At 53.4% G+C, this 108,305-nt stretch overlaps 1 protein-coding gene across 1 annotated transcript; it reads left to right on the forward strand.

Annotated features, from left to right (window-relative positions):
• Positions 1–18,942: 18,942 nt before the first annotated feature.
• On the forward strand, positions 18,943–91,877 carry ARHGAP23 (Rho GTPase activating protein 23). The gene is given in 26 exon segments (XM_070389761.1): positions 18,943–19,054; positions 44,034–44,195; positions 46,706–46,733; positions 47,938–48,033; positions 48,149–48,227; positions 48,391–48,445; positions 51,395–52,559; positions 54,170–54,325; positions 54,537–54,648; positions 54,800–54,857; positions 56,787–56,930; positions 62,177–62,494; positions 63,782–63,843; positions 64,110–64,240; positions 64,782–64,909; positions 67,133–67,288; positions 72,207–72,285; positions 74,835–74,908; positions 75,178–75,267; positions 75,921–76,046; positions 82,160–82,201; positions 82,762–82,858; positions 84,851–84,882; positions 89,401–89,962; positions 89,965–90,008; positions 90,011–91,877. Coding segments are annotated over 26 exon segments (4,482 nt in total). The 5' UTR covers positions 18,943–18,991; the 3' UTR covers positions 90,434–91,877.
• The last annotated feature ends 16,428 nt before the right edge of the window (positions 91,878–108,305 follow it).

Raw genomic sequence — 108,305 nt, forward strand, 5'->3', positions numbered from 1 at the left:
CTCCAAACTGTGAAGTAAGAGGAACATTACAAAGGAAAATGCTTAACTTGGAATCATTAATTCCAGTGCTCTAATGTCCCCCATTTGGATACAGTTTGTCGATCATAAAGATCTTTGCCAACACCAACAGTCAAGAGTGTTAGTGGGCATTTCTTGAAAGTGAAGACATAGGTTTTCATCATTTCAAATCAACACTGTTCATATTAGTGACGATGTGTGAGGTTCGTTGGGGAAGAGGTACTAGTCCTCTCTGGCTTGAGTGATAAAGCCATAGAAGAAAAGGCATTCTTTTGGAAAGAGGAAGCCCCAAATAAAATAGTCCCTTCCCTCCCTCCTCACCCCCAAAACCTGAAACCACCTCCTTCAATTCCTGTGTTTCTTGTCTGCTTTCAGCTTCCACTTTCATTCTGTCTCACCTCAGTTGTGTCTTACCATGCCTGTTCCTAACCTACTTGAATTCAGTTATAAGCACATGGCAGTAACTGTGCAGGAGATTTCCTCCTCCATTGCATCTGTGTCCCCCGATTGAGGGTGAGATGGGAAAAGTGAATTTTCTATTTTGGTTCCTCTCCAGTCTCTTAGAGTGCAAGCATTTTGTGCCATACGGATTCTGAAGACCAACCGTTTTCTTCTGGTGCTCAGCCAAAGGCACTAGAGTTCACTCTAGCTCTGAAGAAGTACTAAAAACCGAGTTATTAATCTCTAATGGAACCCCTTCCCCAGAGGTTCTCAAGAGGAATTTTGACTGCAATTTCACTCTTGTTCACAATCCCCACTGAAGCTAGGACCTGTCACGCACCCCTCCTCCGTTGCCATGGCCTAGTTTAGACCCTTCCCCTTTTTCACCTGGACAATTTCAGCAGTTCCCAACTGGTCTTCCTGCTTCCTGTTTCCCCTCTCCAGTCCTTCCAGAATAAAGATGTGCTTAAGTCACTTCCCTAAATCACTGATGACTTTTAAACTAGATACGAAAACCTTAACTCCTCAACCTAAGATTCAAGGCCGTTTCTCCTGCTCCCGCCACACTGGAGGCACTTGGTCACAATGCATGATTTGAGGTTCCCAGATCATGGCATCTCTTCTCCTGACACTCCATCTTCCCTCATGCTGTCTTGTCTACCTGGAGGATCATTGCTTCTTACCCTCTTCACCTGAAGAACTGCTATCCTTCAAGGATTTCCCTCCAGTCACCTCTAGAATTTTCACCAGCCACTCTCAGCCAAACAAATGCTCCTTTCTGTGTTAAAATATTTGTTCATGTGTCTGGAGTTACTTGACTATAATCTCTGGTCTGAAGGACAGAACCTATGTTCTATTCAGCTGTCTCCCTGCCTCCGGGCTGGCACAGTGCCAAGGTGTTGGTGCTTGAGGAAAGGTGAGATCAGCCCCCCTCCCAGGAGTGCAGCCTCATTTTCCTAGTCAGCCAGCCTTGAACCTGGATTTTCATCGTTTGCACAGGACAGTTTGGTTGTATGGAGTCATGGGGGTGGGGGGTTTAGACCCTAAATGTCAGACTTCTTGAGAATTTTAAGGAAGGGATTGGGCTTTTGGTGGGTGGAGTAAAAGCATGGAGTAAGTGATGTAGCTGTAATGTAAGATATCTCAAGGGGGATGTGGACCGCTTCCTCCTGCTGTCAGTGGTGTCAGAGAGAATGACAAAGATGCTGCCCTTTAGGTGGAAGAAGCTGCCAATGTAGGGTCAGCAGGCTTTGTCCAGTGACCAGAGGTTGCACTGAACCACACACTGGCCCCTACTGGATAAGAAAGCCTGCAGTTAAACAGCTCAGCTCAGACACCTCCTTTTTTAGTTTTATTTTATTCCATTTTAAAAAACTGTGACTGCAATGGGTCTCTGTTGCAGCATGTGGACTCAGTAGTTAATGTTGCATGGGTTTAATTGCCCAACAGCACATGGGATCTTAGTTCCCCTTAGTCAGTCAGCCATATCTGACTCTTTGCGACACTATGGACTGCAACACACCAGGCTTCCCTGTCCATCACCAACTCCTGGAACTTGCTCAAACTCATGTCCATTGAGTCAGTGATGCCATCCAACCATCTCATCCTCTGTCATCCCCTTCTCCTCCTGCCTTTGATCTTTCCCAGGATCAGGGTCTTTTCCAATGAGCCAGTTGTTCACATCAGGTGGCCAAAGTATTGGAGCTTCAACTTCAGCATCAGTCCTTCCAATGAATATTCAGGACTGATTTCATTTAGGATGGACTGGTTAGATCTCCTTGCTGTCCACGGGACTCTCAAGAATCTTGTGCAACACCACAGTTCAAAATCATCAGTTCTTCAGCACTCAGCTTTCTTACGGTCCAACTCTCACATCCATACATGACTACTGGAAAAACCATAGCTTTGACTATATGGATCTTTGTCAGTAAAGTAATGCCTCTGCTTTTTAATATGCTGTCTAGGTTGGTCATAGCTTTTCTTCCAAGAAGTAAGCATCTTTTAATTTCATGGCTGCAGTCACCATCTGCTGTGGTTTTGGAGCCCAAGAAAATAGTCTGTCACTGTTTCCATTGTTTCCCAATCTATCTGCCATGCAGTGATGCCAAGATCTTTGGTTTTTGAATGCTGAGTTTTAAGCCAGCTTCTTCATCCTCCTCTTTCACTTTCATCAAGAGGCTCTTTAGCTCCTCTTCACTTTCTGCCATAATGGTGGTGTCATCTGCATATCTGAGGTTATTGATATTTCTCCCAGCAATCTTGATTCCAGCTCGTGCTTCATCCATTCTGGCATTTTGCATGATGTACTCTGCATATAAGTTAAATAAGCAGGGTGACAATATACAGCATTGACGTGCTCCTTTCCCAATTTGGAACCAGTTTGTTGTTCCATGTCCAGTTCTAACTATTGCTTCTTGACCTGCATACAGATTTATCGGGAGGCAGGTAAGGTGGTGGTCTGATTCCCATCTCTTAAAAAATTTTCCAGTTTGTTGTGATCCACACAGTCAAAGGCTTTAGTGTAGTCAGTGAAGCAGATGTTTTTCTGGAATTCTCTTGCTTTTTCAATGATTCAGTGGATGTTGGGAGTTTGATCTCTGGTTCCCTCTGCTTTTTCTAAATCCAGCTTGAACATCTGAAGTTCTGAGTTCATGTACTGTTGAAGCCTAGCTTGAAGAATTTTGAGCATTACTTTGCTAGTGTGTGAGATGAGTGCAATTGTGTGGTAGTTTGAACATTCTTTGACATTGCCTTTCTTTGGGACTGGAATGAAAACTGACCTTTTGCAGTCCTGTAGCCACTGCTGAGTTTTCCAAATTTGCTGGCATGTTGTGTGCATCATCTTTTAGGATTTGAAATAGCTCAACTGGAATCCCATCACCGCCACTAGCTTTGTTTGTAGTGATGCTTCCTAAGGCCCACTTGACTTTGCATTCCAGGATATCTGGCTCTAGGTGAGTGCTCACACCATTGTGTAAGTTATCTGGGTCATTAAAATCTCTTCTGTATAATTCTGTGTATTCTGGCCACCTCTTCTTAATATCTTCTGCTTCTGTTACGTCCATACCATTTCTGTCCTTTATTGAGCCCATCTTTGCATGAAATGTTTCCTTGGTATCTCTAATTTTCTTGAAGAGATCTCTAGTCTTTCCCATTCTATTGTTTTCTTCTATTTCTTTGCACTGATCATTTAGGAAGACTTTCTTATCTCTCCTTGCTATTCTTTGGAATTCTGTATTCAGACGGGTGTATCTTGCCTGGAGAATCCCTTGGACAGAGGAGCCTGGTGGGCTACATACAGCCCATGGGGTTGCAAGAGTTGGACACAACTGAGCGACTGATACACACACACACACATCTTTCCTTTTCTTCTTTGCCTTTCACTTCTCAGCTATTCGTAAGGCTTCCTCAGACAACCATTTTGTCCTTTTGCATTTCTTTTTCTTGGGGATGGTTTTGATCACTGCCTCCTGTACAGTGTCACAAACCTCCATCCATAGTTCTTCAGGCACTCTATCACATCTAATCCCTTGAATCTATTTGTGATTTCCACTGTATAATCACAAGGGATTTGATTTAGGACATACTTGAATGGTCTAGTGGTGTTCCCTACTCTCTTCAATTTGTGCCTGTGTTTTGCAATAAGGAGTTCATGATCTGAGCCACAGTCAGCTCCTGGTCTTGTTTTTGCTGACTGTATAGAGCTTCTCCATCTTCGGCTTCAAAGAATATAATCAATCTGATTTCGGTATTGACCATCTAGTGATATCCATGTATAGAGTTGTCTCATGTTGTTGGAAGAGGGTGTTTGCTACGACCAGTGCATTCTCTTGTCAAAACCCTGTTAGCCTTTGCCTTGCTTCATTTGTACTCCAAGGCCAAACTTACCTGTTACTCCAGGTATCTCTTGACTTCCTACTTTTGCATACCGGTCCCCTACGATGTGAAGGACATCTTTTTTTGGTGTTAGTTCTACAAGGTCTTGTAGGTCTTCATAGAACCATTCAGCTTCAGCTTCTTCGACATTAGTGGTTGGGGCATAGACTTGTATTACTGTGATATTGAATGGTTTGCCTTGGAAGTGAACAGAGATCATTCTGTTGTTTTCGAGATTGCACCTAGTACTTCATTTCAGACTCTCCTGTTGACTATGAGGGCTACTCTGTTTCTTCTAAGGCATTCTCGTCCACAGTAGTAGATGTAATGGTCATCTGAATTAAATTCACCCATTCTGGTCCATTTTAGTTCACTGATGCCTAAAATGTCAATGTTCACTCTTGACATCTTCTGTTTGACCACTTCCAATTTACCTTGATTCATGGACCTAACATTTCAGAATCCTACACAATACTGTTCTTGACAGCATTGGACTTTACTTCTATTCACCAGTCACATCCACAACCGGGCATTGTTTTCACTTTGGCTCAGCCTCTTCATTCTTTCTGGAGCTATTTCTATACTCTTTTCTGGTAGCAAACTGGGCACCTACCAACCTGGCAAGTTCATCTTTCAGTGTCATAACTTTTTGCCTTTTCATATAAAAGTTCCCCTATAAGGGATCAAACCTGTGTCCTGTGCATTGGGAGGTGGATTCTTAACTACTGGACCACCAGGGAATTCCTCAGGTGCCCTTCACACAGGCTTCTCATCTCATCCGTGGCTTTCCCCCTTCCCCCTTCTGAGAAATATGGCTTTGTTTCTGGGCCTTAATTCTGCCAATCACGAGGGGTGATGGGATGAGCAGGAAAATAGGGGAGGCTCATTAGATTTATCCTTAGAAAAGGGTAAATTATCCTTAATTGATTAATAATAATAAGTTATTATTAATTTATCCTTAAGTATGAGAAGGTTCACAGCTGAGCCTGAGGGAGTTTGGAAGATGTGGAATGGAGCAGGGGCATCGGGCAGCAGCTATCTTGTTTGAGAGACTGGCAGAGAAAGAAGATTTCAAGAAGTTTCACTGTGGATTGGGTGTCATCTCCTGGTGCCCCTTCCCTGTAACTGCCACCTTTTCCAATGTCTTAATGTGACGAAAACAGCAGTAGAGATGGATATCCTTTTCTTCTGGATATCAGGCTATTTTTTAAATGGGACCCCATACGTAGAAGTGATGGGAGGACCAGCTTTAGACAAATGAAACACGGAAGGAGTGTTTTGTGTTGTTCATCTTCAACTTGTCCTCCACCCCTCAACCTAGTGGTGTGCCAGCATACCGAGAGATGCCCCCATGAATGTTTGTGAAAACCCTGGAGCAGGCCAAAGGCAGCCAGGCTGGAAGTGGAAGCAGCAGTGGGGAAAGGCCCTCTGGGCTGGGCTTGCCTTTGGGCCTGAATGGGGCGCAGTCACACTGCCCTGCGAATGCAAGGGGAGCGCCCAGAATGCCTTGTGGAGCCTGGAGGAGAGCCAGGGGGTGAGGGTGCCGTGGTTCTCAGCCAGGGAGGGGTTTCTGTGAGCCTGAATCACTTGTGTAAAGTTTTAAAGCCTCACACTCACCCCAAGACTAAGGCGCCCTCCTAGAATCTCAAGAGGTCGGGGAGGGGAGAGGGGGTGGTAAGGACACAGCTCAGATGCATCCGAGGGGTCCTTCCCCTCCTCCCCACGCCTACACCCACTAGATAACACTCCCAGGTCAGGACCCTGGGTTTGAGAGCAATCTATTTATGCTTTCTCTATCTCCTCTTGAAAAGAGAGAGAGGTGTTTTTGTTTTTTTACTTACTTCATGTGTGAGTAGATGAGATAATGCATGTGAAATGTCTGGGACCCCTCCAGCACTCAAACAATCACGGGCACTAATTATTATCATTGCTATTAGTGGCATTTCCCCTTCCCAAAGGCAAAAAGGAAGAATGAAGACTTCAGGGGCTCCATCATGGGAGGCAGGAGGCACAGTGAGGATGGGCTGGAGGGAGGAGAGGGAGGAGAGGTTGTGGGTGGGTAGGACTGTGGGGATGGTGGTGGGAGCAGGTGGTGGGAGCAGCTGGAGCTGGCTGAGTTGCTGGGCTTTTCCTGCCGCCTAGTGGCTGCTCTGGGCTAGGCCACCCAGCTGTCCCCTCGGGTCTGGGTGATGGTGGGGGGAGGTTGGGCTAAGATATCCTGAACACAGTTTCAGCATCCTCTTCTGCTGCCCCCATTTAATATGCACTGTCCCCTTGGGGACCCTGGCCGGTGACCCATCTTCCCCATGGCCCTGGAGGATGGGACAAGCCCCTTTTCTCCAGGTGGAAGAGGGGGAAACCTTTGTTCTCTTGGCTTCTAGACAGAATGGGGAGCTGAGGCAGACACCCATCAAGGTTGGGGAGGCACCCTCCCACCCCACCCCCACCCCCAATGGCTTGATGGCTGCTCATGGTACAGCTGCCCCAGGGGGATGCCAGGGTCTCTTGGCATTGGGAACCCAGACCTGGATCACTGTCTGCCTTGGGTTTTTCTTTAATTCTATAAAAATGTACTACTTTGTGCAGGGCCTGGGTGAGATTCTCCTGGGTCTTCCCATCCCACATTCTCTGGAGGATTCTGCCCTTTGTCTCCAGGCAGGAAGGGGACACTGAGATTTGCAGCCCCAGGCCTGCTGGTGAAGGGCCCAATGGGGGCTTCCGAGTCAACTTGGTGTCTGGGTCTCTTGTCATCTCCGCCCCTTGTGGAATGATGTCTTCGTTGCATCATGTCTGCCTCCTGCACTGAAGGCAGCTGTGACTCTTTGGGGCGGAGTCTGACCCTGGGTGTGGGGCTTCAGGAGGCAGCCAGGAGCCACAGGAAGGAGTCACATGTTGGGAAGGGAACCAGAGCCCAGCATCCATAGGGCCCTTGCATCTACCCTGCTGCTCCTGCTCTCCCCACCCCCCACGCCCACTTTTCCCTCTCAGGGCCTTGTAGCCTCAGCTGCATGCACCAGGCCAGGATTGCATCATTCTTGGCTTTGTTTGCAGAGCAGCAGGTGGAGGAGTGAGGCCCCCCCACCCCCTGCCCCCCTTCCCTCTCATCTCCTGCTCTCTCCTGGGTACTCCTCCTCCTTCCTCTCTTCTCAGGCCCTTGGCACCCGGGGATTGTCTGCCTTACCTGGTGACTCTCAGCTCCCTTTCCACTCCTTCTGCTCCCCAGGGAGCCCTGGAGGCTGCTGAGGCAAAGAGAAGGAGGCTGGGGGGCAGGGATCAGCACCAGGCTGGAAACCGCCCTTCATTTCTGTTCCTCCACCCAGCTGAAGACAGGTGCCACCTGGTTGTAGACAGCATTTGGCCTCCCAGAACTTGGGAACAAGGTCAAAAATTGTCACCGGCTGAACTAAGGCTAATAATAATCAACATGAGATTAATTCATTCAGCTCTTTGTAGACGGTACTTAACTTTTATTGATCATTTATGGGGCCTTCAGGGGACCGAGCATTTTATACTCTCATCTCATGTAATCTTTCATCGACCCCATGATGTGGAAGCTGGAGCTCAGAGAGGCGAGATTACCTGCTCGAGATCACAGGGCTACTGAAGAGCGGACCCGGGACTGGAATCTCAGTCTGCTTCCCCTGGGCCTGACTTCTCAATGAGATGGAAAGGAGGGCGCTGACCAGACTTGGATATTTATTTTTACCCCCTAAAAGGAAGTTTTTGCCCAAGACACTCTTCAAGAGATAAGAGTGTCCTCTTCTTAATCTTATGAAGCAGATAAAATAAGACAACCTGAGCTAGGCCCCGGCCCCCAACCCCCCACCCAGAGGTACTGCTGCTGAAGGTTCTTAACCATGTCCAGTGTAGAATCAGGAATCGGAGTAGGAGCTTGTCAGAGATCCAGCCTGCCAGACAAGAGGGAGGCCTGCACATGTGGACCCCGAAGGCTGGGGCAGAGACAGTGAGCAGTATCATCCCTTCCCTTCCGTGTACTGGGATTCTCTGTTTGTGAAGCTTCCTATAGTGCTCAGGGTGCATTGATAAAATAGCTTTGGTGTCTAGCAATCTAGACACCATGACTTTGGCCAGCAGAAGTCCACTCTTTAGGGCCAGATGAGCATCTTTGGGGACAGACACTTCTTAACCTTGCAAAGCCCAAGCCCAGAACTTAGGCCTGGCCAAGCAACAGTTGTTTCAGAGGCCAGCATGGGCGGCTGCTGCTGCTGGGCCATCTACTCTGCCTCCTAATTTTTACTTCCAGTGGCTACTTCGGCCCTGAAAGAGAACCAGAGGGCTCTGGGAAGAATGGAGCCTGCCTTCCACAGCCTAGAGCCCAGCTCCACCACAGCCTGGGAGAGGCCAGGTCAGGGTCTGGGCGATATGCTTCTCTGTCTCCCATCTCTTTAGCCCAAGACAGACACCATTTGAAGGGACAAAGGGCCCCATTGACCCCATAGCCTTGTGACCTCACCAAGTCTGTCCCTCCCTTCCCCTGGCAGCCGGCAGGGCACTCACTCTGGTAGCAGACAGGGCCACGAGGCCGCTGAGAGGGCATAGCTGGGAAGCCAAGAGAGTCTGCTGCCAGCTGGGTGGGGCAGACTGGGAGTGTGTGGGTAGTGCCCCCCAGATCCGCAAAAGGAGGGGTGGCCGAGGATGAAGTTCTGCCGGGACTCCTGGCTGCAGTGCCAGGAGCAAAGCAGCAAATGCTCTGCAGGGCCAGAGCATGGGAGGGCAGGGGGCATCCAACTCCAGCCCCAAACTGGGCTGCCCGGGGGGCTCAGGGCCTCCCCAGCCTGCATTCCTGAATTCCTCCCCCTAGCATGCCCCCTACACCCAGCCTATAAAGCCCCCTTTGTCTGGGCCCACTGAAGATCTTAACTCTCCCCATCTCGGCTTCCAGCCCTCTGCTCCCTCACCCCCTGGTGCTAACAAAGAGGCCAGGGTGCAGTGGGAAGCGTGCAATCCCCTTCATGCCTCCCGGCACTGGCCCAGGGTGTTGGGCCACCAGTCCCTGGACACCGATGCCCCAGCCCCACTGCCCACCTCAGGGCAGATTAATTCCCACCCCTGTCCACCCAGGACTCCACACTCCTGTCCTGGGCAGCATGCCTGCGTCTCACATGCCTGTGCATGTGATAGCCCCTTGGTGTGGCCCTGCCCTCACAGGGGCAGGACGGAGGGGCAGCAGGCAGTCATCAGCCACCCCTGATGGGGTAGGGGGGTCTCAGTGTGGGAGGCAGGCTTTTTGCCACCTCCTTGGCTTTCACCAGAATTGGTGGCTCCACTGTCCACAAGGCAGGTTCCCAACTGGCATCTGGAGCTTCAGATGACCCTTCTTTGGCAGTAGACAAACAGTTCAGCTCCTCCTTCTGCTTGGCATATGCCTGGGGCAGGGAACACGGTAGGCGACAGGAATTTCCATTCCTGTTCCCCACACCCACCCAAGGGCCTCAGAACACATATGAAGAGAGGCAACAGGGAGTGGCCTCTCCCCATCAGCTCCTGACCTCCTGGGGTCACAGGGCTCAGACCTCTGCTCATCAGGGTGGGGTCTCCCTGTGGTCCAGGCTCTATCTCTCTGGCCGGCTCTTGGGCAATCACAGTGGTCTGGGCCAGGGGGTCAGCTTTGTCATCAAGCTGCTTGTGACCTTGGGCCAGCCCCTCTGAGGCCTCTGTAAAATAAGGGGTGGGGCCCTTCCGACTCTGATAACCTCAGAAATGAGGAGAGGGGCTTCCCTTGGAGGCGATCTTCTCGGGACTAACGGTGCCCCGGGACAGGCAGAACAGGAGAAGCTGGCAGGGGTGTGCCCCTGGATGTGTGAGGAGTGTGTGTGTGTGTGTGTGGTGTGTAAGGTGTGTGTGTATGCGCGCGCGCGCGCGACGCCTCTACCCGCGGGTGGGGTGTGGAGGGAGGGGCGGGAGGGGCGGGAGGGGCGGGAGGGGCGGGGCCTGTGGGCGGGGCCTGAGTGGCGGACTCCGGGCGCTCCTCGCGCGCGGCGGTGGCCGGGTGCGGCTGCTGCACCACCGACTGGGCGCATGGAGGGGCCGCCGCCCACTGCGCCCCACCGGGCTGGCGCGGCGAGGACTGCGTAGCTAGCAACAGCATGGAGCAGGTCAGCGGGTGCGGGGCCTGGGGCTCGGGTGCGTGTCTTGTGGGGGAAGGGCGGGGGGCGGGAAGACTGGCTGAGGGTGGGCGCGCTGAGAAGGACACGGCGGGAGGGGTTTGGGGCTTTGGAGCTCCGGGCGGGGCCAGAGCTCTGGGGAGGGGATAGGGCTGGTGTGACATAGAGCTGCTGCGCGCGCGCGCACACACACACACGCACACACGAGTACTCTCCCACCACTGACACAGAGGGAGGCGCTCACCGAGGGCTCACACGCTCCCTCGCTCCCCATCCTTGCTCCAGAAGGAGAACATTTAGAAGCTCCCCTCCCACTCGATAAGGTCCCGGCCCCTTCCAGGATCCTAGTAAGCTCTGCATAATAAGGAATGGCAGAGGTGGGGGTGGCTCTCCCAGGGCATGTAACTACCGCTGACCCTCCCGACCTTATCCCCTCCCCACCGTGGGACCTCTCGATACAACCATCCCCTCCCCCCTTGCACATCAAGGGGCTTCTCCCTGCCAGGCTCCCCCTCCAGTCCCAGTTACAGCAGCTGCAGCAGCTGCTGTCACCATTTCATGGCAGTGAAAAGATGGGGTGGGCTGGGCAGCTTGTTCACATGCCCCCCAAATACAGACAAGCCGCCCCAGCCAGGCCCTGGGTGGCTTCCTTTTACACAGTCTCCATCAGAGGGGTCCTGGTGATGGCCCCCTTAGGTCAGAGCACCTCACTTCCTCCAGAGCTCAGTAAATCCTGGACAAGAGGGGCCGTGCCCTTAAGTGGGTGGGAGGGGCCTTCCCTCTATCCTGACTTGCTGCCCCCAGTTCTAAGAGGGGCAGCATCCTGAGGTGGGCTGGAGGGAGGGGGCTGCCTTGCTCCCTTCCTGGTCACAACTCAGTGAGCGGTCTTGGGGTGGGGTCTGGAGTGGAAAGGTTTTCTGTTCCTGCGTGTGCCTTTACATGTCCACGCTCCCAAGCTCAGCTTAAAGCTGTGTCTGGGGCCTGGGCTCTGAGACCCCTCCCCTCTGTGGCAGAGGGGCTCTTGGGTTGGTGGTGAGAAGGGGCATGGAGGGGTGGAGGGTGATGAGTCAGGGGATGGGGTGATTCTCAGTTCTGGGGGTTGGAGGGAGGCTCTGAGGAGTCATGAAAGGTTCTCGGCATCTTCCCTGGGCTGGGCGTTATGTGTGGGGAGGGCTGTGGGCTGGTCTAGTCTCCAGGCCTGCTGGGCATCTTGGCTGTTAATTTAAATCGCCTGTGGCAGCTCCCTGGAGCACCAGGCCTGGCAGGGATTCGTCATTCTCTGCTGTTGTCATTACTGACTCTACCTTCAACTCCACTCTGAGCACAAAAAAGCAGGGGTTGGGAGACAGGACTAAGTGCCCCTGAATTGCTCGCATTAAAATAGTTAAATTTATGTTATGTGAATTTCATCTCCATCTCTTTTTTTTAAAGAAAGGAGAGGTAAGGCTAGGGAATACCACTGCTTTCTGCCTGGAGGACCCTAAACACATCTCAGTGGGCCTGTGGCTCAGTCTGAGCTGGTCCTCCATTCGCCTTTTGTACTTCTTCTGGGAATCAGCTGCTTTCCGTTCCCAGAGGCAGAGCCTGGCTCTCCTGTACCCTGGCATTGTGGAAGGGACGGAACACGGAGGAGAGTCAGGACATCAAAGGGGCACTGGGAGCCCTTGGACATCTGTCCTCTCCGTGAAATCCCTGCCAGCTGTGCTGAGCGGTGGCTTTCCAGTCCTTTCTAGGTGTCCTAAAACAGCCCTGTTGAGAAGCGCAGCAGGCAGCCTGTCCCCTGGACCGTGACACACCCTCCCCCCTCACCCCACAAGGGGACTCTGATGATCAACACAACCGTGGAGGTGCCCACGCTGATGTCAGCGCCTGGAGGCAGCCGCGGCCCTACCAGCCCTGTGGGTGTCGCCAGCTTCCTGAATGTGTCAGAAGCATGGGGTGTATGGGGTGCTTCTGAAATCAGAGCTTCTTTCACCACCCCAGGGGAAGCTCCTATTTTAAGTTTCCCATGTGCGGAGCCCTCTTGTAAAGCAAAGAATCCTTTTATAGTGCAAGGACCGCCCTGATGTGTCTGTTTGGTATGTGTGGATTTTGGCATGGAGGGTTTCCTTAAAGGGGAGCATGCCTGGAATCTCTCACAGGGGCTGGAATGGCCGGGTGGAGTGAGTGCCAGGACAGAGGGGTTTGCCCCTCTGTGGTCAGTGCCCTGACCCTCTTTTTTTCTCCATTTAATTCCCCTCACTCCTTCCCGGTGCCAGACAGAGAGGGGAGCAGCTGCCGGGGATTTCCAGAGCTTCCAGGGGAAGGTGGGAGCCACCCCTCCCCAACTCTTTTCGCTGCTCCCCTCTGTTCCTCTCCTCCCGCCATCTCTTCCCTGCTTCTACATTCCCCTCCTCTCTCCTCCTCTCACCACCCCTCATCCTCCCAGAAGGGCAGAGAGACTGGGAGGAGAGTGGAGCAAACCCTGCTCCATGCAGGGATGTGCACGGGCCAGGTTGTGTGAGGCAGGGTCCAGGTGGCCTGTGGCAGAAGCAGGGATGCAAGCCAGTTGCTGGTAGCAGTTAGAAGCCCTCATCTAGAACCGTGAATTTAGCATCCTGGAGCTAAAAGGGACAACCTGGCCTAGCTCCTCCCAGAGGTATCGCACTTGGTAGAAAGAGTAAAGGCTCAGCGTCAGACTTCAGCAATTTATTTATGCTCTCTGAGCCTGTTGCTTCATTATAGAGTGAAACTAATAATACCTACCTTATAGTGTTGTCATGGGGAGTCATGTTGGTAAAGAAATAATGTTTGCAAATAGCTTTGCACATAGTTGGTGCTCAACATACTTTAACTCCATTCCTCTCCGTCTTGGTGTTTTCAGGCCCCTGCTAGGTGGTGTCACAATCTTCATCAGTTGTCTCTTAGCCTTGCACACACACTCACACACACACAGTCCTCACCACCAGGCCAACTGCCTGGTATGCAGTGGAGAGCCTGTGGGGCTGAGACCCCAGCCCAGGGCCAAACTATGACATAGGTTTCCCAACATGATTCCCTTGAGGGGGGGGGGGTGCTGCCAGTTGAGAGTGGCAGGGGTGGGCGTCTTTTGACCACACCCGACCTGATACTCGGGTTCACGGAGTGTGGCTTGCTTGCCCTGCTGCTGGCCCAGGGAAGCAGCCACCTCTCTCTCCACCAGGGTCAGAGGTCCAGAAGTTGCTTGACTAGGGCCCCAGCTGTTTGGCAGGTTGCCAATGTCTCTCAGCCCTCGCCTGGCCAGAGGGCTGTACCTCCCTCCTCAAGGACTTTGAGATAATGGGATCCCTCTTGTCCAGGATTCCTCAGGGAGCTGGCAGCAGGGATGAGGGTGAGGACTGGCATGGACTCGAGTGGACTGAGGTCCTGCCCTACACCATTCAAGGGACTTGATGAGGTCTGAGGTCCCCTCTCTGGGATGCCTGGGGCTCTGCCAGAGCTGGGTCCCCCACCCTTCCCCAGCTCTCAGCCTTCAGGCCTCCTTTCCCTGCCACCTGTCTGTTATCAGCCTTCAAGGTCTAAGCCAAACACGACCTCCCAAGGTCCCTGCCTTCTCCCCTCATTATGGAAGCCTCCCTGTTTTTGTCCAGTTCTCTGTAGCACCATCACAGCACCATCCCAGCACACCATCCCAGCAACCTTTGCTGTGCTTGTTGCCCTCCCTGGAAAGTGAGCTCTTTGAAGACAAGCACATCACCTGGTCGGTCCATTCCCTGCTACCCACACAGCAGTTTGCATGTAGCCAGAGCTCAATAAATGTCTTTGAACTTGACTGACTGGGCCACCGCCTTCTTTTTTTAATTAATATTTTTATTTATTTGGCTGTGCCAGGATCTTCATTGTGGCATGCAGGATCTTTAGTTGTGGTATGCAGAGTCTTAATTTGTGGCATGAGGGATCTATTAATAGTTACCCCATCAGCAATTGAACCTGGACCCCTTGCATTGGGAGCTTGGAATCTTAGCCACTGGACCACCAGGGAGGTCCTATGGGCCACCACCTTCCTTGAAGATGAAAATTTAGGTGGGCATGAGTTGCTTCAAGGGAACAAGCAGAAAACCTGGGGGCTGAAAGCCAGAGGAACAGGTCAGGTCTCTCTTCAGCCCTTCCCTCCACTCCTGCCCTCCTACCCGTCTCCACCAGGGGGTGCTCTCTCCCCTTCCGTGGAAAGGCCGGAAGCTGTAGCCAGGTGTATGTTTGGTCATCATGCCTATAACCCCCATAACCCCTATGGTCATCACCCCTATAGTCTTCCACTCATTGCTTTGATTCTTTATCAAATGTGAGCTCTCAGTTGGAGACTGGTGGAGAAGGCCTATTGTTTTCATCTACAGAGGGTGAAACTAAGGCTCAGAGTATGTACTTTGCTTCAAAGACATTCAGCTACTACGTGGGCAGGATGGAAACTTGAATGTGCTCTTGGTTCAGGGCTCCTTGATGACACCGTAAAACCCCACAACGGCTCCTAGGCCAGGCCTGATCCTGGCCCTGGAATGCTCTGGTCTGGGGACTCCCTGACTCCCCCCACGCTCCTCTCCCAGCCCTGCCTGGGTCAAGGCAGGTTCTTCCACTGGCAAGATGCTGGGTTCCTTTTCCTCTACTCCACTTTTCACCCCTCAGGCTCTCTCTCCCTTGGCTCCTGCTCCCCAACCAAAAAGCCTACTCAAGTGTCCCCCCAGAATTGGAGCTGTGCCTCAACCCCACTCACCTGTGCTGTCCCCTGTCCCTTCCTGCTAACTCTCTCAGTGGCCCAATTCCACTTCTTCACACTTGATGCTCTTCCTCACTGCACAGTCTGGTCTCCACCCCGCCTGTCCCCTGCTCGATGACACAGTGCCACTTCCTCCAGCTCTCTCTCCTCAATCCTCCTTGCTGCCTCTTCCTTCCTGCTTGCCCTGAAAGGTGGGTGCTCCTCGGGTCCCATCCCATATCTCATCTCCTCTCTGCAATGTCCCTGGAGAATCCAAACCTCACTCCTGATCCATGAATGACTTCCAAAGCCATGTCTCTAGCTCACGCCCCTCTTCAGGGAGAAGGACCCAGGGTTCAAGCTGCCAATCACTACCCCACCAGCAACACAGCCTGTATGTTAAGTGTGTGGACTTGAGTCCAAATGGTGTGTGTTAATCGCCCAGTTGTGTCCGGCTCTTGTGACACCATGGACTGTAGCCTACCAGGCTCCTCTGTCCATGGACTTCTCCAGGCAAGAATATTGGAGTGGGGAGCCCAAATGCCTGGTGGCCTCGGATAAGATGCTCAAGCTCTCTAGGCCTCAGCTTCCTTATCTGTAAATGAAGATAATACCTATTTCATAGACCCTTTATAAGGCTGAATTGGAATAAGATATACAAAGGATTACTTAGCCCAGTGCCTGGCATGTCCCCTCTCCCTGAGAACACTCTAGACAGCTAATGTCTCATATTCTGAGCCATAAAACTTGGAGTTGTTCTGAAGTGTAATGAAAGTTGCTTAGTCACGTCTGACTCTTTGGGACCACATGGACTTTACAGTCCATGGAATTCTCCAGGTGAGAATATTGGAATGGGTAGCCGTTCCCTTCTCCAGGGGATCGTCCTGACCCAGGGATCGAACTCAGGTCTCCTGCATTGCAGGCGGATTCTTTACCAGCTGAGCCACAAGGGGAGCCCACTGGGAGTTGTTCTAGACTCTTCTATTTCCTTTCCATAATATGTAGTTGGTTAACAAGATCCGGGGGCCTCTGAGGATTGGTGCCCCTGCCCAGGTGCAGGGCCCTCCCATCTGATCCCCCACCCCTGGCTCCTTACTGCCCGCCCCCACAACCTCCGTTCTTTCCCACGTCATGCTACAGTGGCCCTGGCACATCTCTGCTTAAATCCCTGCTGCAAGCTAGGCTGGAATCTAAGTGCCTCAGGCCCAGTCACTCCACGGTGACATCCCCACCCACATTTCCTTCCTCATCCCTCCATGCTTCCTGCCCACGAACCTTCCACTTGGCTCCAGCCACACTGCTGGAGTCTGCTTTCTCCTGCCTCCCTGCTTTTGTCCACAATCTTCTTTCTTCCCATGGCCCACCACACCCTGTCCCATCCATGACACCCTCCAAAGATCATGGCCGCTTGCTTCTGAAAGCCTTCCTCTGCTTCTGCAGCCTTCCATGGCTCCTCTCCTGGGATCTCACACTAGAGTCAGGATTGGTAAGACCAGGACTCCTAAAGGGAAGGAGCTAAGCCTACCTCCTATCCCCAGGGGCCACCTCCACTCTCCTACTGCAGGGTATATTAGGACTCCCAATAAACATTTGTGAAGGGGGAAAGAAGCTGAGTGGGCTTAGAGAGGAATTTAGAAAGGGAGGAGTATAAAGAGGATCCTCAGTGAGGGGCACCCTCCATCCCACGTTGGACTTTATTGCCCTATTCCCCAGAGAGTGTGCCAGGAATAGACTGGATTCCAGGGAGCATGGTGGGATGCAGGTAATGGGATACAGATGTCAGAGGGGATGGGGAACCGAGGTGAAAAGGAAAGATGAGAGAGATGCTGGAGAAGATGGATGGGGGAGGGCAGGACGGGATGGGGGTGCAGGTCAAGGTGCAGGAAGAGGTGGGAAGGGCAGCAGGGTGGGGGAAGAATCCACTTTCTGGGAAGTGGGAGAGGGTGGGGGAGGTGAGCGCAGTGCATTGTGGAGGGAGGAATTGCCTGCCGGCCAGTGTGAGCTCATTTCCTCTCACCGCCTCCTGCAGTGTCTGAGGGCATGAAGCTCTGGAAAAAGTGAGTCAGGGGTACCCTAGGGGCCACCCGCCCCCCTTCCCCACACCCTCAGTCCAGTCTGGATCTCAGTTGCCACTGCTCCCCCCCTTACACAGACAACCCATTTGTTTTGAGAGGAAAGAACCCCTGAGCCAGCCTTGGACTGTTGGAGCTTCAGGGCAGAAAGTCAGACAGAGGGACCTGGTTGAAGACTAAGCAAGAAAATACAGGTGGTGTGATGGGTTACAGTTAGATAGCAGGAAAGACTTCTCAGAAGTGGGGCATAATTTCGCTGCATATGACCTTGATGGAGAGAGGTGAGGAAGGAAGAGGAGTCATTAACTGCCCCACCACCACTACAAAAGCATCCTTTTCTACTGCCAGAGAATTTAAAACATAAAGACTTAACAAGTCAATACCTCCTTCCTGAGGCTTATAGGAGTAGGGGTGGTCTAGATGGTGTCTGGACAACACTGTCCCTTATAGGGTCTGAGTCCTTGATCCTGAGGATCTAGGACTTGAGGCTGATCGGCTCTCAGGAGGCAGGGTGGTGATGGTAGAGCAAATAGGTTTTATGAGGCTCCTTGCCCCAGAGGGGGTGGGACATTTCAGTAGGCAGAGTTGGCTTTCCCGCTTTCATTGCCTTCTTCATCCAAATCATATTCCTATTTATCTGTGGCCTTTGCCTTCCTTTCTTCACAATCTGGGTGAAGAAGTACAGGAGCCCTTTAGAACTACAAGAAGGCAAGGGAAAGAGGTAGCATAGGCTGTAAAATAAAAGGAGGTAGGAGGGATGTTATTAGACAGCAGAAAGAACTTTCCAGCAGAAACTAAAGACTGAGAGACTGTCCCTTCCAGGGTCATCAGGGGATGGGCTGCTGGGGAGCAGGGAAATGAGAAATGGACTCAGGACCCTGGTTTGTTCACTGGTCCCAGCTCAGAATGAGGCTGGGAAAGGAGGCTGTGGGAGCTTGTGACTGGAAGGCCTGGAGGGTCTCTGTTTTTATTGTCACCCATTGCAGAGTGGGTCTGTGAGCTGTCTAAGGGTATGAGCCACAGGCTGGCTGGGTGGGGGTCTGAAGCTCTGCTTCTCTCGTATGGCTTCCTCTCCCCTGCCTGCATGAGCTGAGACTAGGAAGGGAGTCCTAGATTGAGGAGCATAAAAACTGAAAGCTCCCCTGTTACCCTCACCCCCTCCCCCTCCTCCATCTCTGCCCTTGTCTCAACTGCCATGCGTCTCTGAATGGAAGGCTCCCTAAGTCTTTTTTCTGTCTCTCCCTCTCTTCCAACCAGAGTCTTTTCATCTTTGTCTCTGATTTTCTCTACCTCTCTCTGTCTCTGTCTTGTCTCTGCCTCTCTCCTGCTTTCTGAGTCTCTCCGTCTCTGTTTCTGATCATCTCTGTCTGGCTTTGTTTCTCTCTGCTTCCCTTTCCGTTTCTTCCTCCCTCCCTCCCTCTCTCGGTGCTAGCTAGTCCGGTGTTCTGTGCCCGTATCCTCTTTGCTTGGCCTGCCTGGATCGTCTTTTCTGGGCTGGGCCAGCCCGAACTGTCTCTCTGAGACCGTCTCTCTTCTGCTGGCTCTGTCAGCGACAGCCCCAACCTCAGCCCTCCGGTACGCATCTGTAACCCAGCAAGAGGCAGAGGGTGCGCCCCGTCTGGCGCGCAGGGGGCGGGGCGAATAGACGCCCCACCCTCCGCGTTCGACCCCGCCCCTTCGGTCCCGCCCCTCCCGGGTCCCTGCCTGCGCCCCCAGCAGTGCCCTGGCCACAGAGCCTCCCCTGCCGCCCGATGAATGGAGTCGCCTTCTGCCTGGTCGGGATCCCGCCTCGCCCGGAGCCCCGGCCCCCCAAGGTGAGGGCGCTGATTCAGGAAAGGGGGCGGATCCAGGCGCTGCCGGGGAGGTGGCAGCAGGGCTGGGGTCGCGGCGTCCCTGTTCCGTGGGCACAGCCTGGGGCACACGGCGCGGGCACCGCGGGGCACGGCCGCAGAAACATCCGCTGGTGGTCGGGAAGGGGGCTGGAGCGGGAGCTGCCCTGAGCAAAGGACGGGAAGGAGGAAGGTAGTCAGGGGGTCGCGACGCGCACCGGGCTGCCAGGGCCAGGAGCACCGACCCGGGCAGCGGTGCCAGGCCCCCGGCGGCCGGGCAGCGAGGGCGGGAGGCCCGCGCCTTTTGTCCGGGTTTTTCAGGCGGGGCGCCTGCCGCCGTTTCCTCTGCCCGAGTTTTCGTTTTCCGTTGGCGAGGCCCCGGCACAGCTGGAGGGAGAGGGAGTGGGGGAGGGGGTTCCCAGAGCGGGATGTCCTTGGCCACTGTGGCCGGACACCCCCTCCCTGGGCCACACTCCCCTCCTGCCGGGCCGGGCCACCCGACAAGCTGCCCGGCACGGGTCCACGGCCCCACTGGGTCCTGGGGAAGAGAAACAGGGCTGGGACCCCTGGTCCTTCAGGCGCAGCTGCCCTCCCTTCTGCCCTCTCAGGCTGGCTGTGGGTGGGTCTGGGCACGGGGTGCCAGGGGCATTACTCAGCGCTGGGCTGCTTTGCTTGGTTTCTTTCATCTGCCAGCTGCTGAGGCTGGGGAGGGGCCAGCAGGGGCCTTCGGGCTCCATTGGGGCCAGCCCCCTCCATACCTCTGAGCCTGACTGCCCAGTTCTGCTGGAGCACCACCCCAAAACAACCCCCCTCTTTCCAAGCTGAAGAGTTGAACACTGACAGGTTAGTGGTTTTCGGAGCTGGGGAAAAAAGTTCTCTAGGGGGTCCAGGTTGGGATCAAGGCTTGGGCAGAGGTCTCTTGCTCTTTTAACTCTGCTGGAAGATTTAGGGCTATTCTCCCCAACCATCTGCTCAGTGTTGAGCTGGGGTCTGGTGCTTTGGAATCTCTGAGCATGGTGTGTACCTCAGAAGCTGGATGTGTGCACAGTATTCCCTTAATCTGCATCTCTATCCCCGACTCCCCCTCTACCTTTCAGCCAAAAGTGTTTCCTAATTACAAACTTGAATTTCAGGATGGACAGGGGATGGAAGTGGAGGTCATTATCCCTGAGTTCCTTGGATCGCCCCCTCCACACACTCCACCACCTACTTCATCCCCACCCCCTCCCTACTATCTCCACCCCCAGCCCCACCCTGTCTGCTGGAGGTGGATGGCATTTGATCCCCTGGGGTTCTCCCCCTCTGCCAGGGCAACAACCCCATTCCTCAGAGTGGCCGCTCTCACTGAGATGCACTCATTGGCATGCAGTTTGAATCTCAGTTACATAACCAGTCATCTCACCTCCAAACACAGCCCAAAGGCCCCACCAGCCCCAGACTCTTCTACTTGCTCAGAAAGTGTTTGGGTCCACCCTAGATTTCAATACATAAATCCTTCAATGCTGGATATGAAAGCCTCAAGAGCCAAGCCCCAGGAGCAGGTAGGGTGGATATTAGGGGCTGAGACTATACAATAGTGCCGGATCTTCTGACGGGAATCATGGCACAAGATGAAACTCTGAGGAAGCGGGTAGTATTAGGAAGGTGGCTTTGGGATACCATGGAGAATGGGGCAGGCTTTTGAGGATCTCAGCTCAAGCAGAAAGGGACTGGACCCTGGGAATAGGCCCTGTGTTTAGGCAGCCTGGATGGGGACGTTTGTGCTCCCGCCTCAGGCCAGCTCTGAGCTCATGGGCCAGGGGTGCAGGAGGCCTGACTGGCCCCCTGTGGGTGCAGCACTTTGAGTGGGGGATGAGGAAGGGTGCTGGTTACAGAACAGAGAGTGCAGGAGTGGGCAGCGGCATCTATTGCTTCATCCTGTATTGCAGAGACACTTAAGGACTTCATGATGTATCAGATTAAAAGAGAGTCTACAAAGGAGAATGGAATAAGTTACTAAATAAAGGACTGCAGTTAGCTCTTTGGGAGAACTTCTAGGGAGAAGTTTATAAGCTGTAGCATTCCAGGCTAGCCTGGAGCATCATGCAGGGAAGTTTCCTGTGGTGTAGTGGGCTAGGTAGATTCCTATGATGTTGGATTACAGTGTAAAAATCTGGAGAGATTCATGGGAGATGCAAATATACTCAAATGAGCATATACATTAGTGCCCGGAAAAAAAAAAAAAAACCGTGTTGTAAGGATGAGGAGTTGCTTTAATAGTAGAGCTGATAGCTAAGACATAATGGCAATTTCTCTGGGCCAGGATTTATATGTTACCTCTTCCAGTCCTCACAAAACCACAGTGATGTGGGTACTATTATTTTATTATCCCCACTTTCCAGTTGAAGACACTGAGGCACAGTGAACCAATAGTGTGGCCAAAATCACATTACTAGTGAGTGGCAGGGCCAGGATAGGGACCCAGCAGTCTGGCCCAAGTTCATGATCTCACTCCACTACCCTGCGTCTCACGACCTGACTTGTCTGCTGTTACTCCCACCCTGAATCTGGGTCTGTCTTGGATACAGGCCAAGATCAAGGTCAATGTCTTGCTGGATTGGAGCTTGGTGGCTTGTCTTTCAGCTGAGACAGAAACGGGGACAAGACGCCTCAGGATGGCCAAGCCTCAGGTGTCCATCTGTGTTTGATAGGTGGAGAATCGGCTCATTTGCTCCTCCAGCCCCCCATCCCACCCCAGGCCAACCCACCACATTTGGTCTGTGGCTTGGTTCATTGGTGTTTTCCTTCCAAAGGGGCATTGGCTGTGCTCTGTTGGCTGCAGGGGTTCAAAGGTGAGATATTGGCTTGGTCAGGGGTTTGGACAAAGCCTGGTTTTAATTATCCTGCTCTCTCTCCCTCCCCAGAGAGAGCCATGAATAGGGCCTGTGGGAGCTGGCTCTGCCTTTCCCCTAGCACCCTCCACCCCCTTCAAACACCCGCCTTTAGATCCAGGCCCCCCTCTTTCATGTGAAATTGTGCCAGCTTGTCAGCAGGGCAGTGCCAGTCAGTGCCAGGCTGGCGTCTCCTCCTCACTGCCTCAGTGGGACAGCAGGCTGGGATGGACTCTGGGGCCAGCTGAAATCTGTCGGGGTGGAGCTTGTCACCTGTCACAGTGGGTCAGGACCAGAGGGCCCATCTTGTCCAGCAGTGGGGAGCCTGAGGCCGGAGAGTAGCCAAGGCCAGACAACCCGAGAGTGGTGGACGGGAACCCCGGGGGTCCTGACTCCCATGCTCCCGGCCTGTGCCTTTCCCCACACAGCTCTGTCCTGGGTGCCCCATTCTGGTGCAGGGTTCTGACACTGGGAGGGAAAAAGGAGGGCAGGGAGGAGCAGGGAAAGTGGACAATGTGTCCTGTTCATCTCTGTGTGCCCAGTGGCCAGCACAGTGCCTGGCACAGAGCTGCCAGCCCTCCATAAATGTTTGTGAAATGCAGGCCGGGGAGCAGCCCCTCCCCTGGACCTCTAGGGTGCTCTGTGCCAGTTCTGCCCAGCATCGGGATGCTTGGTCTACACATCAGTCTCCCTGCCAGACTGGAGTTATTTAAGGGCAAGAAAAATAATCACAGCCACCACTTCCACGGGGGTGCATTGTCCCCATCCCATGTGACGGATGAAGACATGGACACAAAGAATTATATGGCTTCCTGAGGTCACCCAGCTAGTAAGTGGCAGAGCTAGGGAGTTGACCATGCTTATTCCAGCAGCCCCAGAGGTGCTGTGTTTATCTTGGTCTCCACAGAGCCTGGTACACAGCCAGAGCTCTGAGAATGTTTGTTGACTGACTGACTGACCGACTGTGTGGGGAAAAAACCATGGAATCCTGTAGTCTAATCCTTTGGAAGTAACTGGGTTAGAGTCTTGGGAAGGTAGCCTAGAGATGCATCATCTTATTCTCTGTGCCAGGACTGCCTGAGCCAGACCTGGAGAGGAAAGGAAAGCTCACCCTGGGGACTTACCAGGCAGTCCAGTGGTTAGGAGCTTGCACCCCCGACCCTGGACAGGAGCTAAGATCCTGCAAGTCGTGTGGCATGGCCAAAAAAATAAAGCTCACCCACACCCTATCACACCTGCCCTCCAAGGCCATTGGGGGCCCCCAGCTTTCTGACTTCTCTCTTGCTCTCACTCCCTCCTTTCCTCCCCCAGAGTTCTAAGGGAGTGGTGCCGAGCAACGGGCAGGTGGGAAAAAGACTACAGGTTGGATTAAAGATGACTGTTTCCTTTTCATCTCTCTGGCCCTGAGATGTTCAGCCCAGTGTACCATCTTGGTGGAAGATTCCTTTCCTTTCAAGTTGGAGGGTGGATGGAGTAGCAGGTTTGGGACAGGGCCTGGCACAGCTACAATTCTCCATCTCTCATGGAAAGGGGTGTTGTGTTTCCAGTCACCTCGAGTTGTAAACCTGAAGCCCAAGGCCACTTTCTCCAGCCTCCTCCAGCCTGTGTACCCCTAGGCAGGTGACTTCTTCCCCTTTGACTCCCTCTGTTCCCCTTGAATTAGCATCAAACTGTCGCTATCTGCAGGCCACACTTCATCTGCTGACAAAGGCTGGTGGGAGCTAACTAAGAAAAAAGAAGTGTGGGGAGTGTGGTCTGCCTTCTAATATAGACAGGCCATGCAGGAGACGAGAGCCCCAGGTCTGGCGTGGCCTCTGTGCGCTGGGAGGCACACTGGGTCTCTGGCCTTGCCTTCAGCCTGAGGGGCTTCAAATTTCAGCTTTACCCCTTAGTAACTGTATGACCTTGGCCAACTCACTTAGTTGTTTTTAGTTTCCATTTTCTTGTCCCTGAAATAATCCCTCAAAATTGTTGAAAGGATTAAATGAGGTAATACTTTACCTGGTGGATGACATTTGATAATTGCAACTATTAGCTGAAACTGTTATTAAACAAACAATGATCAGTGGATAGAAATGAAAATGACACACTTTGGGCTCAATAAAGAGAATCCTGTATGGTTGGAGTAATCTGAAGAGCTGTCCTTGGAGGTAATGAGGCCCCCACCAGTGGAGGTAAGCAAGCACAGGTTGGACTAGAGAGAATTTAGGCATTGGGTGCGGAGTCAACACAGAAAAACCTAAGGACCCTGCTTTGGGATCAGCGCTGTGTGGTAAGAAATTAGAGGAGCAGGTGAGATGTGGTCCCTGCTGTCAGGAACTGGGGAGAAGAGTGAGAGGTTGGCTGCTGTGGTTTGGGCTGTGAGGCACCTCTGAGGAAAGGGAATCCTGAAAGGCTGCCTGGAGGAGGCCTGGGAGGAAGGGTATGGTTCTATGGGTGTGAGAAGCGGCCTGGGAAGGGCTTGGTGACTGAGGGGCAGTGAGGTGTCTGGACCGCGGGTTCTGCAGTCAGCCCAAAGCTGCCTCCACATCCTGGCTGCCCAAAGGTATTGGGTGAATGGTGGGGGTGGGAAACGGGTAGTTCCCTGACCTCCCCACTCTCGAGACTTAGCTGGACGAGGGATCAGGACCACTCCCTGTGGCAAAGAGCCGGGGCCTGCAAGGAACAGAACTGGGGAAAGAAAGACTTCTCATGCCCAGTGCATTTGGGGGCGTCCGGGGGTCGGGGGAACAGTGGGGCCTTTGTCCCCGGCCACCGGGAATCTGGCCCAGCAGCCAGCCCTGGGTCTGGCTGGGCCCTCGGCAGGCAGGTCCTCTTTGAAGTGACCCTTTCAAAGCTCAGCCTGAGTCCCTGGGAGGAGAGAACTGGGGCGGAGCACGGGGATGACAGACCCACAGCCAAGGATGGAAACAGACCCGGCGCCGGCCCCTTCGGGTGGGAGGGCTGGTGGGAGGTGTGTGGGCCCGAGGAATGTGGCCAGACTGGGGGGACATGTGGGAGCCATGTGGAAGGACAGCCGCTCCAGGGTCTTGGCCGCCAAGTGGGGGTTAATTAGGGGAGGACAGAGTTCATTTTGGCCTGGTTTCCAACAGTCCCTAGCTTGATTTCTGTCTGACTGTGGGCTCCTAAGTCTGCAGCTTCTTCCTTTTTAATTTCCTCAAAGTGTGTGAGAGCTCCTTGGAGAGAATTGGGTGTAGATGCAGGACTTAGAGGCTGTGTCTGAGAGCCCCCGAAAGGCTGGAAGGGGAGGCTGCAGGGCAGACCCCTACCCGCCACCGCAGTTTCCAGCATTCTCTGAAAGAGAATGGATATTAGAGGCCGCCCCCACCTCTGGGCCTAGAGAAAGTCCAAGGCCGAGGGGCTAGAAGCAGAGGGGAAGGGGCAGCCAAGAGTGGGAGGAAGAGGAAGGCTGGATGCCAGGTGAGAAGCAGGTTCAGGCTGCTCAGTTCTGACCCGAGGGGAGTGGACAAGAGCCCATGGTCTCCCCAGCTCTGACAGCTATGTTCCATGAAAGGGAGAACGGGAAGGGGCGAGTGTCTGTTGGTGGGTTGTTTTGGACTGAGCTGTGGACCGTGGAGCCTTCGGAGCCCAGGTGAGACCCCTCCCCCACCTTGAGGCTCTTTTCTGGTTCAGGCCCCTCATCCCCATCTTCCCCTGGCACCATGGCACTCTCTGTACTTGGGAAGACACTTCTAAATCTTCCTTTCCTCTTCCGAGGGTGTGGCCCCTGGTTCCTCCCCAAGAGAAGGGGAGGAGGGAGCTGAGCACCAGGCCATGATGGAGGGGCTGCGGGTGGTTCTGGTACTTTCCTGTATCTTGCACTGGCATCTGAAGGGCTGAGCCCTCATTAGCTCTAATGAAGCCTTGGCACTGTGCCCCCCTCTGCCCTGCAGCACCTGGTGGGGGTGAGGGGATAAGGGGGCAGCTGAGGTTGGACCCACAGCCCAGGAGGGGATGGCATGTCTCCAAGAGGAGAGAGTGGGAGTCAGGCAATGGGAGTCACACAGCAAGGCCAGGATTGCTGGTGGGAAGAGAAACGGGTCCCCCTCCCTGTCCCACTGGGACCTTTTCCTCCTCCAGTGGTTTCCAGGGGCTTAGATCCCCACAGTGGTAGGGAAAGCATTCTCTGAGACTGGGTGTGGCCCAGGGTGCTGAGGACATTCCCAGGCCTGGCTTGCATGAGAGTGTCCCTCTTCCTAATTTCAGCCTGGGGCAGGAGAAGGACCTGACGCCAAGAACTGGAGGCTCAGTGCCTGGGAAAATCAGGCAGTGGCAAGGTCTTAATACAGACCAGACCGGACTTTGTTCATTTGGTGGCCATTTCCTGTGCACTGTTTGTGTTCCAGGCTCTCTCTGTGGATGAGTATGAAACAGCCCTGCCCTCAAGAGGTTCCTTGTCTGTTTCCCCACCAGCCAAAAGCTCCACTAAGGTTTTATAAGGGGTTCTGAGATGTGCACGTATACTATCCACCAGTGCAGACACCCCTTGCCACCCCCAAAAAATATTACCATGAAAATTGGCCAGATCTAACCAGAGAGACAGACCTACAGAAGACACAAATGGTGTCTTCACCGCGACATCATTTCAGTGTAAATGTGGTCACAAAAGTGATGATGGGAGTTTAAAGATGGAAACAGTGCCACTGGGTAGAATTTCTATAGGGATTGGTTAAAAACCAGTTGGTGATATGATTAATCTCCTTTCTCTCATCTCCTCTTTCCAAATCTATTGTTGAGAATTCTTTGGTGAAACCTCTTCTGATCAATTTTCAAGGACTGTCGTGAAGTGGTTGTACATTTACAAATAACAAGAACCAAGACCCTGAGAGGCTAAATTACTCCACCAAAGGTCATCCAGCATCCAAATTTAAATCTGGGTCTTTCTGAATTCTAACTAAGGCTATCGTGTGTCATGGCTACTTGCCCAGACAAGAAAGAGCCTGGGAGCACAGTCCCCATCCTGGAAAGGTGGCCACTTCTCCTTGCCCCCAGCTGAGCCTTGAAGTCCAGGTAGGGGCTGGCATAATGAAGGAAAGGTGGTGGATGCAGGCAGCATGATTATGTCTTGCTTCTCTGTGACCCTGCATGCACAGGGTTTCCTCCTATGTCTGGGATTGCTCATGAGTGGTATGGAGGACCCCAGGGCTCCGTCAATAAACGTGGGCTGAGTCCCTGCCCCGCTAAAGATGCTCCAGCTCTGAAGGGAAGAAAGCTTCCCCAAGGAGGTGAGGCTTGCCAAGGCTTGAAAGATGCCTGCTGGGACAAGTGGGATAGTGAAGAAGGGAGAGAAGGGCGTTCTAGCCAGAAGGACCCAGCATGAGCAAAGGCAAGGAGGTATCTAACAGCCTGGCCTCTAATGGGGCTAGTGAGTGCAAGATTGAGAGAAAGAGAGATTGAGACTGTCAAGGCCAATGAGGGCCAGATTCTGGTCCTCTTCTCCATCTCATGGCGGATCCTTCATGCCATATTATGGAACTTGACTTGCTCCCATCGATACTGTGGAGCCATGGAAAGGTGTCAGGAAATGGAGGAAGCAGACCAGGTGAGAGTTGATGAGGGCTAAATGTGGAATTGGAGATGGAGGGGACAGGATGGGAGCAGAATATGTCACCCTCTTCCCCTTCCCAGAAACATGCCATACCATCTCTTCCCCTTGTCTGATAGAACTGCCTTGCCTTCTCCATTTCAAACTCCTGTTTATCCTCAATATCCAGTTCAAATATCCTTCTCTGTAAATCTGCCACACACAGACACACACACACACATATGTATCAGCCACCAATTCCTCAAATATAAGGGGATTTCCTCCTCTGGGCACTAGACTCTAAGCCCCATGAGGGTAGGGACTTTGTCTTGTTCACTACTCTATCTCCGGCTTCTAGACCTGGTGAAATTGAATGAACATTGTTGACTGATGAACTGAAAGTTACCATAGTACTTCACAATGCCTTGTGAAAACCGTATAATAATAACATTAGGAGTATTGGTTGCAACTAACATTTATTGAACATTTCAGTGTCAGGCACTGCTGTACTGAGCACTTTATACACATTATCTCTTTAATGTGTACAACAGCCTTATGGGGAATACAGTATCTCTATTTTATAAATGCAGAAACAGAACCTCAGAGAGGTTAGTAACTAGTCCAAGGACACACAGCTAGGAAGTGTGACCAAGAAACGGGTTGGGATTCAAAGCCAGATTCTTCTGAATCTTGTTTAGGAATGTTTAAACACTATGCTCTGCAGCCTTTAAATTTTATCTCATGTCTGTCTCTTCATAAAATCAGGAACTGTTTTATTAACTTAAAAAAATCCTTTGTGAACTACTGAACTAAGATTTATCAAAAAAAAAACTCCTATGTGCCAGGAACTCCACACTGAGCCCTCTCAGGGACATCATTCACAGCTGAGGCTTGGAGAGGGAAGAGACTTGACTGGGGTCACACAGCTGGGACCTGATCTTAGGTCTCTTGGACTCCTAGCCCTTGGGGACACCTAGTCAATCATGCCAGAATGAAAGAAAGAGGAGCCAGGATCTGAGGTTGACTGAATCTTTTGGGGGCACACAAGGGGTTGCATTGGGCTGGGGACTGAGTCTCCTGTTCCTGGTCCAGTGTGCTCCCCACTTTGGTCATTGATGAGAAAAGGGGAGGCAGGGATGGGTTGCTGTAATTTTCCAAAAGCCCAGCTGTCAGACATACGAGCTCCAAGGAGGAGAGGCTGACCTGGCCCTGAGGAGGGCAGGGAATGGTATCTCAACCGCAGAGCCTTACCAGGGCCTCGACAGAACAGGTTGAGAGGTTGCACATATCACTGCGACTCATCCAAGGGGTGACCGGAAGGACCGCTGGGGAACCGCGACTGCCGGGGCAAAAACAAGTGTGAGCAGGAGCCCAGCGCGACGCTAGAGCCCATCCGGAGCACGCTTCCGGAAAGGCAGAGACCCACCAATCAGATAAGCCAGCTGCTCTCTATTTGCATTTCATCTGCATGACCACACCTCTTGGATCCTGCCATTTAGCCTCCGCCCGTAAGCGTGACTCCTTGGCCTTCGCCCCATTTCGGGACTTGGTGCAGGGCTGGGCTCGGGGGCTGCGGGCGTGAAGGGCCGTCCTGGGCGGCCAGCCTGACCGCCCTATTCATAGCTCAGGGGCTGGCGTAGTTCGCATACTTGGCGTTACTCACGTCTGGCTGGTCCGAGGTTGCCACCCTCTGCGCTCCTCCTTCCCTCCACTCGTCTTTCCTCCCCTCGAACTTCTCCCTGTGTCTCCTCTGCCACTTTCTATCTGCCTGTTTTCCTGAAGTCTGGGGGTTTTCCTGAAGCCGAACCCTCGGGAGGAAACTGAGGCCTGGAGAGGGGCTTGTCTCTCAGCCGGGCCTCAAGGGGGAAACGTAGTAATGAGGCGTGTGATGAGGTGACTGAGAGCCTGGACTCTGCCGGCAGACAGACCTGGGCTTGAATCTGCGCTGCTGCTAGCCGTGGCTCCCTGGCATGTCCCTTAGCTTGCAGTCCGGGAAGCTTTTCAGAAACAGTCAAGCTGAGACCTGGAGGGTAAGGGAGAAGTTAAAGGAAGGTGGGGGAGGGAAAGACAAATGTTAAATTCCAGGGAGCGAGAGCTGTGGGTGTGGTGGGCCAGCGCTGAGTGGACAAGGGCTTGGCCAGCTGGGGTAAGGGGACAGTGGACCCTGCAAAAGAGACGAAGCAGCTTCCTTTTCCCCCCACCCCTGACTCTCTTTTTCCAGCACCCCCACTTTCTGGATCTGGTTCCTACTGAGGAAGGAGTTGGTGGGGTGGGGCGGGGGAGTACAGGAAGATGGACAAAGATCTGAAGCAGCCTCTGCCCCAGACAGACCTTTCCTGGGAATGGGGATTTGCCAACCATCCACCCTCTCTGAGAAGCTCACTTATTCCTGAACATTCAGAAACAAGTGTGCTGAGCATCCATGCTGGGCTAGGAGCTGACACGGTCCCAGCCTTCCAGACCCTGCAGCCCCCGGGGGAGATGCTGGTCAAAATAACCTCATAAATATATAGACACCATCTCGAGAGTACTGTGAGATCTGACCTGGTCCGGGGGCCAGAGGAGGTGTCTCTGGGGAGTGACTCTTTTGCTGAGAACTGCAGAGTGGGTTGGAACTAATTAGGGTGTGGGTTGATGAGGCAGGGAGGGAGCTGGGGAAAAGGGAACAGCATTCCAGAAACAGCATGTGCAAAGGGCCTGAGGCTGGAAGGGTGCCTAGTCTTCAAAGGAACTGGAAGGAGGCCAGGGTAACCCGAGCACAGTGGAAGGGGGTGTGGTGGGCATGGAACCCAGAGGCTCATTGCACAGGGCCTGGTGGTCCTCATGTTAAAACAATGCATCCGGACTGTCAGGGGCCAGAGGAGTGATGGAGACTTGAGTAGAGTGGTAGACATGGTGAAGTGGGTGGACTCAGGAAACGTTTGGGAAACAGTCCACTCTTGGATGGTGGGATGTAGGGCCAGGGCTATAACCCCTCCCACTTATCGGTTCCCAGGATGCTTTCCCAGCAACTTTGTCAGACTGCTATACCTACCTTTGTTTTGTAACTGAAGAAATAAGAAAACCTGTGTGAAATCAAGGACACAGCCAGAAAAGGACTAGAGTCAAAACCGTTGGCAAGTGTGACCCTTTCTCCAGGTCAGCTTTCTCAAGGTTGGGCCAGAAGTCTCCTTCTCACCAGCCTTCTGTCCCGTGCCCTTAGGTGCCCTATGATTTAGTTCAGTACCAGACTGGGTGGGGGGCCCAAGAGGCCAAGATGGTGTGTGGGTGTGTGTCTCGCTTATCCTAAGAAGCTGCTCTGCTGTTAAATGAGGTAATGCATGTGAAGCGTGCCTGGCTTATAGTAAGGGCTCAACAAATATTAATTACTGCTGCGGCTGTCACAGTGTCCCCAAATGCAGAGCCCGGCACCCGGTGAGGGGGAGGATCTGGGACAGAAAGCAATGCCGTCTGTCCTCTTCAGACCACAGAGCCCATCCCAGAAACCATCCTGGCTCCCTCCTTGGCAGAAGCCAGGGGAGGTTGTTTGTCCCTGCAGAGCCACCGTCCCCTCCACCCTTCCAGTTGCCTCGGGCCAACATGGGCTGGATTAGGGAGAGGTTCAGCTCTTGCTGGGCGTAGGATGACCTGGGCAGGTTGAGCAGGGCCTGGGCTGAGGGGATGTGTGGTTTCAGGGGTGGAGCTGAGAACCTCTCCCTGTAGGGAGCCCCATGTGCCTTTGGGTAGACTTTCAGAATCTGCTGAGACCTGCCCTGGGAGGGGATGTGGTCCCAGCTTGACTTGGACTGAACGCTCCCCTGAAAGAAACCAGTGGATGCACCTGTTGTCTCTGCCCAGGTGGTCAGACAATAGGAAGAACTTCTGGAGAGAGGTGTAGGGGACCATAGGAAGAGCCACGCCCAGGGTTCTCCCCCAGTCTCCTCTGAAATGAGCTTTTCAGTATGGAGTCAAAGAACGGATATGATGACTTTGGGGAAGAGTCATTGCAGGCATCCTCTGGCCTTCAGGAATGGCTGTTCCTAACACGATCTAGTCTGAGGAAGGGCTCTGGCCTCTCTCCAGGCCTCCTTGACCAACCAAAGTGAGACCCTTCCTAAGGGTCCACAGTCGCTCTGTCCTTCTGCTCCTCTGTAACAGGCGGGGAGTCTGACCCTGGGGCCTGGTTAGGGGCCTGGACAATGCAGCAGGGAAGGGGAGTGGAGGGAATGAGGGCACCCTGCCCACTCTGGGCTGTGAAGGAAATAAGTGTGCCAGACCTGGGCCAGCAGGGGGCTCTGCCGCATGCGGGACCTGCCGGTGTCTCTGCCAAGGCTGCATCCTTCAGCGTGCGGGTGTGGTTTTCTTGGAGTGTGTGCCTGAGAGCATGGGAGAACAGGGATCTGCCTCTTTGTGCACACCCTGGTGTGTGTGTGTACATGTTACAAGTGGTGTGTAAACATATGTACATAGGCTTGGGAAAGACGTGTGTGTTGAGGGCAGGGTCGGACCTCAGGGGATCAGGAGCCCCATACTCAGCCTGACTTTGCTAGAAAAGCTCTTCCAAGGTCCTGGCACCTTGGAATGTGGCATTTCAAGACACTACATCCGTCTGTCTGGCCTCTAATAGATGGTAAGTGAAAGTGTTAGTCGCTTAGTCCTGTACGACTCTTTGCGACGCTATGGATTATAGCCCACCAGGCTCCTCTGTCCATGGCATTCTCTAGGCAAGAATACTGGAGTGGGTTGCAATTTCCTTCTCCAACGGATCTTCCCAACCGAGGGATCGAACCTGGCTCCCCCGCATTGCAGGTAGATTCTTTACCGTCTGAGCCACCAGTGAAGCCTGATATATGGTAGGTCCTCGTCAATGCCAAGGATCGACTGTGTGCGAGGTTCAGACTCCCTGGGCCTGAGAACTCACCCTACATGGGGACTACTAGGGCCCCAGAGATGACAATGGGGGTTCTGAGAGGACACAATGGAAAGGGGTGGGAGGGAAAGGTTCTCCCCGAAGGAGGTGCCCAGCTGTCCTGGGCATCCACTGTGGGCAGGGCCTGCTCCTGGGCCCCATTGGAGTACCCGTTCATTTGTTCTATTTTCTTTCAATAATATATATACTTTTAATTTGAATTCTGACTTTGCCATTTTCTTGGTGTGTGCTAAAATATAGGCAGCTCAAAATTGATCATTTTTAAGTGTGCGGTTCAGTGGCATTAAGTCCATCCACATCGCTGTGCAACCGTCACCACCACAAACCTCCAGAACCTTTTCATCTTCCCAAACTGAAACTCTGTACCCACTAAAGGATAACTTACATTCCCCTTTCCCCCAGCCCTTGGTAGCCACCATTCTATGTCCTATCTCTGTGAATCTAGGTATCTCATATAAGCAGAATCATACAACATTTATCTTTCTTTTTTAAAGCAGTGTTGTCTCTCTCTCTCTCTCTCTTTTTTTTTTTTTTGTGCTTTTTGACCATACCACATGGCATGTGGAATCTTAGTTCCCAGAGCAGGGATCAAACCCGTGCCCCCTGCAGTGAAAGTGTGGAGCCCTAACCACTGGACCACCAGGGAAGCTCCAATACTTGTCTTTTTGATCTGGCTTATTTCACATAGCATAATGTCTTCACGGACATAATGTCTTCACGGGTCATTGTAGCTCAGATGGTAAAGAATCTGCCTACAATGCAGGAGACCCCGGTTCCATCCCTGGTACGGGAAGACCCCCCTGGAGAAGGAAGTGGCAACCCACTCCAGTATTCTTGTCTGGAGAATTCCATTGACAGAGGAGCCTGGTGGACTACAATCCATGGGGTCACAGACACGATTGAGTGACTTTCACTTTCAATTCACAGTGTCTTCACGGATCGTCCATATTGTGGCATATGTCAGAATTTAAGACCATACAATTCCATTGTGTGTGTGTGTGTATATATATCATATATATATATATATGTATATATCACATTTTGTTTATCCAATTCATCTGTAATGGGTTGTTTCCACCTTTCCATAAAGGGAACCTTTATGAAATATGCTGCTATGAACATCATTGTACATCTGTTTGAGTCCCTGCTTTCACTTCTTTTGGGTACATGGCCAGATGTGGAATTGTTGGGTCATATCGTGATTCTGTGTTTAATTTTTTCCGTAACCACCATATTGTTTTCTACAATTTTAAAAATTGGAATATAATTGTTTTACAATGTTGTGTTGACTTTTGATGAACAATAAGAGAAATCAGGCATAAGTATACACATATCCCCTTCCTCTGGCGCCTCCCTCCCACCGCCTGCACCCCACCGCCTGGTCATCACGGAGCAGTGGGACTGGGCGCTCTGTGTTTTACAGCAGCTCCCTGCTAGCCATCTGTTTTACACATGGTAGTGTCAACGCCACTCTCTCAGTTCATCCCCTCCTCTCCTTCACCTTCTATGTCCACATGTCCGGTCTCTGCAAATGCAAATAAACCAGTTTGCATTCCCACCAGCAAAGCGCAAGAGTTCGAATTTGTCCACGTTCTCACCATTGGCAAATAGCTTTTGAGAGTCTACTACAGACAAAGCACTTTAGCCATACAAATACATTTCTGAAAATGTAGTAGCTATGATCCTTAGGAAACTCTCAGTCTAGTGGGAGAGACTCAGGCCAGGCCCTGGAGCACTCTCTGAGGGAAGGACACAGGCCTTGACTGCTGGGAAGAGACTCTGGACTAACACGGGGCCGAACACCAACAAGCCTGCTCTCGAAGAGCCCAATCTGATGGAGAAAGCACGGCTTCTTCCTTCTGATGAATCCCCAGACAGGCCCAGAGATCATAATGGCCACCGAAAGGGCATGCCTTGAGACAGTCGAGGGGCTGCTGAGTGGAGTAAATCAGGGGTTGAGAGGGCCTGTGGTGCGCCCTGGCCCACGCCGAGGCCACGGTTGCCTGGGCAATGGCCCCGCTGTTTACTTTGTGGCTGGCTCCAGACTCACCCTGCTCTGGAAGTGCTCATTTCCCACCATGAGGAAAGACCCCTCCCTCTGGTGTCCCTGAGGAGGGCACTGGCTCTCCTGCTGGGAGGAGGCCCTGCCAGCCTGGCACCTTCGCCATGCTCCTTGTCTGCTGGGAGCAGGCTCTGTCCTGGGGTCTCGTGTTGGCCGCCCCTTCCTCCTTCCCAAAGGGCCTACAGACAAGGCTCAGGGCCTGAGGAAGTTCTGCTACAAAAGTGGGGGGGCTCCTGATGAGTCCTCCCTGCTTATTAGGGGGCGGTGGGGCACGTAGGGGGCTGGCAGTGGAGATGATGGTGATGCCCATGTGAATAGGTTCACCTGGGTCTGTACGTGTTACTGTGTCTTTGTGTACGTGGGACCGAGCTGTTTGTATGTCTGAATGTGAGTGTGGTTGGGTGTGTGAGAGTGTAAATATCCAACAGATGCTGAAAACATCTTGCCCTGACATTGAGGGCAAGTGAAATAAATCAGAGAAAGACAGATACTATAAGTATGATTTCACTTATATGTGGAATCTAAAAAGAAACCCCCCCGAACAAACCAAAAAAAAACCCAAACCAGGTTCACAGACTGGTGGTTGCCAGAAGTGGGGGGTGGGTGAAATGAGTGGAAGGAGCCAAAAAGTAAAGTCCTGGGGATGTCATGTATAGCATGGTGACCATAGTTAATAATAAGAGTATCACATGCTTGAAAGTTGCTAAGAGAGTAGATCTGAAAAGTTCTCATCACAGGAAAAAAAAATCTGCAAAGCGTGGTAACATGTTTAACTAGACTTGTAGTGATCACTTCAAAATATATGTGAATATCCAGTATGTGAATAGCCATCCAATCATGCTGTATACCTGAAACTAATATAATGTTACACGTCAATTATACCTCAATAAAAAAACCTTTTCAAAGAAAAAGCAACAAACAAAAGCTTGCATTTATTGAATTCCTACTCAGGACTTCCTTTAATTGACTTAATTTTCCCAACAACCTATGAGGTGGAACTTAAGTGTCATTCTCTTTTTATTGGTGAGGAGCTGAGGCTCAAAGAGGTTAAGTAATTTGCCCAAGGTCTCACAGCCAGGAAGTAGTAGAGACAGGACACAGACCCAGAAGTTCTGGACTCCAGAGGACCCTGGAGTCCATGTGCTAAGCCCGAGCCATACTGCCACTGGAAGAACTCGGGGATTCGGTGCTCCTTGAGGGTGCTCTGGAGCCTGTCGGGCCCTCCTGGATTTCTGGCATCACGGTGCTTCCTCCTCCCTTTTCTCTCACCTTCCCCTCCCCCAGCCTTCCTGGCGCCCAGTTTCAGAGTGGGAGAGGAGGGTCACCACACCTCCACTCAGGGCAAGACTGACCCTTAATAGGGAGAGACCCTCTGAGCCACCTCCCCAACTGCCTGCAGGCCAGACCGAGTATGGGGTCCTCAGGTTCCCAGTGACGCGGGCTTATCTGCACATTGAAGAATGTTGGGGAGACCCGGGCCTGCCTGGCCGGCTTGTCAGCTTCGCCTGTTGGGGCACGTCAGGCTCACACAAGCGGTGCTGAGAAGCAGGCATCCGAGTGGGGCAGAAGGGTGGAGGAGGAGGGAGGGGGCGGGCGACCGCCCTTGAGCGAGGAGACTGGGGCAGGGGTCAGAGGCCCAGGCGTGGGCGGGCGGGCATGCCTTGGTATCACATTGCCGGCATGCCTGGGATGGACCGGCTGGCAGAGGATTTGCTCTGTCTGTATGTGAGGTGGTTATGGTGATACCGACCAGGGTTCTTGGCCTTCCCCAATCAATAAAAATTGACTAGAAGCCAGACAAGAAATTCAGGCAAGGCCTTATTAGGGCCTCTGCTGCAGCAGGGTCTAGAGAGAACAAACAAGTCTCCTTGCTTGCTGCTACCTGAGGAAGGGGCAGGCTTGTTCCTTATATGAGGGGAGGGGAGGGGTGTGTCCAAGAGTCAGGCTGGAGGGGTGTCTTAGGTATTTTGCCCACCCCTCTGGTGGTGTTGAGTATAGAGGGCATTCGCAATACCCTTCTTTTTCTCCCCAACTCCTGCTTTTCTTCTGGGCTCTTCAAAAGTGGCAATTGGGTTTTTTTGGTCTCTTTGTATCTTTAGTCCATAATTTTGCCCCAACTGTGAAAGTGTACAGTTATTTTTAGTCCCATATAGTTTCTTTGCATTTTGTTGCTGGAGGAGAGTTTTGTCCAGGGGCAAGCACTGCAGCAAAGGGTTCCAGGTCCCAGCCTGTGTCAGTGGGTCCCAGTTTGGTCGTGTGCAGTGGGCGTATGGAACCAGTCAGACCTTTGGAAATTCCACATGATTCTCTTGGGGTGGTTGCATTGCTTGTCTCAGGGTTTGGAGCCCATGTTCTGGGAGGAGGCACTAAGCAACCAAGAGGAAGAAAAAGCAGGCGAATTGACCCAGAGACCCCTCTCTCTCACTTCCTGAACCACATGCCTTTCAGCAGTATCTGTTCCCTCCTTCTCCTCTCACCTGACCCTTGGGCCCCAGGAGCTCTCCTCTCCCCAGCTCCCGGTTGTCAGGCTGGCCCCTGCAGCCTTCCCCTCCACCAGCCCTGTCCACCCTCTGGTTCAAAGGCTAACCTGGAAGGCCCTGAACGCCACCCTCAAACAAGCTGTCCCCTTCCAGAGAGAAGCCTTGAATCTCTGACACAGGGGCTCCTTTGGTGTGTGTGGGGCGGGGGTCTCTGCTGGTGGGGGTGAAGGCAGCTGGCTTGGGCCTGAATCTAGAACTGGAGCCCCCTGATTTCAGGAGCTAGGATAGCACTGTAAGTGCCCTGAGGGTGAGGTCTGCATTTGTCTTTTCGTTCTAAGGTGTCCCAGCCCCCAGCATAGCACCTGGCCCTCAGCAGGCACTCAAGTTCCTGAATAGATAAATAAGGGGATAATGGAAAGAGATTTGAGTCAGTTAGAATCCTAGGATTGTCCCAGCTTAAAAGTAAAAGTCAGCCTTGAATTAGTTATTTGTCCTCTTTGAGCCTCAGTTTCTACATCTGAAAAATGGGTATAAAAACAATTTCACATATCCAGTTCTTAGGGTAAGGATCAAATGAGATAAAGTGAAAGTGCTTTCAAACAGTAAAGGATGATCTCATCTGGAGAGAGGAAGACTGGATGCCCTCCCTTTGGGAGTGTAGTCCCCAAGCCTTCCCCAGGGACCTTCAGGAAGATAAGGTTGAATGGATTTTGCAAGCTGGTCAAACTAGAGGATGATGGGAAAGACTGCTCAGCGGGGTAATTCCTGATTTGGGGGGAGGAAGCTGGGAGGGTGTAGGGGAGGACTCACACCAGGCAGGAAGGCTTGGAATAGAATCTCAGCTACGCCTGGTATTTCCCAGCCCTTGGCCCCCTCCCTGACTGCACTCTGGGGCCCACCCCACATTCCTTTCCCAAAGGAAATGGGGGAGGTGGCTGAGAGGCTCCCCAGGCCTGGAGGATCATTTATTCAAGCTGTGTATAGGTTTCTAGGCCCTACCATGTGTACCCAGCACCTGACATCCCTACCGAGGCAGCTGGGTGGAGAGGGTGGGGTGGGGAAGGTGTCGGTTTGTGTTGGAGGAGGCTGTTATCTGCTTTCGGGGGCCTTGTTGCCCCTGCCAGGAGATGGGTGTCACAGATGGCCTGTATTTCCCAGGTCTCTGCAGCCCGGGACACAAACCTGGTGCTGCTTGTCCACCTCGCCTCTGCCCACAGCTCTCAGAACCCTCACCTGTTTCGAGGGAAGGAGGTGGGCTCTTGATCTGGACACACAGACACGTCAGCACCTGTTGGCCACGAGAGACTCCATGGGGTACGAGAGGGGAGAGTGAGCCCATTTTCTCAGAACCAGGGACCAGACTTGCAGCAAGAGGAAAGGCAATCAGGCAGCTGGAGGGACTAACTGGCTGCCTTCTGGGAAAGCAGGTCAGGCTTTGAGTCAGGACGTCCGTATGGTCATAGCCCTTCATCTGGGGTGGCAGAGTCTGAGGACATCTGGGCAGTCCAAGTGGTCTAAGGCCCTGGCTTTTGGAGGGCAAGACAAAGGCAAGAGTGGTCCTGACCCAGAAGCCTTGCTTTTCTAATGATGGGGAGCTTGCTGATGGAGGTGCCAGGAGTCCTGCTCCCCCAGACCATGGATGGTCCTTTCCAGCTCTGCCCCAAGCCCTCCTGACTCAGCGCTGATGGCAGCCTCCCTCTTCCTGTCTGGCTTCCGCCAGGGAACGGGTGGGGGTCTGGCTCCTGCACTGGGGGCCCAGCTAGCAGCAAACAGGAAACAGGAGAACAAAACCGCTCCCGGCCCCACACGCCTCACCCTCACCCTTCCGCCTCCTCCCTCGCTCCTGCCCACCCTCGAGGGCCTTTATTTCTCCTCCCTCTGCCCCTTGGTTTCGCCTCCTCCCTGTGCCCCTCTGTCTCTCTCCTCTGCCTCCCAGGTGATTCTCCATCCTGGCCTGTCCTTTCCCGGGACAACGGGTGATGGGGATGACGGAGGGAAGGGATGCTGGCTCTTCTGCCTGGTTCTCCCTTCTGGTGGCTTCCCCTGCAAGGGCCCAACCCTATGCCTCTTCCTCCCTGACTCCTAGATCTGAGAGCGCAGTTTGGCTGGTCTGTTCCCCGCTGCCCTCAGCCTTCCTTCCCTGGTGTTGGCTAGAGTTTCGGGGTGAGATCAAAGTTGGAAAGAAGGGGCTCTGGACTTGGAGTCCCAGTGCCGCCCTCACAGACCGGGTGCTCTTGGGTTTCTGTTGGTTCCTTCTCTGAAAACTGGGCCAGGGCAGTGGCCCCAGGCCCCAGTGAGCCGCTGTGTGCGGCAAGACCACACTGAACAGTCAAGTGCATAGAAATCGTGGTGGTGACACCTACTAGCCAAGGCCTCTGCCAGCCCTACCCGGGAAGGGGCCTGGGAAGAGAGGGAGCAGGAAGGGGTGGAGGACAGGGTCTGCCGTGACTCCGGCTTCCTGTCTGACTCGCGTGCTGGGGGTGAAGTGGGGGCCAGCTTGGAGCCCACTGTCGGCTTTGGTGTCCCCTCTGGGTCGAGCTAATGGGCAGGGGGCCCTAGGGAAGAGGGGTGGCTACGCGTTCCCGTGGCTGGTGGTGGGAAGTGTACAACATGACGTGAAACGGGGTGGTATGAGAAAGAGCTGCTCCCTGTGCAGGGCAGTGCGTGTGAGTGTGAGTGTGTGTGTTAGAGAGAGAGGGAGAGAGACCTGAGGGGGCACAGCAGCAATGCATTGAGTGGCTGTGCTGAGTAGTGTGTACAAGTCCTATAGGCATGTGCCTTTGTGGGTTTTGTGGGTCTCCCTGTGGGGTGTGTGAGTGTGGGTAGGTATGGGTGGGTAGGAGGGGGCCTGGTGTGCTTTTAAGGGCACAGTGGATATGCTTGCAAATGTGTCTCAGTGGGAGGTGGGGGCCATTATATCCTTGGGGGGTGTCCAAAGCGTGTGTGCATAAAGAACGGTGTTCATGCACACCATGTGTATGAGGGGTGTAGTGTGCTTGTGTGTGTGTCTATGTGTGGCATGTGGACATAGGCAGAATGAGTGTGCCTGTGGGAGGAGGGTGTGGGGTGCCTAGATGTGTGTGTGGTGAGGTGGGTTGGGTGTGTGTTTACATGTGTACCCATGCGAGTATGTATTTCTCTGGGGCGCAGCAAGATGCGTGAGCTTTGGACTGGAAGGAGTATAGCGTGTGCGGGCGGGTACGGAGAGCTTTCCTGTGAGTGGGGTGTGTGCGTGAGTGTGTGTGTGTGTGTGCATGCGCGCGCGCCTGCACGGGGTGTGCAGTGTGTGACTGCGGGGGCACTGCGCAGGGCCTCTCCTGTGTGGGGGTGTGTGTGTGGGTGTGGGTGTGGGATGGGGCGGCCGCGGACAGGGGCCGCCCCGGAGGGGGAGGCGTCTGCCCTGCGCGACTCGCCGGCGTGTCCGGGCTCAGGCGCCCTCGGCGGAGAGGCGTGGGAGGTGCGGAGCCGCTACAGCAGTCCTGCCGCCGTCCGCGCGGGCCGTCCGTCCCCTCGGGGCCCCAGGGCCCCGGGCCCGCGGCTCCGGGGGGCGGGCGGGGACCTCGGGGGCCCGCCCGCCGCCGCCGAGGGGACCGAGGACGCCGCCCGCCGGGCGCCGAGGAGCGGCCACCGGCCCCCGCGCGGCGCGCCGGGCTCCGGAAGACGGGCCCGCGGCGCGCTGGGGCCGGGGCGGCGGCCGGCCCCGGGGGCCCCCGCCAGCCGCGGCTCTCGTGGGCAGCGCGGTGTGGCGCGTGGAGCGCGCGGGGGCCGGGGGCTGGCGCTGGGAGCGCGCCGTCGGTGTGGACTGCAGCGCCCCGGAGCCGCGCTGCCTCTGGCTGCCCTGCCTCAGCCACAGCGACCGCCGCGCGCCGGGGGCGCGTCCGGCCAGGGTGAGCGCCGCGGGGGTCAGCGGGGCCGGGGAGCCCAGGCTTCCGGGACCCATGCCCTGGAAAGTGGGTGAGGGCGGCAGAGTGGTGGCTGAGACCTTTTCTGGGGGTGCTGGATGACAACCCCCAGTCTGGTGGTGGCCTGCAGTGGGCTCAAGCCTCTTGGTTTACAGGTGGGAGAAAGATGGAAGGGACTGGGGTTGTTTGAAGAGATGCCAGGGCATGGAATCCTGGAGAGTTTGGGCTGACAGTGACCCTGATTCAGAACTCTGCCCTCTCCCTGGGAGGGGACCTGGGCACAGACACACAAGGTTTTCAAGCAGGCCAAGGAAGTAATGAGTGACCTCAGGGTGAGAACTGACATGGCTGGAGTGGGGGGATGGGGGTGGGGACAGTGTTTCTGAGGTCCGAGATCGACCAGGCTGGCAGGGTGTGAGTCACAGTGGGCACCATGCCCAGCGTGAACGCTGTGCTCCCCGCAATGACCTCTTTATGCTCCTGGGGGAGGGGAGGAGCCGGACTCCTGGGTTCTAGCTCCTGGTGTTGCCAGCCCATCACATGTCCAGTTCTGTCTAATTTGTGGCCCTGGGACCACCTGCCCTTCTCCCACCATCAGTGGGAATTTCTGGATGTCTCTCCTGACCTGAGGGTGGGAGCGTTTGGAAGTGGATCTGGGCTAGGGGGCATTACTTGGTGATGTCCCTGTGTCCCCTGAACCTGCCTCTCTCCTTCCTCTTGTCTCTGTACCTACCTCAGATAGCACAATTGGGGATGTATGTGTGAGCTGTACCTCTTCCCAGTCTAATGACTTTCCACTGCTGGTCCCTTCTCTGTTTCCTCATCTGTCACCTCCCTCCCGGTCAAGATGAGAGCAAGACTCAGTGCTGTCCCAGATGGGAGGAAAGCAGAGGGAACATGCATGTGTAATAGCATGAAGGACTGAGGTTAAACCTAAGGAAGAACTTCCCACAGACTGCCAAATCTGGTCATTAATGGGGGCTGCAGCAGCTCCTCTTCAGGCAGGGCTGTGGTTACTGTGGCAGGGGGATTACCACACTGACATTCTCAGGCGCCTAGTTGGCAAGGATGGGGGAAGGGGCCTTGGAAGGAAGGAAAAGAGGAAAGGGAGAGGCAGAGATAAGGGAGGGAGCGCCAGTGGTGCCTGGGTGAGGAGAGGACCCGAGAGAGAAAGGCATGCCCACTGCCCTTGATTACTGGCCCCTCCTCCCCAGGGAGTGGCACCCCCAGGCAGCTGGCAGCTCCAGGCAGGATGTGTGCTGGGGGAGGGGCGGGGGGCGTGCGGGGACCTGTCCCAGCCACTTCTCATCACTGGGGCAGCTGGTGGCTTAAACCTTAATCCAGGACACCAGCAAAACAATAGGCCCTGCACACAGCCTCAGCTCAGAGCCCAGTGGAGGACGTGCAGTGGAAGCACTCCACGCTAGGCAGGAGCAGGGATTTTGGTAGGAGGGGGCAGTGGAGGGTCCCCGGAGGCCCTCTTCTCTTCCTCATCTGTTCCTTGCCAAACCAGCAGAGATAGGAAATCCAGGGGCTTTCAGATCTCAGCAGAATTCCCAGAGAATTTTCTCTTCTGGGCTCCTCAGACCCCCGTGGGGGTGTGGGGCTCATTGGGAGTGTCCAGGCTATAGCCACAAGTGGAAGGAGCTGAGGGGGCATCATTGGACCTTCCGCCTGATGCCAGAAAAGGCGGAGGCCTCCTACAGCCTCCCTGATGGGGGTCGTCCAGCTTTCACTTGAGCCCTTGTGAGGACAGAGGGCTCACAGCCCCATCTGGGTCACTTTCCAGATGTATATGATTAGAATGATCTCCCTGGCTAAGAGCTTAGCTCGGCGTTCTCAAATCTCCCACCTGGCTATGTCTTCTGGAACCGTATGAAGCAAGCCTGTTACTTCTGTGGCACTTTAATCTTTTGAGATTTGAGGATATCCCCTCCTCAAACCTCCTGCCCCATGGAGCCCAGCCCCTACCCCACGCAGAAATCCCTAGCTTCGGGCTGGGCACAGGATCCACTCCTTCTGCCAGATGTGTAACCTGGAGGGTGGCTGGCTACAGGCAGGGGCTTCTCAGGATGAGTACATTAGAGTTGCAGTTTCGAGGTGGGGAGCAAGGGGGATTTCGTAGTGAAATTCCTACCGAAATTCCTGCCCTGGAGTCTTCTTCCCTCTGCACCCAGCTGCGCCTTTCTTCTGCAGCTGAAGTCCCCTCCGGCCTGGTGCCAAGGAAGAGCCAGGGGATGAGGACCGTTGAGGGAGGGGAGGGGCTTCTCGCCCTCCAAAGGGTTTGGATTAGGGGTGCCAGGTAGGTTAGGCTGCCCGAGATCAGGGGTTAGTGAACCCCTGAGGGAGCTGTCCTGGCTTCAGCAGGCAGACTGCCCTTCACTTTGGCGCCCTCCTGTCACCCACTTTCCCTCTGTGTCTGAGCAGGGCAACTGAAGGGAGCCTCCTCTCAGGCACTAACCTCCTTCTCTCCCTGTTGCCCCATAAACACACCCATGTGCCCCCAAACCCTCTTCAGACACCCTCTGCCCTGCCATCTCGGGGAATCCCAAGTACTCAGGTGGGGTGGCCAGAGGGTAGCGGAGTGTCTCCCCAACCCGGCTCTCCACTCAGTTCTGGTGAGCCAGCCAGGACTGGGCTCGGTCCCTTCAGCGGACTGTCCCTTGGGACTCATGGTCCCTCGCGTCTTCTTACTGCTGCTCTTGAAGGATGCATGTGTGTGTCAGTCTGTCTGTGCCTATGTGTGTGTGTGCGCATGTCTGTGTCTCCGTGAGCATGTGTGTGCTCCTCGGTGTGTCTGCACCTTTGCACACGAGCATTCTTGTCTGGGTGTTTGTGGTGTGTCCCGTCTACGTGAGTGCGTGTGGGTGTGTCTGTGCTCGTGTCCACGTGCACGTGTGTGTGTGTGAGATTGTGCAGCGGGCACTTCCCAGGCAGGAAGGCTGTGTGTCCAGAGTCGGTGAGCTTCGGCTGAACTGAACAGAACGGACACCTGACTTGCTGCACTCATTTCCCTGGACGCATAGGTGTCTTAAGGGGACTGAGGAAAAAAGGAAAAGGAAGCTGTTGGGCTGATGAGTGTGGGAGAGGAAGGGAGAGGGGAGCAGGGGTCTGGGCACAGCCGGGTCGGTGCGCCCTGCCGTCCCCCCAGGTCCTCCAGGCTGCAGGAGGCTGTGTGTGGACTGGCATCTCACCCTTGCTCGCTCTGCTCCCACAGCTGCCCCTGGGCCCGAGAGATGGGTGCTCTCCTGCGCGCCCCCTCCCCTGGCAGGGCCCACGGACGCTGCTCCTGCGCAAAAGCCTCCAGGATGGCTTCGGCTTCACCCTGCGGCACTTCATCGTGTACCCGCCCGAGTCCGCCGTGCACTGCAGCCTAAAGGTAGGCCCGCACCCCCGCCCGCCCTGAGGGAGCTTCAGGGCAACTCCTTTGTGCTTTTCTCCGGGTGCTTCTGTGCCTGGGGAAGAGGGTCACCGAGAGGCAGGGGCAGCCCTGGCTGGGTCACCTGTGTGGCATGACAAGCCCCTGATCCGCTCTGGGCTCAGTCTTCTAAGGAGAATGGGGTGGTTGGTTTGGGGCAAGGAGCTAGAGGTGGGGGAGTCAGGATGCTCCCCCAACCCCGGGACTCTCGGCCTCTGGAAGGTGAACAGCTTCTCAGGAGATGGGCTTCCAAGGACCCTTTGTCTACCTGCCACTTCTGAGCTGGGTTAGTTGACCCTCCCCAGCCTGAGCTTTAGGGCAGTCGTCCTCACACACCTCTGGGGTCCCTCCCAGAGCGCCCCCGGCCCTTGCTGGCCTCAGCTCTGGGCCTAGAAAGAGCCCTGTGCTGGGCTGGGGACCTGGGCCCCAGTGCTGGTACAGCTCCTAACTCACGGTGGATCTTGGGTAGTCTCACCCTCTCTGGGCTCCATGTCTGCTGCTGTCACCTGAGGGCATTTATCTATTTGACTCTGAGGAACCCTTCCAGGCCTAATATAAATATCAGGTTCTCTGAGTACAGGAACTGGGGCTACTCAAACTGAGCCACGGTATGGGCTGGGGGCAGGGGGTGGTCCCTGACCGGAAAGCTTGTGGGGGGCCTAGGCAGGAACCAGGACTCCCCAGGAGGGCCCAATTCCCTTCCCCTCCTCTCTCCCAGCAGGAGGGGAGAACGATTTATTTTGGGGCCCATGAACCTGTTTCTCCCCTCCACTAGGGCTGGGACCAGCCTGCACAGCTGTTGAGGGACAGGGAGCTTAGTCCCACCTGCCAGAGAACCAAGGCATTGGATTTCTCTGCCTGGGTCCGTGTGCCTGCTCGTGTTTCTTTGTATGCACACATGCGTGCATGGTATGCTAGTCATGTACACGCGTGTGTGTATATCTAGACATGTGTCTATATATACGCTTCATGTGTGCATGTCGCTGCATAGCTCTCACACCCGTGTTTGAGTCTGGGTGTGAGCCAGATCTTCTCATTGGCTGTAAGAGGGGCTGATGGTGTGTGGTAGGGGCACTGCCTCACCCCTTATGCCCGAGGACACCAGCCTCCCAGTTCCCAGGAACCTCCGGTCCTTCCTTCCCCAGAATGTCCCCCCTTTCTGGACCTTCGTCCTTCTCTCAGGGGACCTCCGGAGGGTGGCCCTGCAGATGCAGCTCAAGTGGTCTAGGCTGGGTGGTTGGCCTGTGTCTCAGAGAGACCTTGCTAACGTGGAAGACCCCAGGGCAGGGCAAGCCAGAGACGGGCTCCGTCCCTTTCCAGAACATGCCCAGGGCTGGGAGCCTGCAGGGCACTCACCCGTCTAGATGCATCCATCTGCCGCTGCCACTGCTCACAGTGCTGTCAGCTCATATCAGCGGGCACGCGCCCCGCTCAGGAAGGCGGGCGCCAAGGGACTGTGCTCCAGCAGAGCCCCGCGGCTTCCTGTCCTGGCTGAGGTGCCCCAGACTCCTGGGGTCTAGCACTGGCTGCTCTGTTGTCTCTGAGTGGCCCTGGACAAATCACACCCTGTCATCTGTAAAGTGGTGATCTGTGGAACAGATTAGACAAGATGACCCCAAAGGTCCTATCCAGTTGGAAAATGCTGCACCCCGCTGGCCTGGCCTGTCTCTCTGATTTCTTCTTGCCTTTTTCCGATTTCTCCCCAAATGCAGTGCCCTTCCCTCCTCACTCACAGGGATGAGCCCAGAGACCTCCCTCGTGGGTCTCCTTGAGGCCATTTCTTAGCCCTGTACCTAGATGCTGGAAACATTTTCTTATCTACTCTCTCCCACTCAAGAACTTCACTGGCTCCCTCGTTCTTTCCTTTCAGACCTGAAAGCTTGAGTCTGACTCTTGTCACTTGCTGGTGTTGACTCTCTTTCTGCTTCAGCTCAGCTGACTCAGTCCTATTTCTGCCACTGAGTGCCTGCGTCCTCTGCTCACCTCACCCCAATGCCTTCTTTCAGCTGGCCTGAAACTTGCCTTAAACCGCCCCCTCCCAGAGGGGCTAATCAGGCCTCTCCTCCCCATTCTCTGAGAGCTGATAGCCACTGTTTGCACTTGTCATGCCTGCTTATCTGTGTCTGCCTGGGTCCTGTCTGTGTGTCATGGGTTTGGCCCCTCCTCCACTGGGCTTCGAGCTCTCCAAGGGAAGGGGTCCTGAGTCCCCCATTGGGTTGGTGGCTTTCAGATGGCTGAGTTGCTGATGTGGTAGGACTAGCAGGCATGAGAGAGGGCTCCTGTGACCGGGGGACATTGCCTGGGATGTGACCTCCCCATGGACACCCTTCCCTCCCCCTCTGGCTTCTGGGCTACTTGAAGGATGATAAGAGGGGAGGCTGATGGGTGGGGGAGCTTGAAGGGCCCACCCCGGCAAAGCTGGGCCTCCCCCTGTGCTGCCGAGGGCCCACACCCGCCTCTGTCCCCTGCAGGAGGAAGAGAATGGAGGCCGAGGAGGAGGTAAGGAGTGGACGGGCCTGGGCTGGGCTGGGGACCCGCTCTGTGTCTGGCCCTCTCCTGCAGGTCGGCGTGGATTCTGCTGCACCCTTGCCCTTGACTGCAGCCCCTGTCTGCTCTTTCCTGTGTATCCACTTGCACATATGCTTACTCTCTGCGCCCTCTCTTTTCTCCACATTTGTCTTCCTCGGACCTGTCCATTTCATGCTGGGGGTGGTGTTCTGGGGAGCAGATGGGTTTCTAAGCCCTGGCCCCTGCCCTAGAGTTACTCCCAGCCTAGATGGAAGCTCAGGCGGGAGCTGCAGGGCCCTGGGGGTGGGAAGGCTGATTGAGGGCTGTCCCTGGGGGCAGAGACACTAGGGTTCTCGGGGTATAGGGCGGCCCTGAGGTCCTTCTGTTTCCAGACGTGAGACTAACTCCCCTGGCTGTCAGCCTTGCTCTCCCAAATGGCTTCCCAGGGTATCCAAGGCAGACCTCCTTGAACAGGCAGGCTTCCCCGTCTGCCGCTGAGGCTTCTACTGGGCGCACGTGGGGACTCTGTCTTTCTGAATCCCCACTGCAGAGGCCTGTGATGGGGGAGGAGCCAGCCAGCCTAGTGCAGGCCTGTTTCTCTGATGGATACAGCACTTAGCAGAGGAGTAATGCTGGGATGTAGTGATGTCATCAAGGAGGGAGTGCCAGTCCTGGGATTGCGGGCCTCTGCAGCCCTGACCCTGGGGAAGGGAGTGGGGTGGGAGGTCAGGGTGTCTGTGAGCCTCAGGGCCTTGCTCAGCTCTCCCTGGGTCTGGATGTGGACACTCTCTGAGCGTGCGGGTGTCTCTCCCCACTGGCCTTTTAGGGCACCCTTCTTTTGTCTTGTGATGTTTGTGTGTGTGCGTGTGTGCATGCCTGTCTGTCTGCCGCACTAGACAATGAGCTCGGGAAGGGCAGGGGCCACGTCCGTGCTTCCTCTGAAGTCTACTTTCTAGCATGGTGCTAGGACACAGGAGCCATTTAAGGGGTGGCTCCATGTGCCCGTGTAGCTTTTCATCCTCCCAGCAGTGTGTTTTTTCTGATCCTGTGTGTCCGTGTCCCTGTGGATGTGTGGCTCTGTTTTGTGTCCGTGTGAGTGTGCTCATTCTCTGAGTGTGTGTCCCCCGTGTGTGTAGCTGTGCATGGGTGTGACCTTCAGTAGCCATCCCCAGCTAACCTGACTGATGCTCAACAGGATCCTCCCCCCGGCACCGCCTGGAGCCCATGGACACCATCTTTGTCAAGAACGTGAAGGATGATGGCCCCGCCCATAGGGCGGGCCTTCGCACAGGTGAGCTGTCCCAGTTACCTGGCTCATTGTCATTCATATGTGATGCAGGGGGTCTCGGGTGGGGCTACTGACACCCTTTGACCTGCTCACCTGTGGCCATGCCCCTGGTTCCCAGGAGACCGGCTGGTGAAGGTGAATGGGGAGAGCGTCATTGGGAAGACCTACTCCCAGGTCATAGCTCTGATCCAGAATAGGTGAGCACCCCTGCCTCCCTTCTCCCATCAGAGCCCCCAGCCCACTCCCCGAGTCCCTCCACACCCTCCCCCTCGGCCCTGGTGGTGCCCTGGCGACCAGGATCCCTGTTCTCCCAGACCCTGTTGCCTCAGCCTGGCCTGACCCCCTGCCCTGTCTCCGTAGCGATGACACTCTGGAACTCTCCATCATGCCCAAGGACGAGGACATCCTCCAGCTGGTGAGTCCTCCCCGCTCTCTGAGGTGGAGGACCCTGGGTGCGGGGCGGGATACAGCCCTTCTCCTTGGCCTCTCTCCCATGTTGGCCCCTCTAGGAAGCAGAGGAGAGAGTGTGGGGGCACCACCAGCCCGGCACTGCCCCACTGGGGATGCCAGGCCCGTCCCCGGGCTGGGGCTGCTGGCTGCTTCATTCAGGGCTGCGCTGTGTTGGGGGAGGCGGGCACTGGCTTTGACCAGCAGGATTCCTGCCAGGGTGTCTGGGAGGAAGGTGGCCCAGCAGGCCCTGCCAGACTGGCACGTTCCTGTGGCTCCTGTAAGATGTCTGTTCCCCGCCCTCTCCCCACCTGGCCTCGTGTGAGCACGTCTCCTGTAGATACATACACACACAGACACACACACACACACAATACTGTTGTGTGCTCCCATTCACACGGCATACCACGGACCACCCCATGCTCAAGCAGACACGCTCGGTACACAGCCACACCACACAGCCCGTGGCCCACCCTTCATCTAGCCTGTCCTATGTGATAACGCATCCCAGACACAACACACCACACACACAACCCCTCAGTACGTAGGCACCACCCCACACGCATGACCACGGGCATCACAGCATACCACACACTCCTCAGCATCTCGGATCCCCACAGCACGCCACCAGTGTGTCACAGCACACACTCGGGGTTCTCACCCCTGTGGCACGAATATTTAGGACATCACGAATGCTTGCTGCTGTCAGAACACATGTGCCCACAGACATCCCAGCCTGCTCCATCCCAGCCCTGGCGTGTGTGCTCAGCAGTGCGACAACCACATGAACTTCCCCAATCATGATACGCGGTGCAGACGCCCCTTCCTTCACCCCACTGCCCACAGAGCAGGCACCATAGACGTGGCACGCAATGTGCCCTGCACTCACGTGTGTACCCGTTTATGCCACACACTCCATGCCTGACGTGTGCACACACACAAACACACACGCTGCCTCTCTGTTCCCTCCCAGCTCTGACCCAGAGCCCAGAGCAGTCCTCTCTGCCCAGTGCCCAGTTCCCTGGTCTCATGAGTGCCAGCCAGAAGCCAGCTTGCTTGCCCCCAAGGTCACTGCCCCCCAGGAGAGGGCTGCGGGCCAATCCTGGAGGCCTTGGGAGCCGCCGTGCTGGCCTCTGCCCTGGATGTGTGCTCACAATCACTGTAATCTCAGTGCCATGCTTGGCACCATGCCCCTCTGGGAACCTCCACCCCATGACCTCGATAGTCCCCTTGCCCTTCCTGGGGAGGGGGAGGCAGGGATGGATGGGGGCCCAGAGAGGTAGGTGGACGGCTTTTCCCAAGTCTCAAAGGCCCTGCCCGTGTGCACCTTTTCCAGGCAGAGGCAGGCGTGCTGTGGTGGGGTGGGGGACTGTGTGTGACCGGGCGGGACCTAGGGCGGTGCTCTCTCCTCTGGGCAGGGTGGGGCAACAGCTTTGAGCTCTGCTGCCCCAGCTCGGGTGGGCAAGCAGCCCCAGCTGTCAGCATCTGGGGGCCTCCGCCGGCCCCCCTCTCCCTGGCTAGTTGGAGGGTGGGGCCCAGGCATTCCTGTGGTTGGGAGCCAAGGCTGGAGGCCAATGGCGCTGCGGCAGCTGCTGACGCCACCGCCGACGCGGCGAGGCCCCTCCACACCCATCCTCCCCTCCCTCCTCCTCCCGCCTGCAAGAGAGAGTCGGTGGGGGCCGAGGGCAGTCGCCGGGAGGGCAGGCTGGGGGGCCCCGAGGCCAGGGCCGGCACAGTGGTCAGCGGGGGCTGGCGGGGGCAGGGAGGGTGGAGGGGGCCGGGATGCCACCACAGCGGCTGTGATGCGGGGAGTCCGGGGAGCCGGCAGGATGGCAGGAGGGAGAGGTACGTGAGTGTCCTGGCTGGTGTGTGGGTCCTAAGGGGGCTGAGTACGGGGTGTGGTTTACTCACCCTCGTCACGTGATGTGTGTGCCCGGGACTGGAGCTGTAGTTAACTGTGTGTGTGTGTGTCTCATTGTGCTTCTCTGTGTGTGTGTGAGTGTCTCTGGGTGTGTATTTTCCTGGGTCTCCTTGTGATGTGTGTGTGTGTGTGTGTGTGGTTTGGTTTCACCCTCCCTCTTTGATACTTCATGCTGAGCTAGGCCCCTGGGTAGCCCCTCAGGGGCCAGGCTAGGCCAGGGCCACAAGGCCGCTGTCCCTGGGGGCTGCCTCCTTTTTTGGCCGGGCCTGGGCGCTGGCCCTGCCACTCCTCAGCAATGCAGCGTCAGCCTCAGCTCCCAGCGCCAAATTCCAGGGCTGGGGTGGCAGAAGGTGGCGCAAGGTCCCTCAACCAGTCTGGCCTCTCCCTCAAGCCTGGTCCAGAGAAGCAGGGGGTGAGCAAGTCCCTCCCCCGCCCCCCAGTGGCCCAGGAGCCAGGCCCTCAGCTTCCCGTCCAGGGGGATGGAGGGACAGCTGGGCTCTCCCAGCCCCCGCCCACCCCACCCTGGACACACCCCTTAGGCGGCTCCCTCCCCTGTCATCTGCCACCTTGACTGGTCTCTGGTGGGGTTTCCCAGCTCCACCCGAGGGTCTGTGGGCACCATGGGACACAAGCAAGCAGGGAGGCGGCTGAGGCCAGCATGAGGGGAGGACCCCAGAAAACAGATGTTGGAATGTTTGTGGCTAAAGGCAGTCCTTGTCATAAGCCTTAGAAAAATCCTGGCTCTTTCTCGAGTGAATGTGTGTGTGTGTATGTGTGTATGTGTGTGTAAGACTCAAAGGCCTCTTATTTCTTTGTCCTCCCCTTGACTCTCTTTGGAGCATGCCTTCTCACCCCCGCCCTCTCAGGACCACCCCCAAAGCTTGGTCCCCTTCCTTCAGGCCCCTTTCTGGAGGGCCTTGACCTCCGGGGGCTGCTGTAACCCTGCCCTGTGGGGTCTGTTCAGCCCTGCTCACCTGCCTTTGTGTCCCCGGGCAGGCCTACTCCCAGGACGCCTACCTGAAGGGGAACGAGCCGTATTCTGGAGAGGCCCGGAGCATCCCAGAGCCACCCCCGATCTGCTACCCCCGAAAGACCTACGCCCCGCCAGCCCGGGTCTCCACCTGGGCCGCTATGGTTCCTGAGCCGCTCTCAGCACTGCCCGGTGACCCCCGGAGTCCTGCTGCCTGGAGTGACCCGGGGCCCCGCATCCCGTCTACCGCCCGCTCCCATCCGGACCACCCTTCCTTGGGGATGAGCCAGCCCCGCCCCAGCCCTGGTGCCTTCCCCCGCCTCCCCCCAGAGCCCCGGACGCCTCGTGCCTTCCCGGAGCCTGGCAGCCGGGCACCCCCCAGCAGACTGGAGTGCCAGCAGGCCTTGTCAAACTGGCTGTCGAACCAGGTACCCCGCAGGGCGGGGGAGAGACGGTGCCCCGCCATGCCCCCCCGGGCCCGTAGTGCCTCCCAGGACCGACTGGAGGAGGTGACTGCCCATCGCCCTTGGCCCTGCTCCACCTCCCAGGGTGCCTTGAGCCAGCTGGGCCAGGAGGGCTGGCACCGAGCACGCTCAGACGACTACCTGAGCCGGGCCACCCGCTCTGCTGAGGCGCTGGGGCCAGGAGCGCTGCTGTCACCCCGCTTCGAGCGCTGCGGCTGGGCTTCCCAGCGGCCGTCTGCCCGCACCCCTGCCTGCGCACCCAGGGACCTGCCCGGGCCCCAGGCCCCAGCCCCTCCTGGCCTGCAGGGCCTGGACGACCTCGGGTACATCGGGTACCGGAGCTACAGCCCATCATTCCAGCGCCGGACTGGCCTCCTGCAGGCGCTCTCCTTCCGGGACTCCCCCTTTGGGGGGCTGCCCACCTTCAACTTGGCCCAGTCCCCCGCACCGTTCCCACCAGAGGCCTCTGAACCACCAAGAGTTGTCCGACCAGAACCCAGCACCCGGGCCTCGGAGCCTCCCGCCGAGGATCGCCGTGATGAAGTGATCCTGAGGCAGAAGCCTCCCACGGGCCGCAAGGTCCAGCTGCCCCCCGCAAGACAGATGAACCTTGGGTTTGGTGACGAGTCCCCAGAGCCAGAGGCCAGTGGGCGAGGGGAACGCCCGGCCAGGAAGGTGGCCCCTTTGGCCACTACTGAAGACTCTCTGGCTTCCATTCCCTTCATCGGTGAGTGATGGTGCGGGTGGCTTGTCTTGGGAGACTTGCTTTTCCGTGTCCCTGTTGTCCTCCACCTACCTGCCACCCGAGCGAAACTCTGGGGTGGGTGCTGATGGGATCAACTCATTTCTGTGGCCATCCATCCATTCGTCCATCCATCTTTCTCCCATCATCCCGTCATCCCGCCTCCACTCGTTGACGCGTCCAGTCTTCTTTCCATCCACCTTTACTTCCCCTGTCTCTCCTTCCCTTCCTTCCTTCCTTCTTTCCCTCCCCGTCTCTGGCCTCCTTTGTCCTGTTCTTCCCTTCTTTCTTTTCACTCTTCCTTCCACTCTTTCTCTATCTTTCCTTTGTTCTGTTCACTCTTTCTTCTTTCCATCCGTCCTCCATCCTTCCATGCATCCAGCACCGAGTTGTGCAAGGCACTGTGCTAGGCTCTGTCTTCTCCTGGAGCGCATGGTCCATGGGAATGTATGATCAGACGAGAACGATCCAGGTGAACGGGTGTGTAATAGGAGTCGGGGAGCGCTGAGAGACAGAGAAGGGCTGGGCTGGGGCACAGTGGCCAAGGAGAGAAAGGAGATTGTGGCTAAGACGAATGAGTTAGTCAGGGGAAGAAAGTTCAGGGAGAGAGACGAGGATGTGCAAAGACCCCGAAGTGTGAGTTAGGATGTCCTTCCAGGTCACTGCATGGGTTGGGAGGGGCCTATTAGTTGATGAGGAGTTCGGACTTCACTTTGAGAGCAGAGGGAATACTGAAAACTTGTTAGGAATGGATGCGTAAAGGGGAGACGGGACAGCGGAAGGGTTGGTGATTCCCAGGTTTCTGGCCTTCCTGGAGGGTAGAGCCTCACCTCTGTATCAGGAAAGAAAAGGAACGAGACGGGAAAAGATTTCGGGTTTGCTGAATAAGAGGTGCTCGTGAGGGAGCGTGATCAGCTGGGCTGGGTCTGGGGGCTTGGGAAGACTGGCCTGCAAGATCATGGAACTGGAGCCCAGAGGTGGTAACCGGACCTGAGGGTGGTGAGCTCACCCAAGGGCAGCCATGGGAGTGACCCTGGGGAAGATCCCCAGGCCAGGAGAGGAGGCACGACCTGCCCCCCGCACCCCAGCCCCCAAGTCCGCTGAACCAGCCTTGTCTAATAGGGCAGACACAGCCTTTTGTCTCAGTAAGCTCCCAATATGAAGTTAGGAGGTAGTTCCAGTCCAAGGGGGTGATGTGGCACCCACTTCAAGGAGCCCCCAGTTGGTGGGGGAGATAGATGGTCCTTATCCTCTGGAAGCTCCCAGTCTGATGGGGGAGACACACTCCATGGCCTCAGAGAGCCGTCAGTCTGGTGGGGCAGACACAGTTCCTGCCTCTAGGAGCCAGGTCTAAGAGGGGTGACTTGCCCCCACTCCTGGGTGCCCTCAGTGTGATGGAGGAGGCTGAAGCTGAGCTTGCATGACCACAGTGGTGGCTCAGTTCCCTTGGCAGTGGGCGTGTTGCCAGGAGGGCCCTGGAGGGCTTTTGGAGTCTGGGGATATGGTCCCAGCCTGGCTGTGAGGCTGGGGCCCTGGGGTGGCAGGCAGGTTCAGGCTTCTGGGACCTTCACCCACCGCTCCCTCTGCTCTCGCAGACGAGCCCACCAGCCCCAGCATTGACCTCCAAGCCAAGCACGTCCCTGCTTCTGCTGTGGTCTCCAGCGCCATGAACTCCGCCCCTGTCCTGGGCACCAGCCCATCCTCCCCAACCTTCACCTTTGCCCTCGGCCGCCATTACTCCCAGGACTGCAGTGAGTGCTTCCCGCAACCCCAGCCCCAGCCGCTCCCTTGTTGCCTGGTCCCACTGGTCCCTGTTGGGCCCACTGCCTGATGGCTGGCCTCCCCCGACTGGCTTCTGCTTCTCCTGGGGTCCCCTGGGGACCAGGTCCCCGGGCCCTGCCTGGATGGGAGGGCTCTGGGGAAGCCCCCTCCGCTGCCCCGCTGATCTGGGCGGCTTTGCAGGCAGCATCAAGGCTGGCCGCCGTTCTTCCTACTTGTTGGCCATCACCACCGAGCGCTCCAAGTCCTGCGACGATGGGCTCAACACCTTCCGGGACGAGGGCCGGGCTCTGCGGTGAGGACCGGGTGTGGCAGGGCTCTTGGCCCTTGGGTCTTCTACACGCGGGGGCAGTGGGCTTCCCACTGCAGGACCTTTGATCCTTGGGACTTGTGGGAGGTCCAAGCGGTGCCTCGCATATGCCTCATCCTTGATCCTCACCGCCTAGGCGCCTGCCGAACCGCGTGCCCAGCCTGCGGATGCTTCGAAGCTTCTTCACTGATGGGGTGAGTGGCACGTGTGATGTGAGCTGGTGAGGGTGTCGGAGGGCTGGGGTGTCCCACGCCTCAGCTCTGGAGCCTAGCCTTGGCAGCAGGGCCTGGCCTGGGACTCCTATGATCCCAAATGGGTCACCCGGATTCCTGTCTCCTTCCTACCTTGGCTCTCCCCACACTCACTTTGTGCCAGCCATGAGACCCACCCTCTCTGGGGGCTCTGTCATCCCCTAAAGACACCGTGAGCCCCCCTCCCAAGGCCTTTGCACTGTCCTGCCAAGCCCCCACCTCTCGTCTAGAAGGTCCTCTCCATGCCCACCTCCATAGCCGCAGGACTCACTTTTTCACTTTCTCTAGATTTACTTTTTTTCTCTAGATTTTTTTAGGCCTTCCGTCAGATTTCAGCCTAGCCCTGACTTTCATGCCTCCCCCCACCACCGTGCTTTCCTCTGAGCACTTCCCCTGTTGAGCACTTTATGGGCTCATCTCCTTTCTTGCCTGTCTCCCCAGCTAGAATGTAAGCCCCATGCGGGCAGGGGTTTCACTTGTCTTAGTCACTGCTTGACCCTACTGGGTGTCTAACACAGTGCCAATGCTGGGAGGCACTGGGTCGGTATTTGTGTGGTGTCTTCAGGGGACAGCGAACACCCTGGAAAGGGCGGCGGGGACACAGGGTTGAGAGTGCTGGAGAGGCCAACGTTTCCAGCCTCAGGACTTTGGGAGACACAGGATCAGTTCTGAAATGGCCTTAAGTGTCTTTTTTTTTTTTTTAATTTTTATTTATTTATTTTTTAAAATATTTATTTATTTTTGCCAGCTCTGGGTCTTTTGTTGCTGTGTGAGGGCTTTCTCTGGTTGTGGTGGGCAGGGGCTTCTCTTCATTGTGGTGCGCAGGCTTACTGCAGTGGCTCCTGTTGTCATAGAGCTTGGGCTGTAGGGAACTCGGGCTTGAGTAGTTGTGGCGCACAGGTTTAATTGCCCCCCGGCACGTGGCATCTTCCCAGACCAGGGATTGAACCGATGTCCCCTGCATTGGCAGGCAGATTCTTTTTTTTTAATTTTTAATTTAATTTACAACGTTGTGTTGTTTTCTGCCGTACGATAAATCAGTCGTAACTACATATATGTATATATATCCCCTCCCTCTTGAGCCTCTCTCCTGCCTACCACCCCCATCCCCCCCCTCTAGGTTGTCAGAGCACCAGACTGGGCTCCCTGTGTTGTACAGGGCAGGCAGATTATTAGCTACTGGACCACTAGGGAAGCCCAGGCTTAAATCTTCTTGATTATAGACGGGCTGGAAAAGGCATCTTGATTTCTGTTTTCTTCTTCTTGGCCACACCCTGTGGCTTAGTAGGATCTTAGTTGAACCTGCACCCTCAGAAATGAAAGTGAGCAGTCCTAACCACTGAACCGCCAGGGAACTCCTGGCATCTTGATTTTGTTGACACCTTGATGACTCTGTCACCTGGCTTCCTCCTTTCACTCCCTCTGCTTACTTAACCCTCCCCTAACCCGTCACTGCTATTGCTGGAGTCCTGCTGACGCTGGCACTTCCTCTGTTAACCCCTTGTGGGCATGACCACCTGCTCCACTAACTCAGTCTTTGTTGATGTTCCTACTTCCCCTGTTTATGTAACTCCATGCGGACACAATCACTTTCCCTGTTTCCTTAATTCCTTCAAGTCTATAAAGTTAAATGTGCTGAGGCAGGTGGTCGGCAGGTCACATAGCCTTTCCTCCTTTCTGGCTTCCCCATCACATACATCTCATGACAGCAACACAGATGGATCAGAGAGGGCAAGCAAGGCCTCTGAGAGCACACAGCACAGAGGAGTGTGGTACACACCAGGCCTGTGGGGCTGCAAGTGGTCCATGGGGTTTCTGAGATGCTGGTACTGTGGGAGCCACCCTAAATTGCTCTCTGTTGTCTCTCTGCAGTCCTTGGATAGCTGGGGCACTTCCGAAGATGCTGACGCTCCTTCCAAGCGACACTCAACCTCTGACCTCTCAGATGCGACCTTCAGCGACATTAGGAGAGAAGGCTGGTTGTATTATAAGCAGGTCCTCACCAAGAAAGGGAAGGTAAGATGGCTGGAGGAATGAGCTGGAGGTGGATGGAAGCTGGCTCCAGCAGAACTCTCCAGTTTTTCCTACACCCACCCCACTGCCTCTGGAGCTAAGACTGCCGCATGAGGGGTTAGATGCCAGGAAGAACTTCCCAGGGATCCTAAAGAACTCATGAAAAAGTTCATCAGAGAGATGGTCTTTGCTGTGGGTGGATCTGATCAAGTTATGCTTGGAATTCTGACAATACTATCCCATGGTTGATCCTTGGTTGGCAGATCACACCCAGAATGGCCACTGGGGCTCATGGGAAATGACAGAGCAAGGCCAGGGTGATTCTGTTAGGGGAGCTGAAGCCCCAGAAGAAAGCAGAGTTCAGCCTTTCCAAGGCCATCAGAGGTTTTAGTCTTTATCCTGGAAAGTGTTAGTAGCTCAGTTCTGTCTGACTCTTTGAGATCCCATGGACTGTAGCCAGCCAGGCTCCTTTATCCATGGGATTCTCCAGGCAAGAATACTGGAGTGGGTTGCCATTCCCTTCTCCAGGGGATCGTCCCTACCCAGGGATCAAACCCAGGTCTCCTGCATTGAAAGCTGGCTCTCTACCATCTGAGCCATGGCGGCTTTATACTAAGGGCTGTAGTTCATGGGGTTGCAAAGAATCAGACATAACTTAGTGACTGAACAACAAGGTGCACCTAAAAGCCCCTGGGGCCTCTCCCACTGGGCTTCTTGTGGGGAGTGAATTAGACAGGGTCAAAGGGAGGTAAGGAGGCCAAGTAAGAGCTGCTCTGGAGATTCAGGTGAGAGAGGAAGGGGGCCTGGGCCTGGGCGGGGGAACAAGCAGGATCCCAAGGGGCAAAGGTGGAGCCCCTGGATCTATGGAGCACGAACTCTGGCTCCAGGCAGCACCATGGGCTGCAGAAGCGGGAGGAGGAGCCACCCCACTGCTGTGCCTCCCCGCAGCACAGGCAGAGCTGGGCAGAGCGGTTAGCGTGAACCTGGGCTTGGCTCTTAACTGTGCTGCGAGTTGCTGGTGAAGCTCAGGCTGCTCGCTGACCTATGACCCAGTTTCCTCGTCTGTAAGCGGAGTGAATGCTAATCCCCAGATCGTGCATCTTTGCTGAGGATTAAATGAGATGATCTAAGCAAGAGTTTACCTGGGTGCCTGGCCCTCGGGAGCTGCTCTTCTGCTTATTGCTATTGTTTGAATTTTCTATCCTGCCTTCTAGGGTATCTTGTACCTGGCGGGAACTTAAGCTTCAAAGTCAGACACACTTGGAATTCCTGCCCAGCCACTTATCAGGCACAAGGCAGCTGGTAACCCCCTTAATGTCCGAATCTCACTTTTCTGATCTGTGAGATGGGGACAGTGTTATTCTTCTCCAAGGGCCCATGTGAAAGTGAAGTGAGAGTGTAGTCCAAACAGGGCTGGCACTCCTCTGTGCCCTTGTCTGGCCTGTTCATGATGCTGCACAGCCTGCTGCTGCTAAGTCGCTTCAGTCATGTCCGACTCTGTGCGATCCCACGGACTGCAGCCCACCAGGCTTCTCTGTCCATGGGATTTTCCAGGCAAGAGTACTGGAGTGGGGTGCCATTGCCCTACTCAGCTCCAATTCTCTGCTGAGGTTCTACAGATTCAGGGGTGAAGGAGCCAGGCCAGTCCTGCCCTGCTGGGGTTCATGCTGGGTGGAGAAAGCACAGTGCTTGACTGCTGTGATGGGGGCACTCAGGAGAGCAGTGCGTAGCAACCTATGACCCTGACCTCAGTGGAATGGGAGGGGGTGTCTGGAAAGCTGTGAAGGGTGTCTAGGGATCTATGAAGCAGGAAGGGTGTGATCTGACAGGGGAGATGCCCTCCTGGGCAGTCTGGGGGGAAGGTGGCAGGGGATGCTGGGCGGCTAGGAGCCGGGATAAGAGATGGAAGGCCAGTGTGGAGGTGGGTGCCTGCCCGCTCGCAGGCCCATCCCTTGGGGTAAGCCTTTGCAGGTGAGGGGGTGGGGTGGAGGTGGGAGCCCAGGAGGTAAGTGTTGCATCTGTGACAGGCGGAGACAAGGCCATTGCTGTTGCCCAGGTGAGCGAGGGGAGCGGGGCGGAGGAGAGGGGACAATTTAGAGAGATGTGAGGGGGAAGGAAAGCTGGGCAGGCTGCAGGCTGGGAGGTGACGGAGGGTGGAGGAGGTAGTGTTGGTTCCTGGGGTCCCAGCTTGGGCTGGAGGGTCAGTGAATGGTGGGACCCTTCCCCCAGCCGGAGGGGCAGGTCTGGGGAGAGGCAGCCAAGAGGTTCTTTGTGGGCCTATGGCGTCCAAAGGCCCTGGCGCATCCCCCAGTGGAGGTGTCCTGGTGACAGAGGCTCTGAGGGTGCGGCATCAGGAGGGAGATCCACGTGGGGAGGGTGCTTGTCCATCAGAGAGGACACAAGTGTCTGCAGCCACAGGTGCAGGAACACTGAGGGAGAAAGCAAGAGACGGATGGGCCTCGGGAAGAAGCGGAGAATGGAGACCAAGGAGGAGTGGGCAGGTATGGACAAATGGTCTGGCCCAAGGCTGGAGGTGATAGCTGCTGACTCCTGCCTGACAGTGGGCTGTCCCCTGCTCTGGGAGCCCTCTGGCAGCCCAGCAGCAGGATCTCCTGGGCAAGGAAGGGACCTGGCCCCTCCCGGTGCTTCGGTCTGTCCAGGATCCAGATTGCCAGGCAGATGTTGTCTGCTCCAGCCAAGTCCAGCCTTCCCCCGGCCCCCAGCTCCTTTGGAGGCCACTGACTATCAGTGAGAGGATGGGATGGGTGGGTGTGACATCCCTGCAGCCAGACCCAGCACTGGAGCTGGATGTGACCTTGGAGCTGGGTCACCTCTTATTTTTCCAATATGGCATACTGATGCTAGGGGCGGGGGCCTGACTTGTCCAAGGTCATCTAGCTGGTTTAGTCCCAAAGGGCCTCCTTGTCACCATCTCACTCTGACATTAAACTTCTCTTGGAGGGCCCTGCTGTTTCCTGCTTTGAACATCCCTGCCTGGGTCCAGTAGGTATGGGATGATGGGCAGGGTTCATGGCCAGACGTAGCTGAGTTCACCTGCCAGCCTCCAAGTCTCCTCATCTGGTTTGTTCTGAGGACAGAGGCTCTTGCTGGCTGAAGAGTCGTAGGTAGGCTGTGAGCCAGAGGAACGGTGCCCTCAGTCTAATGGGGGAGATGAAGCCCCAGCCCGCAGGGTGTTGTTCCGAGAACGACAAATTCATTTACTCAGTAAATATCGACGAGCACTTCCCCTGTGCCAGCATGGCTCTAGGCTCTGGAGTGGGGAGGCAAGAGGGCAGATGAGTTCCCTGACTCAGGAGCTTTTCCGAGCTTTCCCAATATGGAGAAAGCTGCCCATAGCCAGTAACCTGAGGCTGCGATGGGCATTCAGAGAAGATGAACAGGGCGATGTAATTGCCTTTAAGTGGGGAGGAAGGAGGAGCTGCCATTAGGGGAGAAGCGCTTAGAGGTGGTTTTGCTAAGGAGGTGATGTTGGTAACACTTGAGCTTAGACCGTAAGGGTGAGAAGGAGGCAACCACATGAGGAAGAAAGACCAGGGGCTCTGGGCAGAAGGAATAGCATGTGCACAGATCTGGAGAAAGGAAAGGTTTGGCTTGTTCAGTAGAAAAGGCCCCTGTGTCTCGGCATCATGAGAAAAAAAGAGGGATGGGTTAGGAGAAACAGGCACCTGATCACAAAAGACCTTAGATTTGATTCCAGCGGTGATGGGAAGCCATGAGAGGGTGCCAAGCAGGGGGAGCCAGGACCTCATCTACGTTTTGAAATGATGGCTGCAGCTGCTGCTTGCAGAGTGGGTTGCAGGAGGGAGAGTGGAAACTGGGAAGGTTCATGCAGTGGTCCAGGCAAGAGGTGTTGATGTGGTGGCAGGAAAGATGGAGAGAGGTGATATTCTAGAAGCAGAACAGTTGTGATTTCCTGATGGGTTGGAGTCAAGGTTGAGGAACAAGGAGGAGTCAAGAGCAATTCCCAGGTTTTTGGACAACTAGGTGGATTTACTGAGCTGAAAAAGATGGATGGAAGGGGAAAGGTAAAAATCAAGTGCCCCATAGTGAGCAAGCAGCATCTGCAGTGCCCGTGGGACATGCAGATGGAGACACTGAGCAGACAGTGGCAGGTACCGGAGCGTGGCTCTGGGGAGATGCTGGGCCACGGGTACGACTGAGCATCAGCATCAGCAGACAGACAAGATTTTAAAAAACGGGCGTGGATGGTGTCATGGGGGAGGTGTGCAGGGGGTGGGGGCCCAGGACAAAGTTCTGGAGCGCCCCCTCCTTTAGGGCAAGGACTCTCAGCTCAGCATTGTTGGCATTTTGGGCCAGATGAGTTTTTGCTGTGGGGTTGGCCTGGCATCAGCATGCTTAGCAGCATCCTCAGTCTGCCTCTGCCCACTAGGTGCCATAGCACTTCCCCAGGTGTGACAACTGAAAATGTCTCCAGACAAACATCTCCTGGTTGAGAACTGCTGATGTAGGGGATGTTGGTTGATGAGGGGCGGGGTGGAGGAGTAGAAAAGGAGTCAGTGAAATTAGGAGGAAAACTAGAAACCACAGGATCCTGGATGCCAAGAGAGAGTTTGGGGAGGGAAGGAATGACTGCTGGCTGGGTCCTATACCACCAAGAGGCCAAGCAAAGGGCTGAGAAGGGCCTGGACGCTGCCACAAGCTTTCGCAGTACTGAGCCCAGGTGGCCTGGGGGGCAGCTTCCCAGGAAGAGGAGAGGGAGTGGAGTCTTGAGTGAGAGATAGAGAAGCAGGGAGAGCAAGCGTGGTTGACAGCTTCTGACAAGCTTTGCCCGCTAAGGGAAGCAGAATGTGGCCCCTGAATGGCTTTAGGAGGATTGTGCGGAAGGTGGGTCCCGCTTGGTCGGGGGGTGGGGTCTGATTGCCCTCTGGAGCCCCCTGCCGGTTCTCCGGGGGCATTGCCGATGCCGCCGGAGCGCCCACTTGAAGAGAAGATTGGGGACCCTTTGAGGGCACTGAGAACGATGGATAGGGGTGTCCCGGCCGCTGCGAGGCTGAGAGAGGTGGGGGACTGCGTGCGGGAGGCCGCCCCAGGCGCCGGCGGGAGTGGCGCAGAGCAGGGGGCTCCCGGCGGGCAGTGGGGTGGGGAGCCCACCGCTGTCCACCGCCTGCAACTCCTAGGGCCCCCTCGGGCTCTGGGGCGGGGAGGGCAGGCCCAGCCTCTCACCCCGCCCCCCTCCCCTCTCTCCCCCTCCTCGTGTCTCCCTGCAGAAAGCGGGCGGCGGCCTGCGCCAGTGGAAGCGGGTGTACGCCGCGCTGCGGGCGCGCTCGCTCTCGCTGAGCAAGGAGCGGCGGGAGCCCGGGCCGGCGGCGGCGGGGGCGGCGGCGGCCGTCGCAGGTGAGGACGAGGCGGCGCCCGTCTGCATCGGCTCCTGCCTGGTGGACATCTCCTACAGCGAGACCAAGAGGAGGCACGTGTTCCGGCTGACCACCGCTGACTTCTGTGAATATCTCTTTCAGGCTGAGGACCGGGATGACATGCTGGGCTGGATCAGAGCGATCCGAGAGAACAGCAGGGCCGAGGGCGAGGTGAGGGCCCGGCCCGGCCCCAGGCGGGCCAGGGAGGGCAGGGCAGGCCCCGGGCCCCTCTCACCGGCCGGGCTCCTCCCTTCCCCGCTCGGAGCCTCAGTCCCTCTTGCATAAAATGGGCCAACAGGAGTATACCTGGCGACTCTGCCCGCCCAGGGTTTGGTGTGAAGAGAGGATGCATGGGCCAGTGGCTCACAGAGGGCCTGGCGTCCTTAGTATTCCATGACTGGCAGTAACAATAATAGCTGTCAGAGTGACAGTAATTATTATTATTATCATCGTTGTTATGACTGCCTTGGGCAGGCTCTGGCACAGAGAGGTCAGGTCCAGGCCAAACCTCAGCCTCTTGGTGGAGCTTCGGGAGGCAGGGGGATCTCCTGTGAAATGTATTACAGAAAGAGGTCCCCCTGGGCCAGAGCTGTAGGGGACCCCCCTGCCAGGGCTGGCCTTTCTGCAGAGGCAAAAACACATTGACCTTGGGAGGAGGCCAAGGGGATTGGCCTTTGGCAGCAGGCAGCAGGGGCTGAGCCAAGGGCTTTGGCAGGGAATCCAGGAGAAGTTTTAAATGGCGCCCCCTCCACGGTGGCGCTGCACGCCAGGGGCCTGGCTGGAGTATCTGCCTCGACTCACTCCAGCTCCCAGGTGGCTGCACAAGTGTGCCTCTGTACACCTGCAGTTCTGTGGGGGTCCTGGGCTGGGAGCTGGGGGCTGGCCTCTGCCAAGAGGATGGTGGGCTTGGGCCCTGGTCCAGCGTTCACCTGCTCTGACCACAGGAGGGGGTCCTAGTGCTCACCGAGGCCCACCATCTCACTGAGCCAGGCTCTGCTGCCCCAGGACAATGTCCTCGCTGCAGGGAGAAAAGCACCTGAAATTTAGGGCCCTTCTCTGCGGGGACTGGCTGGGGCTGTCCCCAACAGGGTATGAGCTGGGGGTCCCAAGTCCCTGCATTATTGCAACAGCTGCCCCTCCTGGGGCAGCTGGGCTGTGCCTTGCCAGAACTGTGATGAATGCCACATGCATAATTCTGCACCCCAACCCTGAGGTTGCCATATTATCTCTCCAAGGAGGAGACTGAGGCTCAGAGAGGTTAAGTGGATTACCCAAGGTCACACGGCTGGTGAGGGGGTGCTTGAGAGTCCGGCCCTGGTCTTTCTTGCTCTGGGGTCTGTCCCCTCCAGCTGGCAGATGGAGGAGAGGGGAGGCAAAGCTGAGGCAGGGGCCAGGGAGAAGTCCTGGTGGGTTGGCCACGGGCACTGATGGGGTCTGCTTTCTCTTTCCTTCCTCCAGGACCCCGGCTGTGCCAACCAAGCTCTGATCAGCAAGAAGCTTAATGATTATCGCAAAGTGAGGTGAGGCCCAGTCCTTGTCCTGGCCATGGGGTGGGGGACACCCCAGGCAGAGGTCATTCTCCTGGCCCATCTCCAGACTTGAGGGCAGTCCTGAATCGCCCTCTCTTGGGGGCAGGGAGGGCAGAGGGGCATTGAGGCCTCCAGTCCCCAGAAGGGCATGGGGGGAATGGTCTTGGGGATGGAGGAGAGGTCCGAAGAGATGGGAGGCCAGGGCAGGTGGCATGCTGGGCCACCCCAGTGAAGACCTCTCCCCTCTTCCTACACAGCCATAGCTCTGGGCCCAAAGCTGATTCTTCCCCCAAAGGCTCTCGTGGCCTGGGGGGACTCAAGTCTGAGTTCCTCAAACAGAGTACGGCACGTGGCTTCAGAACTCAGGACCAGCCTGCAGGGAGCAAGGGTAGGAAGGTGGCTGCTAAGGGGGTGGTATGCATGTGGGTGTGTGCCGTGGTTATCCTCATGCATCTGCCCATGTGTGTATGCCTGTGAGGGGCTGGGGGCTCTGAGGGTCTCAGGGGTGGAAGGGCCTGGAGCCTGATTTCCCTCCAGGACATCCCAGCTGGGTGGTCCTCCAATCTCTGCTTGTGTCCTTCAGGAGCAGGAGGCAGCCTTTTCCATCTTCACACGCTTTTGACCATTAGAAAGTTCTTTCTTTGGTTGTACCAGAATCTGTGGCGCCCACTTTGTTGTCAGCCCCTGAGCCCATACAGAAGTCCCCTATTACTCTGAGGCCTCTCTTCCCCAGGGTGAACACCCTCATGACTTTGGCCTTCTCTGTTGGGATAGTATAATTTCCCATCAGCCCTCAGCATCCTGGTTGCCTTTCTGAAGGAGTCCCCTTACGTCCAGTGTGTGAATGTGATGTACAAGTGTCTGTGACCGAGTGTGGCTGTTGCCCCTCCCTGGGCCCCTAGCTCACCCGGGCTCTCTTCCTCCTCCAGCCCCAGATGACAGTGTCTCCACCTCCAAAACCCCCTGGGGCATCAGCATCATCAAGAAGAACAAGAAGGCGGCGCCCAGGGCATTTGGTGTCCGACTGGAGGAGTGCCAGCCAGCTACGGAGAACCAGGTGGGCTCCTGCAGTGCTCCAGGGCCAGAGGGGAGTGGGGCGACTGAGGCACAGAGGGTCAGAGCTGCCAGGGACCTTGGAACCAGCTCTCCACCTCATCTTATGGACACAGCTGGGAAAGCCGCTCAGGGAGGGAGCACAGAGCTGAGTCAGAGTCCCTGATTCCCAGCTGGTGCTCCTTCCCAGACCATGGCAAAGCTTTGGTGTGATTTCTGGCTCCCAGATTGGAGGCAGCGAGAGCCTTTAGTAACTACCCTCCATGGGGTTCTGCCCTTTCTCTGCCCCCATCTTGTCCTTCCCACCTCTGGCCCACTGGTGGAGAATACTGTTCTTTTTTAAATTGTATTTCATTGAAGTATAGTTGTTGTACAATATTATGTAAATTATAGGTGTACAATGTAGTGATTCACAATTTTTTAAGGTTATGCTCCATTTATCATTATTATGGAATATTGGCTATGCTCCCTGTGTTGTACAATATATCCTTGTAGCTTATTTTATACCCACTAGTTTGTACCTCGAATCCCCTACCCCTGTCTTGCCGCTGCCCGCTTTGCTCTCCCTACTGATAACCACTGCTTTGTTCTCTACATATCTGAGCCTGCTTTTTTGTTGTTGTTATATTCACTATTTTATTTTTTAGATTCCACATATAAGGGATATACAGTACTTGCCTTTCTCTGACTTATTTCACAGAGCATCATGCTTTCCAAGTCCATCCATATTGCTGCAAATGGCAAAATTTTATTCTTTTTTATGACTATGTAGTAGAGAAGGCAATGGCACCCCACTCCAGGGCTCTTGCCTGGAGAATCCCATGGATGGAGGAGCCTGGTAGGCTACAGTCCATGGGGTCCCTACGAGTCGGATGCGACTGAGCAACTTCACTTTCACTTTTCACTTTCACGCAATGGAGAAGGAAATGGCAGCCCACTCCAGTGTTCTTGCCTGGAGAATCCCAGGGACGGCAGAGCCAGGTGGGCTGCCGTCTATGGGGTCGCACAGAGTCGGACACGACTGAAGCGACGTAGCAGCAGCAGCAGCAGTATTACGTTGTGTACATGTACCACATCTTCTTTATCCATTCATCTGTTGATGGACATTTAGGTTGCTTCCGTATCTTGGCAGCTTTAAATAATGCTGCTGTGAACATTGGGGTGCATGTATCTTTTCAAATTAGTGTGGTTTATTTTTTCTGGATATATATCCAGGAGTGGAATTGCTGGGTCATCAGTCAGTTCAGTTCAGTTCAGTTCAGTCGCTCAGTCATCTCTGACTCTTTGTGACGCCATGGACTGCAGTACACCAGGTCTCCATGTCCATCACGAAATCCCAGAGTTTGCTCAAACTCATGTCCGTTGAGGCGATGATGCCATCCAGCCATCTCATCCTCTGTTATCCCCTTCTCCTTCGCCTTTAATCTTTCCCAGCATCAGGGTCTTTTCCAATGAGTTAGTTCTTTGCATCAGGTGGCCAAAGTATTGGAGTTTCAGCTTCAGCATCAGTCCTTCCAATGAATATTCAGGACTGATTTCCTTTAGGATGGACTGGTTGGATCCCCTTGCAGTCCAAGGGAATCTCAAGAGTCTCCTCCAACACCACAGTTCAAAAGCATCAATTCTTCAGCGCTGGGTCATATAGTAACTCTATTTTCAGTGTTTTGAGAAATCTCCATGCTGTTTTCCACAATGGCTGCTTCAATTTACATTCCCACCAAGAGTGTACAAGGGTTCCCCTTTCTTCTCATCCTCGCCAGCTTTCGTCCTTTGTGGTCTTTTTGATGCAACCATTCTGACAGGTCTGAGGCGGTATCTCACTGTGGTTTTGATTTGCATTTCCCTGATGACTGGCGGTGTTGAGTATCTTTTCGTGTGCCTGTTGGCCGTTTGCATTTCCTCTTTAGAAAAATGTCTGTTCAGTTTTTCTGCCCATTTTTTAATTGGGTCATCTGTATTGTTTTTGGCCTTGACCTGTGGCCTGGAGGATCTTAGTTCCCCAACCAGGGATCACACCTGGGTCCCCAGCAGGGGATGCATGGAGTCCTAACTGCTGGACCGCTAGGGAGTTCTCAGGTTGTTTGTATTGTTGATGTTGAGTTGTATGAGCTGTTTATGTATTTTGGCTGTTAATCCCTCATTGATCAGTCGTATCATTTGCAAGTATCCTTTCCCGGAGAATGCTGTTCTTACCTCCCTAACACCCCTGCCTTGCCTGTGTCTCCAGCGTGTCCCCTTGATCGTGGCCGCGTGCTGTCGAATTGTGGAGGCACGGGGGCTGGAGTCCACGGGCATTTACCGAGTCCCAGGCAACAATGCAGTGGTGTCCAGCCTGCAGGAACAGCTCAACCGTGGCCCCGGGGACATCAACCTGCAGGATGAGGTGAGTCTGACTCGGGGGTTGGTCCATGGAAGGGGGCCAATGTGGTGTGTTCATTGTACCCTGTGATGTGCCTGGCACTGGGCCAAGGCACCAAGATGGGCACGACGAGATTTGCCTTTGCAGACCAGCCGCAGGGATGGGCCTCAACCCGGCTGCAGCCCAACAGGTGGATGCGGTCAGGGCCTGGGAGCTCTGAAGCAGAGGCTGGCGGGTGACAGGTTTTTGGGCCTGGAGGATAAGAAGAATTCAGGAAAGCCAGGAAAGGGCCCTCCAGGCAGGGAAATGGTCTGGGGAAAGGCGTGGCCCTGGAGGCTTGCTGGCAGTCACCATGCCGTCTCTGTAAAGGGCCAGGAGGCAGGTGTTCCAGGCTTTGGTTATGTGGTCTGTTGTACACCCTCCTCCTCCTTGTTCTCTTCCTTCTTCAGCTCCACAATGTTTATTTGTTTATTTACTTATTTTTGGCTGTGTTGGGTCTTCATCGCCGCCCAGGCTCTTCTCGAGTCGCAGCAAGTGGGGGCTACTTTCTAGTCGTGGAGTGTGGGCTTCTTAGTGTGTGACTTCTCTCGTTGCGTCGCACGGTCTAGGACTCATGGGCCCAGGAGTTGCAGCTCCTGGGCTCTAGAGCATAGGCTCAATAGTTGTGGCACATGGGTTTATTTGAACCACAGCACGTGGGATCGTCCCGGATCAGGGGTTGAACCCACGTCTCCTGCATTGGCAGGTGGATTCTTTACCACTGAGCCACCAGGTAAGCCCTTCTTCACAACATTTTAAAAATGCAAACCCCATTCTTACCTCGAGGGCCACACAAAAACAGGTCGTTGGCTGGATTTGACATTTGGGTCATGGTTTGCAGACCCCTGGTTAAAAGAAAGGGAGTATATGGTGTTTGCTGGAGTGGCCAGCAATGTGGGTGGCTGATCAGATGAGACAAGACTAGCTTGTGAAGGGATCTGACAACCACACTTAAGAGTTTGAAGCATGTTATAATAACAATGGAATATAACCTTCAAAAATTGTGAATCACTGTGCTATACACCAAAGTCACTGCAGATGGTGACTGCAGCCAGGAAATTAAAAGACGCTTACTCCTTGGAAGGAAAGTTATGACCGACCTAGATAGCATATTCAAAAGCAGAGACATTACTTTGCCAACAAAGGTCCATCTAGTCAAGGCTATGGTTTTTCCTGTGGTCATGTATGGATGTGAGAGTTGGACTGTGAAGAAGGCTGAGCGCCGAAGACTTGATGCTTTTGAACTGTGGTGTTGGAGAAGACTCTTGAGAGTCCCTTGGACTGCAAGGAGATCCAACCAGTCCATTCTGAAGGAGATCAGCCCTGGGATTTCTTTGGAAGGAATGATGTTAAAGCTGAAACTCCAGTACTTTGGCCACCTCATGCGAAGAGTTGACTCATTGGAAAAGACTCTGATGCTGGGAGGGATTGGGGGCAGGAGGAGAAGGGGGCGACAGAGGATGAGATGGCTGGATGGCATCACCGACTCGACAGATGTGAATTTGAGTGAACTCCGGGATTTGCTGATGGACAGGGAGGCCTGGCGTGCTGCGATTCATGGGGTGGCAAAGAGTCGGACACAACTGAGCGACTGGACTGAACTGATGCTATACACCTGGGGGCTTCCCAGGTGGCGCTAGTGGTAAAGAACCCACCTGCCAATGCAGGAGACGTAAGAGATGAAAGTTTGATCCCTGGGTCAGGAAGATCCCCTGGAGGAGGGCACGGCAACCCACTCCAGTATTCTTGCCTGGAGAATCCCATGGACAGAGAAACCTGGTAGGCTACAGTCCATGGGGTCACAAAGAGTTGGACATGACTGAAGCAACTTGGCACACACATGCTATACACCTGAAACTTATATAATACTGAACATCAATTAGATCTCAATTTTCATGATAAGACGTGTTTAAAGCAGGAAAAAAATTACATAGAAGGACTCTGGTTCAGTTAAGATAGAGAAAGCACACTCTGACCAGTTTTTCCTAGTGATTACATCTAAAAATCCTGGACAGAGTATATAAAGTAAATGTCAAATAACTCTGAAAGGTGGGTAACAGCAGCCTGGGGAGGAAGAGTGCAGCCTTCCAGAGGTCAAGGCCATCTAATGCAAACTCCCAAAATGTCTGTCTTGTCTAAAAATGTTTCTGTGCTTTCATTACAACTTGTCCTCTTCAGCTATAGAGAGAAACATTAATGTCTCTGTGTTCACAATCCTGTTTTGGTATTTCCTCCAGAATTCTACTCTATCATCTTCCCTTTCTCTTGTGCCATGAGCTGAATCATGTCCTCCCAAAATTCATACATTGAAGCCCAAACTGCCAACATGACTGTATTGGGAGTAGGGCCTATTGGGAGGTAATTATGGGGAAATAAAGTCAGGCTGCAATATGATAGGGTGAGTGTCCTTGTGGAAGGAGACACCGAAGAGCCCCTCTCTTCACCCTTTCCACCTCATAAGGACACAGCAAGAAGGTGACTGCCTGCAAACCAGGAAGAGAGCCCTCACCAAAAACTGAACGGGCCGGCACCTGGATCTTAGAGTTCCCAGCTTCCAGAGTTGTGAGAAAAGAAGTTTCTGTTGTTTAAGCCAAAAAAAAATAAAAAAAAGTTTGCAGCAGTTTAAATGTCAATTATATCACAATAAAACTGGGGGAAATATCCAAATAAACATTTCCATTTAAAAAAAGAGTTTGCAGTAGGGCCAGTGTTTCCCAGAACCCTAAGGTTCCCCAGAGGTGCTGTGGGAGGCTGAGGGCAGGTCAGGACCTGCGTCCCTGCCTGAACTAGAGTAACCTGCTTTGCTCTGTCTCTTTTTATTCATCTTTGGCTGTGCTGGGTCTTCGTTGCTTTGGGTGAGCTTTCCCTAGTTGCCGCCAACAGGGGCTCCTCCTTGTGGTATGCAGGCTTCTCGTTGCAGGGGCTTCTCTCGTTGCGGAGCAGGGACCCTCGGGAATTCAGGCTTTAGTAGCATTGGCTTCAGTAGTGGCAGCACGTGGGCTCAGCAGCCATGGCACACAGGCTTCGTTGCCCCGCGTCATGTGGAATCCTCCTGGACCAGGGATCAAACCCACTCTCCCCTGAATGGCCAGGCGGACTCTGCACCACTGGACCATCAGGGAAGTCCTTCTGTCTGTTTTCTTTAATGTCGATTTTTTTCACATTGGGTTTTCTTGGATCATTTTACTGGACAAAAGATACTCTGCTGGAAAAGATGTTTCAGAAAACCATGAATTTGGGCAGGAAAGTCCTATGAGTCACATACTCTGAAGCTGTATGTGAAGACATAAGACAGTCTTTCTGCCCTTGGGAAGGAGCTCGGGAGACAAGATGAGCACATGTGAAATAGTGGACAAGAGAAAAGGCTGGTTCTCATTAGGGACCAGATTGTGTATCCCAGAGAGGGATCTGAGTGTCAGAACAGAGAGTGGACCCACCTCTTGGGCTTGGCAGTGGGGAGGGTGAGGCCCAGGGCCGAGGACAGAGGGCTTTTGGTGGCTTCACTAAAGCCTTTGACCTTGAGCTAATGGACAGTGGGGAGCCTTGGATGGTTCTTCAGTTGGGGAGGCATAGATGAGAGTAGGGTTTGAGAAGCAGGGCTTTAGCGTATGCCTAATGGGTGTGTGGGCTTCTCTGGTGGCTCAGCTGGTGAAGAATCCACCTGCAATGTGGGAGACCCTGGTTTGATCCCTGGGTTGGGAAGATTCCCCTGGAGAAGAGAAGGGCTACCCACTCCAGTATTCTGGCCTGGAGAATTCCATGGACTATATAGTCCATGGGGTCGCAAAGAGCTGGACACAACTAAGCACCTTTCACTTCACTTGAGTGGATGTAAACTAAGGAGGCCCAGAGCAGGATGTCTAGGGAAGAAATTACCCATCTTGTGGGAGAGGGGATCAGGAGGACTCAGTGGTCCCAGGGGGATGAGGAGGGTGGGAGCAGCTCTAGGACTTGGCTGCACGAGAGGGAAGAAGGAGGGGTAGGAAAGGAGCCAGAAGTTTGAGCTGTGGACTGGTGGTATCTGTCCCTGGCAGACCTGAGGTGTAGGACAGGAAAGAGGATGTCATGGAGCAACCCGTTGGACTGGGCTTGTCGATGGAAATTCAATTAACTATCAGTTAAGAAGAAAAAAGTGTTGAGCTATGGACCCATTGTAATGAGTACTATATTGCTGAGTTGTGTGTCTTTGCTCCAGGATTTTGTTGCTTTCTGAACATGTGTTATTCTGAGCAGTTCCTATCCAGGAAGGACTTTGCATTGGGTGTTGGCGCCCCCTGGTGCACAGAAGGGACACTGACCTGGCTATTCTTCATTCTTGTGTTCAACAACCATTTGTTTAGCCCAGTTTCTCAACCTTGACACTTCGGGCAGAATAACTCTTTTCTTGTGGGAGGTTGTCTTGTGCACTGGAGGAAGTTTAGCAGCACCCCAGGCTTCTGTCCGCTCGATGCCAGTGGCGTGCCCCAGGTGTGAAAACCAAACAGTTCCAACGTCCCTTCTTGAGAATTCGTGATTTAGACCAGCAGGAGTTGGCACCAGCAGGTCCAGTGGGCAGGCTCATGTGGGGGTGGGTTTTGCTCACTTCTGTCCCCCACAGTGCCTGCACCAGGGAAGGGATGTTCTTTCTGTGGAGGGACAAATGTCCAAGCCCGCTGGGCTGGCTGGAGCAGGGGCACTGGGGCTAGGGGCTCAAGGGGCTTGGACCTGGCTGGGGACTCTGTTCTGCTGTAGTGGGTATTCTTAGCCCAGTGACCCTTGGTCTGGGCAGAGCTGGGTATGGTATCAGTAGATCCCAGAGAAGGCCAGAACCAGGCTGGACTGGGCTCCAGGGCTGGACCAGCATGGAGGCGTGGGCACCGGGGCGGGGCCTGACTACAGCCTTATGTCTTTGCCCCCTCCCCAGCGCTGGCAAGACCTCAACGTGATCAGCAGCCTGCTCAAGTCCTTCTTCCGAAAGCTACCTGAGCCTCTTTTCACTGATGGTGAGTTGGGGGCGGACGTGGAGGATGGAAGGGGGAGGGAGTACCTATCTATGCTGCGTCCTGACTGCTTTTTAAATTGAGTGTGTGGTTTTACTTTGGGGGTTTAATACAAAAGAAACACATGCTTGTAAAAAACTTCATCAGTACCGATATAAATAAAGTGAACACAGTCATCTTCCCGTTTCCTGTCCACAGAGGTTATCCTAACATTTTCTGGGCATTTACCATGTGCCAGGCACTACTCCCTACAAATCCATGAGGAGGTACTATTATTTCCACCCCATAGATGAGGGAGCTGCTGCACAGAGAGGTTAAGTGACTTGCCCGAGGTCACAGAGGTTGTAAGTGTCAGAGCCAGAATTCAACCCCAGGCATCTGTCCCCAGAGCCCAGCTCTTGGCCGTTTGCTGAGCTCCTTGTTAACAGTGCACTGTGTTTGCTTCCAGACCCTGTTACACGGGGTTTCTCTTGTGACTCAGCTGATAAAGAATCCTCCTGCAATGTGGGAGACCTGGGTTCGATCCCTGGGTTGGGAAGATCTCCTGGAAAAGGGAAAGGCTACCCACTCCAGTCTTCTGGCCTGGGTCGCAAAGAGTTGGACACGACTGAGCGACTTTCACTTTCCTTTTTCCTCTCACACGTGTGACAAAGACACACGTGCCTACATAGGGCTTGCAGTTGGGTGATGCTGGTAGCTGTTTCATCTGGCTCTGAAAGGAATAAAGCTGCGATGATAGCACTTTCCAGTTTCTATAGTATAGATACTCCTGCCATGGCTGGCTTCAGGATCCCAATCTGCTGTCACCGACATGAGCTGGGACAAGACAGACACAGCCAGTTGTCAGGAGTCCTGTGAGCGAGTGGCTCCGCTGCTTGCGTGGTTCTCAGCAGAAGGAGGCTCATTAATTTTGAGATTCATTCGTGTCAGTACAAAGAGCTCGACCTTGTTTTCCTTTTAAATCAACCACATAGTGTTTCCCAGCCTGAATAGACAGTAAATTGTCTAATCACTCCCCTTGTTGTTGTTTAGTTGGTGAGTCGTGTCTGACTGTTTGGTACCCCATGGACTGTAGCCCACCAAGCTCCTCTGTCCTTGGGATTTCCCAGCCAAGGATTCTGCAGTGGGTTGCTATTTCCTTCTCCAGGGGATCTTCCCAACCCAGGGATCGAACCCGTGTCTCCTGCTTGGCAGGCAGATTCTTTACCACTGAGCCACCTGAGAAGCTCAATCACTCTCCTACTGATGGATATTTAGATTGCCTTCACATTTTTGCTATTTCAGTACACGTTATAATGATTTTTCTTGACTGTGTCCCTGCATGCCTGGACCAGGATCCCAGAGGTAGATACTTAGACATGGACTCGCTGGGTCAGAGTCCTGGAAAGCATTTTTGAAAGCTAAAGTCAAGTTGCATGCCGAGGAGCTGACCCAAGCTCACACTGCTGCTGGTGGTGTAAGATACTTTCCCACGTCCCCATCACACTGGATGATGTTATTAATATTTTAAAGTTTTGCTGATCAGAGAGGGGAAATGGCATCTCACTGTTGTTTTCATTTTCACTTCTGTCATTACTAGGAGATTAACCTTTAATGGATTCTGTGCTGAGACACATACGTAAACATGAGTGTTTAGGAATACCTTATGATTATAAAAATATTTTCTTATTTTTCCCAATACTTGAATAAGTATTATTTTTGACTCTGTAATGCAATTAGATTTGTTTGTGTATTACATGAGCTAGAAATGGATTTATTTTCCCGACAAGATAGCTAATAGTCCGCAGGACATTATCGACACCACCATCCTTTCCCACTGACTTGAAGATCCCCTGGAGAAGGGCATGGCAACCCACTCCAGTGTTCTTGCCAGGAAAATCCCATGGACAGAGGAGCCTGGTGGGCTGCAGTCCAGAGGGTCGCGAAGAGTCGGACACACTTTTTCCTGTAGATCCACAGGGCCTGTCTCCCTCCTTTCAGTTCTGACCCTTCTTCCCCTTTCCATCAGCGTCACGTTGCCTGAGCTGTACGATGGTTTTAGTCCGTGTCAGTTTCTCACTGGCAGGTCCTCCCTCATCATTCTTCCCTTGGAGAATATTCTTGGCTGTCTTTGCACATTCTCTCATCCAGGTGTATTTCAGGATGAACTTACCACGTTCCCTTTTTTAAAGTTCCCCGTGGACTTCTTCTGAGGGGAGGTGGGGGAACCCTGATACAGATGGGGAGGAGTGTTTGGAGGCTGAAAGGGCCCTCCCTCTTTCTAGGTAACCTGTCTTCTAACCTCGTGGTGTCCTTGTCCTGGAGCCTGGGGCAGGGACCCCTTCTCCAGGGTCAACAGGCAGCTGAGGTCTCATTTCTTCCCAAACGAGCACGCCTGGGCTTCTCCAGGTCAGGCGCACCCCTGAGGGCAGCTGCGGTGGGTTTGGTCACATGAACTTAGGGCCCTGGAGCCCCCCTCCCACCAACTGAACAACCTCAGCACAAACATGACCTCCCCGCAGGGCCTCCTCAGCCCGGAAGCCCCCCTCTCTAAAGAATCCTCACTGTTCTAGACAAATACAACGACTTCATCGAGGCCAATCGCATTGAAGACTCGAGGGAGCGCTTGAAGACGCTGCGGAAGCTGGTAAGGAGGGGGCTGCTGCTGGGCGAAGGGCAGACTGGACAGGCGAGCGCTGCGGCCCCAGCAGCCCAAGCCCAGTGCCACCAGCTTCCCCCGTGACCTCGGCAAGCCCTGCTCTCCTCAGGGCCTCAGTTCCTCTGTCTATCCCCGGGGGACAGTTAGAGAGTGGGTTCCAGACCCCCTGAGATATGGCAGCGGAGCCCCTTTGAGGGGCAGTGGGGAGGCGGAAGCCATCACAGCCGGGTCCCATGCCCCTTCCTTCTCCCACCCAGATCCGGGATCTCCCAGGACACTACTATGAAACACTCAAATTCCTCGTGAGTCATCTGAAGACCATTGCCGACCACTCGGAGAAAAACAAGGTGGGTCCAGCTCCAGTTTGAAGTGTGGGGGAGGGAAGCCTAGTGGGGTCTCCTCAGCATATTCTATTCAGTAAGCTCCTCCAGGTCAGGTAACCTCAGGCTTCACTGGCCCCGCCCTCCGACCTAGGGGGTCCTTCTGTCCCGCTGCCCCCACATACTGGCCAGTACTTCTTCCTGAGCCGGCTCCTGAATTTCTGAGGGTCTTCAGAGGCGGAGAGCCTCAGACTCTGTGTCTGGTGGAATCTACCCTCTGACTGAGCTTGGGTCCCTTGCGTTGCGTTTTCGTAAGCAAACCCCTATATCTTCTAGTTCCGCAGAGGGGTAGAATGAGGGGACATACAGGATTCCTGCCAGTCCAAAACACCCTTGGGACGTCCAGTGGGTCTTTACTCTGGCCTCTCCCATTGCTAGACAGTACGGGTGTGCAGGTGGGGAACTGACCGTGAGAGCTGGGCCTGGGGTTGAGTGGGGCCTATTCTCTACTTACCAGGCACCTCCATGCCCAGCAAGGAGGCACATGGCCCCAGGCCAGGACCAGCTCAGGATGTGGTCGGGCTGGGGGCCAGAGGGGCCCAGAGTCAGGGAGGCCCAGGGGCCTGGAGGTCAAAGCTCACAGGGAGACTAACACTGATCCGCTTCCCTCCCCTGCCCAGATGGAGCCCCGGAACTTGGCCCTGGTCTTCGGGCCGACGCTGGTGAGGACGTCTGAGGACAACATGGCAGATATGGTGACCCACATGCCTGACCGCTACAAGATTGTAGAGACGCTGATCCAGCACGTAAGCGGCCTCCCTGGGCCCTGGCTCCTGCTCGCCGGGGTGGGTGTGCCCAGGGAAAGATGTGGAAAATGCTCCGGGGGTGCAGGAGGCCCTTCAGAAGCAGTAGCCTGCATTTTAAGGCCAGGCAGGTATGAATCCTGAATGCCTGTCCCCAGCGGGACAACCAGGAGCCGCTGAGTTTCCAGGATGTGTGTGCGGGACAGAGGGAGGAGAAAGGTCAGGGAGAGCTGCTGCTGGGTTGGAGGGCAGAAGGGTTGAAAGAAGCGGGGTGCCTTCAGAAGGTGACCCGCGGGAGAGATGTCCAAGCAGAACTGGGCAGACAGATGGGACAGCACTCTCCCTGCAGGCCCACTGAGACTTTAGGGGAAAAATGGCGATTCCCTGGGGAATGGGAGGCAGATGGGGCAGGGCGGATGATGGGCTGGGGCAGGATCTGGCTGCGTGGTCTCCGTGTCTTGGGCTGGTCACCTTCCTCCTTAAGGCTGCCTGGAGGCCCCACAAGAGCCTGTGGTTTCTAAGGAGTCTTATTATCCACCACAGGATGAGAACCCAGAATGGCCAGCAGAAGGCGCAGGAGGCTTTTTTTTTTTTCTTTTTTTTAAGCGCCAAACCCAGGGCAGCACTGCCCCCTTCTAGGGGCACTCAGAGATGTTTTTATGAATCATTGATTTTTCCATTTCCAAATCTTGGTGGGACCTGTGGTTTAACCCACAAAGAATGGAATCAAAACCCTCCTGCCAGGAGAAATAAGATGGGCAACTGGTCAAAAAAAGGGTTTGCTTCCCTGGTGGCTCAGTAGTAAAGAATCCACCTGCCAATGCAGGAGATGTGGTTTCGACTCCTCGGTTAGGAAGATCCCCTGCAGTAGGAAACGGCAACCCACTCCAGTAGTCTTGCCTGGAAAATCCGACAGACAGAGGAGCCTGGAAGGCTACAGTCCATGGGGTTGCAAAGAGTCAGACACAACTGAGCACATACATATACATAACAAACAACAAACAAGGGAAAGGAACTTCAGCTCCCCCACCTCATAGACACTTTAGGGAAGGGAATAAGCCAGGTCATGTTACTCCTGTTACAGATGAGGAAACTGGGGCTCAGAGAGGAAAAGCGATTTCTTCAAGATCACACAGCTATTAAGTAGCAGCCTCAGGATTTGAAGGCAGGTCTGTCTGACCAACTCCTCTGCTTTACTCCCCACTGAATGGGAGGGCCGACTCCTGGGTCCACCCTAGAGCTGGCTTTTGAGTGAGCGAGGTGGTCAGAGTTAGCCGAGTCAGGCTGTGGGTAGACTGGTCATGCTGGCTGGCCTTGCCTGCTCCTTTCCTTCCTTCACTGGGTGTCAGAGCTCTGAGCCATAGGAGGGTATGTCGAGGCCTGTTCTCACTCTAACATTGGGACCACCAGCCCGGAGGCCCACTCCAGAGCTGCTGGGGAGGCCAAGGCTGCTGGGCAGTGTCAGAGATCCTGATGAGGCCTTGGTATGGGGAAGCTTTCCTCCCTTGGAAAAGTTCAGCTCCCCAAACGAGGAACCCATGGAGCCCCCATGAGTGTATGCTTGGTGGGGAAGGTAGTGAGGAAGAGAGGGAGACTGGCCCCCTGACTCCTAGCGAAGTCCAAAGAAGCCCAAAGCCTTGGTCAGCTGGAGTGTCAGGACCTTCAGGGAGATGGGAGGCCCAAAGTGTGTCCACTTCCCCTACCCTAGGGTCTCAGGGGGATATCCCCAGCCAGTGGCAGCATCTTTTCTGGGTAGGGTGGGGGAGGTGGAGTACATTGGTCTCCTTCATAGGTGTAACCCCAGCACTGACCCTGTGCCTGGCATAGAGTGAACCCTCAGTATTGGTTGAATGAATGAATGAATGAATGATTTGTTGTTGAGGTTATGCCAGTCTGGGCATTCCCACTGAGGAAATCATTTCTGGGGAATGACCAAACATGCACCTCTCCATTTTCTGCCCTGTTGGCATTAAAGTAATCAGCCCTGGATGATTGTCAATTGTCAAGAAAGTGAGCTGCCTGTTCATTCACACTGAGCCCACTGAGCCCACCCACCCAAGTTGGCCAGTCTGTCTAGCACAGAGACTCTTGAGCCAGGGTAATCCCAGTGTAGTCCTGAGCCCAGGCAGGGCAGAATTTGTGGCAGCAGTTGCTCTGGCTCTGAGCCCCTGGCCAGTGAGTAGGTGGTTGGAGTTCGTGGGTGACATGACCTCCCGTCCCACTGGGAGGTTCAGCTGTGACCACCCCTGCCTCCCTGCCCCGGGGGTTCTGTGTTCCATGGAATTTTTGGACAGCAGAGCTGGAAGGGGCCTTAAGTTATGAGACCTGACCTTGCATTGTACAGAGAGTAGAAACCGAGGCTTGAAGAGGAATGGTGACTTGCTCAGGGTCCCACAGCAAGATATGGCCGAGTTATAACCAAACCTAAGTGTTCAGCCACCCGGCAGCAAGTCACCAGCCAGCTCATACTCATGATTACTAAGCTAGCTAAAACCGAAACAAAGACCATGCTGAGGCATTTGTTCATTTATTCACTCAGCAAACGTGGTGATTCCTACTGTGCGTGCACTGGAACTTCTCAACCCGGCACTAGTGACCTTTGGGGCCAGACCATTGTTTGTTGGGGGCTGTCCTGTGGCTGATAATATGTTTCGTGGCATCTCTTGGCCAGATGCCAGGAGGCTCCCTCCACTTGTGACAATTGAAAGTGTCTCCAGATGTCACCAAATGCCCCCTTGGAGGGGCACAGTCACCCCAGTTGAGAAGTACTGATGCAGGGGCTCAGGATACTGGCCCTGGAGCCAGTCTGCCTGAGGTTGCACCCTGGTTCTGCCCCTTATATGCTGTGGGGCCTTGGACAAGTTAGTTACCTTTTTTGTGCCTCTGTTTCCTCACCTGTTTGTCTTGCAGTGTTATTGTGAGGGTTGCATGAGTTATTATCTGTAAGGCACTTAGAATGGTGCCTGGCAGGTAGTAAGTGTTATACAAGGGTTAGCTTATTGATCACCATTGCCATCATCACCACCATTGTCATTGTTCCATACCAGATACAAATGCAGGTGCTGGCAGCACAGAGGTGAATGGAGCTCAGACCCTGCCCTGAAGGCACGCTGCCCAGTGAAGGCAGCACTTCTGGGCTATATCCAGGGAAGCCACATGGAAGGACCCAGCCCAGCCCTGGGTGCAGGGCTGCAACCAGAGTCAGGGAGTTCCTGAAAGGCACTAGGGTTAGCCAGGCAGAGAAGGGAGAATGAGCATTCCAGGCAGAGGGAACGGCATGTGCAAAAGCAGGGTGGCCTGAGCTAGTGTGAATTCTTCCAGAGAACCACGGGCCATCCGGCAGCTTCCCGTAGACGTCCAGAAGCTTCCTGTAGCCTTCCGGGTTCTCAGAGCACTTTCAGGTACTCTTAAACCTGAGTTAGAGGCTGGGTTTTTAGGGCTCCTTCTAGACAGTCTGTCTCTAGGAACTGCACCTTTTAGTAATAGCTAACATTTATTATAAACTATTTGTTGTACTAAATGCTTTACATACAGTATTTCTTTTTCGCTTTTTTTAAAAATTGAGATGTATTGACATATTAGTTTCAAGTATACAAAATGATGGTTCAATATTTGTATAGATTGTGAAATGATCAGCACCAAAAGTCTAGCTAATGTCCAACACCATACATAGAAAATTTTTTCTTTGATGAAGCCTTTTAAGATCTACTCTCTTAGCATCTTTGAAATATACGATGCAGTATTATTAGCTGTAGTCACCATGATTACATCCTCACGACTTATTTATTCATTTTACAATTGGAAGTTTATATCTTTTGACCACCTTTGCCCATTTCAGTCACCTCCCCATCCCTTTTCCCCTGCAGCCAACAATCAGTTGTCTGTATCTATGAGCCTGGATTATTTTTTTTTCAAATTCCACATGTAAGTGAGATCTTACAGTATTTGTCTTTGTCTGCCTGACTTTGAATTTCACTTAGCATAATGCCCTCAGGGTCCATCCATATTGCTTCAAATGGCAAGGTTTCCTTCTTTTTTACTGTTGGATAATATTCCGCTGGGCATAGAGACTGCATTTTCTTTATGCATTCATCCATTGATGGACACTTAGGTTGCTTCCGTGTCTTGGCTATGTAAATAAGGCTGCAACAAACAGGGAGGTGCGTATATGTTTTCATTTCCTTCAGATAAATACCCAGAAGTGAGTTTTCTGGGTCATATGGTAATTCTCTTTGTAATTTTTTGAGAAGCCTCCATACTGTTTTCCATAGTGGCTGCACCACTTTACATTCCCACCAGCACCGCACAAGGGTTTTTGCCACATCCTCGCCAACACTTGTTATTTCTTGTCTTTTTCGATAACGGCCATACGGTATTTTATTTTAATCCGCAGCACAGTTCTCAAAGTAGATACTCATGTATCATGCCCATTTTAAAGATAAGTAAGTAGACTCAGAGAGGTGGTTTACCTCAGGTGAACTGGAGCCCTGAGTGACTGACTCTAGATCTTGCGTTTCCCCCTCGTCATCTCTTTTTTCCTCTGTCTCTTCCTTGTTCCTGTTCTGCGCTGCTTATTTGAGTTAATCATATTCCTGATTATGATGAATAATAACTGAAGTTCGTGACCCAAGGTCATAATCAACTTTGCAAGTCTCCTTGTTTCCTCCCTTCATTCCAAAGCCCACTCTGCAGCCCCCAATAATTACCACTCTAAAATAGGCTAACGCAGGTCTTTTCAATCCACCTTCTACATGCTAATTTTAAGTATAAAGATATCCATAAATATAAATAATACTCCCTGTGTTTTAACTTTCAGTTAGTGAGCTTAGCTCATTTACTTTTTGTAATTTCTGTACTGTCAGGACTTATTTCTGCCATCTTAAATGGCATCTCCTGTCTACTACATTTTCATTTTATTTGCTTTTTTGGGTCTTTCCTACCTTTGTATGGGTTGATTTTATTTTCCTGATATAAAACTCACACAGTTTATAAAACCCATACTTATGTTGAATGATACAATTGCAAAAAGCCTGTAGTCATGTTGAATTTTTACTATCAATTTCTAAAGTTTATCAGTGTCCACGTCTTCCTTCCACCACATCTAAGAGTCGAGTATCTTAGTATATTTTCACCTGTCACTAGTTCCTCCCTATGAATTTGAAGTCCACATTGTCATGGGTATACTTGGTGCCTGTTTGTATATGTATGTGTGCAATCATTGCTTAGTTTGATAACAATTGACTTTTCTACACTATTATCCATCTTTACTTCTTAGAACTTCCTATTCTTTCCTGGATTTATTTATTTACTTGCTCATGAGGTCAGCTAAGAGAATCTTCATGTAGCAAACTTTCTGATGTTAGAATAGCTTTATTTCACACTCAAATTTAAATGAGAGTTTAGCAAGATATAAAATTCTAGATTAAAAATCTCTTAAATTTTAGTTCAGAAACACATCAAAAAATATTACTTTCATGTCATCTTGTATCTGTTGCTGCCGAAAGTTCTAGTTAAGGCTGATACCTGTTCACATGTAAGCAATGTTTTTGGTTTTCAGAAAACTTTTAGGGTGTTATCATCAAAATATATTTGAGTGGGATTTTTATTTTCTATTCTGTTTGGCATGTATGAGAACACCCTTGCCTCCCTGACCCTCGGGGAACCTCCTGACACCTCACTGTAGGCACTTGCCTTATCTGGGGTTGGGGGCACCAACCCTGTTATCTGGGGTTGGGGCACCCACCCCAGTCTGGGGTGGGATACACACAGCTACAGCCGCGGGGGCTGGCCTTCTCCCTGCAGCGGAACTCGCTGGCACTAGATGGCGCTGCTGCACCCCTCTCTTCTGGTTTGCAATAGGGAGTGGCTGTGGTGATGCGCAGGGACTGTGCGTGGTGAAAAACAGGCAGAGAGAAGCTGTCCTGAGCGGGGCATCTCTCTGTACTCGGACCCTCTCCCACTCCAGGCTGTGTTTCCTTTCCACACTGGGTCCCAACTTTTCCATCAGGTGCCTGAGTGGGTCCTCTGAACCGAGCAGTTTGGGAGCTCTTGTCTCCCTGTCTTCCCTCAGCTCCTTCCCACGCTGATTCCATCACTTCCTTTTGTCTCCTCTGCAGTCAGACTGGTTCTTCAGCGACAGCGAGGACAAGGGAGAGAGAGTGAGTGATGCAGAGGGGCCGTGGGGTGGGGTCAGGTTGGTGGTGGGTCCTCATCCCAGGTGGGTGGGGTGGGCAGGAAGTCTGAAGCAGAGAAGGTTCCTGCCCTTAGGACATCCCAGTCTGTTGGAGGAAGCATAGGCCCTCTCCTCAGGAGCCTCCAGTCTGATGGGAGATATAGCCCTCACTTTCATGAACCCCAAGTCTGAGGGGGAGATAGAGGCCATGCCCTAAGGAATCTGAGTCCAGTAGAAAAGACAGACCCTGCCCTCCAGTCTTATGAGGAGGACAGAGGGCTTAGGAAGGTCCAGTCTAATGGAGGAGACACAGATCCTACCCTCAGTGGAGGGAGCAGCTGGGCCTTTAGGGTTCAGCCAAGGTGCTGGGGAGGCAGGGACATGTAGGACTGCCCTGGAGTCCCTGGCTGATGAGGGAACACTCCCTGAGCTGGTGAGCCCCAGTCTGATGGAGGAGACCTGCGGCCTGTCTTCAGGGTTTCCCATTCCAAGGGGTTTGCAGTCACCCATCTGAGGCTGTGGGCCTGACCCTTCTCCTGTTTGCAGACTCCCGTGGATGACAAGGAGCCTCAGTCAGTGCCAAACATCGAGTACCTCCTGCCTAACATTGGCAGGACAGTGCCACCTGGAGAGCCAGGCTCAGGTGAGAGCACGGGCCCAGGAAGGGGTGAAGAGGCCATGGGATCTGCATTCCTGAGGGTCCCAGATGCCTGGCCAGGCGCCCAGCTGCCCTGCTCCTGCCCCACGGGGCCCCTCCCTGCCCCACCACTGGGCTGGGCTGTGGCGGGGGCTTCCGCCTCCTCGGCTGCCCTGGGTTGGGTAGGACCTTTGTTTTCACCGGTTTCTTTCCTGAGCTTTTTGTTTCTTGAGGGCTGTGTCCTGGGCACGTGCCTCTTTTTTAATTTTTCTTCCTTTTCTCCTTGCACCCCTCCTCCCCTCTTCCCTCTTCTCCCTGTGCTCTCCCCCCATCCCCTGGATCCTGCTCTTCTCTTCTCCTCCCTTCCTTCCTCCAGCGGACCTGTTGGAGATTTAAAGGGTACAGTGTGGCATTGCAACCTCGGTCACTAACAGTGGCGGGTGATTATAAGAAGGCTGGGCAGGCATGGGGCAAGGGACAGGCAGAGCTGTCCAGGGCGGTGAGGACCTCTCCCCTACAGTCCAGCTCCCCACGCTTGTTAACAGCGTACCGGCCTCCCATCGGAAAGCCCCTTCTCAGGAGGAAGGAAGCACTTGTTAGAGCCAAGTCGGGGCCCCTTGCCAGGAAGCCTGGGCACCACATGGCTGCCCTCCACAGCCCCCCGGCCCCCCTACTCTATGGCTTTCTCTCTGTGCTGAGCTTGGCCACTTCTGATTATCTGGGTGGAGTAGGCTTGGCTGGTAGTGGGACCCAGCATCTCCAGACTTCAGTGATGCCACCCCAGAAGCCTCTCTGCATCTATAGCTCCTGTGTCGGCCGCCTCTGAAGGCTGGCTCTTCCTGCTCCCGAAATCAGAGCCCCTGGTCACTCAGCCCCTAGTCCTGCTCCCAGGGGTCTGGCTGTCATAGTAGAGGAGTCCAGGGACAAGAGGGTAGCCTTCTGGCTCTAGCCACTAACTCCCCACTCTGTGGGTGACCTCCCCACTTGCGTCTCTGACAGAGGCATACCACAGCACCCCTAGTTGCAAGAGGCAGGCTGGGGAGGGGGCCAGAGGACGTGGGGGTGGGGATGGCCGAGAGGAGCCCCCCGTCTCTTCTAATCACCTGCTGCCACTCTCCTGCCCGTGTGTGTCGCTGTGTGGTCAGCCCATCTGCTCTCACTGTGTGCAGGGGAGGGCTGGGGAGGAGGCATCTAACTTGCTTGCTGGAGAGTGTGGATTAACCGCACCTGCCCCCCTTCAGACCCCCAGAGATCCTTGGGTGGGCCTGCTCCTTCCCCAGTCCTGGGGACAGCACTGCAAGACTTATTTCTGGGTCCTTCCCCACCCCAGTGTTAATAAGGGACTGGAACCCACATTCCTTCATAACTCTGATAGTAAACAGGGCCTTTGCCCCTGAGGACAGCCTGACCTCTGGTCTGGAGGTAGACGCTTTCCAGGCTGTAATCACCAGCCCTCCCTACCTCCTGCCCTGCCCATTTCCTGTCTGCCCTGTGCCCCATCATTCACATGGTCCCTCTGCCCTCTCATGTCCCTGAAGTCGGGGGGTGAGGGTAGGTATAGAGCGCCCCTCTCTGTGCACTGTGTGGTCTCCATTTTTCCAGAGCATCTGTGATTTGCTGTGTATTGTGGTGGTTTCTGTGAACTGCATCTGATGTTTGGCGTTTTCTCTCTAGTGCTTCAGGGTAACAGGGACAGGAGGGGAGGGGAGAGGCCAAAGAAAAGTCCGCCTTGCCCTTAACCCTGGGCAAATGCAGGTCCAGGGGCCTGATGTCACTTCCTGCTTCAAAAGGAAGTGGTGATTGACATCCTTCTCCACTCCATCCTTATCCCCCAGGAAATGACATCAGAAGTCCACCGCACTCCCAGGACCTGGGGAGAGCTCAGGGTTCTGAACTCCCTGGTTTCTGAAGCCGTTGAGGAGAGGGAATTGTGTTCACAAGAATCAGCCTTCTCTTGCCCAATCCAACTTTCATTTTTCCTTTGTTTCTTACCAACAGGTTCCACCACCTGTAGTTCAGCCAAGTCTAAGGTAAGTGCCACAGCAATTCTGAAAGTTATATCCCTGTACAAGCCAGCCCACTTGCTTTTTGGTCACAACAATTGGGAGAGTTGTGATTAGAATCTTGAAGAAGATTGCTAGTCACTGGGAAGGAAGGTGGGAAACACCTGAGTGTCCAGGGTAAGCTGAGTTCGCTCACCTTGGCAGTGCTTGGGGAGATAATTGATGAAGTAGAGGCTCTGGCTTGGGAGTTTGGTGGCCCGAGGCAGTGTTGCCTACTGGTTAGGAGCACAGACAGTTGTGGGCCCATGTCCTGGCTCCACCACTTGGTAGCTTTGGGACATTAGGCAAGTTGTTTAACTTCTTTAAGATCCTCAGCTTCCTCATACTATTTATGAGGATAATACCTACCCTCGTAAATGGGGTTAACAACAACTATGAGTTATATAATGATTGTTTTTAAGGTCTTTGCAGAGCCCAAAGCAAATGAAGGGAAATAATAAAGATAAGAACAGAAATCAATGACATTGAAAACAACGAAGCCTAAGCTGGTTCTCTGAACCAGGTCTCATAGGCAGCTAGTTGCCTGTTCCAGAGCCTGCCCAGTAGGGCAAGGATGCCTGCCCCAGATGAGCCCTGCTCAACTGTTAGGTTAGAGCTTGAAGGCCAGGGGTGTGTAAACAAATTTATTTTCTCACAGTTCTGGAGACTAGAAGTCCAAGATCAAGGTGTTAGCACGGTCAGTTTCTGGTGAGAACTGGCTCGTAGATGGCTGCTTTCTCACCATGTACTCATATGGCAAAGAGAAAGTGAACAGGTGTGCATGTGAGACGAAGAGCAAGCTCTCTGGTTTCTCTGCTTATAAGGGCACTAATGCAGCCATAAGGGCCCCACCCTCATGACCGCATATAAAATTACCTCCCCAATGCCCCAAGTACCATAACACTGGGGGCTTAGGGCTTCAACATATGAATTTGGGGGTGGGGAACAGTTCTGTCCATAGTAGTCGGTGAAATCAGCTAAATGTTGTCTGGTCAAACTGGGCTTATTTCTTTCTGGATCTCTAAGCACTGGCTGAGTCCCAGAAAAATCAGTGTGCCTGACACCAAGCACATTATGTTATCTAATCATTGTATTCATTATATATCAACATATATATACATATATTATATATTCATTATTTATAATAAATATTCATTAGTTCATTATATGTCAGATGAAAGCCCAGAAGGAAGGAAGGCTGCTCTAGTCTAGTGCAGAAGTCCACTGTAACCTCTCCATAGAGCCTCTGCTTACACACCTCTGGCGACAGGGAGCTCACTCCATCACAAGACTTATATGGCAGAGAGCAAATTAATTATAGTGACCTGAGTTTAGTTCCTTGTCACCTCCACCCCTTGCTCATGCCAGACCCCTGGTTTCCTGTAGCCTCTTTTGGACTGACCCCTCAACCTATATGTGAACCTCCTGACCTCTGTATTCCCTAGAAGTGGCCGTTCTGACCTCATTGCTTCTGTAACTCGCCAGGATGAGAGTGTAATTTGATCAGATGAGCCCAGCGGTCTCTCACGTCTCCCAGAGAGCACAGGCCAGGAAGGAAGGCCAGGGAAGAGGCCCCCACGCGCCTCACGCTGGTTGTAGCAGTGCTGCAGCTCACACAGCTTTAGGCGGTGCCTTCTAGAGTCACACAATGTGGGCAGCCGCGGCCCAGGAGCCGCAGGCCTGTGAATCCTGAATCCCTGACAGACTCCGGTTTTCTCAGAGCTAACTGATATGAGAGAGGGCGGCGGTCATGGGAGGCAGCGCTGTGTCTCCGTCCCCTGCAGGCTGACCTCATTTTCTTACACTTTCCTTTGTGCTTTACGGCTACTACACTTATTTTTTTTTTAAAACAAATTGAACGTTTGTGGCAACACTATGTTGAGCAAGTCTGTTGACACCATTTTTCCAACAGTATTTGCTCACTTTGTGTCTCTGTTCACACTTGGATAATTCTTGTGCTGTTTCAAACTTTTTCATGGTAATCATATTCGTTATGGTGTTCTGTGATCAGTGATCTTTGATGTTACTTTTCCAAAAAGATTATGACTCCCTGAAGGCACAGGTATTGTTTAGTGTTTTTCAGCAATGAAGTATTTTTAAATTAAGCTACGTACACTTTTTTAGACATGGTGCTAGTGCACACTTAATAGACTGCTGTGTGAACATAACTTTCATATGCTTTGCGAAACCAAAATATTCATGTGACTCGCTTTATTGAGGTATTTGCCTTATTGCTGCAGTCTGGAACTGAGTCTGCAGTATTTCTGAGGTGTGCCTGTTATACTGTGGCTGCAACAGAAGGTGGCCTGTGAGACGGGTGGCAGGGCAGGTCATTCATTCCAGCCCAGCAGGGGACCAGTCCCAGCATCTGCTTCTACTGAGCTTCCTACGTTCGTTCACCTATTTGTTTAATCACTTAACATTTCTCGAGTGCCTCTTATGTGACAGGCACTGTACTAGGAGTCATGGATGCAAACATGAGCCACGCGACCTTGCTCTCAAAGGACTCAGGGTTTGATACAGATGATGTGGAAACAAAGCTATTCTGATGTGAGAAAGAGCTGCTGTATGTGTATTTTCAAAGGTCTATGTAACAGGTAGAGAAGGGATTTCCCAGCTCAGCCAAAGGGAGAGCTGGGTGGGAGGCTGCTGTACAGAGGATGCTGTGTTTGCACTGCGCCTAGTAGGTGGACTTAAGAGTTCATCCCATAAATAGGGTGGGGAGCGGGGCACAACTAAGGGCTGCCAGTGTTAAAGTGCAAGACCTATCAAGGGAAGGGTCTGAACCGCCTGAGTGACGGCTGTGTTCAGTTGGGGTCAGGGCAGAGGGGCCTCAGGCAGGTTGTGAGGGCCCTGTGTCTGTGCTTTATCCTCATGGGGGTCTCGTCCTGCAGAGGCCGGAGGCAGTCAGATTCTTGCCTTGCCTTAGAAGGACTGACTGCTCTTGAGGAGGAGGGGCTAGGATGAGGCAAGGGTGGAGGCAGGGAATCCTCTTTGAAGAGGGCAGAAAGGTCTAGAAAAGGCAGAGTGAGGGTCTGAACACAGGATAATGGGATGAACCACTTTGGGAGTCATTTCTGGAGAATCTAGAGGGAGGAGGGGAGAGGGAGGAGTCAGAGTCACCTGAGGTAAGGACATGAATGTTGGCAGTCTAGGGCAGGGGTAGGGAATGTAATGTGGCTCCAGGTAGGTGAGTTTCAGGTGTTGGCAGACCCCTTGGTAGAGGCAGATTTGCAGTTAGAAGAGGAGTTCTGGATGGAGCTCGAGAAATAAAGAATTTGGTGTTGGAGAGGGAGACCTCGGGGGCAGGATATTCCCAGGGAGAGAGAAGAAAAAAGGGGCTGAGAACAGAGCCCTGAGAGCATGGCTTCTTAAGGGGTAGGAAGAGGAAAACGAGCCTCCCAGGAGACAGAGGAGATGCCAGAAAGGCAGGATTAAAAACCAGGTGGAGGAGGCAGTGATGGGCAGCTTGGGCTCTGCTAGGGGATCATGGAAGGCCAGGACCAAAAACCACCCACAGGCTCAGCAGTGAGAACAGTGGCAGAAAGTTGCCCACGTTGCAGCTGTAAATCACAATTTGGAAGTGGCTTCAATCCAAACCATCAGGTTGTGCAGGATTCTTAAGCCACTTTTGGCAGCAGAACTGGTGGTTGGATTGATCTGGAGTTGGGGATTGTGGAGGTGGAGAGCTGGTGGGGAAAAAAAGTGAAAATGTTAGTCACTCAGTCCTTTCCGACTTTTTGTGACTCCATGGACTGTAGCCCTCTGTTTGTGGAATTCTCCAGGCAAGAATACTGGAGTGGGTGCCATTCCCTTTTCCAGGGGATCTTCCTGACCCAGGGATCCAACCTGGGTCTCCTGCATCGCAGGCAGATTCTTTACCATCTGAGCCACCAGCGGGGTGCTGGTGGGACCACAGAAATGCTTAGGGTGTGGTGGGAAGGGACATGAACTTGGGTGGGTTGCCACAGAGAGGCTGTTCCTACTGAGTAGGTGGAAAGGCAGGTTTCCTGGTGAGACTGAGTGGAGAGGAAGGGAAGGAAGAGTTATGGTCAGAGAAAGGTGCAGGCTCTGGTATCATAACCCAGGATAGTATACGTGAAATGGGTTCAAACTGTCAAGTGTCATTTCGCTGTTTAGAGTCTGTTATTAGTAGAGCTTGAGTTTAAAAGGATTTATGCCACACTGGATGTGGAGAATGGAATGAAAGTTGGGGCGAGGTGAGAAACCAGCCCCCAGCTCGCAGGAAAAAGCCGAGTCTGGATTAAGACCAGAGGAGGCGCCAAGGAGGCTTCAGAATTGAGGGGGCGGGGGTGGTAGGCTCTAGAGCGGATCTGGTTGGGACCTCCGTCCGGGGTTGGGGGCCGGGGCGGGGAACAGCAGACGGTGCGGGTGCTGGGCTGGGCTTGGCTTGGCCCTGTCAAGATTAGGTGCTGTGGTGTGGGGGGGATGTAGGGTCTGGAGCTTGGAGGCCGCCCCCGGCACATTGACCTGTCTCCCGCACAGGGCTCATGGGCCCCCAAGAAGGAGCCGTACACCCGGGAGATGCTGGCGATCTCCTTCATCTCGGCGGTCAACCGCAAGCGGAAGAAGCGGCGGGAGGCGCGGGGACTGGGCAGCAGCACAGACGACGACTCGGAGCAGGAAGCGCACAAGCCTGAGGCGGGGGCGCCGGCGCCGCGGGCCCAGGATCGGCCGGAGGGGCAGCGGCCGGGAGCCGCCGCCCCCGAGGCCCCCGGACGCCTCAGCCCCCCGGCGGCGCCGGAGGAGCGGCCGGCCGCGGACACGCGCTCGATCGTCTCGGGCTACTCCACCCTGTCTACCATGGACCGCAGCGTGTGCTCGGGCAACGGGGGCCGGCGGGCGGGCGCGGGGGACGAGGCGGACGACGAGCGCAGCGAGCTGAGCCACGTGGAGACGGACACGGAGGGCGGCGCAGGGTCCGGGGGGCGCCCGGCGCGCCGGCCCTCGTTCAGCTCGCACCACCTGATGCCCGGCGACACCCTGGCGCGGCGCCGCCTGGCCCGGAGCCGCGCGGACGGCGAGGGCGGCGCGCGCGCGCCGCCGGGCTGCCGGGCTCCGCCTCCTCTAGCAGCCAGGAGTCGCTGCGCCCCGGCGGCCGTGGCGGGCGGCGGCGGCGGCGGCGCTGGGCTCGCGGCCCTCGCGCCTCGAGGCGCTGCGGCTGCGCCTCCGCGGCACCGCCGACGACATGCTGGCCGTGCGGCTGCGGCGGCCGCTGTCCCCCGAGACGCGGCGGCGCCGGAGCAGCTGGCGCCGCCACACAGTGGTTGTGCAGAGCCCCCTGACCGACCTCAACTTCAACGAGTGGAAGGAGCTGGGAGGCGGGGGTCCTCCGGTGTCCGCGGGCCCGCGGGCGCACAGCGACAACAAGGACTCGGGCCTCAGCAGCCTGGAGTCCACCAAGGCGCGGGCCCCGTCGACCGCCGCCTCTCTGCCGCCCGCGCCTGGGGACCCGGGAGCCCCGCAGAGCCAGCCCCCGCGCCGCTCGGCCGCCTCCCGCCTCCATCAGTGTCTGTGACACCGCCCGCGCCGGTCAGCCCCCTCCTCGCCCCGGTTTCCCAGGAGTCGTCTTTGCCTGCACCCCTTCTCTAGTCGCCCATGGGAGCATCCGGGTGCAAGTGGGGGGCGCTGAGGCCGTGTCTCTGGTTTGTGCGCTGGAATTGGTCGGGAGTGGCCAGAGGAGAAGCCGGGGCTGGACACGGAGTGTGAGTGGAAGGCAGGGGCTCCGAGGCTGAGGAGACCGAGAAGGGTTAGGCTACTGGGGCTCCGTGCAGGGCTGTGAGGGTCTCTGTCCCCTGGATAAGTGTGCCCTTCTGGGCCCTTGTGTCTGCACTTAGGGACCCTTATCGGCCCATGGGGTGTGGGTAGGGAGCCCCTAAGGCTCAGACTAAGGAGAAGACACTGGGTGATGCTGGCTCCTCACGCCTTTCCTCTGTCCTCCCTGCCCGTACTAGCCCCTGGCTGCCAGCTAAGGCGGGGTGCGTGTGTATGTATATTGGGGGAGAGGAGGTGGGGCGATAGTGTCCGTGGGGGCGGGGTGGTGTGTGCGAGTGTGTGTTCTCACTGTCCAAGTGTTTCCAGTAGCAACTCCTGCCACTCCTGCCCCTTTCCTCCCCCGCCCCCATCAGGGCTCCCTGCCTTCCCTGCACACGGGATCCTGCTCCCCTGCTGCTTGTCAGAGCCAGAGAAGGCGGGTGGGGCCCTTCCACAGAGGCAGGACTGACACCAGGGTTACTCCCCACACCAACCTTTTCCCAATCTTTACATTACGACCGTGGGGAGCTGCCTGTGCCCCAGACCATGGGGAGGGTCCAGAGTCCCCCTGCTAGACCTCTTGCCGCTTTTTGTCCTTCCAGCTGTGCCTGCTCCTTCCACAGCTCAGGCACACGGGCCCCACCTTCTTCCTTTAAGAGGGAGGGTAGAAAACATCCTTGGTGTCTGTCTGTCTCTCACACTCTCATTCACTCACTCTCTCACACACACACAGATAGATGGATGGGATCTGCGCTGGGCTGCTCCTTCAGGAAGGGCAGGACCCAGCGCTCTCTTCCCCCAACAGCTGTAAATAGATCTCAGATCACAGGCCTCTCCACCCACGTCCTCACTCATCCCAGGGAAGTCCAGGGGTTGTGAACCCACTGCCACATCTATCGGTCCTCTTGTTTTATGCAAAGATTTGCTGTAAAGTAGATTTCTTGATCCTCCCTCCCTCATCCTTTATTGTAAATATTGTCTCTAAATGTGTAACATATTATAAAGAATTTATAAGGATTTTTAAAGATGTTTTGCTCATTTAAAAAAGTGTTGTAACAGTGTTGAATAAGCCTCCGCCCGACGTCCGCATGTCTCCTTTTACTGTGTCCTTGACACACCTCTCTAGGCAACAACTAAGATTTCCTGCTTCTGAAAAGTCCTGTCTGAACAGTATAGTCTATATCTTGGAAATAAATGGCCTTCCTTGAGGCACGAGTCAGCTGTCTCACTTGTTTGGGAGGGAGGAGAGGGACAGAGTGGGGCTGGGAGGGGTTGAAAGTGAGTTACCTGGCCCACGGAGCGGGGGCAGTGGGGCTGGGCCAGGTGGTGACTTAGTGGAGACAAACCTCTGCTTCCTGGTAGCTTGGAGGTGTCCTGGAAGACTGGCTTGAGCAATGACTTGGGCACAGAAGATAAGACGGAAGGGTGCTGACCCTCATCACTGCAGAAGATTTTCACGCACCTGCTCTCTTTTCCTGCAGAGACCAGGAAGGGCACAGGCATCTTCCTTCTCAGGGCTGTCTGGACCTTCAGAATGGTCCACAGGTGCTGGCCAGCAGAGAGGAGGCTTTGGGAAAGCCCAGGGTCCTCCCTGCTGGCCAGCTGTCATCGCCCTTTGTCTTATTCACATATGTAAGCTTACAACCTGGGATGGGCTTTCTTCCATGTCATGTCTCTATAGTTGCTCCTGCCAGCTTCAGGCTGCCTCTGATGATGCTAGTAGCCATCTGTAGGAAAAACAGATGCCAGTCATCAAAGAGAACCTAGGGAGGAGCCTTGGAACTGGGAAGAGCTTAGTGGCTCACTGAAATCTGCTTCCTTCTTCCACCTCTGTCCCAGAGGTTGTTTTTGATTGGCACATGGGCTAAGAGCTAGTGTTATTGTGGGCTCACACCAGCCCCCAAGGGCTTTATATGTCCTTAATTAATCCTCCAAAACTCTTTGGAGCTATGGTCACAACACTGTTGTCTCCATTTGTATATGTGAGGAAACTTTAGACACAGAGAGATGACATACTTGTCCAGGGTCACACAGCTAATAAGCGGTAAAGGCAGGATAAATCTAAGCCCAGAAAGCCATAAGGTCAGGGTTGCTGCCCACTGGGCTTCCTTCATGCTATAGTAGGCTTTGCGGGAGAATAGATCAAAAACCGGGTTTCTCTGGTGGCTCCGTGGTAAAGAATCCGCCTGCCAATGCAGGAGACAGCTTTGGTCGCTGGGCCAGAAGGATCCCCTGCAGAAGGAAATGGCAACCCACTCCAGCATTCTTGCCTGGAAAATCCCACGAGCAGAGGAGCCTGGCGGGCTATAGTCCATGGGGTCACAAAAGAGTCGGACACGACTTAGCAACTAAACAACGACAGATCAAAACCCTGTGCTTTCCTTCAAAACCAGAGAGAAATGAAGACATCTCCAGTAAAGAAAAGCAGGCAATTTCTCATTAGCAGGTCTGCCCTATGAGAAATAATGGAGTCCGGTGAGCTGAAATGAAATACACTAGATGGTAACTTGAATCTATATGAAAACATAAAGGACACCATTAAGGGGAACGTGTAGGCATTATAAAAGGCAGTATAAATATTTTAATTAATTAATTAATTTATTTTTTGGCCATGTCACATGGCTTGTGGAATTTTAGTTCCCCAACTAGGGATCAAATTTATGCCCTGTACAATTTCCATTGGAGGACTCCGCAGGGAGTCCTAACCACTGGACTGCCAGGGAATTCCCATAAACATCTTTATTTGTAATTCTTCTATTGTTTGTCCTTAACTCTCTATTGTTTAAAGGTAGTTGCATAAGATGATAATTACAAAACTGTTTTGACAGGCTTATAATGTATAAAGATCAAATTTTTATGATAATAAGAACATAAAGGAGTCAGGAGGGAATGGAGTTATAATGAAGCAAAGCTTTTGTATGTTATGAAAATTAAGTTAGTATTAATCTAAACTGTTTTAACTTAAGATACTAATTGTAACCCCCAGGGCAACCACTAAGAAAATAACTCTCTCAAAATATTATAAATGAAAAAACAGCGAATTAAAAAGGTACACTAGAAAATATGTTTCACACAAAAAAGAGAAGGAGTCAAGGACTGGAAAAACAACAAAAACATAAGACATGAAAAACAGTAAAATGGCATAAATCCTACCTTATCAGTAATTATATTGAACGTAAGTGGAGTAAACACCCTAATCAAAAGACAGAGATTGGCAGAATTGATTAAAAAACATACTCCAACTACATGCTGTTCACAAAACCACTACTTTAGATTCAAAGACACAAAATAGTTGAAAGTGAAAGAATGGAAAAAGATACGAAATGATGAAAAGAGTTATGAAGGAGAGCCAGAGTGGTTATACAGGTATGAGATAAAATAGGCTTTAAAGATAAAAAATCATTGCTAGAGACAAGAAGGATGTTTTATAAGAATAAAAGGGTCAGTCTACCAAGAAGATAAAATGATTATAAATATATATGCTTCAAAAAATGATCTTCAAAAAATGATCATGGCATCTGGTCCCATACTTCATGACAAATAGATATGATAACAATGGGAGCAGTGACAGACTTTATTTTCTTGGGTTCCCAAATCACTGCAGATGGCAACTGCAGCCATGAAATTATAAGATGCATACTACTTGGAAGAAAAGCTATGACAAACATAGACAGTTTATTAAAAAGCAGAGATGTTACTTTGCCAACAAAGGTCCATATAGTCAATCTATGGTTTTTCCAGTAGCATGTATGGATGTGAGAGTTGGACTATGAAGAAAGCTGAACGCCGAAGAATCGATGTTTTTGAACTGTGGCGTTGGAGAAGACTCTTGAGAGTCCCTTGGACTGCAAGGAGATGAAACCAGTCAGTCCTAAAAGAAATCAATCCTGAATATTCATTTGAAGGACTGATACTGAAGCTGAAGCTCCAGTACTTTGGCCACCTGAGGCAAAGAGTTGACTCATTAGAAAAGACCCTGATGCTGGAAAAGATTGAAGGTGGGAGGAGAAGGGGACAACAGAGGATGAGATGGTTGGATGGCGTCACCGACTCAATGGACATAAGTTTGAGCAAGCTCTGGGAGATGGTGAAGGACAGGGAAGCCTGGGATGCTGCAGTCCATGGGGTCGCAAAGACTGGGACATGACTGAGTGTCTGAACAACAACAATATATGCTTCTAACAACAGAACCTGAAGCAGAAACTAACAGAATTGAAAGGAAAGTAGACAATTCGAAGCAATAGTTGGAGAAAATTCCAGTGGTTAGAGCTCCATGCTTTCACTGCCAAGGGCACAGGTTCAGTCCTTGGCCCCTCAAGTTGTGTGGCGTGACCAAAAAGCAAACAAAAATCAAAACAATAGTCGGACATTGTTGCTTTCAATAATGACTAGAACAACTGGACAGAAGATCAATAAGGAAGTAGAAAATGTGAACAATACTATGAACCAACTAGATCTAACAATCTCCAAAGAAGCTTCCACCCAACAACAGAATATACATTTTCCTCAAGTGTGCATGGAACATTCTTCAGGATAGACCAAAAGCTAGGCCATAAAACATGCCCAGACATTTAAATTACAATTTAAATTTTAATGAATTTAAAAGGATTGAAATCACACAAAGTTTGTTCTCCAAACACAAGGGAATTAAGTTAGAAGTTAGCAACAGAAGGTTTGGGGAAGTTCACAAACGTGGCAATATAAAAGCACACTCTTAAATATCTAATGAGTCAAAGAAGAAATCACAGGGAAAATTAGAAATACTTTAAGATAAATGAAAGCAAAAGCACAGCATGTCAAAGCTTATGGGATGCAGCTAAATTAGCTCTGTAAGGGAACTTTATAGCTGTAAATGTCATACTGGCAAAGAGAGATTTCAAATCAACACCGTAACCTTGCATCTTAAGAAACTAGAAAAAGAAAAGCAAACTAAACCCAAAACAAGCCAAAGGGTGGAAATAATAAAGAATGGAAATAAATGAAGCAGAAAATATTTTAAAAAAAAGAGAAAACCAATAAAACTAAACGCTGGTTCTTGGAGTGAAAGTGAAAGTGAAGTCGCTCAGTCGTGTCCGACTCTCCTCCTCGACCCCATGGACTGCAGCCTACCAGGCTCCTCCGTCCATGGGATTTTCCAGGCAAGAGTACTGGAGTGGGGTGCCACTGCCTTCTCCTGGTCACTGTTAGAGGGATCTGTACCTTCCTTTCTCTTTAGGTTCCAAGATTCTCAAGAACTCTAGGGCCCATGCTTTTCTCCACCATGCAGACTCCCCCCGACCCCGGGGCCCAGAAGAGTGGCCTACGCAGGATGGCCTCTTGATAAAACACAGGCCGCTCAGCCTTTCTCCCCCAAACCTCAGAATTCACCGCCCACTGGCCCACCAGGAACAAAACTGACAAATATTTAGTTTTTTTTCTTGGTCAGTCTAACTAGGTATTTATCAGTTTTGTCAATCTTTTCCAATAACTAACTTTTAGTTTTATAATTTTTAATTTTCTCTTTTTTTCTATTTTCATTTGTCATTTAAAAAATGCAAATCACAACCACAATGAGATACCATTTCACACTCACCAGGAAGATTAAATCAAGAAAATAGAAAATAACAAGTGTTGCTGAAGATATGGAGAAATCGGAACCCTGGAACATTGCTGGAGGCAGTGCAAAACATACAGCTACTATGAAAACTAGTTTGGTGGTTCCTCAAAAAATTAAACATAAAATTACCATATGATCCAGCAATTCCACATCCAGCTTTATACTCAATAGGAATGAAAACATATGTCCCAACAGAAACTTGTGCCTGAATGTTTATAGCAGTATTGTTCATCATAACCAAAAGGTGGAAATAGCCCAAATACCATAAATAGATAAATCATTGTATATACATAAAATGAAATATTATTCAGCCATAGAAAGAAAGAAATCTTGCCATTTACGACAACATGGATAGATCTTGAGGACATTGTGCTACATGAGACAAGTCAGATAGAAACGACAAATACCATATGCGCTCTTTACACGTGGAATAAAAAAAAATCTCAGAGAACAAATGGTGGTTGACAGAAGCAGGGGTTGGAATGGGGTGAGATGGGAGAAGGGAGTCGAAAGGTACGAGCTTTCAGTTATATTTTAAGTCAGTCCCGGGGATGTAATGTACAGTGTGGCAACTATAGTTAATTATACTGTTGTACTGCATAGTTGAAAGCAAAAGAGTAAATCTTTACTAAGAGAGAAAATCTTAAGAATTCTCATCACAAGAATAAAATTTTCTCTAACTATGGATGGTGAGAGATGTTAACTAGACTTACTGTGGGGATCGTTTTACAGTATACACAAATATTGCATCATTACGTTGTATGCCTGAAACTGACACAACGTTGTATGTCAATTGTACCTCAATAAAGAAGTCTTTATCACTCACCCCACTTTATAAGTGATGAACCATCTAAAAATGAAATTAAGGAAACAATTCTATTTATAATAGCATCAAAAATAATAAAATACGTAGGAATAGATTTAATAAAAGTGCAAAACTTATACCAAGGAAATGAAAATATTGTTGAAAGAAATTTTAAAAGATCTTAATAAATGGATATTCCATGTTTTAGATCTTATGTTGTTAAGTTGGCAGATTTAACACACTGCCTATTAAAATCCCCATTTTTTTGGTCTTTTTGGGCAGAAATTGACAAACTGATCCTAAAATTCCTATGGAAATGAGAGGGACGTAGAACTATCAAAACAATCTTGAAAAAGAAAGTTCCCAACTTCAAAACTTACCACCAGTCAAGACACTGTGCTACTGGCATGAGGCTAGGCATATACTTCATAGGAAAACTCCAAATCTGTTTGGGTTGAATTAAAGGAATAAGGATTTTTCTCTGACATGGGCAGGTGGAAGGACTACAGTGGTGGGTCTGAGCTGAAGCAGAGAGTCTGTGGACTTGAGTGAAATTCCTGGCACGTGGCCAGGGATATGGGGTGGAGCTTCTTGCCAGATGCCAGTGCTGTCAACCAGTCGGCATTAGAGAATATTGAGGGAGCCTATGTCAGCTAATGGGTACGGTGGCCTTGGGCCCAAGGCCCTGGCACAGTAAAGGATGCTTTGCTGCCCTGTGAGTTTAGGGTCACTTAAGCCACTCAGGGGCTTCCCTGGTGGCTCAGAGGTTAAAGCGTCTGCCTGCAATGCAGGAGACCTGGGTTCGATCCCTGGGTCAGGAAGATCCCCTGGAGAAGGAAATTGCAACCCACTCCAGTATTCTTGCCTGGAGAATCCCACGGACGGAGGAGCCTGGTGGGCTACAGTCCACGGGGTCGCAAAGAGTCGGATATGACTGAGTGACTTAACAACTAAGCTACTCAGAGATCAAAGAGGAAGAACATTCCCAGGGGACTCAGAGATGTGCAGATGCTGAGGGAGAAAATATGTGGACTTCCCAGGTTCCTATTGGTAAAGAAGCCCCCTTTCTACTATCAATTAGAATCTGGCTCTGAGACCAACCTGAGGTCAGTCAAATCCTTTGCTCAGTCACTCTCCCCATCAGTAGACAGGAGGTAATGACACCAATAGCCCATATGGTAAGGATTAAATGAACACTTAATCCGTGTGTTTGTGTGCTCAGCTGCTTTAATCGTGTCCAACTCTTTGCAACCACGGACTGTGGCCAGCCAGGCTCCTCTGCCCATAGGATTCTCCAGGCATATATACTAGACAGGGTTGCCATGTCTGTCTCCAGGGGATCTTCCCAACCCAGGGATTGAACCTGCGTCTCCTGCATTGCCTCCATTGCAGATGGATTCTTTACCCACTGAGCCACCTGGGAAGTCCGTAATATGTGTAATGATGAGTACTAAAAGCACCAAGAAAGCATAGCTAACAGGAGAGATGGGTCATGGGTTTGAGTCTTAGCTCCATCACTCTGTAGCTACAAAGTCTCTAAGACTCAGTTCCCCTCCCTCAGCCATCAGATTGTTCACTGTGAATGAGTTCGGGTAGCCGTCATCTGCACCCCGCCCTCACCCTACCTCATCACGCCACAGCCATAGGTAAACTCTGAAAAACAGTGTCAGATCATGTCACCTTCTGACTTGACCCTCCTATTGGTTCAATGGCCTGAGAAGAAATTCACCTTCTTTGCTACATTTGTCCAAGACCAAGACCTCCTGTGACGCTGTGCCCCCTTGCCAATTCTCAATCTACTTGGGTTTCATTCATTTTCTAGAACCCACAGATGACTTCCTACCTCAGGGTATTCTGTGGGGGACACCCAGCCACTAGCTCCCAGACAATCCCCTTGTCGATTCTGAAGACCTGCCCTCAGTGTGACCTCAGGGCCTCTGGTCACACTCTCAGAGGTGGTCTTCATTACTCAGCCACCGCCTTTGCAGGCCTGCTTGCCTTCCTGGGGCACGGCTCACTGTCTGTCATGATTTTGCTCAGAAACCTCTGTTTTGGCTGGGTCTCCTCCTAGGTGCTGAGTCATAGGCCCAGTGAATCAGTAAGCAGTGCCCAGCCAGGAGTAGACAGTTGGGAGGTATTTGAAGGACGAATGATATGCCTGGCCTAACTCCTGCTATGCACTGATGGTCCCATTTATGACTTGATCTTGAACTGTTGGTGAATGGGGGTGATTCTGGAAGATGAAGGGATTTTGGCTACTTGCCCAGCTTGCTGGAAATAGGATGGGAGAGAGAAGGCAAGATCTGCTGCCTTTTAAAAAGGACAAAAGGGGTGGGGTCTGACTTTCAGTCAGACCTCAAGGGCTACATGGCAGGTGGGTGACCCAGGGAGGGGGCATTCCCTGAAGACAGCAAGCACATCCTCAACCTAAGTGTGACTGGGTTCCAGCGAGGCCTGGAAAAGGGTGGTTCTTAGGCCACTGTAATTATCTCATGGGATGGAAGGGATGGTTTTACGGGAGGAGGTACAGGTGACCCAATAATACCCCAGGTCTTGGCCACTCTGGAGAATTCCTAGAAGTGTAACCTCAAGGATGATTAGAACACACTGGGACAGTGGCACAGCCTTCAGAATTCCAGGGAAACCTGAAAAACCAAAGCAGGTCAGCTGGCTGGCCCACTTGATGGCAGGGCAGGCTAGACTCTGATGTGGTAGCCTGGAAGGGTTCAGGCAGCTTGCTGGCTATAGGGTCAGGGTCCAGGACCCCAGCCAACCAGCATCTAGGGTAAATCTCCTGTCAGGGGTCTTCCAATTTCAGAGGCGACCATGGTGTAAGAGGAACCAGTGGCCTTTGAGGAGGACAAAGCAGAAATGCAATGTGACTGAGGCTAAATCTTCAGACTAGTATTTTGCAAACTGTGGGTTTTGACCCTTTCAAGGGTCATGAAATCCAGAGTGGGCTGTGACCAAATGTTTACGATTTTCCAGGCAATAGTACTGGAGTGGATTGCCATTTCCTTCTCCAAGGGATCTTCCCAACCCAGGGATCGAACCCGGGTCTCCCGCATCGTAGACAGACGCTTTACCGTCTGAGCCACCAGGGAGGTCAGCAGAGTATACAGCGGGTGCTATTTCACTAAATATGTGGACGTTTGTGTACGTGTGGACATGTCTAAATCACTGAGATGTAAAATGGATTTTCTATTGAGATACAGCTGAAAAAAACAGTTTGAAAGCTGATGTTCTTGACAGGAGGGATGGAGACCATTAAAGGGTCACCTCACCCAAAGGGCAGGAGGCTGAGGCCGGATCCAGGCAACAGCTGGAGGTAAGCAGACTGGACTCAGTTCTGGGGGGAAGACATTGGTTTTGGAGTCAGGCAGAGCTGGACTCCAATGCTGCCTGTGCTGCATGATGGTCGGGAAGACGCCTAACATGCCTGGCTTTGTCGCCTGCCGGTGCCAGTGATGCCATAGCATCCTCGCTGATGGTGGAGGGCTGGCACCCCAGGAGTTAGCGGTGTTCCTCTCCAGCGTCCAGATGTTGGCTCTCAAGGGCTCTTGCGGGCAGCAACAGCCCCCCAACCCGGGCCCTGATTCCACCTCTCCCACTTTGCGCTCTGCCTGCTAAGCCTTCTGCCCGCTAAGTTGTAAGGCAGTTGGCTGCCAGGAATTCCCCCTCCCCTCGCCCGCCCCAGCATCTTCCAGGGTGAAGATGAGAAATAATGAGACAGCAGCCTCTAGGAAGGAGATCCAGGAGAGGAAAAAGAAACAAGTTTTATTTAAGCCCCAAACACTCAGCTAGAAAAACCAAAAGGAAAGAGAGCAGGAAAGTGGGGGAAGAAAAGGGACATTAAAAAAGAGACAGAGAAAACACAGCAACCCTTTTCCATTTAGAAATTGTCAAGTTACACTGACAGAGGTCACAGAATACCCACAGAAGCCATCACTGCTACACCAACATGGGCCCTACGGGGGACAGGGTGGGGTGTGAGCCGGGCTCGCCCTGGGGGGGTCCCACCTGGGACCCCTCGCAGAGCCTCAGGCCTGAGGCTCCTGGGGAAACAGCATATTGTGGAAGGGGTGGGAGAGAAACCCCCCATGCGAGTAACACAGCACAGTGGGCAGGGGCTGGGGGGACCAGGTACAGGGGCCCCCACAGACGTCTTGGTTTTTCTTGGTCAAGCACACACTGATGGACAGAGCAGTGAGGCGCATGCAGCTGGGGGGGCTTTGACGTGCTGGGGACTTTGAGAGGGCCCAGGGGCTGGGGGCTTGTGAGGGGAGCCAGAACCAGTGGTGCAGGGATGAGGGAACACACACTCAGGCGCTTCTACACTTGGGGTCTACACACACATGCACGCACGCACCTCCATGTGCACATACAGGTCTCACAGCTGCCACGTCTGCACACACATACTACACACGTTCTTACACACCAGGCTTCTCCATGCCAAGGTGCACGTGCGCATGTGCCAATGCCCAGGCTGGTTACACGCACCACTGTGGGCATGCCTCCTTGCACACACATGCGGGAGGTCATGTCTGTGCGTGTTCATGCTTCCTTTCCTCTGCACACGGATAAATGGACTAGTGCCAGTGGATACACACACACACACACACACACAAGTTGCGCACAACTCCTCCTATAAATGTGCTGGCACCAAAGTAAAAGGTACGAATTCCACTGGGCTCCGCATTAGCAGCGGGTGGGGTGGGGCACACGACTCCCTCCATTTGCCCCCTCATGGATGGACACGCCCCCTTCCCCTCCCCCACAAAGGGACATTCAACTCAGGACAATGACGGTGGGGCAAACATTCAGGGCACAGGGCTGAGGGTGGAGGCGGGGCAAGGGAAAAGTAGCAAGCAAAGGGCAATGGAGTGGAGGGAGGAGGGGGCACCACTCCCCCTCTCCTCCTAAGTCAGGGGGTCTCTGTACAGCCGAATCAAACCAAACCATTTCACTGGACCACAGAAACCAGGCCGATGCGCCCACCCTCCAGCCCCCTCCCCCGCCAAAAGAGCGGCCAGGGAGAGTGCTGTGGTTTTCTTTTTTTTTTCTTTTTAAATATTTATATATATTTATATTACGTATATTATATATATATATAATATGTAAATATATTTTTAAAACAATATAAAATGTTAAGACACTTCACTTAAATGTAAAGAGTTGCCTGCAATTAAAAGTAATTGCATCATTTATGAGGTCCTTTTTTTTTTTTATTTTCCAGGGTTATTATTTTGGGGGGAGGGATTTTTTTTTTTCCTCTTCTTTTGTTATTTTTCAAAAAGGCTTGCTTGCCTTTGTACAAAAATGATCCAAAGCTAGAAAACAAGGATGAACCAACAAAAACAACAACAAAAAAAGAAAATGAAGTAACACAACCCAGTGTCCCCTCCCTCCCCAACCCTCAACAGCTCCCCCTGGCTCTCCTCAGGCGCCAGGCCCCAGAAGGTTCTGCTCCTTCAATGGCTCCCCTCTCTGTGCTTTCTGCGGGGGGTGACTAATTCCAACCCCCTCCTCCCCTGTGCTTACTCCACTTTGTGCTCCAAACAGGAATCCTGCTCCCTGGGGACCTCTCTCCATCCTCCTCCTCCCCCACCCACAGAATCTCCCTGCTGGCCCCTCACTGTGCCCTGCGGGTGGCGGGGTTTGCTGAAAGCCAAAACTGATCTCTCCCTCCCCTTCTCAGGACCCCAACCAAAAGCCTCACTGCCCACAGCCTCTACAAGGCAGGGGCCCACGGGCCGGAGGTTGGGGGCACTGGCTGGCTGGTCAGGCCTCGAGGACCCTTGAGAATCTCACCAGGGTCACTAGCTCCCCATTTTAAACCCTCTAACGCCTTCCCTGAAAACCCTCAAATCTCAGAGAGGATGGTTAAAGGTCAAGTCAGCCCACCTGTGGGGTCAGAGCTGTCCTCGCTGCCCCCCACCAACCCCTTCTCTATTGCCCCCACTTCCCTTACAACCAGACCCTTCCCACCCTCTAGGCCTCTAAGTCTAATTTGCTAGGCCCTTCATTCTTGTCCATCCCACCCCATTAAATAAGTTAATGTCATTTAAAGTGCTAAATTAGGAAACTAAAAGTACCAGATTTACCCCTCCTCGGGGCTGCCCTCTCCCAAGGCAGTGTCCCCAGCATCAGGCTGTCTGCTCAACCCACCGTCCACAGCCAGCAGTCCAAAGGTGCCCCGTTCCTCCCACTGGCATGGGCCAGGCAGCTCCTCACCGCAGGGAGGTGGTTCCGGGAAGCCAGCTCCTCTCCAGGGACACACAGATTCAGTGGCATCACACCACCCTGAGGCCCCTCTGACTCTGGCCTCCCCCTCCAGCCCACCTGTCTTGACTCCAGGCCCACCCGGGCATGAGTGGATGGGAGCAGAGAAGCAGCAGAATTCAGTCATGTCCCGAGGGTGGGCAGGTGGGGCGCCTCCAGGGCCAAAGTCTCCTTACGTCCAATTTTCTAGCCTGATTTTGGGGTTGATCCAATGTCCAGGTTTTCCTCCAGGAAGGTTTCTGAGAAAGGGGAAAAGGGGGTGTCTTGCTGCTCCAAGTCTCCATGGCTCAGAGTTTGTTTGGAGTGCTCTTGGGAAGTGTGGGGGGAGAGTGAGAAGGGAGGGCAAGGGTGCAGGAACTTCAGGATGAACCTGGGAGGGAGTGTGGGGAAAGAGACAGGGGAAGGACGATGACAGGAAGTGCGCCATTTTGGAATAGGAAATCAAGGGAAGGTGGTGTGTTTTGGTCTTTAGTTTTACTGGTTTGCTTTTTTTTCTTTCCTTAAAAAAAAAAAGACAAAAGTGAATCATTCAAAAAACCAAAAACACCAACAGGGGATGGTCAGAGAGAGCTGAGAGGGCCGCATCCATGGCAAACCCTTCAGAGATTCTGGACAATGAGGTGGAAACGAAGGGAAGCAGAGGAGAGAGAGATATGGCAGGGAAGGGGGAGGAGGGCAGGCTGGGCTGGGGTTATAAGGAAGCTTCTAGAAGGAGATGGAAGAATTCCTCGCTCCAAAGGAAGTCAATACGGGGATGGAGGTTCTGGAAGCCGAAGGCTTTTCTGAGACTGGGCTTGAGGTCTCATTCGAACCACTCATCTCTTTAGATGGTTTAGTGGCCTAGAACAAAAGCAGAGGTTGGGGTCAGAGAGAAGAAGGGGAGCCTTTGTGCTGGCCCCCAGTTAGTTGTTTTAGGTTCTCAGTTATCTGTTTTATACATAGAAAGTGAGAGAAAGTGAAGTCTCTCAGTCGTATCCAACTCTTTGCGACCCCATGGACTGTAGGCCACCAGGCTCCTCTATCCATGGAATTTTCTAGGCAAGAGTACTGGAGTGGGTTGCCATTTCCTTCTCCAGGGTTTCTTCCCGACTCAGGGATTGAACCCGGGTCTCCCGCATTGCAGGCAGACGCTTTACCATCTGATCCACCAGGGAATCCCAATCTTTAATACATAGTAGTGTTTATATGTCAATCTCAATCTCCCAATTTATCCTACCCTACAGTTTTAAAAAATGAAAAATTTCCACAAATCCAAGAGAAAATTAACTGCAAAAACCAGAAACCAGAGGAACATCTGGAGAGAGTGGTCCTCTGAGACAGGGGAGGAAGGTGCCAGAGCAGGGGTAGAAAGGGGAACATGGGGTTGGAACAAAGGGCCTGGGGTGGGTGGTTAAGTCCACAGTTACTGACAGGAAAGACAGAAGGCAGAAGAGAGACCAGAGAAGCACAAGGAAGGCCAGCCCAGGACCAGAATGGGGAGCAGGACAGGGAGCAGAACCAGACCAGGTGGGGACAGGGGGAGGGCAAGGAAGGGAAGGAAGAAATGAAACATTAGCTGCCAAAGGGGAGGCAGGAGGGGAGAAGCAGCCCAACCAGGGCCCCTTCCAACTTCAGCAGGAGGTCTTCTGGTGGAAGCTGAAGAGTGAACTTGTCCTCCTGGAACCCTCAGGACCCCCACGCCCACCCCCACCTCCTGCCCCACAAGTGTTCCTCCAACTTTGAGCTGTGCCTTGTGGGTAATGGGGAGCCACCCCCTCATGACGTGTCTGGCACTCACAGGTCACCTCTGATAGTTAGAAACAGCTGTGCCCCCTCCCCACCTCCAGCAGACCCCTGGCACCTACATTGGTCCTGGAGATGTGAGAGGGTTCTAGACCCATCTGCATCTCCTAGAGGGGTTGAATTACAAATTCAGATTCCTGGACCCTGCCCCAGGATCCATCTGTCCTGTGAGCTCAGGCATCTGCATTTTAGGCCAGCGCCACAAGTGATCCTGCCGCACAGTTAACTCTGAGATCACTGGGTTAGGGTAACACAGACAAGGTTTTCTCCTGTGGTTGTATCCACTGTCCCTCCCAGCCTTCCTTAGCTACTACTGGGCTGCCGTCTATGGGGTTTCACAGAGTCGGACACGACTAAAGTGACTTAGCAGCAGCAGCAGTGTGATAACCAAAGTGCTCTGATTAAAGAAAAGAGGGACGAGGACTCGAAGCAGAGAGCTGTGGCACACTGCCAGAGACGTCCTGCAGGTCCCGCCTGGGCATGGCCACGCCACTGCTCCTCGACCTACATAATTATCCGGCTGCTTGGCAGCCTCTATCAGATGCCTTGTGGGGGGGTGGGGATGGAAAGCAAGGTGCCCCCTGCCACCGGGAAGGGAAGTGACCACAGGCATCTGACTGGCTGACAGTGAACCTACCCTTGAGGTTGCTGATCACATTTCTTCCCACATGTGCACAGCGAACTATCTCTGGATTTTGCTCACCACACTGTGGTCTGCGGTCTACATTTTCCCCTTTATGAAAATCCAGGCATGAGTTCACTGTTTGGGTCTTCTATCTCCTTTTATCCTGACTGTGGCTGCTCACTCCTTTCTCAGAAGGGTTCCAGGCCCACAGCCCCCACATCCTTCAAATCATCCAGCCCTTTGTGGAACCCATGTGCCTGGCATGGCCTGTGTTGGAGGGGTCCTGGTACCCCGGCCTGGAGATGGACTCATTTAAAGACAACCACAGGAAGAGGAGGGGTGTGGGGTTCAACCCTTTGGGTGGATCTATTACTCCCTTGTCACTTACTGTAGGCTCCAGTCTCGCCCCTCCTCTCCCACCATTTACCATTTAGAGTTTTTTCTCCCTAACCCAGGCGGGCAAGGGGGCAGGTCCCCTTCCTCCTGAGTCTCTTCACATCCCCCTGCGTCCCAAGTCAGCTGTTGGTTCCCTCCTGACTGTCCTCTTTGATCTCAGCTTGCCTCTCTAGTTACGAGCTTTCCCCATTCCTTCCCTTTAGCATTTGTCAAGAGCTTCACTCTGTCCCAAACTTTGGTCTCTCGAACACCTCCCTCCCAGCTTGTGCTGCCCCCTGACTCCTGCGTTCACTCAGGTGAAGTGTCCTCATTGGGAAGATGTCCCCTCCCTGTTCTCCCATAGCTGGTGCAAGGCCTTTAAGCTCTAGGGAGCAGCAGCGGTCACCAGCTTACGTGGACACCCCTGCTTTGCATGGACACCTCTTCTACTTGCTCAGTGAGCATCTGTTTTGTAACATCCTCTCAGGCCATCTTCCCCTCCAGGAGAGTGCCCACCACTTTTCTGAAACTGAGGGAACGTGTCCAACTGTGCCCACTGACCCTGTCCCGTGCTGCTCAGAGTTCCCAACTGATACAGCTGCTGCCTCTGAAGGTTTTCATTGCTTCCCTGTCGCCAGCCAGTCTTCCCCCGTTGCTCTTAATTATGTCTAGAGAAAGAGCTTTGCCTTTGTGACAGGCAGAAACCTCATACACAGATGGTCAGCTTTTAGCTGGGGGAAACTGGAACCATTAGCCAGATCTACCCAAAGGGTTGAACTCCACACCCCTCCCCTTCCTGTGGGCCAGAGTCTAGCCCTCTCCAGGCACCCTCAGCATGCTGACCTGTCCCTCCAGGCTATGAGACGCAGATTCCCACGCAAGTATAGGTTATCTTGGGGCTTCCCAGGTAGCTAAGAGTAAAAATTCTGCCTGCCAGTGCAGGAGATGCAATAGACTAGGGTTTGATCCCTGGGTTGGGAAGATCCCCTGGAGTAGGATATGGCAACCCACTAGGGTATTCTTGCCTGGAAAATTCCATGGACAGAGGAGCCTGATAGGCTACAGTCCATGGAGGCAAAGAGTCAGACATGACTGAGTACCATTACCCATGTAATAATAGATCATCTTGATGCTGCCAACCCAGTTGGTGCCTCCTCCAGGGTCATTCCCAGTGCCACTGTCCCCGGCCCACATGCCCTTCTTCCTTATTATTTGCCTGAATCAGGCACTGGGTTGCCAGAAGAGGCAGGGCTTCCTCTAGCCCAAGGGGGAATAGAACCAATGGCAGTTCAGGCTGTTCCCTTCTAGCCAGTGACTGATCTAGGGGTGGGCAATAAGAAGAGAGGGGAGATCAGTTGGGAGTCTCTGGGGAAGGTTCTCCTGTTTCTAAAATGATCTGTGGGGCTTCCCTGGTGGTCTGATCGTTGAGAATCTGCCTTGTAATGCAGGGGACACCAGTTCAATCCCTGGCCTGGGAAGATCCCACAAGACACGGGGCAATTAAACCCGTGTGCCACAACTACTGAAGCCCATGTGCCTAGAGCCCGTGTTCTGCAACGAGATAAGCCACCACGATGAGAAGCCCGCACACTGCAATTAGAGAGTAGCCCTGACTCGCTGCAACTGGAGAAAGCCCTTGCAATGACCAAGACCCAGCAGTCAAAAAAAAAAATTAAATAAATTATTTAAAGTCAAGCTTTAAAAAAGAAATGATCTGTATACTTACAGCCCTGAAATGAAGGCAGCTGTGTTGGGGGTGGGGGGTGGAAGGATGGGCCAACAGAACCAAAATACGGAAGGAACCCAGGTCCTGATGTCCTTGAGTATATGAATTCCCCAACCCTGGAGCCTCCCTGCTTCTTGTTCTGATAAAACTTTTCCTTGCTGTTTAAGCCATTTTGAATTGGAATTTCTATTATTTGTGGCTAAAACTACTCAAACTGCCACAAGTGAGGCCAAAATTGCTCCCCTGACGTTCTCGTCAACAGCATCCCCATCATGAGTGGCAGCTCTCCAAGGCTTGCTGGCGCCCACGAAGTTATGCTTCCCGCCAAAGCAGCAGAAAATCCAGCATTAGGACTTGTCCCCGGCAACTCTGGCTCTAAGTCCCAGCTCTGCCACTTCCTAACTGTGCGACCTCTGGCAGCTATCTCCCTGGATCTTCATGTTCT

Source organism: Bos mutus, chromosome 19 (assembly GCF_027580195.1).
Source record: "Bos mutus isolate GX-2022 chromosome 19, NWIPB_WYAK_1.1, whole genome shotgun sequence".
NCBI classification, from domain to species: Eukaryota; Metazoa; Chordata; class Mammalia; order Artiodactyla; family Bovidae; genus Bos; species Bos mutus.